Source organism: Nymphaea colorata, chromosome 2 (assembly GCF_008831285.2).
Source record: "Nymphaea colorata isolate Beijing-Zhang1983 chromosome 2, ASM883128v2, whole genome shotgun sequence".
Classification (NCBI taxonomy): domain Eukaryota; kingdom Viridiplantae; phylum Streptophyta; class Magnoliopsida; order Nymphaeales; family Nymphaeaceae; genus Nymphaea; species Nymphaea colorata.
The window spans coordinates 27,303,930-27,448,108 of NC_045139.1; the positions used below are offsets into that span (position 1 = coordinate 27,303,930).

At 38.8% G+C, this 144,179-nt stretch overlaps 3 protein-coding genes across 15 annotated transcripts; 2 read left to right on the forward strand and 1 right to left on the reverse strand.

Annotated features, from left to right (window-relative positions):
- Positions 1 to 11,992: 11,992 nt before the first annotated feature.
- On the forward strand, positions 11,993 to 59,914 carry LOC116246784 (uncharacterized). Its single transcript, XM_031618646.2, has 11 exons — positions 11,993 to 12,242; positions 12,925 to 13,113; positions 14,974 to 15,027; positions 23,152 to 23,262; positions 43,542 to 43,604; positions 43,693 to 43,947; positions 58,117 to 58,263; positions 58,353 to 58,380; positions 58,459 to 58,529; positions 59,065 to 59,124; positions 59,660 to 59,914. Exons 1-11 carry the CDS (start codon positions 12,042 to 12,044, stop codon positions 59,726 to 59,728), a joined length of 1,248 nt encoding a protein of 415 aa, XP_031474506.1. The 5' UTR covers positions 11,993 to 12,041; the 3' UTR covers positions 59,729 to 59,914.
- Positions 59,915 to 109,193: 49,279 nt separating this feature from the next.
- Positions 109,194 to 110,235, reverse strand: LOC116248581 (uncharacterized). The gene has a single exon (XM_031621456.2). It carries the CDS (start codon positions 110,221 to 110,223, stop codon positions 109,621 to 109,623), a length of 603 nt encoding a protein of 200 aa, XP_031477316.1. The 5' UTR covers positions 110,224 to 110,235; the 3' UTR covers positions 109,194 to 109,620.
- Positions 110,236 to 125,495: 15,260 nt separating this feature from the next.
- LOC116247901 (pentatricopeptide repeat-containing protein At5g57250, mitochondrial) lies at positions 125,496 to 132,461 on the forward strand. 13 transcript variants are annotated; one of them, XM_050076111.1, is made up of 6 exons: positions 125,496 to 128,929; positions 129,023 to 129,679; positions 130,133 to 130,202; positions 130,340 to 130,378; positions 131,894 to 132,019; positions 132,104 to 132,461. In XM_050076111.1, exon 1 carries the CDS (start codon positions 125,690 to 125,692, stop codon positions 128,744 to 128,746), a length of 3,057 nt encoding a protein of 1,018 aa, XP_049932068.1. In that variant the 5' UTR covers positions 125,496 to 125,689; the 3' UTR covers positions 128,747 to 128,929; positions 129,023 to 129,679; positions 130,133 to 130,202; positions 130,340 to 130,378; positions 131,894 to 132,019; positions 132,104 to 132,461. The 13 variants fall into 13 exon arrangements, with proteins under 13 accessions (XP_049932068.1, XP_049932066.1, XP_049932065.1 ...); XM_050076109.1 differs by having other exon boundaries at positions 132,114 to 132,461; XM_050076108.1 differs by having other exon boundaries at positions 129,023 to 129,114; positions 129,316 to 129,424; positions 131,894 to 132,461.
- Positions 132,462 to 144,179: the final 11,718 nt, after the last annotated feature.

Consider the following 144,179-nt stretch of genomic DNA (forward strand, 5'->3'; position numbering starts at 1 on the left):
GTCTTATCATCAACTTTTAGGAAAATAGCTAAGCTTTCAAAATTGATTTTGAGTTTTTCTTTTGATAGAACATATGTTCCAAATTGTTAGAAAATGTATTGTTTTCTAAACATATTTTGGCCAAGATTGTGAATGCATTGCTTGTGTTTTGTTTTGAAGTTAAGTAAAATTTACAAATTCTTCTTACAATATGACTTAGTCACTTTTTGCAATTCAAATTTGAATCAGTTAATTTCTTGAGAATGTGCATGTGGTGACATTGATTTTAAGTGAAAGTGAATGCATACAATAGAAAGGAAAACTATATGAGACATTCATCCTTCTCTCTCTCATAATCTCTCAAAATTCATTCATATGAAACATTCATTTTTCACTATCTCATCATCTCTCGAAGTCCATTTATTGTAATTACATACCATACATTCTACACATAAAGATTGATTTTAATTAAAATGTAGGACTTTTTCTAAATGTATTAAACACATGAATTAAAGATGCAGTCCACAAGCTTGAGTCATGGATGAGAAACTCAAAACAATTAAGAATTAGGCAAATGAGGATGAAATCAAACTTTCACATATACAAAAAATGTGGATACCATCCTTTTTCCTCAAAATTGTTATAAAAAATAAGATTTTATTCTGATTTAAATGGATTAAAATTAAAATATTGATTCTAAGAGTGTTCGACTCTTGAAAAATGATGAAATTCAGTTCTACTCCATATAAACTAAGCATCAAATTGGCAAAAATCATGTGTCACATGTTCTTATTCATGTCAAGGGGTTCTAAGGACATTTCTTTCTCCCCAAAATTAAACAAAATTTCATATTCTTGTCCTGAAAGATCCATTCATTTCTTAAACTATTGAAACACTTTTGACCTTGTTCTTTAAGGGATATAAAGATTAGAATTTTTAAAGCATTCTTGAGACTCAATCACTTTGTGAATGAAATTAGAAATTTCTAAAAGGCTTTTAGAGAGCCGATTAAGTAGAACTAGACCTTTTTATTGTTCTTCAAAACCTAATCACTTTGTGGCTGAAAATTGACATCAAAAATATATAAAATTTGACATTCTTAAGCTAATTCCAATAAAACATAGTCTGATTTCAATAACGTATATACACCTTACGTATGAATTGCTGAAAATAAAAGAAAATTTAAGATGAAATGAAATAATTTCATAGCCTTGTATTATGAAAATAAACAAAATGATCATCCTTTCTTAAAAAACCAGTTTGGAAACATGTTCCAACCTAATTTTAAAAGGAGAAAATGATTTTTAACAATATATATATATATATATATATATATATATATATATATATATATATATATATACGTATCCTACTCTTCAAAATGAAATTTTATCAAGGGACCGCATGACTCATGAATCATGATGATTCATGGCTGTATATATATATATATATATATATATATATATATATATATATATATATATATATATATATATATATATATATATATATACACGTGTCCTACTCTTCAAAATGAAATTTTATCAAAGGACCGCATGACCTATGAATCATGATGATTCATGGCTGGGTTCTTTTACGTAGGAAGATTGAAAGCTTGTTTTTAATCTCCTCTACCACCCTTGATCAATTAAATTGAAGACATGAATGCAAATGACTTCAAATGAGAAAAAAAACAAAACAATGCTCAAACTAATTCATATATAATTTTGCCATGCAATGGTGGATCACATTCATAAGAATGTATCCATCCCTAATAGGCATTTTCATCCTAAAGTATATGAGAAATGAGTTAAAATCACCTACCTTGTGGTTGATCTTGATACTTGATCTTCTTCTTCATTTGTTTTCTAAATCAGGTAATCCTAAGCAAGAATCCAAGCTTGGATTTGAGCTTAGCAAAGCTAGAAGAAGAATAGGTTGCTTGCTGAAATTTGGAGTAGGAAAGAGAGCTTCTCTCCACGAAAATCCTAAGTAAGGGTTCACTAAGCACCCTAACTTAGCAAACTCGATAGAGAGAATAGGAGAAATGAACAAAAAAATGAAGGAGAGGGGAAGAAGGCTTGGATGATTCTTTTTTCTCCTCATTGGCTTCTCCCTCCTAGCTCCTTGGCTGCAACAACTTGATGGAATCTTCAAAATTTCGTCCTCCTCCTTGGTGGCTAATGGGAGGTTTATATAGAAGAGGAGGTGGGTTCAACCACCTTCTTGACTCACCTTGGGAACTTACTTAAGACCTTGGAGACTTGTAAAATGGGTTAAATAGGGTTTAATGGCTCTAATTGACCATTCTTAGCCCATTTGCACAAAAATGCCCTTGTGCTGGATTTTGCTTTATTTTACTCTTTTTATTTTTTTTTGTTTGAAATTGAGCTTGTTAGGTTAAAACCTAGTTGTTAAGCCCTAAATGTTATTGAATTATGATAATTCAATTAAAATTTGAATAAAATTTAAAAATTCTATCAAATTTGGTTCAAAAGGGTATTTTCATCCATAACTTGATTAAAGATGGATTTCAACCACAGTCACCTGGGTGCGTTTCATTTGAGCTCGCACCCGCACCGATGCGTTGCGGGTGCGGGTTCGGGTGCGCACCAGGTGCGCACCCAATCAGCACCCGATGATGAGCTCGCACCCAAACCACACCCGGGGGTTGGATCTAGTTTCGAGTCAAAACCAAATCCAAATCAAGTTTCTCTGCATGTATGGTTTGGATCTAAATCTGATTTCGGAAAAAAACCAGATCCAAAATCCACAAAATCAAATCCACCATTCTCACCCGTCGGCCGTTGCATCTAAGTTAATACATCTATAGATATATTATATGTTCTCTTTTCCATTTCAAAAAAAATGATACATGACTAAAGAATGGTGACTTTCATAAAACGATCTGTTTGCCTTTTTTTCAAACATTTCTTTTTTGATTTTTTTCCACTATCATAAAATGTATAATTTTAATTGTGTTATTTAATTTCTACAAAAAATTAATAATAATAATAATAATATTATTAATATTAATAAAATATCTTCACCGCACCGCCGCACCTAATTTTTTTGAGATGTACCGCACCGGCACCCGCACCCCGCACACAGGTGACATAGATTTCAACTGAATCAAACTTTGGTTTGAAATATTGAATTTTAATTTGGTATTTGATTTATGTATTTGACAAATTCAAATGTATATTTGCCTTTCAAAAACCAATTTAGGCTCTGTAAGCTCAATTTGATAGTAAAAGTGCAAAGTTGTCTATATTGGTCAATTTTGACCAAACAAAATCAAAGTTCATTTGCGAGTAGTTTGGCTTTGTTTGAGGTAATTTGATATATTTGAGCTAAGAAAGCTCTTAATTAAGCTAAATTGTACTTTGATTGAGCTTAATCAAAGTGGGTTTGATTCGGTCAAAGTCTATTTTTGTCTATTGATTGGGTTACGGGACAGATCTACCCTTTTGACTAAGCTGAGCCCATTTTGATCGAATCTAGCTGAAATTGACAACACATTTGGGTGCACTCGGGTCAAACCTACTTGGATTAAGTAGGTTAGGTGAGTTTAATTCTAATACTTATTGCTGCTTTGGAATTTGATTTATCTTTAACTAAGGGAGAGAGAGATTAATGTCTCTCTTTTCCTATGAACCCTTATTCATTGTCTCTTGAAAATGATTTTTCTCATTTAATTGAGAGAAAATATATTTTTTTATAAAAAAAGGGGGTGCATGACCCCTGGGGTGGCTTTTGACCACACGGGTTGGGTGGAGCCTGCACGTGGGTCCCACATAACATTCTTGGATTTGAACCAAAATTTAGATTTTTCAATTGGATATGGATTTCAAACGACATTTGCAATTGGATTTGGATTTTAAATGATATTTGTAATTGGATTTGGATGTCAAATGACATTTGTAATTGGATTTGCATGTCAAATCCTAATTTGGACATAGTTTGAACTTGTAATCCTGCATTGGTATTTGTGTCATTAGTTAAATTCATGATTTGAATCCAAGTTGTTCATTAGATTCAAAATTAGCTTTGTAGTTGCATTTTGCACAATTCTTTTGTAAAATTTTGACATTGTTTCAATTTTGATGTGGAAAAATTTGGGGTGTTAACAACATGGCTCCTAAGCTAGATTTTTTATATAAAATATGTGCATAGTGGAAATGACCATCCCTGGCAAAGGAAATTGAAATTTGTAAGTTGTGTGGGTGAGTGACCACAATGGGACGTTTTCAAGGTAAAAATAAGGGATCTTGTGAAATTTGGAGGAAAAATAACCCAATTTGCACTTCCAAAACTCAAAAATTCAATTTTCATAAATACTACGATGGCCCCTTTTTTTGAGCCTACGAAGGATAAAATGGGAACTATTGTTTTAATCCATGTTCATCTGATCCAGAGTTGAAATACTTTCTTGAAGTGTTGCTGATTGCAACCATGTAAACAAATTGAAAAAATTGATTCCCGAATTGTTCATGTTTGAGCTTGGAAGATTGACCTGCACAGAAACTAAGTGTCCATACCTAAATTTTTAAAATGGGAATTGAACTTAAATTTGGATGAATGAACTGAAATCAAAGTCCAAAATACTCAGAGTAGACACTGAACAATATGATTCTAACTTGATGCAAGCTAACATGGTCTAGATTGTGAGAATTATAGCTCTGATCTGTTAGAGATGGTGAGAGAGTGTCACTCTAATTTTCGGACAAAGCTCTAGATCTCGTATTTAGATTTTGGAATTGAAAGTAATTGATGAAATACTTTGTATGCATTGAGAAGAGCTTATGTTTAGCTTGCCTTAGATTGACATGGTCTTAGTGCTCCAGACTTGGAAGGTGCATGGTTTCAGTGAATTGGTTGTGCTAGAGTGAGCTGACTTCAGGTTGAAGAAATCCTACTAACTTTGATGACTCCTAAGATTTTGTAAAGTTGAGAAATGACCTCATTGCTTAAATTTTAGGCAATCCTTAGAAAGTGAAAATCCCTATTTTCCAGGTGATGATGATAGGGGCAAATTGGTCATTTTAGCTTGGGTGACTTAGGTGATCTAGGTCTAGGTGCTGATTGGAAGTGCTGGTTTGGCTCAATAATGACTTCAATCTTGAAATGTGTTTTCTAAAAGCCAATTTAGAAATCCCATGGGAAGGTTAAAATGGTCATTTGAACTTATAAAAATTTTGGATATTCACAAAGACCCCTCTTTGCTACTGAGTTGGGAAGGTTAAGATGGTCATTTGAACTTGCAAAAATTTTGGATATTCAAAAAGGCCCCTCTTTGCCATAAGTTTGGAATGCATGCTTAGTGGCAAAGACAAATTGTCAAACCCTAGAAATGATGATGAAATCTTGAAAAAAAAAATGCGCTAGTATGAATATTGGTGTGATACTTGTGGAATACTTGTGAAATTCAAGCTTTGGAGTGCATGTGCTTGTATGTTTGTGTCTGTTGGAGCATGAAAATGTGATTGCTTATAAAAATGCTTGTAAAATTTTGTCAAAGATTCCTTTGCTTGTACGTCATGTATCTTGTAAGGACCTACATGATTTCGTTCACTTCAAGGACAAAATATTTCTTATCCAATGTTTTGAAATTCATTTGAGATGATTGTACATTCATTTCCAAATGATAAGCCTAGAAGAGTCTCTCTCTATGTTATTGGGGTGAACAACCAAAATTCTTACATGTGCAAATGACAATTTTACCCTTCACTGTGAAATTTCAAATTGATTTTCAAAAATCAAATTTCAATAAACAATGGCTATTTTTGGACCAAACAAGCTCACACCAGCATTGAGCACCTAAACCCAAATCACCTAGGTTGCTTGAGCTAAAATGACCATATTGCCCTTATGCCCTATCACCTAGACATGGAAAGTAGGGATTTTCATCAAAATTACCTATAAGTACTTAACATTTGAGCATTTAGGCAATTTCACCTTACATGATCTCATAAGTCCTTAGAGTCAGCTTAAAAGTCGGTTCACTCTAGCTCAATCAGCTCACTGAGACCAACTACCTACCAGTTGGAAACACTGGGACTTTGTCAATCTGAACTAAGCTAGGACCATGTTTATCATGTAGTTTGAGTTCCAAAGCGATGTAGTCTGTTTTCTCTCCCATTTTCAAAGGCTTGAGCTAAATTTGAGCTCAACCCAATAGAGTGAGTTGAAACCAAGTTATGATCATGTTTATCATGTAAAAATCCATCTTCATGTCCTCATGCAAGAACCCTTTTAAAATCATAGTTTTGTCAAAAAAATTTTCAAAATTGGCCTCTATAATGGTTTCAAAAGCCCTAAGTCATGTAACCATGGAGTCCAAACTTAGCTCAGTTTTCTAAGACCTAGTCCAAACTGGCCTTAGTGCCCACTACTTATGAACCTAAACCTATAGCCTTGGTCTAGTCAAATTTATTAAACACCCATTCATATGAACTGAATAAAGTTTATATCATACATCATATGGTTCGACTAAGACCAAACACATTTACTATAGTCAAACCTATCCCCAGATAGGTCTAAACCCAGTGTAGACAAGACCGAATCTAGTCTTTTGACCTACCTACCCATAGTCTATTCAAATCTTGGATTTTTATTCAAAGGCATTGAATTCAAATCATGAATTTTATGTTGGTTTAAACATTGATATTAGACCCAAGTTTAGCATATTTAGGTTTGGATCCCAAGTATTGAATTTTAGATCTTGTATTATGCAACTTGAAATATAGATCTTGGATTATCAGTTATGGATCTTGGATCTTGGATTTTGGATATTGGACCTTAGATTCTGGATATTGGATTTTAATCTAAGACCTTAGATTTCAGGTCTTAAATCTTAGGTCTTGGATTTTGAATTTCAGATTTTGGATATTAGATCTTGAATCTCAAACCTCAGATTATGGATTTTGGATATTCAATTTTGGATCTCAAACCTTGTATTTTAGATCTTGGATCTTGGATTTTGATTTTCAAATTTGACACAATGAACTTTGGATTATAAATCTTACGATTAGAGTTCCAGACAAGAAATTTGAACCATGTACTCATCAAATTTGTATCTATTCTCTAAGAATTTAGATTTTTAGAGGACTTAATCATGAATACAAGATCAAATTTATTGGGATCTCTGGCCTTTGACCTTGGATCATGAAATTATGAATCTCCATAACATAAATGACATTTTAGACATTTATGACACTTTCTATCTCAATTTAACACAAGAATTATATAATATCTCATAACATGATTACTAGTTTTGCAATTCGGTTCCAATTTTCTCCCTGACAGGTCGACATCTTATACCCAAGTCCTAGTAGAGACCTAACTCCATGTCTATATGAATTAGTTTTTCATACATCATATTAGATTTAGGATATCTATTTTGTATTGATCTATGATGACCTAGACATGAGCAATATATCAAACTGATTCTCATTTGTTCATCAATCTATTTTTAAGATTTATTTAGACTTAGGAATTGGAACACTTAGTATGGTCCTTGGTCTAATTATCTTTGGTAAAGGTGCTAGAAATGGTCAAACCTCATACTGACAGGTCAGTTCCCATCTCTTAGCATCCCGCACAAGGCATGGAGGTGAGCATAGTAAACATGTCCAATTTATTATGGTCTGCATGTAAGGTGCAAATTTTACATGTGAACAGAAGTGGAGACCGTGATAGGACCTGTCACTGTCTGACTAGACAAGATGTTCCAATTTTCTGAGCCTTAAATGTTGTCTCACACTTAGAGCCACTTAAGAACCATCATGGTTCAATGAATGCATGTATATTTCTTATGTTCGTTAAGGCTTCAAATTGAAAGAGAATTTTCATGCTCAAATAGATGTATGATTACATATTACCTCTCTCAATTTAAGAGTTATTTTATAAAATGTTTGCCTCTCTCTCTGATTTTAACCCCCCATCTTTGGACATATTGTATGAGAGCCAATGGTTTACACATATGCTTGTAAATTTAAAAGCTTCCCCTCACCTATATGTCATGTTTATCATGCCACAGAAAATTCCCTGTACACATTAGTTTGGGGTAGTTCAACAGCTGGATCAACCTATTGAATGTAGGTGTTCACCATCCCCTCACTTGTACTGAGGCATTAGCCCGATACATTGGTGAGCGATCAAAGAGAATGAAGATTCATAACCTTTAGAACCTATTTGGAGGAATGTATGCCACGTACTTTGGACTTATTGTCCATGTATATAGGCATATTTGATATATGGAATAACTAATGATCTCAATTCCCAAATATCTAGTTTAAGTGATCAAGCCATTTTCAAATAATTACATGATAGAGCCATGTCATTAGGGAGTGCTGCTTGAAGCATTTGTGCGTTTTGTTTAATTACATGTTTATCTCTATGAAACTCATTAAAGCTATGCACTAAGTTTTTGTCAAAAGCTACATGATTTTTTTGAAAGAACCCTGGTTTTCTTGGGTCAAAACCATCCAGGATTTTCGATCTTTCTGTTGTCTCTCATATCTCCTCGGTCTACTAAGGTAAAAAATGTCACACATAAAGTTTAAACCTCTTACTGGGTCAATCTTGAGAGGCACAATCTCTTCACAAAGTCTAGCCACCTTTGTGTTTCACTTCTCGTTTCTTATACATCAACTTTCCACATTTCATCCAATTATGCTATTATTTTTCGTCTATGTTCTATTGTTCATCATAATCTTTTTTTTTTTTTGGGACTCACTTACCATTCATCAAACATGAGGCATCACAAGCACTCATCATGACCCACATACAAGAACAAAGGGTGAAGAGGAAAGGGAACCAAAAGTTCACGAAAAAATGGAAAATCCCGAAGTCGATCCTACTCTCATGTTGGCGATTTAGAAGATGATCCAGTAGATGATGAATAATGAAGCAATGGTCAAGACTAGTCACATCTGCAATGTTGGGGAGACTGAGAATGCTTGAGTGCTCGTCTATGAGGGAGCCATCTCTCTAAACGGGAACCAAAAAGTAGAAGTGACTTCAACCCTACTTGCATGAGAGAGGTATTGACTTCAACCCACAGTCATCCAAGTAATGAAGATATGCCATTTGGAACTATTCTAACCACTGTAGTTACCATTTTGAATCCATGTGGTCTGTAGAGACGAACGAGGTGCCTCGGTCTCCTCGAAGGATGCAATATACAATGTGACTATGGGGGTGTGTCCTAAACATGGTGACTGAAATAAAATGCATGGTGGAGGTCACAACAGACACATGATAGATGAACATACAAATGCATATAGCCAGACTAAGTGGAGGGAATGTGCCTAACATAATGGACAATTTTGACCCTAATTAGGCTCGAAGAAACATGGTAAGAGCTGGACCGAATAAGGCTGGAATAGACTTGCTCTCTAGATGCTTTTGACAAAGAAAAAAGACAAGTTCATTTGACACTCACCTCTAGTTAAAAAAGTTAACTTTATGTAAAGTAAAAACAAGTTAACCTAAACATGCTTAGTATAAAAAGAAAACCTAAAGCATGCTATTTGGGAAAGAAACAGAAGAAAAGAATCAAAATGCAAAATGGAAAAAAAAAAGAAGAAGGAAAAAAATTATCTAACCTAGAATACTCCTAGCCTGAACAACAACTCCTACTGGCTCTCTTCAGCTTAGTTAGCTGACTTGGTTGCCCAATGTTGTGACTCAAATCAAGCCTAAACTCAAATCCAGAAAAGCTACAAATTTTACTTTATCTCTTGAGAGTTTTCCAAACACTTAAGTGAACACGACTCCTACTGGATCTCTCCGGCCTTAGTCGACTGACTTGATTGCCCATTGTTGTGATTCAAATCAAGCCTAGCCTCAGACCTAGAGAAGCTAAAAGTTTTACTCTCTCTTGAGAGTTTTCCAAGCACTTAAGTGATTTTTTCTCAAAATGAGATGACATCTTTAGAGGGAGGGGGACGTCCCCTTTTATAGTGCTAGCCTGAACAACAAAGTATGACTAGAAAAATTGGGTCCTCTTCTATTGGAAAACGCAAAAGCAGGTTAAAATGTAATTTTAATGCAAATTCTTCCTATCTCACTCAATTTTAATCACAATCTGATTTTGTGAAAAACATGTATTCTCAGAGATTTGCTGATCCGTTCATGAAAAATGAGTTTGGTTGACATGTGATGTAGAGGATGGACAATGCATGAACATGAAGGACAGAAAACACACATCAAATCATATATTATAACCGACATTCAAGAGAAAAAACGTCCTTTTGGCTTTGTATGGACACGATATGAATTTCGTGTGCCAGCCTACTCAGCTCCGAATTTTGCACACTTCATATCCTTTTGTATGGACTGAAATCTGGCACAAAATGAGTAATTGACAATGCATTAGATGGATATAGTGTGCATGAATGATTATATGGATCATGGATCTTGACTTGATACTATGATCCACAATAGGATATGGATCTGAAGAGAATTCTACAATTCAGATTTAGATATGATAGGAAGATTTAGATCATGATTAGAGATTGACATTTTAAATTTTAAAAGATACTTCTGGTGAGGGTAGAAAGGAGGCAACCTATAAAATTTGGCTGAAAAGTGACCTCAATGACCCTTCCAAAATTCAATTTTCAAAATTGATGGGTTTCAAAATGAACAATTGGTAAGTGCAAAATGGGAACTTTTCATCCACGGCATGCGAGTCTGATCTGAAATTGAAAATACTCTATTGAGGAACATATCATAGCAATCATCTGAAGAATATTTAGAAACTGATTTCCGGTTTGACCAAAATTAGTTCAAGATATTGAGCATTACCACAGTACAGTGTTCGAAGCTGGACAACACTTAGTGAACACTTAGTGAATTTGTATATCTGCCAAGGAACATAAATCTAAATGATTGAACTGAAATTGAAGTCAAGAATATTTAGGTCGAGCATTGAACAATATGATCCTAGCTTGAAGCAAGCTAACATGTTTACTATTGAGAGAATTCTAGCTTGGTCCTGCTGAAATGAGTGAGATAGTCCCTCTGGTTTCAGCGCAACTTTTGTAGATATCAAATCTGGATCCCGGAGTTGGCAGTAACTCAAGAAATACTTTGTGAACACTGAAGAGGCCATGTGTGGAGCTTGGTTAGGTTTGATAGGGTTTTGGTGCTTCAAAATGGTAGGTGGTTGACATCGGTGAGCTCATCAAATTAGAGTGAGCATGTTCTGAGGTAGGATAAATATGGCAGACCAACTCTAACGATCCTAAAGACTCGAAAAGGTAGGCAGAGAACTGGTTTCTGGTGGGGACTAGAAGCATAGTTGTCTAAGGGAAAGGGAAGGTGGCGTAGAAACACAAAATCCGTGGAACGCATGGGGATGGTCGATCATTGAGTGTTGAGACAGAGTTCAAACATTAAATCTGCCGCATACAGTGGACACTTTGATTGAAAAAGTTATAATAGTTTAATCTTATTCTTGTGCAAAGGGTGAAAATTTCTTGTTTTTTTTGGCATTTCAAGCTAAGGGCAAACGTACTGGGTACCAAGATGGTCCAGCTCTTCTAAGGACTTAGGTTCGAGTTTTGGATTAGTTACTGTCACATCCCAATATGCTCTACCTCTCACCCGTAAAAGAGCTCGAAGCATGGTTTGTGAAAACCCATGAGGGTGAGCACAAAAAGACAAGTGACTTTTCTTAGGGCGTGGTAGAATAAACCACTCACCCTCAAATAAAAAAAAAAAACACTAAGGGCATATGGGAGATCAGCACTTACCCAATGACCCACGTTGATACCACAACACACTCACCACTAATCCCATGGCCCGCGTGTTAATATCTCGCGTGTTAATATCTCGAAACATGTTTTATATCCGGAATAATAAACATTAGACGGGCTATATCCGGCTCTCACGCCCGACGATTCACCAAGCCTCGAATCTTGGATCTATCTGAATCGGTGCTCCGCCCAACACGGCCCAACAAAATTTTAGCCTTCGAGGCACCATATAAATAAGCGCTTTCGGACGCTTTTATCACTGGAGACTACGGAGCCACTGAAACATAATACAACATGGCGTGCTCCCACCTTGTTCCTTCTCTCGGCATCCCTCTCAGAACAACCTCCATTCTTGGTATTCCCCTCTTGAAGCTAGGTTTGGTCTTCCGAGTGCCAATGAGGCGGTTCTCGAGTAGTAGTAGAATCAGTATGAGCTTGAAGGCAGGCATTGTCGGCCTGCCGAACGTCGGAAAATCGACTCTCTTCAATGCCGTGGTGGGTATCTCTTTGTTTGTTGGATTTCTGCTAATGAATGAGGAAAGAATAGTGGTGTATTTGTTGTGGTGAAATAGTATTAAAGGGATTTTTATTAATTCTCCTCGTTGTTGGTGGATGATATTTTATCAGTCTTATGAATTCGTCTGGTGTATCCAATGATTGTTTACTAACAATACAGACAATTTGGTCGCTTAGTTGCTGAAGGAGATAATTTTTGGGCGTTCTTTTGGAAAGGTTGCTTTGTTAATGAGCAATAACCATTAGCTTGTTCTGTTTGAATCAGAGACTTGGCGGTTTTGTTTTTTGCAGAATTGGAGTAAGTGGCTAAGCTGCTCTTTCATTTCTTCCTGCTTCAATATTGGGACTAATTTAGTTTATTTTGTTTTTCATTGTTCTCGATACTGTTGAAGTGGTTCTGATATTGATTGGGTGTGCTGGTCTTGCACTTCTTATTGGCTCGTTAGTTTGAGAATTAATTAATTTAATGCATTATTACTTTCACAAATGTCAGCGTTTCCTTAATTAAAATTACCTTTTTTTTGGTGGTCTCCACATGCTTCACAAGAGCATACATATTTTTACAAGGACAAAACGTGTTACGCATAATCAAGAGTCATGAGAATCCACTTTTTTGTAAAAACCTGCATCTCAGTTCTACTGGCTTCTATTTCATTTGCAGGTTGAAAACGGAAAAGCTCAAGCTGCTAATTTTCCCTTTTGCACAATCGAACCTAATGTTGGAATTGTTGCGGTACCAGATCCACGTCTTAATATGCTTTCTAAATTGAGTAAATCTCAACGTGCTGTTCCAGCATCCATAGAATTTGTGGATATTGCAGGGCTTGTGAAAGGCGCCAGCCAAGGGGAGGTAACGACCTTATGAATTAGCTTAGAAGATTTTGTGAAAAATTTTTGCTATTACTTTCTGCGGTTAATGGTAACATGTCCATATCTGTAGTACACTGACATCACCTGAACTGATGAAATAGTGAATCTTGATTTAGAATTCTCTAATCAAGAATATTCAACAAAAGCTTTAGAAAGTAAATGTCAGAAAAAAATGCATGTTGTTTGAAGACGAACAAGAACCATTTTTTGGTTTTGGTATTTCTAGTGTCTACTAGTATGCATGGCTGATCTTCAACACTTGGCCAGATATTATAAAAAAGAGGTCTCTTTACCTATTCTCATGCAGCGTGAATTATGGTACAGTATTAAGGGCCCTTCTGAAGTATGCTTTTGGTTGACATCATGACTGAAAAAGAATATCGACTTGTTTATACCTGGTTTCTTTGTATTTGTGATTATAGACAGAGATTGAAATGAGTTTTTGGATCATGTTATGAGTGCAAAGGGTGGGGGCTTCTTGTTGTAAAGTTTCTTGGTATCTGTGAATAGGTGGAGAACTCTTTTTATCAAATTTGTATATATTTGTTGATGTAAAAGGAAATGGCAAAATAACACTGTCAGGGGATAAAGGAGTTCATGCCTCCTGTAACTAATAGCACAATAAGTTCTGTCATGTCACATAGTTGCAGTGCACACATTCCAGGTCAAAGTATATGACACAAAACCACAAAAAATCTGTTCTTCATTACATGGGGCCTTCAATAATCAAAGGCTATTGATTGATGGTGCCCTTGCAATTGTCAGTTTAGGAACAAATAGCAGTAACATGTATTTGTCTTCAATTTTCTCAAAGAGAAAGATGCTGATGTAACTCCATATTCTTACTTTTCCAAGTCACTGTTATGTATATAAGAACCACAGTTAGGCTGTCACAGTAATAGTGGCTTACCAGTTTTGGAGATCATCAGGATACATAGTGTTGAGTCCATAAATTTTATGCAGCCATTGGTGACATGACAGTATTTTGCTAATCTGCATGCCAGAATTCCTAGGATATCTCTGCAATACTTAGATGGTGATTTCCAGAATTGTGATGGTGGTATTCAGATGGTGGAAGACATAAATTCATCTATCTTTTCGATTTATTTCTTTTCATTTCCTTGTATGGTGAAATTTCACTATTGTGTTGCAGACATTCAATCTTCTATAAAGATGTCTGCTTACTGATGTAGCTGGATAGAGAAATGGAGTTTGACCTTATTATGTTTCAATTTTGGTTTCCTTCAAGAACGGGAAAAATAGAAGACACTTTATGCTTTTAACTTGTGAGAACAATTAAACCACAGCAAAGAGATTAATGGTAGCTATTTACCTTATTCTGGAACCTCATCTATTTTTATAAGTAGAAGAATATAATTCTATGCATAAGAGTAAAAAAAATCTGTAATGCATACCTTAAGCATTACACATGGCTGATTGAGAAGAATTCATTAATTTCTATTATTGGTTTCAACTAACTCAGTAAAATAGAAAATTTTCTCCTGATCAAGTTTAGTTGTTAGCTTAGAAGTTCAGATATACCTACACAATCTTAGAAATTGAAAGTTTTCTGATTTCTGATGGATGCCAAAAATAAAAACTTTCTGAAAATTATAATTCTGACAAGTTGGACACTGTCAGATAAAGATTAGATGTACAATTGTGCAAGTTACAGATCAACAAAAAATTCCTTGTTTAAGAAAGCTGAGTTCTCCTCTTATGATTGCTATGCTTTCCTCAGTTTTATTTATTGTATCATATTTTCAGTGGTCATAACTCATAATATTTGAGCATAAACACACATACTCTCTCTCTCTCTCTCTCTCTCTCTTTGCTTCAGGGATTAGGTAACAAGTTTCTTTCACACATTCGTGAAGTGGATGCTATCCTTCAGGTTTGCCAACTGTCCATATTCTGCCTCTTATATTTCAAGAATCCTTTTTCATTAATTTATGTGTTTTTGTGCTTTCGACATATGCTGCTATTTTTGGTGTAGGGACATCTACTTTTTCATTGTCTTGCATTTCTCACATCCCAATATGTATTTTGATCAATATGTGTGGTATCTTCTCTGAATTAATCTTTGTCAACATAAAGTGCCTTTGTGTTTGACCTTTACAAATTATGAGCAAAGATTCAAAACCATGGGATTCATGTGGTTCTCTTTCCATAATTAAGGGATGGATGTGAAGTATACTCACCGAGTCACTAAAAACACATTAAAGACGTGAAAAATAAGTCAGCTGAATAAAACGGCAAAAAAAATGCCGAAACGAAAAAAACTCGAAAACTCTTGTTTTTGCCTTTTTTCCTTTTTTTTTTCATTTTAGGTGTTCTTTTCACATATTTTTAATGTCAAACTACTTGTTTCCATTTTCTAGTTTTTAGCATTATGGTTGCATCCCAATGAATTTTCTTATGTTTATCCATAATTCGACTCAATTTTCTTATAGCTACAGAAATGTCTGGCCTTGTCACTGTCACATAGAGGGATTTCCCAAACAAGGACCTATATGATTTGTTGTCCACTGGCTCAAACTCATCATCATGTAAACATTGTTGAAATTAGAAAGTTTATAGTTAAGTGTGGTAGTTTTCTGATTCTTTAAAAGTTAGAGTCTTCTTCAGTCATTTATATCTTTATTTATCTCTCTTGTGTAAAGACTCTAGCCGACCCTTATTCTCTCTTTAAATAAGAGATTAGGGTTAGCAATGAATAAGCAAGTTTATTCTCTCTCTCTCTTTTCTTGTTCTCTTTTGTTCCCTCTCTTTCTCCATCTTTCTCAACATGGTATCAGAGCCAGCGGCGTGATCCCTTCAGGCTGCCGGCGATTGGCAGACTTTCGACAACCTCCTCTTTGGTGATTATCAGACTTCTTTCTCTCCTTTCTCGTCTTCTTCTTCTTCCTCTCTTTTCTCATCTTTTTCCTCTCCTCTACCGCTCGCTGGTTGGTGGAATCTGATCATGCCTATGTAGAACGCGTGATCAGATCCACTAGTGGAACGTGTATAGCCTGCTGCTGTGATTGTGGAGAAAGCCTGTAGTTTTTTATTAGAGATGGCCTGTAGTTTTTTGTTAGAGATGGCCTGTTGCTGCTGCTGATTGTGGAGATAGCCTGTTGATGCTGCTGACTGTGGAACAACAAGATGTGGACTTGTTGTTTGAGAAGTTGAGGTTGGGATCAGCAGAAGCAGCGACAGTCTTTGTTGTTTCGTCTGTAAGTCTTTCTCTTCAGGGTCGTGAAGAGGGTGTGGCTGTTGTCTGATCCAACTGCAAGTTAACAACGTCTGGAAGCTAGAAACTGTTTTCTGGCTTCCAAGAAAGGTCTAAATTTTTGGTATTATCTAGTCATGGAATGACACACAACACTGTTTTCTTATATCGCTGAAGTCTCAGGTCATGTTGAAAGTTCTGAAGTTGTCTGAAAATAAGTTTTAGTTGGCTGCCGTTAAGTCTGTGCACAACTTATGATATTATTGCTCACGTCTGACTTTGAAAAAAAATATACATATACTTAGTTAGAAGATGTTGGCATAATCATCACTGTGACATTAGTGGCATGTGACAGTGGTGCTGCGACTGCGAGTGATATTGTTGATCAGCCCCTTGCGTGACTGATTAATTATATGTTGGACGTTCTTTTGTGTTTTCAAACTGCTGCAACATTGTTTTGGTGCCCCTGCTGTGTTCATTATGGCTGAGATTAGCAAACCAGATGATGACAATGATTATAAAGGAATTGGGAATCCCTCCTCCTTTGGATCTACAGTCATAGTTAACATTGACAGATCTGAGTATGAACAGTTTTTGACACACAAAGCCTCACAGGCTTCAGCTTCCACTGCTTTGATTGATTGACCTCTCTCTACGGGTACATCCATGCTTGATTCAAGTATCTCTTGGATTATTGACTCAGGAGCATCAAGACATTTTTGCAGTAGACCTGGTTTGTTCATTACGTTGCATAGATTCTCTCAGCCATGTCATGTCAAAATTGCAGATGGTAGAATGTCACTTATATTGGGTTATGGAGATGTGAAGCTTTCTCAGTCTATGACCATTCCACATGTCTTATACGCTCCTGAATTTCCATCCCATTTACTTTCTGTTAAACAGTTGACTATTGATTTACACTGTCGCATTATTTTTGACCCTAGTGCATGCTCATTTCAGAACTTACAAACTAAGAAGACTATTGATGGTGACTATGAAAAATGGGGTGTCTACATCCTGTCGACCCCTATGGGTCTTGCTGCTACCTCTTCTACACTAGATTCTACACCCTTTCAGTGTCATCTCAGGCTCGGTCATCCTTCAGGGTCCTTACTCCGTTCCATCCTACCTCACCTTTCAGTTCCAGAGTCATTTTAGTGTGAGGCCTGTCAACTTGGCAAACATACTCGTAGTAGTTTTCCTTTGAGTCTTAGTCCATCAAGTCAAGGGTTGTTTGATCTTCTTCATGTTGATGTGTGGGGTCCTAGCAGGGTTGCTAGCCGATCTAAGTTTAGGTATTTTCTGGTTGTTGTTGATGATTACTCTCGAGTTAGTTGGGTATTTCTTTTGAATGAAAGGTCTGAAGTAATACCTATTCTCAAAAACTTGATTATTGAAATAAAAACTCAGTTTGGTCCTCTGGTCAAGTGTATTCGTACTGATAATGCTCTTGAGTTCAAATCATCTATCTTAATGACCTTTTATGCTGAAAATGGTATATCTCCCCAATTTACATGTTCTCATACCTCACAACAGAATGAAGTTGCTGAATGAAAACATAGGCAACTTCTAACTGTTGCTCGTACCCTAATGCTTCATAATAATGTACCTGCATACTTATGGGGTGATGCCATACTCATGGCTTGTTACCTGACAAACCGTTTGCCGTCATCCTCCATTGACAACAAAGTACCGATTAAACTTGTTTATCCCAATCGAAGCTTATTTCCTGTTGCACCAAAAGTATTTGGTTGTACTTGTTTTGTTCACATCCTTGGGCCTAAACGTGATAAAGTTACTGCTCAAGCCTTTAAGTGTGTGTTCATTGGCTATCCTCGAAACCAAAAAGGGTACAAGTGCTTTGATCCAATAACTCACAAAGAGTATATCAGTGCGGATGTCACTTTCTTCGAGTCTCAGTCCTACTTTAATCCTACTTCTATGTCATCTGAGATGCCATGTCCTATTCCTCTACCTATCCCTCCAGTTCCATTGCAGTCTTTTCCCTCTCCTACTCTAACTATGAATAGGTTCCAAGACCCTCCATTGGTATATACTCGTCGGCAGGATCCCTCTCATGGTCGACCATCAGAATCTTCTCAGGATGTGAGCTCCATTGAAGTAAGTATACCTGACATTGATCATTCTCATGACTTGCCTATAGCCCTGCGTAAAGGCAAGAGACAGTGTACTATGCATCCTATCTCACAATTTGTTTCCACTGACCATCTTGTTGACAACTTACAGCAGTTTCTTCATGCTATGACAGTTCATACTATACCAACTAGTCATCAACAGGCATTACTAGACTGTAAATGGCGAAAAGCCATGCAAGATGAGATGGATGATCTCTTACAGCGTGGTACCTGGGAATTGGTTGATTCTCCTTCAAATTGTGATATTGTTGGCTCTAAGTGGGTCTTTACAGTCAAGTACCATTCAGACCCACCATTCAGATGAGTCTGTAGAGAGATATAAGGCTCGATTAATGGCTAAAGGTTATACCCAGACATATGGAGTTGACTTCTTTGAGACTTTCTCTCCTGTGGCCAGGTTGGGTACTATTCGGCTCATTATCTCTGTTGCGGTACACTCTGATTGGCCTATGTATCAGTTGGATGTAAAGAATGCATTTCTTTATGGTGACTTTGAAGAGACTGTATATATGCAACCCCCAGGGTTCGAGCGACAGGGGGAATGTAGAAAAGTGTGTCGTCTGAAGAAGGCAATTTATGGACTTAAACAAAGTCCTAAGGTATGGTTTCACAAATTATCTGAGGTCGTTTCACAGTGTGGATTTGAAAGATCTCCTTTGGACCATTCTCTATTCATCAAGAAGATCTCCGAAGGTATAGTTGTTATGGTAGTTTATGTTGATGACATTATCCTGACAGGTGATTGTGATGAAGAAATTTCGGTCACAAAGACTTTCCTTCAGAAGCACTTTGTCACGACACTTGCGATATTTTCTTGGGATTGAGGTTGCTCATAACAAAGAAAGTGTAGTGTTGTCTCAGAGGAAATATGTACTTGACCTACTGCAGGATACAGGAATGTTAGGAGCCAAGCCGGCTAATCTTTCGATAAATCCACGTCTTCATCTTCATGATGATCAATCAGAACTAGTGGATTCACGATCTTACAGGTCTCTTATTGGCAAACTTCTGCATGTCACTGTGACTAGACCAGACATTAGCTTTGTTGTTGGGAAACTAAGTCAGTTTATGGAAAAACTTGGAAAAGTCTATTGGGATGTTGCATTGATGGTTTTGAAATATCTAAAGTCATCCCCGGGCAGGGGCCTTTTTTCAAGAAAGGTGAATCTCTAGAAATTGTTGCTTACAGTGATGCTGACTATGCAGGGTCTGTTGATAACAGAAAATCCACCACAGGCTTCTGTATCTTTGTTGGGGGGAACCTCATATCATGGAGAAGTAAGAAACAAAATGTAGTTTCGAGATCAAGTGCAGAATTTGAATATAGAGCAATGACTCAAACGGCTACTGAGATGACTTGGGTTAAGTCTATGCTGACAAATATGACTATGAGTATTCAGGTTCCTCTTCTATGAAAATGTATTGTGATAATAAGGCTGCCACTTACATTACAAATAATCCAGTATTTCATGAGAGAACAAAACACATAGAGGTCGATTGTCATTATGTTCGGGATCTTATACAAGGAGGTGTTGTGTCTACAGTTCATGTAACTTCTAAAGATCATGCGGCAGATATGTTTACTAAGGCTCTTCCTATTGGTGATTTCTCTAGATGTTGTAACAAGCTGAGCATGATTGATATCTATGCTCCAGCTTGAGGGGGAGTGTTGAAATTAGAAAGTTTATAGTTAAGTGTGGTAGTTTTCTGATTATTTAAAAGTTAGAGTCTTCTTCAGTCATTTATATCTTTATTTATCTCTCTTGTGTAAAGACTCTAGCCGACCCTTATTCTCTCTTTAAATAAGAGATTAGGGTTAGCAATGAATAAGCAAGTTTATTCTCTCTCTCTCTCTCTTTTCTCGTTCTCTTTTGTTCCCTCTCTTTCTCCATCTTTCTCAACAAACATCATCATGGATTCATGGAAATAGTAGCTAGTTTAGCACCAAGCATGCCTATTTCTTACAACAAATCAAACACATACTTCCTTTGGATGACAACACCTTTTTTATTTCTAGCTACTTCAATTCCCCAAGAATATCTGAGTTGGTAATAAAATATTTTTGAAAATACTTCTTTGTATTGTATCTGAAATTTCCTGATCATTATCAAGCACACAGGCTTCATTTTAACCCATAAATAGTCTTTTTAAAACTACATGCCTTTCCACACTCCCCCTGTCGTTTAAATCCAGACGGCTGCTGCATCTAAACAGTTTCAGCCAAATCACCATATAAAGAGACATTTTTAACATCAAGTTGGGACATATGCTAGCCGAAATGTACTACAACAGAAATAACAAGTCTAATGGTACCAAGTCGGGCTATAGGAGGAAAGTTTTCAAAGATGTCCACACAATATGTTTCGGTATAACCCTTGGCCACTAGTCGTGCCTTGTATCTCTCCATTGAGCCATTTGAACCATACTTAATGGAAAATACCTACTTTGAGCCAGCAATTTCAACATCTGAAGGAGGATCTGCAAGTTCCGCGTGTGGTGTAAATGGGTCGGGTCTGACTGGACCCGAACCATATCTTAACACCCATGTACCTCGGGACACAAGAGCATCCATTTCATCTTACATGGCCTGCGTTCACTTAGGGTTAAAAGGAGCATGCTGATAACTGATAGGAATTAAAGCTGCACACAAGTTTGTTGTGAAGTGCGGCATACTTTCTCCAAGTCTGTCAGTAGAAACATACCAAGTATCAGTATCGGTAGGAGGACAAGGAACATACTCTAATGGGACAGGAGGAAAAGGCAATGGAAAGGGGGACAACACCTCAGGCTGCTGGGTAGTTTTAGGAATTGAAAAATATGGAGATGACTCAAAAAAGGTGATGTCTGCACTGATATACTCCCTTTTGGTAATAGGATCAAAGCATCTGTATCCCTTTTGTTTTTTTGGATATCCCAAAAATGCACATATAATAGCTTGGGCAGGTAGTTTGTCTTGAGTCGGTGGGTTGCTTACCTTGTAAAGATTGAAATAACATGAAAATAGAGCAAAGGAAATATAAAAAAAGCAAGAGCGTGATGAAAGTGTGTAATCAACTTGAATTAAAGAATAAAAAAAATTACAAATGGGTGTGCAGAACTCTTGAGACCCGATTTAGGGCAGAACCAACTTGGTGCATCAATTTGGTCCTTTATATAGATATGTTTTTGCGAGGTGCCAGACTTGGACATGAAGAAAGCATAAGACCATAGAGAGGTTCAACAAGGTAAAACAATATAATGGCTCAATTATGCAAAGTAGCGCAAGGGAACAATGACAATATATCTTTAATTTTTTTGGCATATCCATCTTAATGCGGCTCACAAACTGTGCAATAGAAACATAACTTGACTAGTTTTGACAAATTGCAGAAGCTAACTGTGTGCAATAGAAACATAACTTGACTAGTTTTGACAAATTGCAGAAGCTTACTGAAGAATATCGTTCATGGATTTTCTTTTAAAACTAACATTAAAAAAGTTTGTTATTAGGTTAATTTTTTTGGTGCCAATTTACATATAACACTTGGAAAGTGCAGCTATTGATTTAGATAGAGGATGTGAGTCATGAGAATGATTGTGCATTAGAAGGCACAAGGATTTTACTTGCTCTGGAGACAAGGTTCTCCTATGTCCACGACCGCACAATACTTCTTTTCACTTAAGTCTGCCTATCAAGGCTGAATGCGGTCCGACCTCCAAGCAAACCTTGTTATACACCACATCTGGAGCAAACTATGGTGGCCAGATTCTTATCTAAGTTGTCTCATGAGTACACAGTCGCCAAGGTGCAAATGCTTATAAAGGGTACGTTAGAGATTCCTAATCTTGCAGAAATCTAGTGATACCCTGCTTTAGCGTTGGTAACTACTGGGGGTTGTTGACATACTACTGGGGGTTGTTGACATGGCTCTTACAGATCATCTCATGGAAGAGGTGGTGGCAGAGGGACTGGAGGCTGTGGGAAGCTCCAGTGCACGTTTTGTGGCAGGTAGGGTCCTTTGGAGGATAAGTGTTGGAACAAACATGGCTGCAACCCTTCTTCATCTACTCATTCTCTTGGAAATGCCACAGCCTAGTTTGCATCTCCCATAGTTGCAGTTCAGATTGCTTCCCCCACAGTTGTGCATGTTCCTGGCTGCTCTACAGACCCAATTACCCTCAGTGTCAGCCATGCAGAGTATGAAAACCTCTTTGCTGAATGGTTTGGATCTGCTTCTGCTTCCACAGCTTTGTCTGATATAGCTTTTTCAGCTGATATGGCGATGAAGTATACATGCAATAAGCTTATGGCCACCTATTGTTATTGTGAATTACCGCCCCTAATCCTTATTTAGTCATGGATTAATGTTAATGTAAAAGAACAAGTTTCCTCTCTATCTCCTCGTCTTCTTCTTCTTCTTCTTCTTCGTTAACTCTCTATACAGCACCAAGCATGGAGAAACAGTGAAGGTAATGATATAAAAGGAGGCAAATGAAATGCATGATGAGATTCTAGGGAAGAGGATAATACATTTCAGGAAATAGTAACATTCTATTTATGAAACAAACATCTCTTCATATGTTTAAGATTTGTAAATTGTAGTTTAAAATTTTAAATAAATTCAAATTGCATTTCGTGATAACGTCTTTCTTGACACTTCATTGTCAGGTAGTTCGTTGTTTTGAGGATAATGATATAGTTCACGTGAATGGCAAAATTGACCCAAAATCAGACATTGATATTATCAACTTGGAACTTGCATTTGCAGATCTTGATCAGGTATGTTCCATGTTTGTTGTGATCTTTTTACTTGATATGGAACACTCTTCATCATGATCTTCCTTTAGAGTACATGTTCTGCAGATTATTATGCTGAAATTCTGTAGCTCTAATTGGTTGAATAAGAATGACGACACTATGTTTACTTTTGACTGATGTATAACAGATTTCTTTGAACTTGCTGGCTGTATCAAATCTATTGCTGAATATGGATTGGGTGTCACACCCCAACCATTTTGACTCTCAAATAACTTTTTTTTTAAACATAAAACAGTGAGGTGCGATGACACAATAATTCAAAAGAATAGTCTTGCAATTCAAAACAATGGGGCAAACTTTCCATTATATAATCAATTTCATTCATACAAAATTACTCCACATTTCTCAATAACACATATGACAAAAATGCCCCAAAACCATGACATTGATGTCTAACAATAACAAGACATCAATAAGACCAAAACAAGACGCGCTGACACTACAATTGACCCAAAACCTCCCCAGTAGGATGTGAGTTTAACCATCTGATCAACCTGCTGCCCCGGGTCCACTAAAACCTGAAAAATAAAAACAACAGAAGGCTTAGCCTTTGCAGTATGACAACAAGCCAGATAAATCCCTAACCCTCTAAGGTAAGAGCTCAAATATGAGGTATAACAATTACCAAAAGCGAAATCACTATCATGACTTGATTAACTTAAGCCATTTGCTTAAACTTGAAACTTAGTTGAGGCACCATTACTTGTCTAAACACACTATAAACTACGTGATTAATCTAATTATGTATTAAGGCCAAGGTTATCTAACCAAAATTGGCTCCTAGTAGACCAATATCTACTAGTAATCATGGTCGATTAAGGCTAGCAGGGTCCCATGGCTTAGTGTAGCCCACTGTCAAGTTTCATGATACAATAAACTGGTATGCGGTTCAACACAGATCTTGACGCAGCTTAGACAATTAAGCCACACAAAGTCGCGAACACTGTTGGCAACTTTGCACAGTCCGTTTGTTGCTCATATGCACTACATGCAAGACAAGGGTCAAGGTTTCTAACAAAAATTCAACTATGCCTCGTCTACCGCTTCTGATTTCTTGGATTCTGATCATTCAGGATCATGAAGAATAGTTGCAGAGCACAACCTTAAAGCAGCCATTAGAATTTCTATGGTTAACTTAAAACACTAAAATTTTACATGTAATTGGAAAAATTGCAATAACTTTCATTATACTTGATATTTTGGTAAAATCTCTGCTCCAAGTGATTACAATTCTCTAGAGGAAGAATTCGGCAAAGTTTCGTGACTGACGAATACTTTCTCTCTACTCAACTTTCTCTCTCTACCCTCTCTTTCTCTCTCATCTCTCTCTCTCTCTAGTTTCTCTCTCTTTCTCCTCTTCTCTCTTTTTCTCCTTTCCTCCCTCTTTTTCCTCTCATCTCTTTCTGTTCTCTCTCTTCCTCTTTTCCCTCACGTTGCAGACCAAAAGGGGTGGCTGATAAGATGTTAGATCTAATTTGATCCAGATCCAACACGCCTAACTATGTTTGATCACATTTATTTAGGCAGGGTCATGATTGTAATTTTTGTAATTGTTTCATTTTAGACTCTAGATTATTGTGTTTGCTTCACTCTAGACTCTAGATTATTATGATTGCTTCATTCTAGATTCTTGTAAATTGTGTGGAAGGATCATTATATGAATGGGCTACGTGAGAATCTAAGTCCTTACCTCCCTTCCTCATTTCTTTTTTCCTAGTCTCTCTCTTAACCTTTCCTTTGTTGAAACTGATAGTGGGTTATAGTTCGATACCCAAAATGTAACATGGTATCATAGCAAGGTTTGGCTGGTTCTACCAAAGAGAATGATTGAACAAACTTGAAATCTCCTGGTTGGTTTTCTCTTACACCCATTCCTATCTTGACAACATTCTTATATTTTTGTTAGTACTTAGTATATATCTATGTTGATAGATATATAAATTATCATGGATACTCTCTCCCAATCCTTCTTACTACACCTTATTTATGAAAAACTGAACCACTCCAACTACCTTGCTTGGAAAAGGCAGATCACTCCTTTCATAAGGAGTCAAGATCTGTATGAGCATCTTGATGGTTCCATTCCAATCCCACCACAATTCATTCAACAAGAGATTAAGAATGAGAGAGGGGAGACAATTTCTACTCTGGAAATTCGTCAAAGTCTTGTTGCATATATCACATCAACGCTCTCTCAAAAAGTGTTGATTTCTCTTTTTGATGACTGTACAACAAGACAGTTATGGGTTAGACTTGCCGAAACCTAATCTCAGATTTCAGAGGCACATATTCTATATTTGAAGGAGTTTCAGAATCTCAGCAAAGGGTCAATGTTGATTATGAAATATTTGGGATGTGTTAAAAGGGATAGCTGATCAGTTGGGAGTTGTTGGATACCTTGTTTTTGACAAAGAAAAAGTTCAGCAGACTCTTATCTGTCTTGGACCAGATTTTTATGCCTTCACTACTGCTCTTGAAGTTTCGCCTATCTTGCCCACCTTCAATAAACTTCAGGGTAAGCTGCTTCAACATGAAATGAACATGAAACAACTAATAGGAAAAACAAATCCAGGTAATGCTCACAATGTTTTAGTTATTAAAGCTATTGCAGGTCATAGAAAAGGAAATGGGGTTCATCAAGGAGGGAATCGTGGGCACATTGGACAAAATGGCCGAAGTATTTTGCCAACACCGAGTGTTACAGGAAGATTTCAGACCAATACAACAAAGAAAGTACCAACGTGTTTCCAATGTAACAAGAAAGGTCACATCAAAGCAAATTACTGGTGCAACCCACAAAACAAAGGCAATAAACATCAAGTTGAACAGAATGTCAAACTCCCACCAGCCAATGTACAACAAATATTAATGACTGCTCTCTCCAAGATAACAATGAAACAAAATGATCAAGGTGAATGCTATTTGGATTCAGGTGCTGCTACTCATGTAACTGGAAATGCTGGTAAGTTACATGATCTTTTTCCTTATTCTAGTAAAAGTAATATAGTTGTTAGAATATGTTGTTGTGGGAACCGGGTCCATATCTGGACCCGGTTCTATGGGGCGCGGGTACCGAGGCGGGCTCGGTACCCTAGGTGGCTTCTCTTCTCTCCCTCTTTATATTGTCACTTATGTTTAAGTGTTGAATTAAGTGAAATATAATTCTCTCTCTCCTAGGGTTGCGGTGAGCCCCTAGGTCAGAGCTTCCCCGTGGTTTTTCACCTCTTTCTGAGGTTTTCCACGTATATTGTGTGTTCGTTCTCTACTCTCTCTTTGTGGTTCGTGTTTCTACATGGTATCAGAGACAGCGAAGTTGGAGAAGCGTTTTTTTTTTCCCGAGGATCGTCAAGTTTTTTCGTCGCCCGACGCCGTTGAAGTTCCGGCGTCGCTGCTGACCTTGTGACGTCGCCCTGCTCTGCCGCCGTCGTCCTCTGTTCCGCCGCCGCCGTCCTCTGTTCCGCCGCCGTCCTCTGTTCCGCCGTCCTTTGTTGCGCCGTCGCCTGCCCGCCGTCGCCGCTGCCTCATTCCCGTCGCCGCTTCCTCATTCCCGCCGCTGCCTCATTCCCGTCGCCGCTGCCTCATTCCCGCCGTTGTGCCTCTTGTTGCTGTGTGCTTGTCTGTGATGGCAGAAGCGATGGGGACTCAAAAAGATGCCGTTCTTGACGCGGGCAGCGCCTCCAAGACTGAGAACGTGCCGATCCAGGTCACCTCCATCCGTCTGACCAAGGACAATTACCTATCTTGGTCTGCCGCTCTCGAGATTGGGATTACTAGCCATGGGCGTCTCTCTTACATCACTGGCGACAAACCTGCGCCCATCAAATCTGATCCTCATTGGGCGACGTGGGCGTTGGAGGACAGCCAAGTGAAGGTGTGGATTATCAGCTCCGTGTCCTCCGATATCCAGCCCCTCATTCTGCGGAAGCCGACCTCTTTTGATATGTGGACTGTGCTTGCAAAGATGTATGGTCGCAAGAAGAGACATCTGCGCACCTATCAGATTAAACGCACTATTTACTCCCTGACACAGGGTGATTTGTCTGTTGCTGCCTTCTATGCTGCCCTGAAGACCAATGGGAGGAGCTAGATTATCATGTGACTGATGAGTGGAAGTGCGGTTCAGATCATTCCCTCTACCGGGAAAAGGAATGGATGGACCGTACGTTTTTGTTTCTGGGAGGCCTGCGGGATGAATTTGAGTCTATTCGTAGCCAGATTCTTAATGGTGATGAGATTCCGGGGATAGAGGAAGTATATGCTCGTGTTGAGTCTGAAGAACAACGTCGCCAGGTGATGCATCTTGACACCGGTCATGGCCCTTCTGCCTTTGTCAGCCGTGCCTCAGGGACTGGGCAGCGTCCTGCCCGGCATTGCACTCATTGCAACAAGTTGGGGCATTCGGTGGATTTCTGTTGGGATCTTCATCCCGAGAAGAGACTGGTCAGAGGTCGTCCTCCCTCTGGCAAGCGTAGCCCTTCTGTGTCTGATTCCAGTCAGAGCAATTCTTCTAGTGGTGCAAAGTCCAAGCTGTCCCCTGCTCAACTCAAGGAGCTACAGGCGTACATCAGCCGCCTATCTACTACCCCTGAGGAGTCCTCCACGTCTGAAGGGGCTCAGCTAGCCCAAGCCCTCGTTGCCTCGACTGATCAAGGTAACCCTTCTCTTGGTGATTGGATTGTTGATAGTGGAGCCACTCACCACATGACAGGGGACTCTAAACTCTTTCAAGAATATCAACTTTCCTCTGGCAAGCAACGCGTGTCTATGGCAGATGGGTCTTCTATCTCTGTGGCTGGGAAAGGGAGCTTGTCCCTGTTGAACAAATACCGTCTCCACAATGCCCTGCATGTTCCAAATATTCCTGTGAACTTACTCTCTGTCATCAGTATTACTAAAGAATTAAACTGTAATCTGATTTTCTCTGCTGATCACTGTTCCCTGTAGGATTTGGTGACGGGGAAGAAGATTGGGATTGGTTCGGTTACTGATGGGCTCTACAGGCTGCCGGTGCAAGTTGCTTCAGCATTGATTTCTGCCACGAGTGGTCACTTGTCTGGTGTGAACGATAGATCTACTATTCTGCGATGGCACGAGCGTCTTGGACATCTCCCCTTCCAGTTAATAAAGAAGTTGTTTCCTCATTTGTTTGCTTCTGTCTCCATTGACTCCTTCGTTTGTGAAGTGTGTCAATTGGCTAAACATGTCAGGGCTTCGTACCCTATTTCATTGAATAAAACCACTCATCCGTTTGCCTTAGTTCATTCCGATGTTTGGGGTCCTTCTGGAGTACCCACGTGTGGTGGTTGTCACTATTTTTTGACGCTTATTGATTATTACTCTAGATGTACGTTCGTGTACTTGTTGCGAGAACGTAGTGAGGTTCCAGCAGTTGTGAAAAACTTTGTTGCCTTTGTTGAGACTCAATTCCATACTACTGTTCAAGCTTTCCGTACGGATAATGCAAGGGAATATGTCTCCCAATCCCTTGATGAATTCTTGAAAGGCAAGGGTATTGTTCATGAAACCTCTTGTAGTTATACCCCTCCTCAAAATGGTATATGATGAGTTTAAGAGAACTAATCTTTGATTAACCTCGAAAGAATCCCTAACTCCTCTTTATATAGACTAGAGGAGAGGGATAAGTTACAAGAAAGCCATTAAAAAGAAACATTATTACACAAGTGCCCTCTCAAGCCTAATACTGAGTATAAACACGTCTTAACACTCCCCCTCAAGTTGGAGCGTATATGTCAAACAAGCTCAACTTGGAACAACAACTTTGGAATGGTCCTCTTGCAAGAGCTTTAGTAAAAATATCAGCAGTTTGCCCTGTAGTTGAAATATGGGAGGTACTTACAAACCCCTTTTGAATCATGTCTCTGGTATAGTGACAATCTACTTCAACATGCTTGGTTCTCTCATGGAAAGCAGGATTATTAGCAATAAACAGAGCAGCTTTGTTATCACCTAACAATTGCATAGGAAGAGGCACTTCCACAGTAAGATCCAACATCAGAGATCTAACCCACATAACTTCAGCAGTAGCCTGAGCCATAGCTCTATACTCAGATTCTGCACTTGATCTGGCAACCACTGTCTGCTTCTTACTCTTCCATGTGACCAAGTTGGATCCAATAAACACACAAAACCCAGTAGTGGATTTTCTGTCAAGGTGACATCCCGCATAATCAGCATCAACATACACAGATATAGTGAGAGATGTACCATTTTGAAAGAAGAGTCCCATTCCTGGTGAATTTTTCAGATACCTGAGAATCATCATGGCAGCATCCCAATGGACTTTCTTGGGCTTATCCATAAATTGACTCACTCTGCTGACAGCATAGGCAATATCAGGTCGAGTAACAGTGATATATAGGAGCTTCCCAACAATCCCTCTATATTGTCTAGCATCAACATCTTCAGTATCATCATCATACAAGCGAGTATTGATGTCCATGGGTGTAGAGGTAGGTCGACATCCTAGCATACCTGTCTCTCTTGCAAAACATCAGTAACGTATTTCCTTTGGCACATGATAAGACCCTTCTGATTTCTGGCAAACTCAATACCTAGGAAATAGCGTAGCTCACCAAGATCCTTGGTGACAAAGTGTCGTCCAAGGACGCCCTTGATGTTGGAAATCCCCTGAATATCATCCCCTGTAACAATGATATCATCAACATAGACAAGAACTATCACTGTACCTGTAGAAGTTTTCTTGACAAAAAGGGAATGATCAGCCGAAGAACGTCTGAAGCCCTCATTCTCAATATTCTCTGATAATTTTTGAAACCAAGCTCGAGGACTTTGTTTCAGACCATAAATTGCCTTTCTCAATCTACACACTTTCTGACACTCCCCCTCAGCAACAAACCCTGGTGGTTGCTGCATATACACTTCTTCATGTAGGTCACCATACAGAAAGGCATTTTTGACATCAAGTTGTGATAGAGACCAATTCTTGCTGACGGCAACAGCGAGAAGAACCCGTAAAGAAGCATGTCGTGCCACAGGAGAGAAGGTATCATAATAATCAACCCCATAAGTCTGAGTATAACCTTTTGCAACCAGGCGAGCCTTATATCTCTCAATGCTGCCATCTGCTCTGTATTTAACAGTAAATACCCATCGACAACCAACAATAGCTGCATCAGATGAAGGAGTAACTAGTGTCCAGGTGCCTCTAGACTGAAGGGCATCCATCTCTTCTTGCATAGCTGCGGCCCATTTGGGATCAGAAAGAGCGGCCATGGGAGTCTGTGGAAGAGCTACAGCCGACAGTCCCTTGACAAACTGTCGGTAAGTGGGAGTGAGTCGAGCCATGGACAAATGACCAGAGAGAGGATGCATAGTGCAACTGCGTTTGCCTTTCCTTTGAGCAATAGGCATATCAAGTTCATTAATATGAGGACCCGTAGCATGCTCTGGAGAGTCCCCTGTGGCATCATCACATAAAGAATGGTCAACAGGATTTGTGTGTTCAGGAAGTACCTTGGGCATGCTGGGTGAAGGCACAGGAGCACAGGGGGCAAGTTGAACAGGTTTAGTGCGACGTTGGTAGATAGCCCCAAAACGCGAAGCAACGGGTTGTGGATAACTCATGAGAGGTAAAGGAAGGTGGACTTCATCACTAAATGCAGGCACCCTTAATTGAGTTCCATTTGGAGAGAAATAAGAGGTGGACTCAAAAAAGGTAACATCAGCACTCACATAATATCGACGAGTAGAAGGATCATAACAACGATATCCCTTTTGAGTGCGGGAATAACCAACAAAGATCGTTTTGATAGCCCGAGGGGATAACTTATCTCTCTCAGGACCAAGCAACTGAACAAAGGCAACACATCCAAAAATACGAGGTGCAACAGAAAACAATTCTCTGTCAGGAAAAAGAACAGAGAAAGGAATAAGATCTCCCAACACAGATGACGGCATGCGATTAATAAGATAGCATGCTGTAAGAACAGCATCTCCCCAATAAGAATGGGGAACATGGCTGTGTATGATAATGGTTCTGGCGACATCAAGAATATGGCGGTGTTTTCTTTCAGCAACCCCGTTTTGTTGAGAGGTATAGGCACAAGAAGTTTGGTGAATGATACCCTTATCCCTGAAAAATTGTTCTAAAGAGGAAGCACAGAACTCAAGAGCATTGTCAGAGCGCACAATCTTGACACAAGTATCAAACTGAGTTAGAATTTCATTGATAAAATTTTTGATTACATGACCCGCTTCAGATTTGTGTTTCATAAGAAAAACCCAACTAACACGACTGTAATCATCAACAGCAACAAGATAATACCGATGACCCTGAAGGTCAGGAGTACGACTCGGGCCCCAAACATCAAAATGAAGTAACTCAAACACAGAGTGGCTACTTCTACTAGACCGCGGAGGAAAGGATGACCGATGGTGTTTGCCTAACTGACAAGACTCACATTGAAAAGACGACTTATGAGACAGCTGAGGGAGAACATGCAGCAGTTTCTGAAACGGGAGATGTCCAAAACGTAAATGCCAAGTATAAGCCGAGGATGAGGACGACCCCGACGAGGTAGATCCAGCAAAGGGAAAGGAATGCACTAGCCTGTAGAGACCTCCCTGTTCATGGCCACTGCCAATCACCCTGCCCGTCAGTATATCCTGAAACACAAGAGAGGAAGAGTCAAATATAGCACGACAATTTAATTCTCTGGTAATCTGACTGATAGAAAGTAGGCTATGGGGGAATTCTGGTGCATGAAGAACGTGCTGCAGCGGCAATGATGAAGTAAGTTGGACCTCTCCATGTCCAACAACTGGTGAATCTTTTCCATCTGCTAGAATAACCGAACGACCTGGTGGAGTAGGGACGTAAGAGGTGAATTGCGTCTTATCCCCACAGAGATGTGTCGATGCACCAGAATCAATAAGCCAATCTGTAGTGTCAGGAGGAGAGCAGACTGTACAGGCAGAATACATACCAGATGAAGAAGCACTCGCAGCGGTAGGAACAGTAGAAGTGGTCGGACCAGGGGCTTGATGGGCGCTGTCGCCAATCAAGAGCCTCAACTGAGAGAGAATGTCATCTACATGCAACTCACTGGAGGAGGCAGTGTGCTGAGGCTTAGGCTGCTCAGGAGAATCAGTAGATACAGTCTGATTTGCAAAAGCTGGACGACCATGTTTCTGCCAACACTTATCCACAGTATGACCAATGCGGTGACAAAACTGACATACAGGGCGCGAAGGGGTATTGCCACGGCCACGGCCCCCTCGTCCTCTGGCAAAAAAGGGTCCACCTCTGCCACGAGTAGCAAGCATAGCAGAAGTGGTATCAGGAACAGTCGATGCAGAGATCGGAATTCTGCTGAGCCTACTGTAAGCCTCATCAATAGGAGGAATCGAGGGACTAGTAAGCATTTGGTTCTTTGCGGATTCATAAACAGAGTCTAAACCAGAAAGAAAGACCCCTACCATAAGCATGTCTCTGTATGCCTTTTGTTGTTCACACTTGCATGCGGGAAAGTAGCTATTCAGTCTCTCAAACATGGACTTGAGACTAGAATAATAAGTGTGAAGAGGTCTGCCATCTTGTCGCATCTGATGGATATCATGATGAAGCTGCATAATGCGCGTTTCATTTCTTGCCTGTGAATACGTGGCAGCAAGGGAATCCCACATATCCTTTGCACTGTCCTTGTGCAAGACTTCATTTGCAATTTCTTGTGAGAGAGTACCAACAATCCATACCATAACCAATGAATTATCTTTAAACCAAGTAGTATATTTTCCTACCTTCTGTACGGGCTCGGGCTCCAATATGAGATGTTCCTTCTCATGAGCGATCAAAGTTCTTTTTACTTGCATGGCCCACATCTCGTAATTACCCCCATCCATTTTGGTGATAATGCTGGAAAATGGGGAACTCTTCATCTCTCCCGACGATACAAAGGAAGAGGTATTAGCGCCACTGCTAATTTCAGACATCTTTCAACACAAAGGAGGAAACCGAGCCACGGAATAGGAAGTGCAGGCAAAAGAATACAATCACATAGCGAAAGACAACATGCTGATCATGAAGCAATATGCAGTTAACGCAGGTAGCAATCCAGAAGTCTGATCGGCGAGAAGAGGCAACAGCAGAGCTGAACGAAGAGAGATACCAGAGACGACGCTGAGAAGAAAATCAGCGTGCAGAACCACGGGCAGAGCAGCGGCGGAGCAGCGTGCAGCGGAGGAGCAGCGTGCAGAGCAGCGGCGGAGCAGCATGCAGCGGAAAGACGCTGAGAGGAAAAATCAGCGTTGAGGCGGCGGCGAAGATGACAGGCGAAGATGTGGCGGCGAAGATGACAGGCGAAGCAGTCTGCTGGGCGGAGCAACGGCAGAGTGCACACGCGGCGGCGGCGCAGGCGGAGGCGGAGGCAGCGCAGGCAGACAATGGGTAGGGAGACGAGGGGCAGCAGGGATGGATCAGGCGGCAATGGACAGGGCGGCAAAGGGCGAGGCGGCAATGGACAGCGGGCGGCAATGGACAGGGCGGCGGCAACTGACGCCGATGAGGCGGCGGCCGGCGCCGCTCAGTCGGCGACAACTCGCTGAGGAGGAGACGGCTGGAGCTCTGATACCATGATGAGTTTAAGAGAACTAATCTTTGATTAACCTCGAAAGAATCCCTAACTCCTCTTTATATAGACTAGAGGAGAGGGATAAGTTACAAGAAAGTCATTAAAAAGAAACATTATTACACAAGTGCCCTCTCAAGCCTAATACTGAGTATAAACACGTCTTAACAGTATAGCTGAACGTAAAAATCGTCATCTATTGAATGTTACCCGGGCCATTATGTTCCAACGTCATGTCCCGAAGCGGTATTGGGGTGATGCACTTCTCACTAGTGCACATCTCATTAACCGTATACCTACTAGGGTGTTGGATGGTCAGTCTCCTTATTCTACCCTGTGGCCCACTTAGAATCCGTGGCCTCTTACTCCTCGTGTCTTTGGGTGCAGTTGTTTTGTGCATAATCATAGCCCTACTCTCAAAAAACTTGATCCCCGGTCTATTAAAGGAGTTTTCTTGGGGTACTCTTCCACTCAGAAGGGGTATAAATGTGTGGATCCCACTACTTCCAAAGTGTATGTTTCGAGGGATGTCACATTTCATGAACATGAGTCGTATTTTCCGGTGAATCCTCTTCAGGGAGAGTGTCTTGGGAACAAAGGGGAAGAGTATTCCTCTAATAAGCTGATTCAGTTTATGGAGTTTTTGGATTACAAGGTTAGTCCCAGTGTGATTGACACGGTCACGGTCAGTAATGAGAAGGGGAGTCATATGGAAGGGGTCACGGTGGATGCTCAGCCCACTGTTGCCCGGGATCACTTGTTTGGCCAGGTTTATGTCAGAAAGGAGAAAGCTACAGTGGAAGATGTTGGTGATGAGGATAGAACCAATCCCAATCCTGTGATCTCCCCGGATGACCCAAGTCCATCGAATGAAGAGCTCCCCATTGCTTTGCGCAAAGGCACCAGGTCATGTACTTCTCACCCTATTCAGAGATTTGTTTCTTATGCTAAGCTCAGTACAAATTACAAATGTTTTATCACAACCTTATCCAAAGTTGTTATTCCCAGGTCGGTGGATGATGCTAAGGATGATCCCAAGTGGTTACATGCTATGACGGAGGAGATGAGTGCGTTAGCTAAGAACAAAACATGGGAAGTTGTTGATATCCCTAAAGGGACACACTTAGTTGGCTCTAAGTGGGTTTACAACGTGAAGTACAAACCTGATGGCACTGTAGATCGATATAAAGCTCGTCTGGTTGCAAAGGGGTTCAGCCAGAAGTATGGGATCGACTATCTTGAGACCTTTGCCCCTGTTGCAAAGTTGAAGACCGTGAGGGTTATTCTTGCTCTTGCTGTGCACAGGAAGTGGCGCATGGACCAGCTTGATGTTAAAAATGCGTTCTTGAACGACCATCTGGAGGAAGAAGTCTATATGAGCATGCCTCCCGGGTATGTTCAAGAGGGAAAATGTTGTCACCTCAAGAAAGCTTTGTATCAGTCGCCTAGAGCGTGGTTTGAGAGACTAAGGATCGTTATGAAGTCTACTGGGTACAAGCAAGGAAATGGAGATCATACCCTATTCATAAAGCAGAGAGATGGTCTGGTGAGTCTTCTCCTTGTCTACGTTGATGATATGATTGTCACTGGTAGTGATGAAGAAGAAAACAGAAAGATGAAGGAGAGATTAGCTAAAGAATTCGACCTCAAGGATCTGGGTAAGCTGAGATACTTTCTGGGGATAGAGATTGCTCGATCAGAGACAGGGCTGGTTATGAATCAAAGGAAGTACACTCTTGACTTACTAAAGGAGACAGGTAAACTTGGTTGTAGGCCCTATCTTACTCCTATGGAGTCGGGGACTAAGATAAGTATCAAGACGGGCACTATTCTAGATGAGGAAGGAAAAGGGCGATATCAGAGGCTAGTCGGTAAGCTTATCTATCTTACTCTAACTCGCCTTGATATCACGTATGCGGTAAATGTGCTAAGTCAATTTATGCATGCTCCCACGGATTGTCACTGGAAGAGTGCAGAAAGAGTGTTGGGATATCTAAAGAATGACCCAGGAAAAGGTCTGCTGTACACTCGACAAGACAAACTTACTATTGAGGGCTACTCAGATGCAGATTGGGCAGGTTGCACTGACACAAGGAGGTCCACTACAGGGTATTGTATCTTTCTTGGAGGAAACCTAGTTGTTTGGAGAAGTAAGAGGCAAGAAGTATGTTCGAGGTCTAGTGCTGAGGCTGAGTACAGGGCTGTTGCAATGGGGGTTACAGAGATGCTGTGGCTGAAGATTCTTTTGACTAATATTGGTGTGGAACTGGGAGATAAAATGAAGATGTACTGTGACAACAAGTCTGTGATTAATCTTGCCAATAATCCAGTTCTACATGACAGGACCAAACATGTGGAGATTGACCGTCATTTTATCCGAGAACGCATTGACTCAAAGGAGCTGATTCTGCCATATATGAAGTCTGAAGATCAAATTGCAGACGTCCTAACTAAAGGGCTTTGTACTTCTTCATTCGAAAAGAATGTTAGCAAGCTTGGCATGTTTGACATGTATGCCAAGCTTGAGGGGGAGTGTTAGAATATGTTGTTGTGGGAACCGGGTCCATATCTGGACCCGGTTCTATGGGGCGCGGGTACCGAGGCGGGCTCGGTACCCTAGGCGGCTTCTCCTCTCTCCCTCTTTATATTGTCACTTATGTTTAAGTGTTGAATTAAGTGAAATATAATTCTCTCTCTCCTAGGGTTGCGGTGAGCCCCTAGGTCAGAGCTTCCTCGTGGTTTTTCACCTCTTTCTGAGGTTTTCCACGTATATTGTGTGTTCGTTCTCTACTCTCTCTTTGTGGTTCGTGTTTCTACAATAGTTAAAAATGATAGAAGTTTTCATCCTACCACACATGTTAGGAATGCACAAATTTCTCTTCCAACATCACTATTTCCACTATCTTTGTAAAAAATGTTGCCTTTTCTCCAAATATCAAAAAGAATATTATTTCCATTTCTAAACTTGTAGATGATACAAACTCATTGGTAAATTTACTTCTTCCTCTGTGTATGTCAAGGATCTTCTAATGAAGAAAACATTCGCTAAATGGGAAGAACAAGGAAATATGTATGTCTTCAAGGAAAGCTCTTATTTCTTATAGTCCTCTTCAAGCCCAGCTCAATTGACATGCTTTCCTTCCAATGTACCTTCACAAATTCCAAGCTCTAGCTGTCTCCATTCAAATGTCAGTAAGCCAGATTTATGGCATGGTCGTATGGGATATTGTAGTCGTGGGTTTTTGAAAAAACTTGCATCAGATAATCTCATTCCAAAATCCAGTCTATCTTTTGTATGACAAAAAATGTTCTAATTACGAACTATGTAAGAGCCATATACTTCTTTTTCATAATATCAATAAAAGAGCTTCTAAACCTTTTGAGATTGTCTATTCTGATCTATGATACACGGGTACGTCTGTAAAGGTGAAGTACCCGTTTGGTATCGGTACGACACCGGTACGGGTACGGGTACGGGCTTGGGTACGCCGATGCGCATTGACCGTACCTGGTACGATCAACGCACCGAAGGCCGTATCCATCCATTTTTGGACACAGTCAAATTTGACCGAGTTCAAATCCATCTGTTTTTATTTTTAACGATTATTTGATTTTAATTTTTAAAACCATTTTAACATTAAACAAAAAGAAACAAAACCCTTAAAACTTAAAGTTTTCGTTCGTTTGTTCTTACCTCTCACCGAGCTACGGCAGCGGCGACTGGCGACGACAGCGGTGACTGCGACTGACGACGGCAGCGGCGACAGCAGACGGTAGGAGGCGATTGTCACGGTATTTTTTTTTTCGTTTTTTCATTTTTCTTTTCATTTTCATCGGCTCCACCCCTGCCTTCGCCGTCGGCGATGACCGTCGATGGCAACGACGGCCACCCCTATTCTATTCTGTGTGTTCAAGGTGTTCTGCTTGTTTCTTTCCTTTTGTTTTTTTCAATAGCAGTTGTTTTTCTGTCTCCAGCCAGTCTTCCTCTCCTACTGCTCGAAACTCTCACACGGAAGTCGTCTCTCTCGTCGCCTCACTCTCCTGCACACTCGCGGTCTCCCTCTCCTACTGCTCGAAACCTCACTGAAGTCGCCTCTCTCACCTTTCGATCGACCTTCTTTGTCTCTGTGTCTCCCTGTTTCCTTATGCAATACGTGTCATGCCTCTTTTGTTTTTTCCTGCCAATTTTATAATTGTAAAGCTCAACCAGAGCCTACTCTTTTGTCTCTGTCATTGCGTGCTTCCTTCTTTTATTATCTTTGTTGTCTCATTTTTAAAAATACACATTTTTGTATCTGAATTTCTTCTCTGAGCTTGAAGATGACATTATGCAAAATACAACAGAATAATGCTAGTTCTTTAAATTTTGAATGTTTTGATACAATTTTTGTGTGTGGATTTCTTGTATGCTCTTGAAGGCATAATCTTCAAAGTATGGCAATTGGCAGCATATATGCTCATTCTTTATGTTTGATGTATTTTGGATGTTAATTATGAGACTGAGGAGAATGAGAATCAAGACTGATAAATTTTGGATTATGATTTATGAATATGTTGTTCTGTTTGTAATTTTTGATATATATATGTGCGAATAGGTTATTTTGTTTGAATTTTTTTGACATATATATGTATATGTGCATGTGTGTGTACGGCCATACCCCCGTACCCAAGTTTTTTAAAAATGGTCCGTACCCGTACCTATGTGACATAGATTCTGATGTATGGGAGCCAACTTTCATTGATTCCTTGTTTGGCTCCCGCTATTATGTTTTGTTCATATGTTCTTATTTTCGATATACTTGGATTCACTTTATGAAACAAAAATCAGAAGTGTTTAGTATCTTTGGAGAATTTCATGCCATGGTCCAAACACAACTTTCGTCTAAGGTTGTCATTTTCAGTGTCATGGTGGGGGAGAATATTCTTCACATGACTTTATTAACTTTTTACGAGAAAATGGGATAACTCGACAGATTTCATGCCCATACATCCCACAACAAAATAGCGTAGCTGAACAGAAACATCGTCACATCGTGGAAAGTGGTATGAGTATGATTCATGATAGTAACACTCCTATTACTCTATGGACTGAGGCTTTTCACCCTACTGTACACATAATAAATTGTCTGCCCATGACAGTTTTGAATTCAAAATCTCCTTCACTCTTTTTGGTCGAAATCCAAACTACAATGATTTAAAGGTTTTCGGGTACGTGTGCTATGTTCACATTGACTCGTCATTAAGAAATAAATTTGAAAGTAAAGCAGTTCAGTGCAAGTTTGTTGGTTATGTAGATGACTATAAAGGTTTTGGATGTTATGGCTGTGCAATCGGACAAATCAAAGTAACAAGAAATGTTGTGTTTGACGAACACTTTAACATTTCTACTGAGAATTCTCAACCCATGGAATCATATAATCCTTGGGTAAGTGTTGAATTATTTGCAGGAGGCAGTCTAGAATCTCATCCACGTGATGAGATAGGATGTCCACATATCACACAAATAGAAGAAAACAAATTCGTTCCATCTATGAAAGAAGGAGAAAACAATGCCTCATGTCGATTTTCATGACAGGTTTATACTCATCAGAAAAGAGGGATAGATGGCAATCCGACCTCTTCCCATGATGAAGTCTACGATGATCAGCTTGTTAGAGCGAGTGCGACACCCCATTCATAGATGGGTAAGTTATGATAACCTTTCCTTAGATTTTTAGCTCTTTATGTCTCAAGTTATAAAACAAGATGAATCTACTTCTTTTGAGGAAGCATCCAAGTCGTCGCAATTGGATCAGGGCAAGGAATGAAGAAATAGATGCACTACACGAATGTGGGACATGGAAAATCGTTCCTAGACCCAAAGAAAAGAATGTAGTAGGATCGAAATAGATTTACAAAGTCAAATATAAATCTGATGGCAGTGTGGAAAGATACAAGGCAAGATTGGTGGCACGAGGCTTCACGTAGCAATATGAACAAGATTATGATGAGACATTCAGCCTTGTGACCAAAATGGGAACGATCCGTGTGATTATATCATTGGTAGTTGAGTATGAATGGAGACTACATCAAATGGACGTGAAAAATGTTTTCTTCACAGTGATTTGAGGGAGGAAGTATATATGGAACAACCTCCAGGATATGCGAAAGAAGACTCATGCGTGAGCTTGTAAACTAAGAAAATCTATTTATGGACTCAAACAGGCCTCACGTTCATGGTTTGACAGTTTATCATACAAGATTCAAGAATGTGGTTTTTGGAGATGTCCTCTAGATCACTCTCTTTTCATTTATCGAAAGGAAAACATATTTTCTTTACTTCTTATATATGTTGATGATTTTGTTATCACAGGCAATTCTGGAAAACACATAGAAGACACTAAAGCTTTGATGATGCAAAACTTCAAAATGAAAGAGCTTGGTGATTTACGATTCTTTCTTGGAGTGGGAATTGGTAGGCACAATGATTGCCTCACGTTGACACAACAAAAGTGCACGCTGGATCCTATTGAAAAAGACACATGTATGTCTAATTGTAAGCCTGTTGGAACTCCTAGTGTTCTAAATCAAAGACTAAGTGCTCAAAATAGAGAGTTATATGAAGATCCTACACAATATCGAAGCATTGTCGGGGCACTCTAATATCTTACATTCACTAGACTACATATTAGATATGCTGCGACAGTGTTGTATGTTGTACGTATCATACGATACGTATTGTACGATACGTATTGTCGCGTTTCAAAAATGCTATACGATATACTACTTGTATCGTAAACAGGTGGTGTACCGTGCATGTATCGCACGTATCAAATGATACAGGCACCGTATCGTACTATATAGTTACGATACAATTACGATATGTTATGTACTTATGTTATGTTCCTTGTGCTTTCTAGATTGATATTGACATAATTGTTATGAATTTTGATGTTTGTGAATGATGAAGTAATGAATCGTAACTTTATAGCAATAATAAGTCTATCATTCTGTAAAATATGTTTTTTATGAAGAACACATCATTATTGATTTTTACTGATTTTTTGTGATTTTTTCGAATTTTTTTTCTTTTTTCTGATTATTTTTTTTAAATACGATACAGTTATGATACGTTACAATATTTTACGATATGGCGTATCTTAAAGGCAGACTGATATGGCTTACGATATGCTTTTTACAATATTGTGCTGCGAATCAAGTATCTCAATTTATGCTTGCACCTAGAGATACTCACATGGATGCTGTCAAAAGAATATTAAGATATCTAAAAAGGACAACAGGAGATGGCTTAGTTTATGGTAAGAGTGGAAATATAACTGGTGGACATCAACTTATAGCATTCACAGATGTAGATTGGGCTAGAGATCCCGATCAAGAAAGTCTATTTCTGGTTTTTGTATTTTCATTGGACGTAATCTTGTGTCTTGGAGTTGTTGAAAGCAAAGCCAATGACAAGATCCAACACTGAAGTTGAATACAGATGTATGGCTGCAGTAGTGGCTGCAGGTACTACTGAAGTTTGGGTTAAACATTTGCTAGAGGACATTGGAGAAAAGATTAAAATGTCAATGTTAATGTGCGCTAATCAAAGCGCTGTTAACATTGCTTTTAATCCCATACAACATGGTTGAACAAAGCGCATTGAGATTGATCAACATTTTATTAGACAAAAAGTGGAAGACAAGGAGATTCAACCTATTTATGTTCGTATATTTGAACAAATCGCAAACTTATTTACAAAAGGACTAACAAAGCAACGATTCTGGTTTTTAAAAGACAAGTTGCACATAGTGCAAAACCATATACAACTTAAGGGAGGATGATAAGATATTGAATCTAATCTGATCCAGATCCAACACGTCTAATGGTGTCTAATCACATTTATCTAGGCAGGGTCAATTGTAATTTTTGTAATTGTTTCATTCTAAACTCTAGATTATTGTGATTGCTTCATTCTAGATTCTTGTAAATTGTATAGAAGGATCATTATATAAATGGGCTGCATGAGAATGTAAATTCTTACCTCCCTTCCTCATTTTTCTTTTCTTGTTCTCTTAACCTTTCCTTTGCTGAAACTGATCATGGGTTATAGTTCGATACCCAAAATCTAATAGTGACAACCCCTATTTATAGCCAAAAGTTATTATTTTTTATCACTTATTATATTATTGTTTACATTATTCTATCTTGAGGTTTAGAAAAACAGTAATATATTTGAGGAGGTTTATTCAATTAATTAGATTTAAATGATTAGTTTCAGTTCCGGTTTAACTTTGTGTCTAATCTTAGCTTAAAAGCTCTAATCTATCATTAATTAGGTGCTTAATCTCTTAAACTATTATTAGCTAAATTTAATCCCGATTAGCACAATGTAATCTCAATTAGCTAATTACTACTCTGCCCCTGGTCATGACTGAAAATTACAAGTTTGCCACTGACCAAAGACCATAACACCCGGACTTACTGGATCTTGGACTATTTTAGCCTTCTAGTATGACTGCGAATTCCGTAACCATCCGACATCCATTTTTCGTCTGCTTAGGTCGTATACTTTTTATATGTATTATTAGTTTCAAATTCTGATGTAATGTCTAGACTCTTAGCAATACTCACACAGAAACAAAATAAGGTTTACGAACTTCTAAGGCTAAAACTGTAATTCATAAACTGTTTTTTATGCCAAGAAGCTGGATGTTACATCCTGCCCTACAGAAAGCTTTACTGGAGTCATATTCATCCTAATTTCCCTAAAGTTCGATAAGTAAGGTACTAAAAGTTTCCTGCTAAATGAATGTGTCTTGGTGCATGTTTGTGAGTAAAAGTGCATCCAATGGTTTAGAACAGACAAGAAGGAACTTTTGAAAACCAAAGGCCATAAGGAACCTATGAGTACCTGTTACGTATATCTATCTCTTCATGGATCTCTACCTTGGGTCTGCATGTTCCTTCCTGGTTACTAGTTTAATGGTCCCTATAAGACAATTGTTCCCACATTAACATAAAACAATAACGAGATGACTATTTTTTCCCTAATCTGGACTCACTAATCCATTCATAATTAGTAGCCTCATTCAGGATGTTTTAGCATTAATAAGTCGTTTTGTAGCAATACATGATGCGGGGAAAGCTCTTGGAGCACATACTTTTCACGCAGAAACAACTGGGTCATTTTCAAGGTGTCCTAAGTGTTTATTTAGATACTTTCCTATGAAGTAACTGCAATCATCCTGCAGCCATTATGTTGGACTGTGGTTTTCCATTCTAGATTCAGATGATAAAGTTAGTGTTTAGGCTCAGAACTTGTTGATGCCATTCAACCTCATGCACTGTGACCAAGATTCACATGTTCATATAATAATATGGCTATTTAATTGATGCATCGTTGATTATGCAAATGAATTTTGAAGTGGAGATTTTTCAGAAGGCTATTTGAATTAAGCAGTAACTATAGTTTTATTGGCTGACACTGTTTTTCTTGCCTATGAAATGAATAGCACCAAATCTTTTGGTCAATATGTTTGTTAAGTTCAAATTCTATAAGGTGGTCAACGAAGGTGATGCTTTGCATGTGTTTTTTGTATTATTTATTAATGCTTCTGGTTTTGAAAATATCTGAATTATGTTGTTGTACAGATTGAGAAAAGGATGGAGAAGTTAAAAAAGGGGAAAGCAAAAGATTCCCAATCAAAACTAAAGGTTACTTTTCTGTGACAGTCGACATGTTTTATATGAGCACTCTCACAAATTCCAGTAACTTAATCTTTCAGCTTATTTGGAAGTTTAGGAAGAAGCTGAAAGGTGTGCCTTGGAAAGGATTCAGGAGACACTGATGAAAGGAAAGCCTGCAAGATCAGTTTTCCTGTCAGATCTTGAAAAGGAATCAATACGCCATCTATGCCTGCTGACGATGAAACCAGTCATATTTGTTGCTAATGTGGCTGAATCTGAGATTGGTCATCCATATGAAAATTCACATGTTAAAGAAGTAGCAAATCTTGCATATGAGTTCGGATCTAGGGTGGTAACGATCTCAGCACAGGTACATCTTTATCCAATTTTATACAATCCAAGACTTTCTGGATGTGAAAGTATTCAGAGATATATGTCCTGTTGTTTTCTGATGTACATGTCTAATTCTAAGTAAATCCTTAAGGTTTTTGTTCTGATATTCATCCCTAATGTCTTCACATCACCATGCCATTGGCTTATGGGATTGTATATTCTTGGAGTCTGTGTGAGTGTGCATGCATGGTGCACTTAGATGCATGTTTTATGGTCCATTCTATTGGATCTCTTAAAGTTGTCATCTGTTTTGAAGTTTCATCCTTTGTGCTTATCTAAATGATAGTTGAATTGTTTCATGAATAATTGTTTATTTGCTTCATGTCATTTTTTTTTTGTCTTGGCTGAATGACTCATTTTATCTAGTTAAGGTTCATTTGGACTTTCACGAATACATCTTGATTTCAGTTGAATACCATGATTTTAGTTTTTTTCCATATCTAATATAATATCCTTTGACATGGTTTTGAGGTGGGTTCAGTTGCGTTTATTATCTCTCTTTTCTGTGATTGTGGCTATGGGTTCCTCATTTTCTCCTTGCATAAAACTTTGCTGGATCATGATTCCTTTACTCGGACATTTTCTTGGATGTGTCACAAGATCTTGGTATTGGACGTAGAGATGGCTATTTAAAAATCTTGCCTTTTTATTACATTTCTCATTTTCATCTACAGTATTAATTCTGTGAACACGAGAATAAAATTTAGAATACGAGGAAAAAAAATTGAAAAATCCAAATATTTTTGCGAAATTAGATTTTGATTAAAATGAAACTTTTCCAATTAATAAAAGAAAAGGAAAACGAGACTTTCAAATTTTTCAGAAGCTTGTCTTTATATCTTGGGTGTTTCATTCATGGACTGGAATGATGCATTATAAAGAAGAGTGTTGGTTCCCTTTCTCTTCAACTGTGGACTACCTTTAATCAATGCTGTAAAGGGTGTACCACAGCCTTTGTCAATTGGGTCAATAGATATCCTGTATCATAATGTGTCATAAATATATAGTAAATTTAATTATAAAGAGTCAGAAAAATCAGTGAAAATGTATAAAAATGAGTTCTCTATGAAAAGGATGTCATACACAAATATAGTGATGAATTAGGAGGAGATTATATTTTGATTAACCTCGAAATCTGCCCTAACTCCTCTTTATATAGACTAGAGGAGAGAGAGAGAGAAGATACAAGAGAACAATCTAAAAGAAATGTTATTACAAAAGTACCCTCTTAAACCTAAAACTGAATATAAACACATCTTAACACTCCCCCTCAAGTTGGAGCGTATATGTCAAATAGGCTCAACTTGGAACAGCAGCTTTGGAATGGTCCCCTTGCAAGAGCCTTAGTAAAGATATCAGCCGTTTGCCCTGTAGTTGAAATGTGTGAGGTACTTACAAACCCCTTTTGAATCATGTCTCTGGTGTAGTGACAATCTACTTCAACATGCTTGGTTCTTTCATGAAAAGCCGGATTATTAGCAATAAACAGTGCAGCTTTGTTATCACATAACAATTGCATAGGAAGAGGCACTTCGACAGTAAGATCCACCATCAGGGATCTAACCCACATAACTTCAGCAGTACCTTGAGCCATAGCTCTATACTCAGATTCTGCACTTGATCTGGCAACCACAGTTTGCTTCTTACTCTTTCATGTAACCAAGTTGGATCCAATAAACACACAAAATCCAGTGGTGGATTTTCTGTCTGAGGGGCATCCCGCATAGTCGGCATCAACATACACAGATATAGTGAGTGAGGTACCATTCTGAAAGAAGAGTCCCGTTCCTGGTGAATTCTTTAGATACCTAAGAATCATCATAGCAGCATCCCAATGAACTTTCTTGGGCTTATCCATAAATTGACTCACTCTGCTAACAACATAGGCAATGTCAGGTCGAGTAACAGTGATGTATAGGAGCTTCCCAACAATCCCTCTATACTGTCTCGCATCAACATCTTCAGTATCATCATCATATAAGCGGGTATTGATATTCATAGGCGTGGATGCAGGTCGACACCCCAGCATCCCTGTCTCTTGCAAAACATCAGTAACGTATTTCCTCTGGCACATGATAAGACCCTTTCGATTTCTGGCAAACTCAATACCGAGGAAATAACGTAGTTCACCAAGGTCCTTGGTGACAAAGTGTTGTCCAAGGACATCCTTGATGTTGGAAATCCCCTGATCATCATCCCCTGTAACAATGATATCATCAACATAGACAAGAACTATCACCGTACCTGTAGAAGTCTTCTTGACAAAGAGGGAATGATCGGCCGAAGAACGTCTGAAGCCCTCATTCTCAATATTCTCTGACAATTTCTGAAACCAAGCTCGAGGACTCTGTTTCAGACCATAAATCGCCTTTCGCAATCTGCACACTTTCTGACACTCCCCTTCAGCAACAAACCCTGGTGGTTGCTGCATATACACTTCTTCATGTAAGTCACCATAGAGAAAGGCATTTTTGACATCAAGCTGTGATAAGGACCAATTCTTGCTGACAGCCACAGCAAGGAGAATCCGTAAAGAAGCATGTCGTGCCACAGGAGAGAAGGTATCATAATAATCAACCCCATAAGTTTGGGTATAGCCTTTAGCAACCAGTCGAGCCTTATATCTGTCAAGGCTGCCATCCGCTCTGTATTTGATAGTAAAGACCCATCTGCAACCAACAATGGCGGCATCAGCTGAAGGAGTAACAAGGGTCCAGGTGCCTCTAGACTGAAGAGCATCCATCTCTTCTTGCATAGCTGCAGCCCATTTTGGATCAGAGAGAGCATCCATGGGATTCTGTGGAAGACCAATAGCCGACAGCCCCTTGACAAACTGTCGGTACATAGGAGTGAGTCTATCCATGGATAAGTGACCAGAGATAGGATGCAAAGTGCAACTGCGTTTGCCTTTCCTTTGAGCAATGGGCATATCAAGGTCATTAGGAGCATGAACCTGCTCGTGACATTCTCCTATGTCATCATTACATAAAAAATTGTCAGCAGAGTTTGTGTCAGGAATGACCTTGGGCGTGCTGGGTGAAGGCACAGGTGCACAGTGAGCAGGCGCAACAGGTTTAGTACGACGTTGGTAGACAGCCCCAAAGCGTGAATCAACTGGTTTTGAACAACTCATGAGAGGTAGAGGAAAATGGACACCATCATTCACTTCAGGCGCCCTTAATTGAGTTCCATTTGGGGAGAAGAAAGAGGTTGACTCAAAGAATGTAACATCAGCACTCACATAATATCGACGAGTAGAAGGATCATAACATCGATATCCCTTTTGAGTGCGGGAATAACCAACAAAGATCGTTTTGATGGCCCGAGGAGACAACTTATCTCTCCCAGGACCAAGCAACTGAACAAAGGCAACACATCCAAAAACACGAGGTGGAACAGAAAACAAGTCTCTGTCAGGAAAGAGGACAGAGATAGGAATAAGGTCTCCCAACACAGATGACGACATACGATTAATAAGATAGCATGCTGTGAGAACAGCATCTCCCCAGTAGGAATGAGGAACATGGCTATGTATGATGATGGTTCTGGCAACATCAAGAATATGACGGTGTTTCCTTTCAGCAACCCCATTTTGTTGGGAGGTATAGGCACAAGAGGTTTGATGGATGATACCCTTATCCCTGAAAAATTGTTCTAAAGAGGAAGCACATAACTCAAGAGCATTGTCAGAGCGCACAATTTTGACACAAGTATCAAACTGAGTCAGAATTTCATTGATAAAATTTTTGATTACATGACCCACTTCAGATTTATTCTTCATAAGAAAAACCCAACTAACACGACTATGGTCATCGACAACAACAAGATAATATCGATGACCTTGAAGATCAGGTGTACGACTCGGGCCCCAAACATCAAAATGAAGTAACTCAAACACAGAATGGCTACTTCTACTGGGCCGCAAAGGAAAGGATGACCGATTGTGTTTGCCCAACTGACAAGACTCACATTGAAAAGAAGACTTAGGAGACAGCTGAGGAAGAACATGCAGCAGTTTCTGAAACGGTAGATGGCCAAAACGTAAATGCCAAGTATAAGCCGAGGATGAGGATGACCCTGAAGAGGTAGACCCAGCAAAAGGAAAGGGATGCACCAGCCTGTAAAGACCTCCCTGTTCACGGCCACTGCCAATCACCCTGCCCGTCAGTATATCCTGAAACACAAGAGAAGAGGAGTCAAATATCGCACGACAGTTTAAATCTCTGGTAATCTGACTGATAGACAGTAGGCTATGTGGGAATTCTGGTGCATGAAGAACATGTTGCAACGGCAATGATGAAGTAAGTTGGACCTCTCCATGTCCAACAACTGGAGAATATTTGCCATCTGCTAGAATAACCGAGCGACCAGGTGGAGCAGGGACATAAGAAGTAAACTGGGCCTTGTCTCCACAGAGATGTGTCGATGCACCCGAATCAATGAGCCAATCTGTAGTGTCAGTAGCAGGAGTATAGTCAGAATACATACCAGATGAAGACGCACTGGCAGCAGTAGTGGTAGTAGAGGTGGTCGGATCAGGAGCTTGTTGAGTTCTGTTGATAGATTGTGGGTTTCGGGTCCGGATCCATACCCGACCCGCCTTGTAGCCCGTTTTGGGCTCTACTTAAGTCATGTAACCCTAATCCTTAAGTGTTAATGATAATCTTAAGAGAGAGAGAGTCTGGCTGCTAGTGGGCACCAACTCCTCCTCATTCGTGGTTTTTTCTCCCTCGTGTTGAGGGTTTTCCACGTTACATCGTGATCATTGCTTCTCTTCCTCTTCTTCTTGTTCGTATCTCTACATGGTATCAGAGCGGTGAAGTTCCGGCGTTTCTGGTTGTCTTTTGCCCGTGTTAGAGGAGAATCGCCCGGCACTGTTCATCGTCTCGCCCGTGCCCGACGCTCGTGCCCGAGCGTCGTCTGTCGTCCCGCCGCCGTCTCCGCCCAGCGCCGCCCTGATCAACGCCGCTCAGGATTCCGCCGTCTCCGCCTAGCGACAACCGGCCCAGCGACGCCCTGATTAGCGCAGCCGCTTCCGCCCAGCGTCGGCCTGCCCAAACGACGACCTGTCCAGCGGCGGTCTTTTTCCGCCCAACGCCGTGTCCTTTTCCGGCGCCGTGCCGCTCTGCCTGATCTGTTTCCGCCCAGCGCCGCGCCGCTTTGCCTGGTTCCGTTTCCTGCTCTCTGTCCGTTTTTTGGTGTTGTATCGTGTGATTGCTTCTTGCTGCCTACTGGTCTGTGATTATGGCAGCCTCTTCCTCGTCAACCGTCAACACCAATCCCACTGAAATAGGGGCTTTTAGAACGGAGAATGTTCCCATGCAGGTCATCACTCTTCGCCTCACCAAGGATAATTATTTTTCGTGGTCGCCTGCTATGACCATGGGGATTGCTGGCCGTGGTCGCATGGCCTATATTGATGGGAGCAACCCCGAACCAGCAAGAACAAGTGATGTGTGGCATACTTGGTTTCTTGAGGATAATCAAGTGAAAACTTGGATTGTCAATTCCGTTTCCGCCGATATTCAGCCCCTTATCCTTCGGAAGAAGACTGCTAGAGACATGTGGGTGGTCCTCGAGCAAATGTATGGCCAAAAGAAGACCGCAATTCGTACTTACCAAGTAATGAAGACAGTTTATGGCATTCGACAAGGGACCTCGTCTGTTGCAGAGTACTATGGGGCTTTGAAAGCCAAGTGGGAAGAGCTTGACTATCATTCTGATATTCCTTGGCATTGTCCCCATGATCAGGCACTCTATGTTGCTCATGAATGGGAAAACAGGGTGTTCCTATTTTTAGCAGGTTTAAATGATGAGTTTGAAGGTGTTCGAAGTCAGATTTTGAATTCAGGGGAGGTGTCCAGTATTGAAGATGTGTACTCCTGTGTTGAAGCGGAAGAACAGCGAAGGCTTGTTACAAAAGAAGGGAAGAGGGAACTTGTGCCCTATAACGAGAGATCTGCTCTCGTGAGTCGTGGTCCTGGCGGCCCATCTAGGTCTCTTCGCCGGTGCACTCACTGCAAGAAGACAGGTCACACTGTGGATTATTGCTGGGATCTTCATCCAGAAAAGAAGGGGAACAGAGGGAGATCTTTGACTGGGAGAACGCCCGTGTCTGAGGTGCAAGCCTCTAGTGGAGAAAAAGTCTCCATTTCTGCTGACCAGCTTCGTGAACTAAGGGCTTATTTGGGCAGGCTCGATGTCAACAAGACTGAGACCTCAGAGGGAACTACAGCTAATCAGGCTCTTGCAGCTATTGGCAATCAAGGTAACTCTTCTGTGGGGGAATGGATTGTCGATAGTGGTGCTACTCATCACATGACAGGTAATCCAAAATTGTTTCATGAGTATAAGTTGTCCTCGGGAAGGGAACGTGTTTCTCTTGCCGATGGTTCCTCTACCTGTGTGGCAGGCGAAGGCACTCTGTCCTTGTTGGACAAATTTCATGTGCAGGGCGCTTTACATGTTCCCCAGTTTCCTTTAAATCTCTTATCAGTCAGTAGACTTACTAAAGAATTGAATTGTGAACTTATATTCTCTGCCGATCGTTGTGTTTTGCAGGACTTGGTGACAGGGAAGAGGATTGGGATTGGTTTAGCTTCTGATGGATTATATCGTCTTCCCATACGTGTGGCTACTGCTCTGTTGACAGCGATCCGCAAGACAGATAAGAGAAGAGAAGATTGTCTTCAGTCTTTTATGTACTGGCATGAACGTTTTGGGCATTTACCTTTTGGGATTTTGAAACATTTGTTTCCAGACTTGTGTTCCTCCTTTGATGTGTCTTCCATTTCTTGTGATGTTTGTCAGTTTGCCAAACATGTGAGGGCTTCGTACCCTCTTTCTTCTAGTTGTGCTAATGAAGCTTTTTCTCTGATTCACTCTGATGTATGGGGACCTTCGGGCATTCATACCCGTCAAGGTTTCCAGTACTTTATCACTTTCATTGATGATTTCTCTCGTGCTACATTTATATACTTGTTAAAAGACCGCAGCGAGGTTCCTCGAATCATCGAGACATTTATTCTTCTTGTGCATACCCAGTATGGTGCGAATGTTAAAACTTTCAGGTCCGATAATGCCCGTGAGTACATGTGTCGGCCTGTTGAGGAGTTTCTTAGACAACGGGGGATTGTTCACGAGACATCCTGTAGTTACACCCCCCTCAAAATGGGGTAGCTGAAAGGAAAAATCGTCAACTTCTTAATGTCACCAGGGCTCTTTTGTTTCAGAGAAATCTTCCTAAACACTATTGGGGTGATGCAGTTCTTACTAGTGCCTATCTTATTAACCGCATGCCCAGTCGTGTTTTGAATGGTAGGACTCCCCACTCGTTGCTTCCTGGCAGTCGTCCACCCTTTCCTCTTCCTCCTCGTGTTTTTGGTTGTGTATGTTTTATCCATGATCACAGTCCAAATGTCAAGAAACTTGATCCTAGGTCTATCAAAGGTGTCTTTGTTGGATACTCCCCTACGCAAAAAGGATACAAATGTATTGATCCTATTACTGGTCGAGCTTATGTTACGAGGGATGTTACCTTCTTGGAACATGCCTCTTACTTTGGTGCGAATCCTCTTCAGGGGGAGCAGTCTGTGGGCAGGGAAGAGTATTCTCAGAGACAGGAACTTCAGTTTATAGATTTTTTGGACTACAAGAAAACAGAATCACTTAATACTGTTGATGTGCCTGAGAAGGAGGAAAGGGGTGACAATAGCATTGAGAAGGAAGGCCCTCAGTTGTTTGGACAGTTCTACTCTAGACGAGGTACTCGGACAGAGGTGATGACTTGTGATGCTAGATCTACTTCCAATCCCAATGCCACTCCTTCCCTGGATGAACCAAGTCCTACCGAGGAGACCGTGGAGACCCATGATGAGGTTGAAAAGAAGAATGACGATCTTCCCATTGCCCTGAGAAAGGGTGTCAGGTCATGTACTCAACACCCCATTGGTAATTTTGTTTCTTATTCCAGACTTGGGAAAGATTACAAGTGTTTTGTTTCTACTCTTTCTTTGGCTGTGATTCCCAGGACTGTCGCTGAAGCTCAAAGTGACTCCAAGTGGGCCGATGCAATGAAAGAAGAAATAGATGCCCTAAGAAGAAACTTGACATGGGAAGTGGTGAAGATTCCTGAAGCCGCTCACCTAGTTGGATCCAAATGGGTGTATACCATCAAGTACAAACCAGATGGGAGTGTTGAAAGATATAAAGCTCGACTTGTGGCCAAGGGGTTTAGCCAGAAATATGGAATTGATTACCTGGAAACCTTTGCTCCTGTTGCGAAAATGAAGACTGTGAGGGTGGTTATATCCTTAGCTGTGATGAAGGAGTGGAAGATGTATCAACTGGATGTTAAGAATGCATTCCTCAATGGTGACCTCGAAGAAGAAGTATATATGCATATGCCTCCAGGATATGAAGAACCAGAAATGTGTTGTAAGCTGAAAAAGGCATTGTATGGCCTTAAGCAATCGCCCAGAGCGTGGTTTGAACGACTGAGAAGAGTGATGATACGTCATGGATACAAACAAGGAAATGGAGATCACACTCTGTTTGTGAAGAAGAAGGAGAGCAAGGTTACTCTCCTGCTCGTCTACGTAGATGACATGATTGTTACTGGAGATGATGAGGAGGAGATTATCAAGCTAAAAGGGTTACTGGCTACAGAATTCGACCTCAAAGATCTTGGAAAACTAAGGTATTTTCTTGGTATGGAGGTTGCTAGGTCTAGTACTGGTCTTGTACTAAACCAAAGGAAATATACATTAGACCTGCTGGAAGAAACTGGTAAATTGGGATGTAGACCTGCTCCTACCCCTTTTGACACTGGGCACAAGTTGAGTCTCAGAGATGGAGAGCCTCTCTGTGAAGAAGACAAGGGAAGATATCAACGTTTGGTTGGGAAGCTAATTTATCTTACCCTCACGAGACCTGATATCACCTTTGCGGTGAATGTTTTGAGCCAATTCATGCATGCGCCAACCGATGCACATCTGAAGGCTGTGGACAGAGTGCTATGCTACCTGAAGAAAAATCCTGGTAAGGGACTCCTGTATGTGAAACAAGAGACTGTGGAAATCGAGGGCTATTCTGATGCGGATTGGGCAGGTTGTGGTGATACCAGACGATCCACTACAGGGTACTGTGTCTACTTGGGAGGAAACCTTGTTGTATGGAGGAGCAAGAGACAGGATGTTTGCTCTAGATCCAGTGCAGAGGCAGAATATAGGGCAGTTGCTATGGGAGTGTCAGAGTTATTATGGTTGAAGATATTGTTGACTGACATTGGAATAGAGATTGAAGGACCTATGAAGATGTATTGTGATAACAAGTCTGCAATCAACTTAGCCAACAATCCTGTACTTCACGACAGAACAAAACATGTTGAAATTGATCGTCACTTCATTCGGGAAAGGATTGATGCGAAAGAGTTGATCTTACCCTACATGAAGTCTGAAGACCAAACTGCTGATGTTCTGACGAAAGCTCTTCCTTCAGCTTCATTTGAGAGGAATGTATCCAAGTTGGGCATGTTTGATATGTACGCCCAACTTGAGGGGGAGTGTTGATAGATTGTGGGTTTCGGGTCCGGATCCATACCCGACCCGCCTTGTAGCCCGTTTTGGGCTCTACTTAAGTCATGTAACCCTAATCCTTAAGTGTTAATGATAATCTTAAGAGAGAGAGAGTCTGGCTGCTAGTGGGCACCAACTCCTCCTCATTCGTGGTTTTTTCTCCCTCGTGTTGAGGGTTTTCCACGTTACATCGTGATCATTGCTTCTCTTCCTCTTCTTCTTGTTCGTATCTCTACAAGTTCTATCACCAATCAAGTTTCTCAACTGAGAGATAATATCATCTGCACGTAACTCACTGGAGGAAACAGTATGCTGAGTCTTAGGCTGCTCTGGAGAATCAGTAAATACAGTCTGATTTGCAACAGCTGGACGACCATGTTTCTGCCAACACTTATCCACAGTGTGACCAATGCGATGACAAAACTGACATACTGGGCGCGAAGTGGTATTGCCACGACCACGGTATCCTCGTCCTCTGGCAAAGAGGGACCCACCTCTGCCACGAGTAGCAAGCATAGCAGAGGTGGTATCAAGAACAGTCGACGCAGGGATTGGAATTCTGCTTAGCCTACTATACGCCTCATCAATAGGAGGAATCGAGGGACTAGTGAGCATCTGATTCTTTGCTGATTCATAAACAGAGTCTAATCCAGAGAGAAATACCCCTACCATAAGCATATCTCTATATGCCTTTTGTTGTTCACACTTACATGCAGGAAAGTAGCTATTTAGTCTCTCAAACATGGACTTGAGACTAGAATAATAGGTATGAAGAGGTCGACCATCTTGTCGCATCTGATGAATATCATGATGGAGCTGCATAATTCTTGTTTCATTCCTTGCTTGTGAATAGGTGGCTGCAAGGGAATCCCACATATCCTTTGCACTTTCCTTATGCAAGATTTCATTTGCAATGTCTTGAGAAAGAGTACCAACAATCCATACCATAACCAACGAATTATCTTTAAACCAAGTAGTATATTTTCCTACCTTCTGTACGGGCTCGGGCTCCAATATGAGATGTTCCTTCTCATGAGCGATCAAGGTTCTTTTTACTTGCATGGCCCACATCTCGTAATTTCCCCCATCCATTTTGGTGATAATGCTGGAAAATGGGGAACTCTTCATCTCTCCCGACGATGCAAAGGAAGAGGTATTAGCTCCACTGCTAATTTCAGACATCTTTCAACACAAAGGAGAACACCGAGCCACGGAATAAGAAGTGCAGGCAACAAGGAATATAATCACATATGTAAAGACAGCATGCTGATCATCGAGCAATAGCAGTCAAACGCACGAAGTAATCCATAAGTCTGATCGGCTGGAAGAGGAGGTAATAACAAGCTGACAACGCTGATCAGACACAAGCCGACGAAGAAGAACGAAGAGAGATACCAGAGACGACAGCGAAGCAGCGGTGGCAGGCAGCGGCAGAGCAGCGGTGGCAGGCAGCGGCAGAGCAGCGGTGGAGAGCAGCAACGGTGCAGGGCAGCAGCGAAGCAGCGGCAGTGCAGAGATGCTGCGAGAGCAGGCAGAAACGAATGCTGCGAGAGCAGGCAGAAACGACGGGCAAACGCGAGCAGGCGGCGGCGGGCGAGGACGCGAGCCGGCGGCGGCGGGCGATGCTGCGGCGAGACGCGAGCAGGCGGCGGCGGGCGATGACGGTCGTGGTCAGGCAGCGACGGACGGAGAGGGCAGCGATGCAAGCGGCAGCGACGGTCGTGATCAGAGTAGCGACGGGCGACGATGGGCGGACACGAGCGACGGGCGGAAGAGCAGCGACGGTCGTGATCAGGCAGCGGCTGGCGCCGCTCAATCAGCGACGACGCGCTGAGGAGGAGGCGGCTGGAGCTCTGATACCATGATGAATTAGGAGGAGATTATATTTTGATTAACCTCGAAATCTGCCCTAACTCCTCTTTATATAGACTAGAGGAGAGAGAGAGAGAAGATACAAGAGAACAATCTAAAAGAAATGTTATTACAAAAGTACCCTCTTAAACCTAAAACTGAATATAAACACATCTTAACATATAGGTTATAGCAAATGACTGAATGAGCCTTCATTAATTTGACATGACATATCATATCATCATAAGCCATATTAAGAAAAAAGTTTAAGGTATCATACATCACAAAATGAAATTGCTTAATCATCAATGCAAATAACAAATGAAAATAACATCAGCAGTCATCATCTTCATCCTTTTTTGCTGTAACCATAGCTTTATGGATACACCCTATGGTGGACTTATGTTCACTGTCAAGTTGTCAACAAACTTAGGACTTTGACCAGAGGTATGCATATATTTTTGATAACTTCATGCATGATCCCCAAAATTCATATTGAATATAAGTTCTATGATTGTAGCAGACTTTCTTTTATGGGGATGTGGATATGCTGCCTATTCGTCACTAGCGAATATTTGCCTCAAAGGATTTCTTTGTTTGGAAACACTTTGTACAATTGAAACATTTATACCAAAGTTAGTCGATCATGCGAAAATTTTCTCATGAGACTCAATAGTCAAGACATAGGCATGATCATATATATATATATATATATATATATATATATATATATTTTGACCTTTGAGCATTGTTCAATATAAATTGAACTTCATATGAAAATTTTCTCACGAGGCTCAATACCTAAGGATGATCGTGGGTATGGGTACTGGTATGAGTATGGGTTTAGACTATTTTCAAAAGACTTGGGTACAAGGGTGAAACGAGAGTAAGAATTCAAATAGACCTGATAACATATTCATGATTCAAAATTTATAGATTCTAAAGAGGAAACTATTGAATAACAATATAAAAATAACATACTAAAATTCCAAAATATATTAGCGTTAAACTCTCATATAGACTTATATCATAGTCACAAATAACGTTTCGGAGTTTTAAACGGTGAAGTTTTTCTCGAGTATAATATGGCGAGCTTAAAGATAGAAAAAATATGGTAAATTTTTAAAAATTTTAAAAACTAAAAATGAGGAAAGAATAAAATAAGTGAAAAACTAATAACACAAACATCTTGCAACAAATAAAAAATAGATAATTGAAAAAAAAAAATGAAAAAAAAAATGATAAATGAAAAAAATGCTTTAAAAACACATTTTTTTAAGGGACTGTTGTCCCTTGTTGAGTATGGGCTTGGAGGCCTAGTTTTGGGTGTTCTTTGAGACTTAGTAATACAAGTTATCCACTTCTAGTTGAAGTTTCTCCTTGTGTGAGTTCTTGGTGTAGCTGGTGTCTTCAAGGGTGTGATTATCAAAGTATTTCTTTCATCAAGTTCAACTCTGATTTACAACGGACTCCCCAACTGCTACATTTCTCGCTGTTCGGCCTTCCAACTCCTTCCTATCCTCTTATACAAAGTCCTCTTGTAACATTTTTTTTTTGAGGTTGTTTTTACTGCCCTCATTCTTTCTTAATAGATGTTCTCTTTCTGTTCTCTCAGGTGTTTTTTCCCTTTGCCCTTAGTGCCTGGTATATGTTCTGCATGTTACTGAGAGGTTTCTCATTGCTGTGTTACCTGCTGGTTTTGTGCATTAGTCATGATTTCTTGATATCTGCTTTAACAGCAAGATGTTGCACGTTAATGCCTTATTTGTATGCTGCTTATTGCTATTAACAGCAAGTTAGTGCCATTGGTGCATTGGTTCTCTCATTACTAAGAGATTTCTTGTTGTAGAGTACAGATTTATATCTATACTTGAGTGTCATGAAGATTGGATGTTATATTCTTTGAAAGAGATTCAAAGATTAAGGTTTCCTAACAGGACTGCAGGGTTTCTTAGCCTGGTCTACGTTCAAATGTAAAAGAATCTTGTTTTATATGTGGTAGAACAAAGTCAACCCTCAATAGGAAGATTAGAAAGAATCCATCGGACCATTCAAGGTCATTAGGTATGATAATTGGATTTTCAGCTATTTGTCTTGGAGAAAATAACAAACCCATTAAGTTCGATCTTCAATTTCAGAAATAGATAGATGACATGAATGAAAAGATGGAGGTTCTACATGAATACCCAAATTGGAAGTTGCTTCCACACCTGAGGAGAAAAAGGTTGTAGTACCCAAATGGCTTTACAAGATCAAATCTAAACTTGGTGTAAGATTGAGAGATAAAGCAAGACTTGTCACATGAGGTTTTGCACAAGATTATGGACAATAGTATGATGACCTTTAGCCATGTGGTCAAGATATGGACTGTTCACAATGTTATCTTTTTGGCAGTTGATTATAGATAAAAGTTGAGTCTATGATGAGACCTTAAAGTATTTCTGCTGCTCCTTTTCTATGTTGCTTTAAAATTTTACAGGGCAGTACACTAAGCTCAACTAATAGTTGGCTGTTTATGTCTAATGTATCCTGTACATCTGTTTAATTTTCTGGTCAGATTTGTGGGAAATATTTTTTTTGTTTTGCTAAATGTCATGTTTTTGTTTCTTTTTATGCTTCAATTTTGTTTTAGAAAATAATGAATTATATACTCCTTTGTTGTATTCACATCCTTTCTGCATTTCATTGAAGTGATGAAGATTTCTACTATGTAATAACAGGTGGAATCTGAGCTAACTGAACTTCCATCCGAGGAAAGGCATGAGTACCTGAAGTCTCTTGGTGTTAATGAAAGTGGTCTTGGAAATCTGATCAGAGAAACATATAGTCTTTTGGGATTGCGCACATATTTCACATCAGGTGAGAAGGTAAAGGAACTCTCACTACTATCTTATTATCTTAATATCTTGATGGTTTTATCCATATAATTGGATCTACTTTGTTTTCGTTTGTTCAGGAAACTAAAGCCTGGACGATTCTTGCAGGTTTTTCCCTCTTTCCTCCATTTGTAAGCTTCATAGTGCATTCCTGTCACATTCTTGACTCTGATTTCTGGTTTTTAGGGATGACTGCACCTCAAGCAGCAGGAGTTATTCATTCTGATTTTGAAAAGGGCTTTATTCGAGCGGAAACAGTAAGAGCATGTGCTTGGTTCATTTTATTCTAAAAAACAAATCTGGCTACACATATCAAGGGAAGCAAATATGGCTTTTCCTGATATGATGGGGTATCCTATATAATGAAACCTCTCTCTCCCCCTCTCTCCCTCTCAGGCACATGCACACATTCTATTCAAAAATTTGGTTATATATAAAAGTGTGGATATATATGTATAAGTATTTTTGTATGATAACACATGCATGTAGTTATGTAAGTCATCTATACAAACATATTAACTTAATGCACTGTATAAGCCTCTATATTTTTTGAGGAAGTGTTTGAATTCCACTGGTTTTAATCCTGTTTAAGTAGTTGCAGATGAAAAGAAGTTCAGCTCAAAATGAGTGTCAAGGTTTAACTGGGAATGGAGCTAGGATGTGCATCTGTGAACTTGATATCTTTGTGTCCGCGATTCATCTTGGCATCTCATTGTCCATCTGATATTGGTCCTTTTTTGTGTGTGTGCATGGTCACTTGATATTTAGTGTTAATCTATGTGTTTTCTGCAGGTTGCCTACGATGACTTTGTTGCTGCCGGTTCACTAGCAGCTGCTAGAGAAAAGGGCCTTGTAAGTTTCTTTCAGTAAAATTATCACATATGCCCTTCTGAATGCATTTTCATTTTTGGTTATGGGTCAGCACCCTATTTTACAGGTACCTGTTTTGTTTTAAAAATTGCTGATTTCTCAGTTTGATTTCATGTCTCATTTCTGTCTTCAGGCTGGACGATGCTGGTCCTTATAGAATTAGTTGAGATATTGCATCCCTGTAAATTGGTGCTGTTTGGGTAACCATTTTTGGTCCTAAGATCTATGGTTGAATGTGCAAAATTTTCCACTTCATGTCCAGGCATAAAATTGAGTCTAGGCATTTTTTCTATTATTTGCCAAGTACGTAGAACATAATATCGCATGAGCATCACAGACAACAAATTAAATATAAGCACGTGTTCCTGGTGATGCATGTAATGAATGTCTTAGCAAAACAGGTCAAGGTTTGAATGAACGGGGGATAAAAGCCTCATTGTTGCTGTGCAAATAGTAAATATGCATTGCCAAATGTGCATAGGTATGGATGTTTAACCTCTTATGTTTGTTTACGCAGTTGAGGTCAGAAGGAAAAGACTATGTGGTTAAGGAAGGTGATGTGATGTTGTTCCGCTTCAACGTATAAATGGGGAATTCAATGTGGAGAACAAATAGTCGCGTTTTCATATTCCATTTATTTTTTTTCTCATTCGGTGACCAATATCGAATGGTTCTTGCAGCAGCCATTGCAGCAACCCTTGTAATTGTAATGAACTCTAGATAATGTATCATACATGGAATCAATGTTTTAGTCAAACTGTATTTGATTAAATAGTTCTTTCCTTAGTTAACTCATCAAATAAATGTGGTTTGGTTGCTTGAAAATTCAATTGTTTATCTCGGCCTTTCGGCTGAGATCAAGTGTCGTAAAAACAGAAAAGGTGCAGTTTGGTTGATGCAATATGGTGATCAGCGTTTGGGACCAACTTCTGAAAAATTTGGAAATGTTCATGGCACAGTTATTATTAGATGAAGGGAAATGCTAGAAATATTTAACGACGATTCCTTTTGAGAAATTAAATTATGTATAATTCAGAAGTTAAGTTTTACATCTCTCTCTCTCTCTCTCTCGTATTACTAAGCATAAATGTAATGCACTGCAATGAGAAAATTGTAGCATTATCATTTGGCAGTGGACTAGGGTACCTACTGTTTGCATCTTACGGTGTTCAAGGACTACAGCTGGCCATAAATTGCACAACTGAAAATTTGATTCGAGGAAAATTCGCCTGTTGGCATGCAGAGTGGTGGATTACTTCTCTTGGCGTTGCTTGCATAGGCTTGTCTACATATGCTACATATACAGTATGTTATGCACATATATTATATTATCTGTGGTTAATATATTTTCTGGACTTATTAGACAACAAAGCATGTTAGCAATTATCTTTATTTAATATTAATATGTACACAAATTCGTCTTTGCTTGCTTAATGCAGCCTACGCTTTAAAAGCTTGGTTTGTTCTCTTCAATCAAGTGCTTTCGAACAATATGAGAAGTTAAGTTAATTGCTGTAAACATAGCTGAGCATGAAAGATCTAACTTGGCACATGTGATAATAAGTACACTATGTAAGTCACATCTATATATATAGTCCATCACTATACTGGATGCAATATATCGTTGGATGGTTAAAATTAAAATCCATCACTAAAAGCATCATGAACAGCTGCTAATTTTCATTTAAGCCGTTTTGGAGTGAAAACACTTTCTTTTTTAAGATTATATCGTCAAAAGAACTCTGAGAGCACGCACCAATCAATCTTATTTCCTTACTCCCAAGTAGAGTGAACAAGGGTCGATCTCATACGGAATTTGGAAAGTGAATAAATACATATGTTTAAATAAATTCTACTTCATTAATAGTGAATAAATGTTCGCAAGAGTGTATGACATTAAATTCCTAAGTAAGCTCAGGTTTTAAATTCAATGACATGCCTTGATATATTTCTCAAGAGCACCAAACTCAACCTATTTATCTAAACAAGAATGGAAAACAAGTTTGAATACAAACTGTAATGAAGATATCAACCAAAACATTACATACAAAGACATGCACCAGCTGTGAAAACCCCAAATTTCACTTGCACAAAATCTCTATTTTACCCATAGCCAAAGCTTATATTATCATGACCACTAATCCAAATCATGGACTAAATACAAGCCTCCTGTAATGCCCCATTTGCCAAATCCCAACCTGTTCCCTAGCAATTTCAGTTGCAGCTTGAAAATGTCTATGCACTAGGACAACCAATCGCTTAACAACTCCATTATAAGTCCCCCAAGATTGTTCACAATCTTATATATAAGTCTAAACTTTTGGAGTATTACATTCCACCCTCCTCAAAGCACACAAGTCTACACGTGTGGGACCCCATGTCTGAGTGTTGAATTGAATCTCATACATTACAATGATCTACCTAGTGGATCCCAACCTACCCTATAGTAGTTTCCATTGGAACGCAAAAAGCTAAGAATTAGAACAACCAATTACTTAACTACCACCATTGTACCTCCACAAAGATTTTTCACAACCTTAGGTACAAGACTAAACTTTTGGTGTCACACTCTAATTCAAAAATATCATCTAAATTTAACGTCAATCCTAGTTCTAGACAAAAACTACATCATTTATGTGCTTTAAAGGTCCAAGATAGATCCATATCACATTCAAATCTTACCTTTCGATCCATTTCAAATCCAAATTGTTAATTTCAAAACAAATATCTCACTTTCAATTGATTTAAATGATTATAATCATTGAGCAAATGAATGAATTAAATCCCTATCATGTTCATGCAAACTTGCGATTTAAATAATTTAAATCAAATAATATATTCGAAATTACAAGTTAAACTCATTGGATAAGCTACAATTGAGCAAATGAATGACTTAGATCTTTATCATATTCAAATGTCCTTGTTATTATAATTATTTAAATAAATCAGTGTTGAGGCAATACTGATTTTTTCATCATTGCCAAAAGCGCCTCCATTGTTCCGATCAGGACAAGTGGGTTGGGCCAAATGGCCGGCGGACGTGAAACGACAATTCCTAGGCAACTCACCATATATATGGCATTGTCTTTCTATATCTATTCATAGAAGCAAGCTCAATGAAAAGAGAAGTGGAACTAGGGGAACGTGAAAGCCAACAGCCTGACGGTTGACAATTGCCTGCAAACTACTTGAGCTTCAATGAAAAGAGAAGTGGAACTAGGGGAAGGTGAAAGACAACAGCCTGACGATTGACAGTTGCTTGCAAACTGCTTGAGGCGTGGGAAGGGTGTCCATGTCTGTTAAGGAGAAGAACAGGCATGGTGTGTGACGTCCTCAACAAAGCTAGAAAGCCACTTGCAACTCAAATTGCTTAAAGTTACGTTACGTTGGAACAAAGACCTATTTGAGAAGGAATCAAAACAAGGATGGACGCTATGCATCTGGTCAGATAACACGCATCGTAGGCCATCCTCGGTTTTCTTCGTTTTTTATGAAGCTTTTATAGCTGGATCTCCACCCAATTCCAATTTCTCCTTTCCATTAATGTAAGTTTCATTCTTTTAGAAAGCAGTTGCAAAGCATGGGGCTTTGCTCGTGACGTGATGTGACTTAATATGACGTGACTGCTTTCCTTTTCTTTCCAAAATCCATTAAGGTGGAGTTGTGGAGTCTAGTTCTGAAGGCCGTGTTTAAGTCAAGTAAAGGCTCTCAAGTCAATGTGGAGCAAGCTGCAAGCGTCACTTGCTTGATAGACCTCCCAGCACCAATGTGATTAGAGCACACACGAGAGGACGGGCAGCTTCACATCTGATTTGACTAGCAGCCCATCAGCTGGTCGAGTCCTTACTATACGTAACATTCATTGAACCGACCGACCTTAGCGACCAGTTATAGGACCTTCACGTTGTTGGCCTCTTCAAACCGCTAGTAGTGGACCTTCCAATGCGATTGCATGCTTTCTGTGCTCCTTTAGATGCGTATTACAAGTCAATTTTATTGGATCAAGTCATTCATATGATTGTAGTCAATTTAGTGAGACTGACAGGTATTACATATATGGAAATTAGTCATTTAAATTATTGTAATCATAAGTTTATATCACACAAATGAAATTTAAGCCATTTATTTTCAATTATAATACATCAAATGTGTTTAACTTCTAATGACATCTATATTGATTAATTTAAATGATTGTCAACACATTTTCGCACGTAGGCTTGAAAAATAGGCTAAGTAACTCAAGCTCATCGCGTTAAAACTCGGATTGAACTTGAGTTTTCCTTTTTGTTAAATAAGCTAAGCTCGATTTAAATTAAAACTTGAATGTATAAATGATCTGAGGACGACTTTAAATTAAAACTTGAGCTTGACTCAAATAAGCCCGAGTTGGCTCGTTTACCTTATTTTTGAAATATGAAAAAATAGCTTCAGATTTGCGAAAAGAACAGCAAAAAACTCCTTTTTGCAAATATATTATTCAATAATGTTGCGGCTTTAACATTTTAGAATTATGACAGCTTTTTGAAAATAGACAAAAAGTTTGGGTCATTTTGAAATTAAATGGTATAAAAGCCTTCACTTCACCTGCAATCCTCCTTTGCTTCTTTCATTTCTCTCTCTCTCTCTCTCTCTCTCTCTCCTCCTCCTATCCCATACCTCTTCACTCCTCCTGTTCTCCCAAATCTCGAGTTCCACAACCGTGCCAGCATCTCTGACGGTTAGCATGCCAACAACGATTCTGAGGCTGCAACCCACCATAGTAGAACGATGGCGGTAAACCCATGCTTAGCTTTCACTATCTTTTCTGTTTATTTATTATTTTATGTATTTCCTTTTAATTTTTAACAGGTTCTCCCCCTTTTGGCTGAGGGTTTTCGTGGATGAAAACTGAATCTGCCTTGTCTGGCAAGGCTATCGGTGGCTCTGAGACCAGGCAACCCATCATACATGATGAGGGCTGACCTAGAATAAGTTTTCATGTTGCTGCGCCCTACAGTGATGACCCTAATTATTTTATCTAAATGTCATTCCTCTCAGTTTTAGAAACTCCATTTAAGTAATCAAGTTACATGAGCTTAAATGAGGTCATTCCTCTTTGTTTTTAGGGTTTCTAGAAACTCCATTTGAGAAATTGAGTTAAACGAGCTTGAACAAGGTCATTCTGCTTTGTTTTTAGGGTTCTCTGTAGGGTTTCAAAAACTCCATTTGAGAAATCAAGTTGCACAAGCTTAAAAGAGTCGAGTTCAAGCTTGACACAAATTGTCAAGTTGAGCTCGAGTCAAGCACTAATTAGTCAAGTTGAGCACGAGCTCGACTCTGCTATTGTTCACTTCTATTCATACGAATACGAAAGGGGTTCAAGTCTTTCATTCACTCAATTGTAGTTCATCTTGTGAGTTTAACCTATAATTACATCTATATTGATTGATTTAGATGATTATTATTATAAGTTTGTATTTAAACAAATGAGATTTAGGTAATTTATTTTTTCAGTTATAACTTATCTAGTGTTCTCATCTGGCTACGATTGAGCTAATGAATAACATAAAATTTCATTCATATTAGTATGAAATTATGATTATAATCATTTAATGAATCTCTATAAAATGAATTACATGTTCAATATAGTAGATGAATTAGAATTGAGCAAATGAATGACTTAAATCTCAATTGTATAAATACAAACTTGTAATTATAATAATTTAAACGAATCTTTCTCTCTCTCTCTCTCTCTCTATCTATATATATATATATATATATATATATATATATATATATATATATATATATATATATATATATATATATATATATATATATATATATATATATATATATATATATATATATATATATAATTGCAAGTTAAACTCATTGGATGTACTACAATTGAGCAAATAAATGAGTTAAATCCATATCATATTCATATGAACTTGGCATAACAATTATTTTTAATAAATCTTTATAAATGTATTCATTAGTTTATCTCACTTGAAGAAATATAATTAAACAAATGAATGACTTATATCCCATTTTTATGAACATGAACTTGTTTTTATAATCATTTAAATCAATCAACATAAATGTAATTACACATTAAACTCATTTGATGAACCATAATAGACCAAATGGATGACTTAAATCCCAACTGTTTAAATATGAACTTATGAGTACAATCATTTAAATCTATCAATATAAATCTAATTATCAATTAAACTTATTAAATGAACTATAATTGAGCAAATGAATGAATTAAATCCCTTCCATGTTTATGCAAACTTGTGATTACAATCGTATAAATCAATCAATTTATATGCAATTAATATTTAAACTCATTAGATGAACTATAGCTGAGCAAATGAATAACTTCAATCTCTCTCATATTCATCTAAACTTATGATAACAATCATTGAAATGAAGCTCTCAATCATTAAACCAATCAATATAGATGTAATTACAAGTTGAACTCATTTAATGAACTACAATTGAGTAAATGAATCTTAAATCTCTATCGTAATCATATGAACTTGTGATTATAGTCTTTCAAATCAATAAATGTAAATGTAAGTATAAGTTAAGCTTATTAGATGAACTACAATTGACCGAATGAATGACTTAAATCTCTATCATATTTATACGAACTTATGATCATAATAATTTAAATGAGCAAGTATAAATGCAATTATAAGTTAAACTCATCGGATAACTACAATTGAACGAATCAATGACTGAAATCCCTATCATATTCATATCAACTTATAGTAACAATAACTTTAATGAACCTTTGATTCATTTAAACAAATTAATATAGATGCAATTATAAGTTGAACTCATTGGATGAACTATAGTTGAACAAATGAATGACTCAGTTCCTTTTGTATTCATATGAATTTATAATTACAATCTTTTAAATATATCAACATAAATGTAATTACAAGTTAAACTCATTGGACGAACCACAAATGAGTGAATGAATGACATAAATTCATATTATATTCACAAGAACTTGTTTTTACAATTGAAATCAATCAATGTAGATACAATTACAAGTTAAGCTCATTAGATGAAGTGCAATTGAGCAAATGAATGACTATAAAACTTATCGTATTTATATAAACTTATGATTATAACCATATAACCATTTAAATCAATCAATATATATGTAATTTAATATCAATCTTATTTGATGAACTATAATTGAGCAAATGCATGATTAAATTGCATTCATGTTCAGACAAACATGTCAATGCAATCATCTAAATGAACCTATAATGATACAATTACAAGTTAATCATATTTAATGAAATATAATTGAACAAATGATTGACTCAAATCTCATTTGTTTGAATACGAACTTGTGACTACAACAATTTAAATCAATTAAAATAAATGCAATTACAAGTTAAATTCATCAGGCGAACAATATTGGGGCAAATGAACAACTTAAACTCCACTTGTTTAAATGAATATGTATAGGAGGAATTATACACTCAACTCATTAGATGAGCTAGAATTGAGCATATAAATAACTTAAACTCTTGTCGTATTCATACAAACTTGTGATTACAATCATTTAAATGAACCTATATATATGAAACTGCATGTTAATAAATGAATGACTTAAATTCCCTTTTATTTGAATACGAACTTGTGATAACAATCATTTAAATAAATCAATATAGAAGCAATTATAGTTAAACTCATTGAATAAACTACAATTTGGCAATGAACGACCTAAACCCCTGTTGTTTGAATACGAATTGGCGATAACAATCATTTAAATTAATCAATATAGATATAATTACAAGTTAACTCATTGGAGGAACTATATTTGAGCAAAAAAATGACTTAAATTCCAATCGTATTCACACGAACTTGTCATTACAATCATTTGAATAAATCAATATACCCTAAGCCAAATCCTAGACCCAAAACAAATTTGCAACTACTCAATCCAAAATGAATTTCTATACCCTTGTTCGAACCCAAACACAAAATTCAATTTCAGAACCCAACTTTAGACACGAGATTCAAACCCAACATCCAATTCTCAGATCCAAATTAGATCCAAAACCCAAGTCTAGATAGAAATCAAGAAATTAAAACTCAAATTCCAAAGCTGAGATCCAAATGACAAAATTCAATGCTATTGAGCACCCCGCACACGTGCATGGACCTTCCTTTGTTTTATGTTTCGTTCTTGTGCTGAAATGCGTTAATAAGCTTAAACCACTCAGTAGAGTGTGTTGGCAACCAATTGAACCCCAATCCGGATCTAAACAACCCGAAATCATTCAAAACGGAGTCGGCTTCATTTTTAACGAAAACCATTTTTACCCCTTTTAAATATATATCTAAAATATGATTTTTAGCTCTTTTTATTTTATTCTTTGAACGACCCTCGGGAGGTGAAATCAACATCTTAATGGTTCATAGAAGACAATAAGGGGTGCGTTTCACCCCCCTTTATGCAAACTTGGTGTGGCAGGGCTGCTTCGACATGCTGGCAGGGCAAGCGTAGGCACGCATCCATGCACTGCACGGTCACGCATGAGCACACCTTTGCGCATCGCGCCTGGCCTCACGCCGCGTGTCGAGACCTCCCATTTTGATGAAAAATTGGCTTGGCTGGGTCGACATTAGCCCACACACCAAAGAGGTGTTTGCAGGGCTAATGGCCAATCCCACTTAGTCAAAGCCTATTTAAAAAAATTAAAAATTATTCAAAAAATACTTGAAATTTGCATGAAAATCATGTTAAATTAAAAGAAGATCAAATTTTGAATTTTGACTCCAAAACTCTTTATAAATACCTCTACAATCCTCCCTCTTGGGCATGAGCTAACCCTTGGGGGAATTTTTAGTGCTTTATCACTTGAAATCTTAAAGTTTTTCCTTAACTTTTTCTCTCAATTTCTCTCTTCTTCTCTTCTTCTTTTTCTCCAACCTTGAGAGCAAGCAAGCTCAAACTCTTCAAGGGAGCACGAAGAGATCTCTTGGGGGAGATACCCTCATCATCTTGAGGTTTCATCTTAGGTGACCCTAGGATCATTCAAAAGAAGAAGACATTTCTAATATCATCTATATTCAAGGTATGTAATCATCCTCTCATTTATTTTCATTTCCTCTTGCCACCTCCCCATGGCCATGCAAAAAGCTCTAAAGATTTCTTATCCGAAGTCATGAGCTACTCTTGAGTGTACTAGGAGTATGAGTAGGGTGAATAAATTACATTTCCTCATTTATTTTCAAAAAGGTGCTTGTTACATTGCTTTACTCATCATTTATCTTTGAGATGATGCTTATGCATGATGTATTAATTTTTCTTAATTAATGAGCAAATGCATCACAAGAATGAGTGTTTTGGTTGAGATCTTTTCATTATTATGTTGATTTTTGAGGTTGGAATTCGTCCAACCTGGGAAAGCTCTTTACAAATATGTACACATTAAAATGTATTTTCATGTAAATATCATAATTAGTTTCTTTCTTAATCACCCGATTAGGAATATCAAATAGTGTTTTGTTACGTTGTTTTCTATGTCATGACTATTTGGTTTTCTTCCATACCTAATGGTGGGAGAAATACATTCTCTTGTAACAAACAAAATGATTATGGTTTTATGTTCACATATAAAAAATATTGGAATCATGTTTTCCAAAAGATTTTCAAAAGCAAAAACACTCTCTAATGGGGCCTTGGAGACTTAGCTTAAGCTCTTGCATAAGCCCAAGTTCCTCTTCGGCCTACATAAAAAATTGAAGTCGGATATTTTTAAGTTATTTATTGATTTCGATTCTCATAAAGACATATGCGTATATATATGCTATATACGTATATGTGCACATGACTATCTCTCTTTGTCTTTCTCTCTTTATGATTTAACATATTATTTTACAAACTCTCGTATATATAAATATATATACGTGTATTCCATTCTAAAATCTCTCTCTCTCTCTCTCTAGAGTTTTATTTTCTTTAAAAAAAATCTCTTTTTCTCTAAAATCTCTCTCTTTTTTTAAAATTTTCTTCTCCCTCTTCATTTGAATTAATACTTTCTTTTCACAAGCTTTCATATACGTATCCATACGTATATATATATATATATATATATATATATATATATATATAAGTATGTACATATATATGTATCTTTCTCTCTTTTAAATCCTTTGTTTTGTGATTTTCAAAATCTCTTTATCTTTCTCCATATTCCTCTTGTATTGAAGTCTTTCCTCTTTTCTATTCCTTTGAATATCTCTCTCCCAAGAACTTTTCATTTGCCTACTTCATCAAGACCAAAACTTAAGTAATGACTCAATATTGGAATCATGCTTGATGGTCTACAATCTCATTCCATTTATAAATACTTTTATCTTTACGTAAAAGTGTTTATGATAAATATTTAAATAAAAATAATAAGCTTAGATGTATGTGATGGTAGGAATACTTTTAGATAAATGTTGTGATAAGAATGAACGATTTGCTTATAATCATGTAGGGCCAATGCATTCATACGTTTACTTTCACTTAACATCACGAACGATCACAAACACCTCTCTAAAAGAACTTAAGCAGGATGAGATGAAGTTCTAGGTAGGTAGCAACCGAATTAAAGCAAAGTCTCAAACCTACACTTCTTAAGAGAACACTAAATCAACTTCAAAAGTAATTTTCAAGGGTTTCTAGAAAATATTTGTAAAGATCTTCTAATTCAAAATTTCAATCAAATCAAAGCAAAGGACATTTAAAAACTTTCTCAAAAATTTGAAATATCAAGTCTTCAATATTTTTTCAAACACCGCACCACATTTAGAATGAAAAATATGTTTAAGTAAAAATGAAATGCATCAAGAAAAACATAGTCATTGAATTGATTACCCTGATAAAGGGGCCAAGAACGATCGATCCTCCTACTGTTGGGTGAGTCCATTTCTATCTCATTTAAAATAAAACTCACTTTTTTAGCACTCCAAAAATCAAATAATATTTTTGGGGATGCGAATAGAAAAATGAGATTTTATTTTGAAATGAGAAAGAAAGGAACTCGCCCATCGGTACAAGAATTGACCGTTCCCAGCGCCTTTGCCAAAGGTAACCAATCCAAGGGCTGTGCTTATGTTTGATGCATTTCGTTGTTGTGTAAACATCTTTTTTATTCTAAATGTGGTGCGCTGTTTGAGTAAATATTGATGATTTGATGTTTCAAAATTTTTGAGAAAGTTTTGAAGAATCATTTGAGAGTTTAAAACATTTTACTTTAGAAAATGTTGAGTGAAATTTTTTTTATAAATATCATTTATAAACATTTGAGATCACTTTTGGAAATCACTTTGGTGTTCTCTTAATGCTCTAAGTAGGTTTGAGGTCTTGCTTTAAGTCGGTTACTACCCAGTTAGAGCTCAATCTCATCTTGCTTAAGTTCTTTTAGAGAGGTGCTTGTGATCATTCATAGTATTAAGTGAATGTGAGTATATGAATATATTGATCCTACATTATTAGAAAAAAATCATTCATTCCTACCATGACATTCTCTAGAAGCATTCCTACCATTACATACATCTTAGTTTCTCATTTTTGTTTATAAAATTGTCATAAGTATTTTTATGAAAAGAGAATGTTTTTAAAAATAGAATGGTGTTGTAGACCATCAAGCATGATTCCAATGTTATTACTTGAGTTTTGCACTTAGTGAAGTCAGAAAATGAAAAGATCTTGGGAGAAAAATATTCAAAAGAATGGAAAAGAGAAAATGCTCTAATTCGAGAGGAATAGAGAAAAAGAGAGAGAAAAAGAGATTTTAAAATCACAAAATAAAAGGTTTTTAAAAAAAGAAAGAGAGAGAGGTACGTATACATATACGTACCTATATATATATATATATATATATATATATATATATATATATATATATATATAATAGCTTGTGAAAAGAAAGTATTAACTCAAATAAAGAGAGAGAAGAAGATTTTAGAAAAAGAGAGAGAGAGATTTTAGAGAAAAAGAGATTTTTTAGAGAAAATGAGACTCGAGAGAGAGAAAGAGAGAATATATATATATATAAATATATATATATATATATATACATATGTGAGAATTTGTAAAAGAAAGTGTTAAATCATAAAAAAATAAGGACAAAGAGAGATAGTCATGTGCATGTATATGTATATAACATGTATATACATATATGTCTTCATGAGAGTTAAAATCAAGAAATGACTTGAAAATATTCAACTTCAATTTTTTTGTAGGCTAGAGAGAAACTTTGATTCATGCAAGAGCCTAGACTAAGTCTCCAAAATCTTATTAGAGACAGTATTTTCATTTGAAAATCTTTTAGAAAACATGATTCCAAATATTTTGTATATTAACATAAAATCATGATTGTCTGTTACAAGAGAATATATATCTTCCACCATTGGCTATAGAAGAAAATCAAACACACATGAAATAGAGAGCAACGTAGTAAAGTACTCATTGGGGTTCTTAATTTGATGATTAAGAAAGAAACTAAACGTCTGAATGACATGAGGATGCATGTTAATGTGTACATATTCGTGAATGACTTTCCCTAGTTAGACAAATCTCAACCTCAAAATCAACAAAAAAATGAATAAATCCCAACCCCAAACACTCATTCTCGCTGTACATTTGCTCATCAATTAAAAAAAATTAATACATCATGCATGAGATCATCTCAAACATAAATGAAGAATAAAGCGATATATCAAGTACATTTTTTAAAATGAACGAAGAAATGGAATTTATCTCCCTAAGCGATCCCCTCATGTTCCCTTGAAGAGTTTGGAATTGGAGAGGCTTGCTCTCAAGGTTGGAGAAGAAGAAGGGAAGAAGAGAAAAAATCTAGATTTTCAAGTGACAAAACACTAGAAGTTTTTTATGGGTCATGCTCAAGAGGGAGGATTGTGGGGGTATTTATAGAGAGTTTTGGAGCCAAAACTCAAAATTTGAATTTTTTTAAATTTAACAAGATTTTCGTGCGAATTCACAGTATTTTTAAATAATTTTAATTTTTTAAAAATATGATTTAACTAAGTGGAATTGACCGTTTGCCCTGCAAAGACCCATTTGGGGCATGGGCAGGGTAATGTCCACCCTAGATGGTTAAAACTGCCCCCAAGGGGCGGTTTAGCACAAAAATAGGGGCATGCATGCCTGTTCGGTGCATCAGTGCTATCACACAGCAGTGCATTAGGCACTAGTGAGTCACGTGACGCGCACAACGCCTGTTCGCACCTTTGCGACGCATGTGCAGGAGCGCTCACCATCACAAGTGCACTCGCCATCGCGCGCAGCAGGGTGCATGAGCAAGCGCCATTGCATGCAGCATGGTTTATTTTCTTTTTTTTTTTTGCATAAACTAAAATAAAATGGAATAAATAATAAAAAACGATGTTTTAATAAGAAGGCATAAAACCAATTTTTTGAATGTGTATAAAAATGGTTTTTGTTACAAATGGGGGTCGACTCCGTTTTGAGTGACTCCTGGCTCATTTTAAATCTGGATTGGGTTCAATTGGTTGCTAGCGCGTTCTAAATGAGTTGTTTAAGCTCAAAAACACAATTTTGGTGTAAGGATGAGAAATAAAATAAAGGGAAGGTTTTTGAGCTCATGTCCGGTGCTTGATAGCATCAAATTTTGTTGTTTTGATCTCGATTTTGGATTTTGAGTTTGAAATTATTGATTTGGATCTAAACTATGATTTTGGATCTAATTTAGATCCAGTTGTTGGATTTTGGATTTGAATCTCGCGTCTAAAGTCAGGTTTTGAATTTGAATTTTGTGTTTGGGTTCGATCAAGGGTTTAGAAATTTATTTTGAATTGAACAGTAGTGAATTTGTTTTGGGTCTAGGATTGGGCTCAGGATACAAAGATTAAATATGAATACAGTAATTTTGAAAAAATTTGAGATGATAATAGATGCCCCTTTTGTTACTAAGCCGGCACTAGCCGATCTTAGTGACAAAGATAAGCAGCCTAAATTTTTTTCAAACAAAACATGTTTGGAGTAATGTTTCAAGCTTAACCCCTTACATGAATGGGTTATTTGAGCTTATGTTGCAGGCTTAACCCCTTACCTACGTGGGTTTGCTGAAAATAGGTTCAGGTTTAACCCCCTAAATGGATTGCCTTGACTTGTATATCAGGTTAACCTCTTACCTACGTAGGTTATTCTTGGCTTGCATTATAGGATTAACCCCTTACCTACATGGGTTGCTCTTTTGTCCATAGTTTCATGTTTTACCTATTTCCTGAATGGGTTGCTCGATAACAAATGGAATTGCAGAAAAGAACTCTCATCACCTCGAATACTTTTGTTGAAGCCGGGAATGAGACCCTATTGCTCCTACATTGGTTGTGACAAGAAGACTTCCTATCACCTTGAATGCCTTATGGTGAACTTTTTGTTTTCACAGGATTTTGACTTGTTTAGTAAAATTCTCCAAACTAGCACTTGGGTTGGGCTTGCTTTGAAAAAGCCCTTGGCCAAACGGCCAAGTTGTACTTGCTTCATAAGATTCTCATGTCTAGTGACAAGGTTTTAGAATGCATCGAACCTACCAGCCGAGATGTGCTTGATCAAATCTTTAGCTTAGCAACAGAGTTCATTTGATTGGGACATGACCCCTTTTCTTGATGGACAAGAATGATATGTGAAAGAAAAATATATGTCAAAAAAATTTAGAAAATGCCTCAAAATATTCATAATTAAAAAAATGTCCTAGTGTTAGCAATTGCCATGACTGACATGAGATAAGATATGATTCAAAACAGAATGTGCTGACGTACTAGGTAAAATATATATGTTTAATGTCTTGGGTTGGGACTGAGGCAAAGAAAATAATGGAAAATGCTCCAGTGTGAGCAATTGCCATGACTGATAAGTGATAGAATATGATTAAAAACAGAATGTGCCATGTGTTGGGTAAAAGATAAATGTTTAACGTCTTGGGTTGGGACTGAGGCGAAAAAAATAATGGAAAATGCTCCAGTGTTAGCAATTGCCATGACTGATAAGTGATCGGATATGATTCAAAACAGAATGTGTCATGTACTAGGTAAAAGATAAATGGTTGATATATTGGATTGAGACTGAGGTGAAGAAATAATGAAAATTAACCCAATAAAAAAACGGTGTAGACAAAATTATATAAAGAAAATTGATATTTTTTTCAGTAATAGGAAAATGCGGGTGAAAGATAATAACATGTGTATGAGATTAGGTATAAAAGAATTTTTGTTTTGTCTTTAATGACAAGAAAGTGAGAGAAAGCTTATAGAAAAGAAATTTTTTATAAGAATATAATCAGTAGATGGTGATTTTCATATCGAGATATCAAGTTGATAGATATCAAGTTGATAATATAGGAGAACAGAGAAAAATATGAGCAACCTACTACTTGTGAAGAATCTTAATTTTGAAATGATTAAAAATCTCAAGGAGATTAGAATAAATACATGATGTTTGATTTATATAGACATAGACTCAATATGGGTAAATGAATAAGTTAAAATCACATGATGATGACTGAAATCAGAATACATTGTAAAGAAAAGGTTGACGATTAACATGGAATAATTGATAACCCAATAAAATCATGGTAGTAAAATAGGAGGAAAGACACACTATGGGTATTGAAGCTAGAAAATTATTTGGCTAAATATAAACGAAAGAAAAATAATGCATGACCTGAGTCAAACAAAGTTGGTAATTTATCATGTTTAATAATAGAATGTTGGACAAATGAATAAATGAGCGATTGACAAGGTATGATAAAACATAGCTTTTGAAGCAATTTTTTAAAAAAATAGACTTGCCAAATGATAGAATTTGAAAAATCAATGGGTTTAAGACGTGGTCATGTTAAAAAATACATAGAGATGATCGAAGAAGACAATGATTTAAATGAGGAAGATAAAATGTAAAATTATTGAATTAATCAAAGAGTATATGGAAGACACACATGCACTCATCATACAATGATAACTATCTAGCACTTTCTAAAGTCATATACATTTAACATACATATATTTGAAAAAGGAGCTCTAGAGTCATATACATTTATCATGCATATATTTGAAAAAGGAGCATAGGACCCTACTTGAGTTTGGTTTAATCAATTATACTTACTCCATATAAGATATGCCAATATACCTTAGCAAAGAAGAGGCTTAGTACCAACATAAACTCCTTCATTTGGGAACTAAGGGTAAGGTTTATTCACTTTTTCTTGGACACTCATCGATATACCACAAGTTACCACTCATGGTACTAACGAGAGGCTTTCCCGCCCAAGGTGCAGTCTAGTTGTAAGGCTTAGTCTTATGCTACCACCTAAGACTGAGCCCGACAACATGATAACCGGGACAAATAACTATGAGTAGTTTTCAAAATATGAGCAAACATGCAAAATCGGTTGTCTCTAATATAATGTTTCCTAAGATGATGATTAAAATAAGAAGAAGAACAAACATTGTTTTCAATCAAGTTTTAAATTGAGGAGGGTTGTATTTGATCCTAAATCTAAGTGAAAATGATTGTTCATCCTCAATTAATTTTATATGCAAAAAAGCAAATACAATCACGAAGCAATGTAGTGAAATGCCGATAGGGTCAAGGCCAAAGAAGGAGGCATGCTTTATCATTGGCAATATATGAGATGTTCAAGTTAGTGAAAATGCATCAATGATAATCATAGCCAAATGATGATGGGTCCTATCATGGTTGCCCTATCCAGAAAAGTTGGGCAATACGAACATCTAAGAGGTCACTTTCATCAGTAAAAAGGTTCACTTCCACTGTACAAAGCATCATACAATGTTTAATTCTTCTTATGACTTTTCGAGATAAGGTGGAAGGTTCAACATAGACTCCAAATTCTTCATACAAATTTTTTAGGTTGACGCTTTGACTCTCGTCCAGTAAAATGAGTTATAAGGTCATTTGTGTTAACCTTAATCGGGTTCATTTTCTTTAATAGATCATTTGGGTCACAAGTTGGGATAGGAAGGTTTAGTATTTCGGCAAATTCATCTAATAATACTGTCATTTCTTCTCATGAAAACAAAAAAGAGTAGGTCCTTGGGTTCCATTGCTCGGCAATTGCATGCATCAAATTTCCATCCACTGATTGCATGTCTCCAGCTGTCACTATCTTTAGCATACATTCTTCAAAGTAGGAAGGAAACAACCGAGAGAAGGTGGGATGCCAAGACCGAAACCATTTGAGAGCCAAAGGTTTAGACTCAAGAGAGATATAGACCATTCGGGTCCTTCCTCGAAGAGGATGTGATCATAAGGAAATGTGACAGCACATTGGAAAGAATTCGATTGATGACTCTAGAGGGTATATATTAAATTAGTGAAAAGAGTGACTAGGTTGACAAAAACAATATGAAGTAGAGGTATATAAAGAGGTTGTAAATCATCACATAAGGTTTTATGCACATCCAACATTCTCTATACTTTCATCATGTAAAGTAATTTGGAGAAAAATAGGTATATGGGTCTAATTGAGATAATTTCGCATCACGATAATCCAATGTCAAGTTATGCTTATATACTTTATCCAAATGGCTTAGTACTAACATAGATTCTTTCTTATACAACTAGGAAATGATAGGGGCCTAATTAATCTTTCCATTGCCACTTTGTAGCTTGTCCCATGCTCGTAAATTGGCCCATTTATTCCAAGTAAAACGTCTCCCTAATCACTCTCTCTATTCATCATGAAAATAGCTAATTTATCATATCAACGCAAATTGGTGAAAAGCAAAATGAAAGAAGAAAACAGTATGTGAGAGAATGAAAGAAATAAGGAAAAATAAAGAATCGATATGTCTAAAAAATAAACGGTGTATATATATATATATATATATATGCATGTTTGAGCTCATTATTTATGAGATGATGATTTTGAATTTTGACTTATCTGGCTTTGTAATATCTTACAAATCGACTGGTATTATTTGAATTACAAAATTAGAATGTGGTTAATTTTTTATTTATATATAAAAATTAAAATGTGCACTACGAGGAAGTTTGCTTGTGGCCACTATGGATGCCCATGGTAAAGACCATGGGCAGAGGTAGAGGGCTCTAGCACCGGTTAGGACACACCCTTATGGTATGTTTGGATGAAGGGAAAAAGAGGGAAAGAAACGGATGAAAGGAAAAGGAAAAGGAAGGGAATGAGGAGGGAAATGAAAAGAAGGAAATGAAATGATCATCCATTCATTTTCCTTCCAATCTCTCCATTTTTGGAGGGATTGGAATTACATTAAAAACTCATTTCCTTTCCCTCCCTTTCCTTTTCCTTGTATCCAAACACAGATATTTCTTCCTTTCTTTCCCTCCATATTAATTAGTCATCCAAACACAGGAAAGTCTTTCCATTCCTTTCCCTCCATCCAAATAGGCTGTTAATCCCATCATCACTCCTCGCAAACATTGACATTATGTCATTATGTCACTTGCACCTTCGGCATTGCTATTTTATTTCATCGACAAAGGTTTTCATGGAGAGAGAGGTAGAGATAGCTCAAGAAGCTGGTCCGATTGAGAGAGAGAGAGAGAGAAGCAAAGGGGACAAACTGTAGCAGAGTGATGAGAATCAACATCATCGAAAGAAGTCAAGAAAGGTGCAATGCTTGGTGGGGTGAGTGCATCACATTGTCTTAAAATAGTCGGCAATAAAGAATGATCGAGATTTTGCTGGAATCAAAGCATCTTAAGCACTCAATGATCGATCACTTGCGGTCTGCCGCTCTCCCTTTTTCTCTTGATTCCCTCTGCGTCTCTCTCTCTCTCTCTCTCTTTCTCTTTCTTGATCTCTCCATAATCTTTGCCCTCTTCCGCAATCAATTTAACCATCTTTGCTCCAAATCTCACCCGCTCTCATTTGCTCACTGCAAATTGATGGGCGCCATCTCTGCTGCCCTAATCTTTGCTGTACTTTTTTCCCTTTTCATACATGTTGTCACTTGTGGCGATCGAGGGAGCGAGAGGAGAGACATTTAATCTCTTCGATGTGCTAGCTGGAAGTATGGAGAAAGAGATAGTATCAGTATTGATTATTCTAAGAGAAGTGATGGCAGTGAAAGGCACTGAACACTCTGTGTCAAGTCGTCCTGTTACGCCTCATCATAACGTTGTTGCATGTGATGGGAAAACCACATAAAAACCAGTGGCAATTTTTCCTTTTTTTGGAATTTGGCCATATAAAGTTGATCAAGGTTTGATAAATTTGGTCTGGTTCCGGGACTTAGTGGTATATTTATAGCACGAAGTATTGAACTAAAGGAGTCACCTTATTCTGGTTCTGAACATGCTTGCTCACTAATTTTATATGTTCACATTGGGAAGATTCTTGTCTGTCAACCCTGTTCTACTAGAGAAATTAGTGGAATTCGAAACCAATGATGGTGTAGTATGTGTCTTTTTTCTTGTTTGTGATTTCTCTCTCAAATATGCACAATATTCTTGAACCACATGGTATTTGGCTTTTATATGTTAACATGATTGTCCTTTCTGTTTGATTGGCTTAAGAGCACGCGCAAGAGGAACAATAGAGTAGTGTATGTTGTGTTGCAATAATTCATTTTTTCATCTATTGAATGTTCACTCTGCATTGTCGCAGAGTGAACCATACACACATAGATAGAATTGGTGTCTTCCATTTATGGGGAAAAAGTACATGGAATATGCTTTATATACATCTGTTATATTGTTTTAGTGTTGTAATTCAGAGATGTTAGATGTCCTCAACACTTTTTTACTGTTAATTCTTAGATTAACACCCATCTCCTCTTATATTTATACAAGTCTTAGTTCTGTTGTGAAGGCATTGCTCCATTCTTCCATTCATCTGCATATCCTTGGAGCTCTACTCAACTTGTCTTTGAATCTTGCAAGCCAAACAATTTATGCAATAACTGTAAGCGTCCTAGAAATTATGCTTGGGACTGCTCCAAATGTGTCCGTCTACAACAACTATGGCCTTCCTGGGTAATGCTGCTAAAGAGAACCACTTTTCCCTTTTTTCCCAACCTTTGTACCATTTGATCGATGTGTTCCTTAATTTAGTTTTATTTGGCCTTGCGCAGGTACCTTGCTTCTGAATGTAGTACCAAGTCTGTTTGTTGGAATTGCAGTGAGCCAGGTCCTGTTGCTAGTAAGTTGGTCATTTTGGTCTATGCTGGTTGTATTCTCTGTTTAATTAGAGTGGTTTGGATCTTTTCTAGCTAGGTCAACTAGCTTTTTAGTACTTAAGATTGAATATCTCTAGTTTAATTTTTGCATACTGCCAATGGCTACATGTTTACAATTTATCAGGTTAAGTTTCTTCTTCCTTGATAAAAGATTAAGAGGTGGTAGTTGCATTCTTTCTTTTTGTTTTTTCTACTATTTCAAGTTGCATTTTAAGTACCATGCTTTCGTATTAGAATGAGTGTTGCACAACCAGGTAGATGCATTTTTGCATGGTTAAGTCTGCTACTATTGGTCATGTTTTTCTCTTGCATTTCCTTTTATAGCAGATTGGAAGAGTTTTCCATGCCCATTTCAAAGTTGTTTGTGATATTCAAGAAGCTATGACCAGCAGCAGATGGTGTGCGATGACCACTGGGGCAGACTGGTTCATAAGCAGATTGTGTGGCCTATCTTTTTCTAAGTATTTATTGAATCGTTTGTGTTTTTTACCATGATGAATCAATTGACTTGACATAGACATTACACTTCCCCTTTCTCCTTCACCCCTATCTTCACTCTATCATTAACTAGTGGTTACTCCTTATTCAAAGCACCCCCTTTTCCATTCAAAGAGAAATCCATTTCCTATATGCTTTGATGGAACACTGAATCTGTTGCTCTGGAGGTACTTTCCCTGCATCCGATATTGTGAAAATTAATTGGCACCGTTACTAAGTCAAATCTTGTTGAGCTGGTTTTGAGAGAGTTAAGTCCATTACCATTACAGGCTAGTAAATTTCGTTTTGCAGATTAGTATTGCCTGGTTAAAGGATTTTGTGCACTGGAGTTAAGACTCATCTTTCTGCAGACAAAGCTCTTGAGGTGCGGAAGTTTTGTAAAAATTTTGGTCTTAGGTAGCTATATATTCATCAACAATATGTTCCTGTGGGTATTATAAAGTATCATAGGACATGAATCGCGATCCTTCACCAAACTGGACAAGCAAAATGTATTTTAAGCTATGTCAGATGAGTGTGGGTGCATGACTTTTCCAACTAAAAGAAAAAACAAAAAAGAAGAGGGGGCCCCTTGGGTGCAGGTGTTCTATGGTCTTGTGGGAAACGGCAGAGGCAAAATATAGTAATGCAACCTACATTTCCTTCTTAGTTTCAAGTGAGGGGTATCTTTTCTGATCTGCTTTGGAATGATATCCAATCACATATACATGTTTGCTTATGTTAAAGGCGAAATAGACCTTTGGATTGCGAAGCACAATTTCAACTAATCATTCAGCTTGCTGAAATGCTCCTCGGTTGACATAAGGTAATGAAGAGGTGGGAGACTCAATGCATTTTATTGGTTATGACTTATTAACCTTTTTGGCATTTCTACTTCAAAATTTCAATGAGTGAACCATATAGATGTTTCAGAGTAGGGAATGAATAGTGAGTTCATTTGTCAACCATGCCTTCGTGGGCCGTTAAGGTTCAAGAGGAAATGAGCCGTTAATGTTCAAGAGGAAGGCCCACTTTGGCTCAAATTTCAGGATTTGGTCTCTCTCTCTCTCTCGACACCTCCTCGCTCTCTCTCACTCCTGCTCTTTGCCCTACCCAACCGCTCACCCCTGCACCGACCAAAGAAGAATAGCAGTGGTGATTCCTGCTGTTTCATCGATGGCGAGGACATCACTTGCCCCTGCACTCCACTACACTGTCGTTGGTGTCATTTTGTTTTCTGATCGAGCAAGCTGCACGCCATGGATCAGCTCATTGCCCCTTCCTCTACACCAATCCTTGACACCAGGACACAAGCGGTGAGATGGAGACGATGACGCACCATTTTTAATAGCGCCGGCCACCGGTGAAGCCCTTCTTTTTCAACATCTTCCTCTTGGCAGATTTTTGCTCAATAGCGGTAAACAATGACACAATTGGGCAGTATTTCTACTTCAGCAACCTGAAGTCTATTGTGGGTACCGTCGCCAACAAATGAGGAAAGTTAAGCCCTTTACTGCTGCAGCCCTTTCCTTTCATCAGTTTTCTGCTTTGGTTGAATGATGGAGTTCCTTGCCTAAAGTTGGTTTTTCCCTTAGGCTTGGAAAAGTTTGAAGCTGTGTGCATTAACTGTTTGTTGAAATGCCTAAAAATCCTTATGAAAAGGGGATGCTAGTATAGCAGCGGAGGACAACTATGAAATGAGAGAAATAGTGAAGTTGATGATCCAAAAGTTGATGCAGCCACAACAGTAATAGGAGTACTATTTGAGGCTTTCCTTAGCTGCCCGGTCCTCCTTCGGTGCCTTGCCCTCACGTTGCACTAGGTTGTGTCTCATCAGCCTGTGGGGCCATGCTAAACTTAGGCTTTGAGTGGGTCCGGATGTAGCTGCCCTTGTGTTTGCATCCCCAAAATTTTTGATTTGTTTTGGAGTGCTCCAGAAAAATGAGATTTTTATTTGAAAATAAAAGAGAAAGGAACTCGCCCGTCGGTACGAGGATCAACCGTTTTCAGCGCCTGTACCGGGGGTAATCAATCCAAGGGCTATGTTTATTATTGATGCATTTCATTTTGGCTTAAACATCTTTTCTATATGCGGTGTAGAAGAATATTTGAACTTTGATGTTTCAAACTTTTGAAAAGGTTCTTGAACAATTTCTTGAAAATGTGAAACATTTTGATGAAAACTAGAGTTGGGAAATCTTTTAAATATCATTTGAAAAGCTTGGGGAATCACTTTGAAGTTATTTTAGTATCCTCTTAAGACTTTAAGTAGGTTTGAGATTTTGCTCTAATTCGGTTACCACCTAGTTAGAGCTCAATCTCATCTTGCTTAAATTTTTTTAGAGATGTGTTTGTGCTCATTTGTGATATTGAGTGAAAGTGAATGCATGGATGCATCAATCCTAAGATGAATGAAAGAAAAATGACTCATTCCTACCACAACATTTATCTAAGGCATTCCTACCATAACATACATCTAAATTTTTTGTTTTCATAGTTATCATATATAAGAAAGAAAAGTTTTTGAAAATGGATTGAGATTGTAGACCATCAAGCATGAATCCAATATTTAGTCATTATTTGAATTGTGGTCTTAATGAAGTTGAAGTCGGTAAATGAAAAATTAAAATCTTAAATGGTAAGATATTGGAAGAATGAAAAAGATGAATGACTACATCCAAAGAGGGATATAGAGAAAGAAAAAGATCTTGAAAATCATAAAATCACATGTTTTGAAAAAGAAAGATATGTATTTGTATACATATATGAAAGCTTATGAAAATGATGTTTATATCAAGTAGAGAAGAGAAGATCATTTTAGAAAGAGAAAGAGAGATTTTAAAACGGAATACACGTACATATATATATTTATATGTACGTATATAAGAGTTTATAAAAGTATGTTAAATCATAGAAAGAAAAATAACAAAGAAATATATTCATGTGCATGCATACGTATATAACATGTATATACGCATACGTTTTTATGAATATGAAAATCAAGGAATGATTTGAAAATAACCGACTTCAAATTTTGATATAGCCCGAAAGGGAGCTTGGACTCATGCAAGAGCCTAAGCTAAGTCTCCAAGGCCACATTAGAGAGATTTCTTTTGAAAATGTTTTGGAAAATATGATTTATATAAAAACATAGAATGTTATGATTTGGTTTGCCACAAGGGATATATTTCTTCCACCGTTGGGTATGGAAGAAAAACAAATCATACAATCAGATGCTCATTCGGGTTCCTCATGGGATGATTAAAATTAAACTAACGCGAAATGTCATGCAAATGCATATTAATATGTACATATTCGTGATGGTTTCCTCGAGTTGGACAAGTCTCAACCTCAAAAATCAATATGAAGATAAAGAATCCCCAAACCACACTCTCATTCCCACCATACATTCACATATAGACGGAAAACCAAACAACTATGCATGGGTGATACATGGATAATATTCATGGAAGGAAAGAGAGAGAGAGAGAGAGAGAGAGGATGATAGGAAGAGAAAGATTCAACTAGGAAGGAGGACATAATATAACTATGAAATAAATGATCATCTCATCTTTCCATGCTCCCGGTGCACTTGAGCATAGCCTCTTGTCTCTAAGAAGAGATTGAATGCTATCTTCTTTGACCATGGGGAGATGAATAAGAGAGGAAAATGAAGAAAGAAAGAGATGAGATATTGATTACATACCTCTAGTAAGAATAACTTTTGAAAAAATGAACACCCTAGATTGAAGATCCCCTTGAGTGAAGCTCCAAGATGATGCCTCCAATAGGGTTGTGGCTTGCTCCAAGTTGGAAAGGAGTGAAAAGAGGAAGAGGGAGAGAGAGGGAGCCCAAGAGAAACTCTAAGTCTTCAAGTGAGAATACACTAGAGTTTCTCCCAAGGACCAATCTTACCCAAGAGGGGGGGAGGGGGGGTATTTATAGAAGAATTTGGAGCCAAAACCCAAAATTTAAATTTTTTTTTGTAAAAGACCAAAATCACCCTCTAAAAGGTGGTTCTTTGTCAAAAAGGAGGGGTAAATAAGTCTTGTTTACAAAAAAAAACCAAAATTACCCTCTAAAAGGAGGTTCTTTAGCAAATGGGTATTGTTTACCAAAAAGACCAAAATTACCCTCTAAAAAGAGATTCTTTATAAAAAAAAGAGAGGCAAATGGGTCTTGTTTACCAAAAAAAATCAAAATTACCCTCTAAAAGGAGGTTCTTTATAAAAATGAGGGGCAAATGGGTCTTGTTTACCAAAAAGACCAAAATTGCCTTCTAAAAGGAGGTTCTTTATAAAAAAAAGGAGGGGCAAATGGGTCTTATTTACCAAAAAGACCAAAATTACCCTTTAAAAGGAAGTTCTTTGTAAAAAAAAAGGGGCAAATGGGTCTTGTTTACCAAAAAGACTAAAATTGCCCTCTAAAAGAAGGTTCTTTATAAAAAAGGAGGGGCAAATGGGTCTTGTTTACCAAAAAGACTAAAATCACCCTCTAAAAGGAGGTCTTTTAGTTAAAAAAAAAAAAGGGCAAATGGGTCTCAAATGCTTGATTTGGATTTGAACTTGAGTTTTTGGACCTAATTTGAATTTGGATTGTGGCTTTGGACCAATTTAGATCCAAAAATTGGGTTTTGTGTTTTTAATAAAAGAGGGCATTCTTTTTGAAAAAATTTGGGGTGATTACACCTTGGCAATGGGTGGACACACGCGTGTACTTGGCATCGTTGCTTTTGACCGGCCTCTTTATTCTTACACACGTTTGTGCAGACCATCTGGTGGCTTCTACTTCTTCATGATGATGCACCTTTTCCCTGGTTGTTGTTGCCTCGAGAGGGGGCAAGCGGATGGCCACCCTCCCTCCTCCTCTGCCATTACGACCACTACACGGTGCTTGTGTTGGTAGTCCTAGTCTTTGTGGTATCCGGCCAGGTAATCCCCTCCCCCTTAAACTCTTGTTTTATCGTGCTGCTGTCAGTTTTCTTTCCTCGCTTGAAGGGGCTAATCAGGCTTTGACATTGTCATTCAGTTGGCAGTCTACCCTCTTCAATTGTGTTTTTGCTAGCTCGCTTTAGCTACAAGACGCTCGTGGCCTCCTCCAGGCATTCCTCCCACCTGCACACTGTGAGTTTTTTCTCTTGCAGATGGGTGACTGTTTCTTGCGGCCGAGGCACCCCAAGGTGGTTTCCATTGGTCGGTTGACCCCCTCAGCTTCATGTGTTCCCTCTTCCCGTCATGCTTCCAGACTTCTTCACCTCTTATTTGTGTCAGATGGGGTCAATGGTGATGTCAGAGGTGTACTACCTTTGAACTGCCGTTGGGCTACCAAGTGATTGCGTTGCTGCTTTCCTACTTGTCAGAATGATCAATGACTTTTTGATCGGTGGCACGGATTTGTGACGGTCACTTCCTCCTTTTGAGTCTAGGTTCCTCTGCCAGCAGCTCCTCAGTTACCTACTTTTGATTTTTTTTTTTTGCTCTATCCGGCTTGAACTGGGCCTACTTTTCCTAGCACACGGGGTTTGCCTTTCTTGGTAGAGGTTTTGCGGGACTTCAGCCGAGGTGGATAGTGTTTGCATCCCCAAAATTTTTTTGGTTTTTGGAGTGCTCTAGAAAAATGAGTTTTTGTTTTGAAAATGAGAGAGAAAGGGACTCGCCCATCAATACAAGGATCGACTATTCCCAACGCTTATCAAAGGGCTATGCTTATTGTTGATGCATTTCATTTTGGCTTAAACATCTTTCTCATTCTAAATGAGGTGTTGTGTTTGAGAGAATATTAAAAATTTGATATTTCAAATTCTTCAGAAAGTTTTTGAAGAGTCATTTGCTTTGATTTTTGAGTAAAATCTTGAATTGGAAGATTTTTACAAATATCATTTAAAAGAAACTTTAAAGATCACTTTTTTGAAGTCACTTTATTGTTCTCTTAAAAAATTAAATAGGTTTAAGACTTTGCTCTAATTCAGTTACTACCTAATATTGAGTGTGAATGCATGAATGCGTTGGTCCTATATCATTAGCAGATAATAATTCATTCCTGCCATGACATTCGTCTAAAAGCATTCCTACCAAAACATATATATAAAATTTTTGTTTTTATAATTATCATAAATATTTTTATAAACAAAGAAAAGTTTTTGAAAATAGATTGGGGTTGTAGACCATCAAATATAATTCTAATATTATATCATTATTTGAATTTTGATTTTGGTGAAGTCGGCAAATAAAAAGATCTTGGGAGAAAAATGTCCAAAAAAAATGGAAAAGATGAGATACTCCCAAAGAAAGAAAGAGATAGACAAAAATGTATACATACGAGTACATGCTATCACATATATACATATATGAAAGTTTGAAAAAAAAAGGGATATTGATTTGAATAGAAAGATAGATTTTAGAGGAAAATAAATAGGGATATATATATATATATCAAGAAATTAAAATATCTGACTTCAAGTTTTATGTAAGTCGGAGGGGAGCTTGAACTGCTGCAAGAGCTTTACCTAAGTCTCCAAAGCTGCGTTAAAGAAGGTTCTTGCTTTTCTTTTGAAAAGCATGATTTCAAATATTTTATATATTAACATAAAATATTATTATTTTGTTTGTTACAAGGAAATATATTTCGTCCACCATTGGGTACGGAAGAAAATAAACCACATGATAATGTGCTCATTAGGGATCCTATCTAGGTGATTAAAAGGAAAATTAAAAGCGAGAATGACATGAAAATGCATATTAACATGTACATATTTGTTAGAGTTTTTTCTGGTTGGATAAATCCCAACCTCAAAATTTAACATAAGAATAAAGAGAAAATCTCAAACCGCACTCTCATTCTTGCCATGCATTCACATATAAATAGGAAAAATTAAGCAACTATGCATGAACAATATCTCAAAACAAAGCAACATTCAAGAAAAAGAGAGAGCACGTTTCAATTATAAAATGAAATATCATCTCATCTTCTCATGCACCTGATGCCCTTAAGAATAGCTTCTTGACTCCAAAAGAGAAATTTAAGAGCTATCTCATATGGCCACGGGGAGATGAAGAAGAGAGAAAAATAAGGAAAAGAAATGGGTCACATACCTCTAATGGGAATGATCTAGAAGAGGAATTCTTACTTTGAAAGATCTTAGACCGGTCGCCAGTGACTAGGGATACTGCTATAAAAGCAGCGCTCCGCTGGTCTATCTGAGATGCCGAGAAGAGCCAGCAACAGGGTCGGCAAGTTCCGCTCGGGCGCTTGACTACTTCATGTCTATTGCAACCTATGAACAACAACAGCTACTAGGGGTTGCAACTCCCCCCCCCACAGAGCTCAGATTTGGGCTTGCTAGGGCTCGTTAGAAAGAATGGAGAAGTCATGAATGCATTGAAGCAGCAAGAGAGTGAACTAGTGACTGCAGCGCTTGGCAGAGGCCGTGAAACATAGACAATTCCCACGGCTGTCGCAGGTTCACAGGCTGGGTCTACCAAGAGACCTAGCCTCCTTTGCAGATCTACACGTGGTATGGCTCGTTGGAACCATGAGGGAGTCAGGAAGATGAAGAGTTTAACTCTTACAATTATCCAACGTCAGGATCTGAAGATATAGCTTTTTGAACAAAGCTATATTCTACAGTAGCAGGGACAACAGTCACAGAGACAGGCAGCTAAAAAACCTGCTACTGCGGTCGAGTCCATTCGAGCTCCAGTGCATTGGAACCGTAACACTCTAGTGATGCAGTCTGTGCAATTTCACAATGATTGGTAACTGGAGGTGACAACGCTATCCTGTTGAATAGCCATTGTTTCCTCCCTTGTGCGAGAGTTTTGTTGATTCCAACTAGTGGGAGTCACGGCACCGGTCAAGCTTGGGCTCGTCGGAACCACAGGAGGCAAAGGATCTGATCTGAGCTCTAGGATGGCGAAAGACCACCAAAGCAATCAAGGGCAGATGCTTGACCAGATTTGCTAGAAGTCACTTGCCTAAGAAACAGGGAGTTGCTTCTCACTAAAGAACTGCGTCGATTCGTGCTCAAATCGACCAAGGATTGCTTAGAGATTTGTAAATTTTACCAGAAGATCGAAAGTTGTCTCGTTTCTTCGTCGATTGATGGTTTAAATAGAGGAGGAGAGATGCTTGCGTGCTGCTGCTCGTTGGAGAAAAGAGGAGGCCGCCCGACCGAATGATGGTGCTGCAACTCGCTAGAATCCACGCCCTCCGTCGGGAATCCACACTGCTGCCCAAAGGTCGCCCCTTTTCTGCCAAGCCTGCTCCCTCGCTCTATTGTGTTGGAAACCCACAAAGCTGCCTGGTGATCACCCCCACTGCTGCTCATAAGATGCCATCTGCCACTACGCTTGGGTTGGAACTCCATCTGCTTCAGCAACGGTCGACTGAATCCTGTATCGGGAACCAGCTCCACTACCTGCTAGTCGCCTGGTGTTGCATGCCTGAAGCACGAGCTGTTGCTAGAAGTCGAAGCATTGGAGGATGGACACTGATGCACTCCATCTCCTCCCTCATTATGCAGCTGTGTTGGAACTCTACCCGTTGGGGAAAGGGGAAGATGTCGTTTGCAGTCGCCAGTCGACTAAGCCCTTCGTCGAGAACGCACAACGGTGCCTGGTGCCTGCCGGATCTCTTGTACAGTCTGTCAGAACCTACAATAGTGGTGGTCGAAATCTGCAATATGCCACCTTGTTCCTCGTGCATGAGAGTTCGAGCAATCGACCCGGTTTGGTTGGTCTCTGAAGCATTGACTCAGCCGTCTCACCCGAGTTACACAAAAAAATTGGGTGAAACAAGTTAGCAATTCGGGTCTTGGTTTAGACCATACCCGTTAACATATATGTAAAGAAATGTGGGTCGAGTTTGGGTTTAAATCTCACGTCTAAGTCTTGAATTTGTGTTTGGGTAAAAAGACCTGGGTTTAAAGATTTATTTAGATCAAACAATTGCTAACTTGTTTTGAATCTAGGCTTTAAATCCAAATAAAAAAATACAGTCTTTTTTGAAAAATTTGGGGTGATAACAGACAGACACACCAATTCTCCTTGCATGCCAAGCTCCCACCATCACAGCTCCTGCCCTTGCTTCCCTCACCGCTGAAGCCGACCTTGCCTCATCGGTGGTGCCATGTCTGCTCTCCTTCGCACTCCCTTGAGGTACCTTACTTGCCCCTTCTTTTTTCTTCTTTGTGAGCTAGGGGTTCACATCGTCTACCTTGGGATGCCTCAACCTGATGCTGCCAGCTGCTCCATCTACTCTTGGCGACATTCAGCCTTTTGCGGCTTCACAGTTGGTTGCCCGTCCATTGGAAGATTCACCACCTTGTGTGCTGGCGGACCCGCCTTCTTCGGTCTCCCTTGCTTATTTGTGTACTCCTGTGCTCCCGTCGTCTGAGGGTCTCCCTCTTAAGGTCATTATTGTTCACTCTTCTTTGACTGTGGCTTCGATTGCTTTGGCCTCTGTTGATACATTACCCCCAGTCAGCTCATCTCCCTTCGTTGCTCTTTTACCTTGCTCTTTACCCATGTTACAGGCCCCCCTTTGCCCCCTCTACCAACCAAGACCACCTCCTTTGCCCACCTACTCCGGTTTTCTTCTATTTCCTTTGATAGTAGTTTTGCCACCTACTTACCTTCCCTGCATGCACTACTCCCTACACTCAGTCGCAATTGTCCTTACAACCCCACCTGCTTGCCCCTCCACCCTGTTAGCCCTTGCCCTCTACCACATCCCTTGCATTGGCATTGTCTTCCCCACTCTATGTTTTCATTCTGCATCTACCCCTGCCTCCCCATCCTCCTATCCCTCTCATGCTCGGTTGCCTAGTTCCACCACCAGAATATATGTTTGTCCCCTCCCACCCGGTAGGTTGCCACTTGTTTTCCCTTGTTAGATGCAGAGCTTGGCATTTTCCTTCCGGATATGCTTGCCTCTCTTAAGGTCTCAGTTCCATAGGAACAACTTGATTTCTTGCTTTCATCATTTTTTGTCACTATCGCGCCAGCCTCCCACTCCAGCCTTGCCAGGTTGCAGCAAGAATTGTATTGGATTAGGGCTTCTGTGGCCTCCATCCTCCCTCTCGGTGCTGCTAGGATGGCCAGGTGTGCATTGCTTCACATGGTTCCCCATGAGGGTTGCATGTTAAAATGTGTGTGGCTTGAGTGCCCATTATTACCATAGATACTTCTCTTCTTGGGTTCGTCAACATGGGCCTTCCTTGCTTATCGTGGTGGAGACCAAGCTGTCTGTACTCTCTCATGTCTATGTTTGTACCTTATTATGTCAACCGTCCTTTGGGTACCTTCCGGGTAATGGTGTCGTTGGCAGCATTCCATTGGCATGGTCTTCACCTCTTACGGGGGTTGTTGTATATGTTGCTAAGTACTCAATCTCAGCCATCCTCAATGGTCTCTATCCCATTGGCCCGGTGTTAGTTACTACGGTTTATGGTCCTTGCATTGGGGCCTTGCGTGACCAATTGTGGGCTGATCTTCATCATGCTCGTGAGCTTGCTTCTTTGCCTTGGCTTTTGGTAGAGGACTTCAATTGTTTGTTTAGCTTTACTGACCCTCCTCCTTGTCACTTCTGGTCCGTCTATGTATGTTTGTCTTTCACTCGTTCGTTGATGAGTTAGGCCTTTTTGACGTGCCTCTGAATAATGGGAAGCTTACTTGGTCCGACAATAAAATCTTCCCATCCTTCGAAGGCTAGACCGCATGCCTTCCTCATGCCTAAGTTATTCTCTGTTTTTCCATCGTCATCATTGGTTCTAGGATCGAGGCACTTGTCTGATCATGATCTGCTTCTTCTTTCACTTCTTCGAGGTAGGGCTGGAACAGGGCACACCCAGTTCCACTTTGAACTTTGGTGATTCCGGGATGAGTCCTTTGTGGCTGCCATCCCTAGGTGGTGGGCTCGCACCATCAATGGTAGGTGGGCTGCTTTTAGGCTTTTATGTAAGCTGCATTGCATTAGGAGGGAGGTTATTACTTGGAAACGTATTTTCCAGAGTGGCAAGTTTTCTGAGGTGACCATTTGGGATGAGATGATCCTGTCCCTCCAATCATTTGACAATTTTTTTCTGTGGATTAGTCTTCTTGTCTCCTATGTCTTCAGTGTTTTGCTCAGGAGTAGCGGATTAAGGAGTCTATCCACTGGTAGCAGTGTTGGATGGGTTGGCTTTCGTATGGAGACCAGAATTCTATGTTCTTCCACTTGACCGCCTCTCAAAGGTGCCATCAGACGTTGCTTTAGTCCACGGTTATTAGGTATAAAGTATTTCTTAGTGACGACATTCTCCTGTTTTTGTCTGTTCATTTCCTTGATTTCTACTCTAAGCCTCTTCGCTTTTGTGCCCCGCTGCGAGGCATTCACTTCTCCTCCCTCTTTGCCTCATGTGCAATCATTCTTGAGTGGCCATTCCTGCACCAAAAAATCAAGAACACTATCTAGGCCCTCGGCTCTAGTAAGGCTCCCGGCATTGATGGTTTCTCTATTGAGTTTTTTTGCGCCTTTTGGGAGGCTTGTAGCATTGATGTATTCATGTTTTGCGACAGATTTGCCTCCAACTCTATCTTTCTTAAGGAATTTAATCAAACCACCTACGTCTTGGTACCTAAATGTCCTAACCCTATGGACGTCATTCACTTTCGCCCGATCTCCTTATTAGGCACACCCTACAAGATTATCGCTAAGTTGCTTTCCATGCGGCTTGTGCATGTTATTCCTTCTATCATTAACCCTTTGAGGTTGTGTTCATCAAGGGTCAACGTTTGCATGATGCTGTTGAACTAATCAAGGAGGTTGTTCACTCCCTCTACTATTTGTGTCTTTCCTCCTTCATCCTTAAGTTGGATATCTTTAATGCTTTTAATTCGATTAGTTGGGAGTTCTTATATGACCTTCTCACCTACCTTGCTTTTGGTCCATTGTTTTGGTCGTGGATCCTTTCGCTTGTCACTAGGGCCCAACTTGTGGTCTCCTTCAATGAGATGTGTGGCAAATTCTTCTGTCTCAGTCACGGCCTCCGTCAGGGTTGTCCATTATTATCTTTGCTTTTCAACTTAGTTGCTGAGTGCTTTTCTGCCTTATTTCATCACGTTGCGGTCCTTCGATTCCTCACACTACATTTACTCCCCCCACTTACAAACATTCTCTATCCTCCAGTATGCTGACAACTTTCTCCTATTTGGCACTGCTTCTTGCTAATAGATTGTGAGAACTTGGCTCATCCTTCGAGTTTTTGAACTCATCTTGGATCAGTCTATTAATTTTTATAAATGTCACATTCCTTTCCTTCACGCGGATCCAGGTACAATACTTCTTGCGGAAGCTTGCTTTGGGTGTAAAGCTGCTGGCCTACCCATAGATCACTTGGGTTTTCAGATTACACTGTCATCTCCTATGGCCTTTTTTTGGGATGGAGTGAAGCAAAAGCTTGTGGATCGCCTCTATTGTTGACAAGAAAAATTGTTTTTCCTCCTAGGTCATATTACCACTGGTCAACATTGTCTTGTGTTTGTCTCCCTCTATACTCTGGTGGTCTTTCGACCTTCTGTGGCTGTACTAAGAAGGTTTAATAGGATCATTTGTAACTTTATCTGGGATGGTGATCGGCGTTCGGATTGTCTTGCGCGTTGGGATATGGTTGTCCTTTCATGTTATCTTGGCGGTGCCGATGCTACCAACTTTAATTGGGCGTGTGAGTCCTTTTTGTGTTATTGGTGGTGACGTTTGACAACTGAGCATTCCCCTATCACCCTTTTCATCTGTTCCAAATATGATATGTCATCCCCTAGTGATTAAATATTTTCATCTCTCACACTCTCCTTCTCACTTTTGGTGCGGCCTGATTTCCGCCCTTTCCCTTTTCCTCTGCCTCGCTGTCATCTCATCGCTCACCCTCCCCCCCAATCCTGGCCTCTTTTGCCTTCTAGTGGATTCACTTTTTCTTCTTGCTAGTTGGCCTCCTTTGGTTCTTCTGTTGTGTCACTCTCACTCTGGTCCCTTTAGTCTTCTAGCCCCTCTCCTCATGCCATTACTTTTGTCTGGCTTTTTCTTTTTGACAACATCAATACTTTTGACCACTTATAGCACCTTGGCATTAGTTTAGGTAATTAATGTATCCTCTGTCTCATCGTGGTTGAGTCTCGGGTTCAGTTTTTTACCTCCTATCCTTTTTTCTATAGTGTTCTTGCCGCTTCATGACCTTCCTTTATTAGTAGGCTCCGAAACTACTCTTCATTTGCTTTCTTTTTCTCTTTTGTCCTTCCCCCCACCTGTCCTTTTCCTTGGGTCGTGTTTGGAGGTTGTGGCTCATATCCTCTTGGTGGCGAATTTGGAAGGAGCGCAACAACAGAGTCTTCAGGGGCACCTTCTCATCGCCGGATTCTGTGGCACACCTTGTGCATGGAGATGTCCACTTTGCTACTCGGCTATGACACCATCCTTCGTTTGTTGTTGGGTGATTCTGCCACTCCATCTATCCACTCTCCCCACCCTATTATTTTGTTTTATTGTGCTTGTCACGGGCCGAGTTTCTCCAGCCCGCGCGGCGCCGAAGGCGTTCCCCAAAGCCTTCGGCCAGCCGTCTCTCTCTTAAGCTAGCGGAAGCATTCATCTTTTCTTCGGGACTGTGGACTAGACAATGAGTGCTAAGCACTCGGCACACCATCACCCAGGTTTATCCCATTGTCGACCATCGGCAAGCCGTGGCCATGAGGCCCTGTCAGAACTTCGCCATTCCTCCAAGTGCCTATCTACATCCAAACGAAATCTGGGTAGGGGTAGACTTCCCTTGGGAGGAAGTCCCCAGCCGAAGCCAGTTGACGACTATATGTCATTAAGTAAGGCGGTCGACCATCGCCCTACTCGACGATGAGCATTCACTTGCTCACCCCCGTGTGACTCTACGCGGTTGTGGAACGCAGTGTATGCGCCCACTGGAGGAATTGCTCCTAACCCACGCGCAACCTCTTGTGTATCCAAACACTACGCGTGGGGAACCCACTGGATTCCCCAACGACGAACTTGCACTTCCAAAGGGACTGCTGATCTTGATGCATTTAAACGCCTTGTCACTGCACCACCGTGCTGCACATTCCACGTGCATTGCTTTCTGCTTGACTCGGCGACCGATTGATCCCACATGCCTTCCAACTATGCCTAAGCTGGCCAAGCAACATCACATTTTACTGGCTTGGCCGGGCTAGACACAGTCGACCAGCAATACTCTCCCACCGCCAAAATCGTCACTGACCTCAGTGACTTTGCCCCGAGCGATAGAAGTTCAGCTACCGTTCCCTTGATTTCTTTTGAACTGAGCCTTCATCCGTTCGTCTGGTTGACGCACCCGTCACGTCGTGGCTAGCTGCCTTATCGGGTGTTTTGCCTCTAGTCCATTCCTTAGCATCATCCCACTTTTCTATCACTATATGCATTTTTTCTTAGTAAAGTCCGAACCATATCCGACGACCACTAAGTTTCAAACTTCCAAGCTGTGTTGCCAACCCGTGCACATGCTCCTTCCTCGAGACATGTCAACACTAAGGGCACTTGCCCTTCTGGACAATCCTTTTCCACGTCGGGTCTCACCCTATCTGTCTTAGTGAGCGGCTCTCTTGGCCCTTCTGCTCCTGACACCCAGACACCATCTTCGGAACGTGTGATCTCTATCTGGCCAACACCAACGCGGTCACCTGAACCAGTGGCCGATGAACATTGCCTGAACCCTTAGGGCACCAAACAAGCCAACATTTTTCTTTGAACCACTTGTTTGTTATCATCGCAGCGTTCTCATCTTTCAAGTTCCCTTCGAGAAATCGTCTGCTTTGATATCACTTGTCACGGGCCGAGTTTCTGCAGCCCGCGCGGCACCGAAGGCGTTCCCCAAAGCCTTCGGCCAACCGTCTCTCTCTTAAGCTAGCGGAAGCATTCATCTTTTCTTCGGGACTGTGGACTAGACAAGGGGTGCTAAGCACTCGGCACACCATCACCTAGGTTTATACCATTGTCGACCATCGGCAAGCCGTGGCCATGAGGCCCTGTCAGAACTTCGCCATTCCTCCAAGTGCCTATCTACATCCAAATGAAATCTGGGTGGGGGTAGACTTCCCTTGGGAGGAAGTCCCCAGCCGAAGCCAGTTGACGACTATATGTCATTAAGTAAGGCGGTCGACCATTGCCCTACTCGACGATGAGCATTCACTTGCTCACCCCCGCGTGACTCTATGCGGTTGTGGAACGCAGCGCATGCGCCCATTGGAGAAATTGTCCCTAACCCACGCGCACCCCCTTGTGTATCCAAACACTACGCGTGGGGAACCCACTGGATTCCCCAACGACGGACTTGCACTTCCAAAGGGACTGTTGATCTTGATGCATTTAAACGCCTTGTCACTGCACCACCGTGCTGCACATTCCACGTGCATTGCTTTCTGCTTGACTTGGCGACCGATTGATCCCACATGCCTTCCAACTATGCCTAAGCTGGCCAAGCAGCATCACCTTTTACTGGCTTGGCCGGGCTAGACACATTCGACCGACAACAGTGCTGATATCTTGTATAATTCATTCTTTATATTTTCTTTTTGCAATTTGTTCTTGTATCTAAGAGATGCTCTCTCTCTCTCTCTCTCTCATGTGCTCGCTGGTTCATATTGGATAAATGTACTTATAATTTTCCTTCTTTTTCTCTAAGCATCACAACAATTGCATGGAATATCAACATGATTTGAGTGCAAGGGCAAGCCTCACATCTTTGAAATATAATTAGTTCTCGGCTGGCCTGATATCATTGTGCACAAGTTTTTCTAGGTTAATTTTCGGCATGTTTTTCTTGGAATTTTAGAATTTTTTTCTAAAAATTTTCAAAAACTAAAAAATTCCTAAAAATGATATAAAGATAAAATAAACGATAAACTAATAAAAAAGTGATAAGTTCATCAAAAATCATAAAAATGTCATCAAGAAAATATCTTGATTGTAAGATATTTAATTTTGCCGATATTTTTTTATATACACTAGATTTGCGAAAAATTTGGGAATCACAATTAGAAGCAAATGATCCATGTTGGCTGCATGGAATTTTAATTTTTACTTTTAATGAGAATGTTGTTAAGAATTCTTTTATTTTCTTGCTTGTGTTATTTGCTACACTGAGCTAGAAAAAAAAGATTTTCACATATTACTCGCAAATGCCTTGTTTTCGAGAGTGCCTTTCTTCTCATAAACACATCCACTGACTTTTGAAAGGATCTCGAACGGCGTAAACATTTTTGATAACACATGACTATCTAATTATATTAGTGTTGCCTCATAGGTTTTCCCATAGCCCAGCGAGCAGTTACGGCGAGTGAGAGATTTATGCAGAGAATTAAAGCTCGTAACTTCAAGTGAGCCCCCCTACAATTACGAGATGAATGGGTAGGGCTCTTGGCCACTATCCAACATGCCGCCACTACCATGAGGAAGGCAACCTCCTCTGCTTCTTGTCATGATGAAGATAGCCGGAGCGACTTACAACGAGCAGCTAGCATCCTTGGGCATTTTCACGCCACAACAAGGTTTGAGTCTGTGCGAGGAGAATATCTGGAGCTTCAGCAGGCAAACACCAATGCCTAGTCAAGCACCTTCGTTGGACACGGCAAGCAAAAAACACTGGCTGAGGACCAGACCCGGTCAGGGCCCTCTATTTTGGTTCTTGGATCGTTACCGAAGGGACTTGTTTGCCATTGTCGAAAAAGAAAACAGTAAAGCTTTTGGATGGTCCGAAAAGGAACAACAGTGCAAACTTTGAGCTTTTGCGCATCTCCGGAACAAGATAATCAGTGCGCTCTTCGACAGCAGACATCATTTGAGGTAATGCTCTTTCTCTCAGATCTTTTGTGCGCTCTAAGGTTTAATGGTTTATGGTTTCTTATTTATAATTCGCCTTTTATTTCCTTTCGAAATCTTCTTCCATAATACTTGACAGATATGCATGCTCTAGGGCTTGACTATGCTCTTTGTCTCTTTGAGATTCTCTGATACAGAAGTACAACTTAGAGGACAAAGCACAAACTTGTATTTTGAATCCGAAAAAAAAAAATATCATATATGTTGCGACTAGCATGCTTCATATAATCTGTCTGATATTATATAGCATGGACATATATGTATGTGCGCAGACTGTATTCATAGGCGTCACAGGCACCATAGGGGTCGGATTTCACTTACAGGAAATTTGACAAACAAAGGTCTGATACCAATGTTTGTATGTTGGGTTCTGAGCAGAGGAATGACACCTGTTCTCCAATCTTGACTTTGCAGCACTTTCACTAGTAGTGTTTGCCAATGAATAACAAAGCAACAACAACAACCATCGTTGATGAAGAAGATGAAATGTGAACTTTCGGGTTTCCTTCTATGAGGTGCCTGACTAGGGAGATCAAGTAATTAAGCCCTAAGTCATAGTATTGTTGGGCATAAATAGTGCTGCCTCATAGGTTTTCCCATATCCCAATGGGAGGTTACCGTAAGGGAGGGAAGATTGACAAAGAGCGTTACAGGCTTACACCTTCAGCCCGTGCGGCACAGCAAGAACTTGATTGCCGTAAGCCTTCAAACCACCGAAAGGGGCGCAAACGTTGTTTTGGAAAACAAGTGCATAAAGAACGCTTTGTGAATAAAGAAATCTCGCAATGTATTCAACTTGAAAAATTTGTACATCACGAGAAAGATAAACAAGGAGAGTGTTTTCAACTTTACTTATATAGGGTGGCCGAAGCCACTTACAGGATTCCCAAGTCGACCACCCAAAACTAAGAATCCCAATACATGACACTTAGACCGGTGAGAGGGTACTCCCTTACAAGAAAACATGCGTAAGCAAATGACTCAACATAAGCAAAGAAAGTGCAATGCAAAACAAAGCAAAGGACTGTACAGACTCTCAGACACAGGGGAACAGGCTCCCCCCTTCAAATCAAGCGCCATCATTGGCGCCAGTAGCTTCATGATAGGCTTTGACTTCTAGGAGGTAGCGCTGCTTCATACGGAATGCATACTCCCAGGTAGGATTTTGTTCGCCTATCCACTTCACTTGGTACTTCTTCGGCTCCCCTAGATAGTTTGTTTTGTGCCGAAGGATCTCCTCCATCTGACGGTCCGCCTCTTGCTTGGTCGACGGGGCTCGCTGTAAGATTGGGTCTCGTTCTGGGATGCTTCTTTCAGGGTCTTCCTCATCAAAGTAGAAGAGCTTCCGGTTACAGACATGAAACACTGAATGCACCTTAAAGTCTGGAGGCAAGTCTACCTTGTATAAGAACTTCCCGATTCTCTTTAACACTGTGAAGGGTCCCTCATACTTGTGGATTAATGACCTATGTCGACCACAGAAAAGGACCGTGCGGTCAGGATAGAGCTTCACGAGGACTTGGTCACCAACTCGAAATTCCATTGGCCTTCGATTCCGATCTGTAAATTTCTTCATTTTCTTGGCGGCCTTATGTAAGAACGCCTTAGCCATCTTCGTCTGTTCCTGCCAATCACGAACGAACTGGTAGGCAAAAGTATGTTGTCCCTCTTCTTGGGCTGCAAGGGTATGAGGTATCAACGGTTGTTGCCCAGTGGCTATCTCGAACGGACTATGTCCAGAAGACTCGCTCTTCTATAAATTGTAGCAAAATTGAGCTACATCCAACAATTTCACCCAATTCTTGTGTTTCGCGCTGACATAGTGCCGAAGGTATTGTTCCAATAATCCGTTGATCCGTTCAGTTTGGCCATCGGTTTGTGGATGGAAACTCGTTGAGAATAATAAATCTGAACCCAGCAAACGAAATACTTTGCGCCAAAACTTCCCTGTGAAACGAGCGTCCCGATCACTGACAATGCTTTTCGGCACACTCCAGTGCTTGACTATATGCTTCACAAATAACTCTGCCGTCTTCTCTGCGGGACTGTTTGCATCTCAAAATTTTCATTGGTTGTTGAATGCTCCAGAAAAATGAGGTTTGTTTTGAAATAGGAAAGAAAAGGGACTTGCCCGTCGGTACGAGGATTGACCGTTTCCAGTGCCTTTACCGGGGGTAATCAATCCAATGGCTATGTTCATCATTGATGCATTTCATTTTAACTTAAACATCATTTTGATTCTATATGCGGTGTAGAAAATATTGAAAGTTTGATGTTTCAAACTTTTGAAAAGACTCTTGAAAAGTTGTTTGAAAATGTGAAATATTTTGAGGAAAAAGTGGAATTAGCAAATATCATTTGAAAAGCTTGTGAAATCATTTAGAAATTACTTTAGTATTATCTTAAGACTTTAAGTAGGTTTGAAATTTTGCTCTAATTCGGTTACCACCTACTTAGAGGTTCATCCCCTCTTGCTTAAGTTCTTTTGGAGATGTGCTTGTGATCATAAGTGAAATAAAGTGGGTGAGAATGCATGGATGCATTTATCCTATATGATTGGAAGAATGTAAAACATTCCTACCACAACATTCATCTAAAGTCATTCCTACCACAACATACATCTAAGATTTTTGTTTCTGTAAATATCATATATATGAAAGAAAAGTTTTTGAAAATGGATTGGGATTGTAGACCTATCAAGCATGAATTCAATATTGGGTCATTACTTGGTTTGTGGTCTTGATGAAGTCGGCAAATGAAAAATTAAAATCTTAAATGGTAAGATATTGAAAGAACGAAAAGTATGAAAGACTACATCTCAAGAGAGATATAGAGAAAGAGATCTTGAAAATCATAAAATCAAATATTTAAAAGAAAGAGAGATATGTATTCATATACGTATATATACGTACATATATATGTATATATATATGTATAGATACGTATATGAAAGCTTGTAAAAAATGATGTTTAAATCAAATAGAGAAGAAAAAATCATTTTTGAAAGAGAGAGATTTAAAAATGGAATACACGTATTTATATTTATATATACGTATATGAGAGTTTGTAAAAGAATATGTTTAATCATAAAAAGAAAATGACAAAAAGAAATGGTCATGTACACATATACATATACAACATGTATATACGTACTTGTCTTCATGATAACTAAAATCAAGAAATGAATTAAAAATAGCCAACTTCAATTTTTGATATAGGCCTGAGGGGAACTTAGGCTCATGCAAGAACCTAAGTTAAGTCTCCAAGGCCGCATTAGAGAAGTTTCTTTTGAAAGTGTTTTGGAAAATATGATTCATATTTAAACATGGAATGTTATGATTTGGTTTGCCACAAGGGATATATTTCTTCCACCGTTGGGTATGGAAGAAAATCAAGCAATATAACGAGTAACTTCTCTTAATGGGGTGATTAGGAAAGAAACTAGCGCAAAATGACATGTAAATGCATATTAACGTATAAATATTTCGTGAAGGTTTTCCCCGGGTTGGACAAATCCCAACCTCAAAAATCACAAGAAGAAATCCCAACCCCAAACACTCACTCTTATCGTGCATTGGGTCATATAAATGGAAGATTAGAATATCATGCATGAGCATCATTTCAAGCATGAATGATGAATGAAGACACTATATCAAGTATATTTTTGGAGATAAATGAAGATATGGATTTTGTTCCATCTTGCTCATACTCCCGGTGCATTCAAGAGTAGCTCTTGATTCGGGATCATTTGAGCTATCTTGCACTGCCATGGGAAGATGGCAAGAGGAAAATGATGATATGAAAAGGAAAGATTGCATGATATAAACATAAAATATCATCTCATCTTCTCATGCTCCCGGTGCACTTGAACATAGCCTCTTGACTCTAAAAATATAGATTGAGGGCTGTCTCATATGGCCATGGGGAGAGAAAGAAGAGAGAAAATGATGAAATGAAAATTGAGGTTTACATACCTCGGATATGAATGATATTGAAAATGGCATTGAGAGAGGAAAAAATGAAAATAGAAATAGAGGAAGATTAAATACCTCGAATGTGATTGATATTGGAAATGATCCATCTTTTTTTCAATAATCTTGGACATACCTTGAATGAAGCTCCCAAGATGTTGAAGAAATAGAAAGAGGAAGAGGGAGAGAGAAAGAACTCAAGAGAAGCCCTAAGTCTTTAAGTAAGAATACTCTAGGGTTTCTCCCAAGGCTAACTCTTACCTAAGAGGGGAGAAGTGGGGGTATTTATAGAGAATTTTGGAGCCAAAATTCAAAATTTAAATTCAATATTTGAATTCAAGAGGGAAAACTTTTTTAGAGCCAAAATTCGAAATTCAAATTCAAGATTTAATTTAAGAGGGAAGAGTTTTGGAGCCAAAATTCGAAATTCGAATTCAATATTTGAATTCAAGAGGGAAGAATTTTAGAGCCAAAATTCAAAATTTGAATTTAGGATTTGAATTCAAGAGGGAAGAGTTTTAGAGCTAAAATTTGAAATTTGAATTCAAGATTTGAATCCAAGAGGAATGAGTTTTGGAGCCAAAATTCGAAATTTGAATTCAGATTTGGAATTTGAGTTTAGAATTCTCGATTTGGATCTAAACTTGGATTTAAAATTTATTTTAAAAATAATAGACCTAAAATTTTAATAGCCCTCTTTTTTGAAAAATTTGGGGTGATTACAGGGACATTCCTTAGAGGCTGGGAAGAAGGTGACATATTTCGAGAATCTGTCCACAACCACAGGGATAGAGCTGAAGCCGTCAACTTTGGGTAAACTGGCGATGAAGTCCATAGAGAGGCATTTCCACGGACGTTCTGAAATAGAAAGAGGCTCCAGGAGACCGGCAGACTTCTGATTCGTTCCCTTGTCCTGCTGGCAAATTAAGCATGTTTTCATATATGCTTCAACATCATCGCGCATCTGTGGCCAATAGTAACCACGTTCAAGGAGCGCGAGCGTCCACTCCTGGCCAGGATGGCCAGCCCACAACGAGTCATGACATTCCTTCAACAATTCTCGCCGAAGGTTGCCCCATCTAGGCACGAAAACCCGTCCTCATTTTGCCATCAGAAGTCCATCACACAACCAGAATCGTCGCGTTTTTCCCGCTTCAGCTGTCACGACCAAGTGCTTGGCCACAGGGTCCTGCTTCATGCCTTCTCGAATCTGCCCGAGAAGAGCACTCCCAAGTTGTGCTTCGGATGATGCTGTCCGAGTAGCTGCCAACTTTGCTTTCCGACTCAGTGCATCGGCTACGACGTTTGTCCTCCCTGCCTTGTATTCCAAGGCAAAATCGAATTCCGCAAGGAATTCCTGCCATCGGGCCTGCTTTGGGCTCAACTTCTTTCGAGTTTGGAAGTATCTTGTAGCTACGTTATCAGTCTTTACCACAAATTGACTTCCCAACAAGTAGTGCCTCTATGTAGAAGGCAGTGGATAATGGCTGTCATCTCCCTTTCATGAACAAAATACCGACGCTCCGCGTCCTTAAGTTTCTGCTTTCATAGGCAACCGGGTGACCTTCCTGCATCAACACTCCGCCAATAGCAAAATCTGACGCATCTGTGTAGACTTCAAACTTCTTCGAGTGGTCGGATAACCTGAGCACAGGCTCCTGCGTCAGGGCCCTCTTCAATTTCTCGAAGGCATCTTCCTCAAGTTCTTCCCAAGCCCAAGTTCGGTTCTTTTTCAGCAAATCAGTGAGAGGCGCAGCTGTCAAAGAATACCCCTCAATGAATCGCCGATAGTAGTTCGCCAAACTGAGAAAAGAACGTAATTCCGGTATATTGGTTGGCGGTTTCCAATCCTGAATAGCCATCACCTTTTCTGTGTCCATTCACAGCTTACCTTTTCTGACAATGTGACCAAGAAAACTGATTTCTTGTTGGCCAAATAAGCACTTCTTGTGCTTCACATAGAGTTCGTTTTCTTCCAACACCTTGAACACTATCTGCAAGCCACATGATCTCCCATTGAGCCGTTGTACACTACAATATCATCAAGATAGACTACCACGAACTTATCTAAGTACGGATAAAATATCTTGTTCATTAGAGTCGAAAAAGTGGGTGGGGCATTCGTCAACCCAAATGGCATTATCAAGAATTCAAACGCACCGTAGCGAGTGACACAAGTTGTCTTTGGCTCATCACCGTCAACAATCCGAACTTGCCAATATCCCGATCTGAGGTCCAGCTTGGAAAATACTCGAGCTCCGCCTAGTTGATCAAACAAATCTGCAATCAAAGGTAAATGATACTTGTTCTTCACCGTTACCTTGTTCAGCGCTCAATAATCCACACATAGCCTTTTGGAGCCATCATGTTTTGCTTAGAACAACACTGGTGCACCAAAAGGAGCTTTGGAGGGTCTGATTATACCTCCAGCTAGCATCTCGTCCAACTGTCGCCTAAGCTCTTTTAATTTTGCAGGGGCCATTCGATAAGGTGCCATTGCCAGGGGTTTGGCACCAAGAATGAGTTCTATGGCATGATCCACCTCACGTTGAGGTGGCAGCTGTTTAGGGAGCTCCGCAGGCATTGTTCCTGCGAATTCTGCTAAGACGGGCTCAAGCGCCTCTGGGACCAAACCAGGGGAGTCATTACACCGTGCTTCAGGCCTTTCTTCAACTGAAGAGCGGATATCATTGCGGCCTTACCCTTATCTCTCTTAACTGATATTGTTGGGACCATACAAGGAGACTTCTCATCCATGATACTGATACTTCGCAGGTGCGGCATCGGAACCATCTTCGCTGTATTGAGGAGCTTCATTCCTAGGATCATCCGAAAATCATCCATCGGGACCACCGAGAAGTTGGTTCTTCCTGACCAACTCTCAATCTTCACAACCGCATCTCGGGCTACACCGTGGATGAGTTTTGCCTCTGAGTTTACCGCCTTCATGCATAACTCTCCCTTCTCAAGGGTGTGGCCCAATCTCCTCGCCTCCTCATCTGAGATGAAGTTATGCGTGGTACCCGTGTCTACCATGGCCATGGTAAGCCTTCCATTTACCAAGATCTCTAGGTACATGAGCTCGTTGGAAGGTGTCGCTATCACCTTCGCTTTCTCCTCCTTTCTTAGGGTGTTCAGAAGTTGAAGTGCACCCATCTTTGGTCCTTCCCCTTCTTCACCTTGTACCGCACTAGCAGATTGTCTTGAAGTGCTTGCCTGATTGTTCCTGTTTAGACGCTTCGAACATTGTCTTCCCAAGTGGCTACCTTCGCAAAACCAGCATTTCAACACTCTATTCTGAGAGTTGTCATTTTTGTGAAAGAATGTCCTCCTCTCGACTTGATGCTGAGTCGATGATTCATCTTTACGTTCCCGTCGATCCTCTTTCCTTTCTCCATGGTCAGGCTTCTTCGAGGGCTTGAAGGTGTTAGTGTACCTCTTGCGCTGGGTATCGGCCAAGCGTTTCGCTACCACATAAGCATCCTCCAAGGTCTCTGGATTACTCCTTTCCACTTCGGATTGTGCCCACGATTGGAGTTCCAAAATAAACCAGTTCAGTTTATCTTGTTCCTATATATCTGGCACATCTAACATGAGCCTCTGATATGCCCTCACATAATCTTGCAATGATCCTGTATGGTTTAGTTCACCGACCATCTGATAGGCATGGCGTGTCGCATTCGGGGGCATGAAGTAAATCCTCAACTCTCGCTGAAAATCCTCGAAAGTGTCTATTGTGCAGATCCCCTTTTGAATGTCTAGCCGTTTTCGTCTCTACCACGCCACAGCATCGCCCTCCAGCAACATCGCTGCAGTCTTGACCTGAAGGTCATCCCCCATAACACCTTGCAGATGTAGATAGTATTCCACTTGGAACGAAAAGTTGTCGATCACTCGACTATCCCGAGTTCTATTGTATTTCTCTGGCCTCTGAACGTCGACCTTCGCTGGCCTATCGGCACCTCCACCTACAGAGATTTGTCGCTGTAGTGTGTGGTTCTTTATCTGAAGTTTCTTGACTTCAGCTTGCAGTGCGTTCACTGTGTCAGTAAGTGACCGATTCATGACCATAAGATCGGCCATTTGATCCCGTAGGATCTTCATCTCATCCTTCATCTCCCCGAAGGACTCGGCTGCATTGCCCAACGCTTCTTCATGAGTAGTCACGACAGTAACCAGTTTGTTTACCACCTCGGCCAGGTCTCCCTGACCCTGGGATGTACCCATCTCGTCAGACTGGGCTACTCCCTTGCCCTTGGCACGTCGCAGATTGTATTGAGTCGTCAGGACGTCCTCTTCAATCAATGATCGCCGGCGTGTGGTTTTACACTGACTATCCAATCACTTCCCCAGATTGAGCAAAACCTGGGCTATGATACCAGTTGTCACGGGCTTACACTTTCAGCTCGTGCGGCACGACAAGAACCTGATTGTCGTAAGCCTCCAACCACCGAAAGGGGCGCAAAGGTTGTTTTGGAAAACAAGTGTATAAAGAACGCTTTGTGACTAAAGAAATCTCGCAATGTATTCAACTTGGAAAATTTGTACATCACGAGAAAGATAAGTAAGGAGAGTGATCTCAACTTTACTTATATAGGATGGCCGAAGCCACTTACAGGATTCCCAAGTCGACCACCCAAAACTAAGAATCACAATACATGACACTTAGACCGGTGGGAGGGTACTCCCTTACAAGCAAACATGCGTAAGCAAATGACTCAACATAAGCAAAGGAAGTGCAATACAAAACAAAGCAAAGGACTGTACAGACTCTCAGACACAGGAGAACTGAGAGAATCAAGCTCATAATTACGAGACGAATGGGTAGGGCTTTTGGCCACTATCTAACATGAGGGTGCAGCCACTCCCAAAAGTGGCCGCTCGACGACTGTTAGGCATCATATAGCACCCAGCTGTCCCACTAGATGCGGAACCCCTTTCTCTACCGCTCTTATGTAGCACAATAGGAAAGAAGGGGCCCGGACAGCTGCCCTCCATTGTGTTGGCCTGTAGAATGTAACCCTCTGCCTCGCTCGCTCTGAACAAAGAAGGGGAGGGCTTATCGTCTTCCCTTTTCTGTTCCTCTTACAAACAAACGAGAGGAGAGAGCGAGCCGCTCTCCCTCTTGTCAAGTTTAGGCTGAAAGGAGGGTCAACAGTCCTCTTAACGGAAGGGGTAGGCCAGTGCCCTCCCTTCTAGTCACTTGGCGATGGTGCCTATGTCATCGACAGGTGGGGCGGAACTAGCCTCTCCTTGTCTCCATTACACCACCCAGTTGCCATTCGGCATTCTGGTGGTCATATCTTCAACCCATCATTCGATGGTTATTCTACATCTGCATCCACCTGGTGATGCTTCTCTGCAATAGAATAGGGAAGTAATTCTAGTATAAGAGAACCATAGATTGAGAGGGATAGAAAGAACCCAAACAAAAATGAATGAAAAAACACAACAATACCAATACATGCAACGATATAACAATAAACATTGGCTCTTATGCCAATTGATAAAACTGAATATTTCTCAAAAGAAAAACATATGTTCACCATGAATCATTAAATCGCAATATGAGTTGAAGAGGAGGCTTACCTGAATCCATATGGAAGAAAGCCGTAGCAGAAGCTGGCAGCAGCAGCCTAGTTAGATCCAACCTTAGCATGTTTGCTTGAGGTCCACTTCAGTTACAATAGACCAATTGTTGGCAGCTACTAGATCCACTTCTCTAATAGTCACGTCAACATTCGAAGTGCCCAAAATAGTGGACCGGTCAATATTTCTATAGAAAAATTTTGTTGGTATCCATGGTTGGCAAACTTGCTTATTCGAGTCACAAGTTGCCCGAGTCATCTAGGATCATCCATTCACTGGGCCATGAGTCAGGATTCACCAAGTAAGATTGTTAACTAATTACATTTTCTTTTTTGTCGTGTTGCTCAATACTAAAGTTTGTTATATTTTGAATTGTGAAATATCACAAACTATACTAAGTGTATACAAATACTTAGTCGATGAAAAAAAAAAATCAAACATTAAGTCCTGATAAGCCTACCTTCTTCATCAATTTATAGAAAACACGTACTATAAAAAATTATGACCATACCCAGCCAAGTCACCGAGTCGACTCTCTGACCTAGTGACCTAGTCTTTGATCAGTCTAAGTCCGAGCCATGAGTTTACGAACTATGTTGATATCTATGTCAGTTTTCAAAAAACTTAATGGTATAAAGTGTTCTTATTTGCTCGCAATCTCTCTCTCTTTAACATATTTTTTTTGTCATTCTTGGGTGAGCAGGATGAATATTTTATCCTGCCCAAGAAGAAAGACCAAGCCCCCACCCAACCCCTCAACTCCCAAACATTCATGCCATGATCCATATTTAATTGAAAATGGAAGTCCGACTTTTTTTGTGGTTTTCATTATTTGATCTATTCATTAGAAAACTATGAACACCCTATCCATTAATCCCCGGATCTTTATATTTTCAAAATACCCTTTTTGCTGGCAACGGCTGCCCTACTGAAATGATTTCAACCGACCTTATTTTAGGGTCAGGTGATCCAAGATCTGAACCGGATGCATATAGTCATGGATCTCGGATCCAGTTCAGATAAGATGCGCAATTAGTCCATTCGTCACTTTAGTTTAGTTTGAACGAGATTTTGACGTGCTTCTGCATATATTTATTTGCAAATTTTCTCTAATAAGTGAGCTGAACATACTTAAATATTAAGTTGTCAAAAGGTCAGAACTGAATCTGAGAACTAGAATATCTTGAGATTGCATCAAAATCATCTTAGTACATTATTTTTATTTTAGACATTATATTTACGGAGATTATATGCTAAACAATATTTTGTCCTCAAGCTTACGCGTCGCTTCAGAGGCTTAGCACATGGCACTTGACAACATTGATAAAAACCAATCTAAATCGGGATCCCACTCAAAATTTGAATTGTCATTCCCCAGCTACAATCGCATTCCAGCCTTCCATTTGACTCTAAGATGGTTTTTATTGGGCATCAATTGTTTCTTTTGGGGCCACTTTACAACTTAACATTTAAATGAGATGATCTGATTGCCGGTGTATTTGTAGAATGCTCAAATACACTAGTTTTTTTTCTGTTGTGTTATTTTGAAGTCGTTGACTTGCACTCTAATTTGTTAAAAAGTTGGGCCAAGTTTCGATCATTTAAAAACCTTCAATAGTGCGTCGTGTCAGCCTCTACGCAACGTTAGGGATGGCCCGGCCCCTTTGTTAAAGTGCTTTTCATATTAAGAACTAAAATATTAAATTTTCCCAAGTCATTATATAATAATAAATGCATATATATAAGCCGATTTGGCCGTTATAACAACCAAATATTTGTAAGAGATCATTTGGAATTGGAACCCCCTTTTTTTTTTGTCTATCTTTTCTGTCCTTACCTGTATGGGCCGATAATGCCGGCGTACATCGAGACAAATTTTACAATACTGGCGCTAACTCCTTTGGTTTGAGTAATAGGCAACTTTGTTGGTGAAACAATTAAGTAATGAATAAGTGCACAGATTCTTCCGCTCCACCAACTGAGCGCTATGTGGAGATGTACATTAATTTAATTCTTTATGAGCACTTATATATATATATATATATATATATATATATGTAAGCAAACTTTGTGAGGCTTGTGTGGGCAATCGCTCACACGCACCACCGTGTATATGTGGCTCCGCCACTGCAACTGGGTGGCACCAAACCATGTTGCCTCTACTTGGGCCTCTTGCCTTCATTGCCATCAAACCCGTAAGACCCTGCCCAAGTAAATCCTAGCATGCGAACCATTTGATGTTGAATATTTCCTCTTATCTAAGACTTTGTAATCACTTATTGTTGTGGGGGTGCCATGAACTCAAAGCAACGAGTAATTTTTCAATGTTATTTGATCTGATGATAACTAACCACCCGATTGATGGTTTCCCGTCCGGTAGAGACGTGGGCAATCATATATTGGAGTTTACCAGGACAATCAATCTTGAGGTGGAGCAGTTAGGTGTTGGCTGGCAAGGGGCTTCTTGGCCCCTATCCCCATTTGAGTTAGGTGGGGCCCAATATTAGGTCTTCCCTGCCTTATGCCTGAAATGCAAGATGACTTTTTCTCAGGGAGTTACAAAGGGGCTTTAGGGATTATTTGGCAGCTAGAGCATTTTGTGGAATCTACCCTAATGTTGGTGCATATTTATGGGAAACAACTTCTTTTTGGCATTAGCAACAACATCACAATGACGGCCTCTTACATCACATATTTGTTGAGTTTGACAGTGGTTGAATATATATCGCATTTTTTGGGCACCCTTTTCGAGTCACATTGACCAAACATGATGCTTAGGGCTCATATCTTTATTTATAAAAAAGAAAAAAAGAAACATATATACAATAAATAAATGAAAATCCCTAGGAAGAAAACCTAAGAAAAAGTACCCATTAACATAAAAGCAAAAAAAAAAAAAAAAGTGCAGAATATTTCTTAAAAACATGTTTTATTATGTAAATAGGGCGTCACGTTGTGAGTCATACAATTCACCATTTTTGGGGACTTTTCCAGAAAACCAACTCGTTGGGTGCCCTTGCAAGTTGCCATCATTTTAGGTCAATGAAGCACCATTGGGTTCCCCGAGTCCCATTTGTGGGTTGCACGTTAATATCAGCCCGCGGGCTAAAAGCCGATCCCCTGGTGGCGGTACGGCTGATTCATGGTTCGGTTCTTTTGTCGTAGCGGTCACTCTCAACCAAATTGTCAAAAGGCAACCCGAGTCCACTTGTCTCGTCTCGGCATAAACTCATCCGTGGGGCCTCCAAACGTAACGGTAATTGAATGCACACGCCAAATGCAGCGAAGAGTTTTGGGCATCGACTCACACCGCTTACGGCTCGAGCAGCCTGAACGACCCCTCGTCTATCGTCTCAAGGACCGGCTTCCACGTGTGCGCCTTCGAGCCGATACTAGTGAGAACCGGATCTGAACTCGCCGAATCGCTTGGCAATTGATTGATTCTTGAATAATCACCGGTCTGGCCCCACAGACTCGAGAACCGCGCCTGAACCGAGTCGGTTTCTTGCTGGTTGATGCTCGTGCATGACCGGTTCCGGTTCCATATGCTTGAGAAGCACGTGACGTGTGCCGACCCGGAGCTGCTGGTGGCCTGGTTGGCCGCGGCGGTGAGACGGGCCACGATGGCGGCGAGGTTCACGGGGGAGGTATCGGACTGGAAGGCGGAGAGAGGCAACAAGAAATAAAGCTGACCTGGCTGGAGAACGGCGTCCTGCCCAAGTGGGTGCGGATCGAACAACCTCAACTGTGCCGGCGAACAGACGAACTGCTTCGACTCGAGGCTGGCGACCTCCCGGACGGCGACGGGACCGGTGAAGTCCTCAACGAAGCCGTTGAGGTGGACGACGCGAACGCAGCGGAAGGTGCCGGAGTTGGTGGCCGGGGAGAGGGAGAAGCAGGAGGAGAAGCAGCCCATGACGACACTCCGGGTTCTTCTCATCAGACCACAAGGCACCGAGCTTTTATAAGATGAGTCTGAGCCGACAGGTGACGTTGGATGCCTACGACTTTGACATTTTCCTTGCTTGGTATTTTAGATATTTAAAGTTTTAAATAAATCAGCAACTATTTCTTTATTTATTAATCTTTGTTGATGTAGGACAATGACGAAACTGCCGTCTTGACCTGACCTGTATTTCTCAAATATTTTAAATATGCTTTAAATTAAAAAACGATAGAAAGAAAAAAAATAGGTCAGACATGTATCATGAGGAATAATGAGGAACTACAGTGGTTTTAATCGGCCTGATGAGAACATTGTTTCCAACTTATTTCAGCCGTTCATCATAGTAGATCAAGGGACAAGATTCACTGGATTCCAATGTAGTTATTGAGTGATGGTTTTTTTTTTCTCAAAATTCCCTTGAGACAAACCAATTAAGATGAGATATTTTGTCGCTGGCTGGTAGTGTAAAACCTCTAAGGCCAGTTATTTAAAGAGTTTGCTGGAAACTGAACTATTGATTTGGAAAACAGTCGGCAGCTTTGGGTCCTACTACAGAAAAAGGTAGACCAAGTTTCTCATTCAAAAAGAGGGAGTTGGCAGCTTTTATCTCTTTCTCTTTCATTCTCATCCACTTGGTAACCAGGCAAGAGGCCGTCCTGTGGAATGGGAATGCTGGAAGACCAACGCGCTCGTCAGACACAGGATGCGTGGAAGTATGAAGGGGACTCCAGAATGGACGCCCTGCTTCCCTTCCTCGAAAATCAAACACGGTCCGACTCAAGGTCGCGTTTGTTCATCTTGTTTTTTCAGATGGCAGGAATAAAATATCTTGGTTTTAGCGTTTTGACAAACATGGTTGGTAAATTAGTTATTAACGCTGGAACAGTTTATTTAAATTATTTATGAAACATGTTTCTAAGAAGAAGCTAAAACTTTGTCTTTTCATTTTAAAATTGGAAACCATCTATCTTTTCAAATGACATTGTCCTGACTTAAGTCATGGCCTCTCCTTCCCTCTGTTTTGCTATTCTCGTTCATGGGGGCGTTTGATAGCGGCAACCGTGAATGTGTCTCATACGTTCGTGGAAAAAAGTTTTCATCTTACCAAACGCCTCCAGGACATTTTGGAGACGGATGGGAAAACGAAAAAGACTATCTGTCTTATTCCCAAACCTGATTGGTCCTTGAGTCCTTAACTATTGAATTTAGTGTTCCGTAACGAGAGATCCGAGAACCAGGGGAGCTTAGGCGATTGCTTTTATGTTGGAGTCTTCCTAGTTCACGTGGATGTTAAAATAGAGATCCAAATCCATGACCTGATGTTCTGGACGAGGTCTGGGTTCCATCCAGGCCCGCGTTTTAAGTCCAAATTCACCAATTCAAACTGGACGTCATCAATATTGAGCCCTTCTGGAAGCCTTTTTTTTCTTTTAAATTCACCAATTCAAACTAGATTTCACCAATATTGAAGCCTCTGCAAGCCTTTTTTTTTTTTTTTTTTTTTAAATTCACCAATTCAAACTAGGTCTCACCAATATTGAGGCCGTCTGCAAGTCTTTTTTCTTTTCTCTTTTTTATTTGTTTCTTTCATCCGAATAAGACATCGGAATATATCGAGTCCAAAATAAAGCTGGGTATCGGGCCAGTCCCAACCTGATTCAAAGTCAGGCTTGGGTCGGGCTGGTCCTGCCCTATTCAAAGTGGAGTTTCAGCTGGCCTGGGCCCGGCTATCAACGCCTAAGCTCGGGCCCAGATTGGCCCGAATCGATTTTAATAAAAATATTTAATATATATATATATATATATAAACATATATGTCTAATAAAATATACATATTTATACAATAAAAATAATTTTTTATGGCTAATGTTGGGCTCGAGTCAGGCTTGACCCAAGAAGTTGTCGAGCCAGCTTGAGGCCCCTTTTTTACAGCCTAGGCCCAGCCCGACCGGAACCAGGTACCTGGAAGCGACCGGGCGTCCCGTACCAAGCTAAGATAAATCGAAGATTGGGTACCTGGCAGCCCAATCTTAGTCTGAAAACGAACAGAATTGAACAAGATATATATCCTGTTTTTTCAAATAATGGAGGTTTGCAGCCGGGTTGGACCTGGGAATCCATTATCCGTCTGACCGAGTTCACAGCTTTCTTAATCCCTCATGTGATAATGCAGTTCTTGAGACTCACGGGTGAACTTTAATGTTGGAATCTGCTTTAACAACTCTTTTATATTGATGTGGTGTGGTTAGTTTGGAAGAGAAGGTCCTGTAATTTGGATTATCCAGAAACATCTGTTATCATGATAGCTTCACCTTACCTTCTCTTCGTTGACTTTGATGTTCCAATGAAATAAATGCCACTTTCTCTTGGAATGATGAAGTAGTGATGATTTCCAACTGAGTTAAGGAGCAGATCGTAGTCTGATTTTGTTGGGTTTGTTCTGGTGTACAATTGTTGATAAGTTTGGAATCATTCAATGCTTTTTCGATCGAACGGATATCATAGGCTGCGTTGGTTGAATTGTATTCAACTTCACAAACTTCTGTCCTTTCCTCATATTTTCAACTCTCTGACTCGTGTGAATGTCTTTGGCTTTTTAGAATTTAACTGAGAAAAAAATGAAGAAGAAAATTGGAAAAGAGATATTTATATCCACGCATGGCGCCCGTCGACGAAGCATCCTTGGGCTGCCGGCCAAGTCATATTGATCATATCTTATATGTTAATATGAACAAAATGTTGCAGCGATTTATTGGACAAAGAATAAGTACGTGTTGAATAATTCAATGTCTACTTTTCAATCAACTCATTCATCACGATAATAGCAATTATTATTATTATCTTATATTATTACTATTATTATATTATGATTTCGACAATAAACTAAAAAAAAAAAGCCTACGCCGATTGATATAAACATCTTCCATGTTGTTCTTAATTACTAGCACATGAGCAGAACTTCCAAGTTGGGTATCCTTAATAACTCCATCAACTCAGTACTGGCATTGGTTCAAGTTCGGTAAGAAAATGAATCTCCAACAACAATCACCTTGTTGTTGCTTCCGTCGCCAAATCCAATTACATCGGGTTGAAGTCACTTACAACTATTACATGCAGAAGCAAAACAAAGGCCTAATATTTTTATCAGACTCCAGACATGGTCGGATAAGATTTGCAACAATCATCCAACATTTTTCCTTATCTACCTCCAAACGAAAGATGAGGTTGAACTTCCAATATCTTTTACATAAATGCCTAGTCAAGTGATTAATCTGACGTTTATAGCTGGCTTAGAACATACTACTACTGCAAGCATGTCATCAAATATCAACATATCAATTGACCTGTCCCCGCTGGCTCAGCCAGTGCACAATGCATCTATCGGCATCTTAGCACTTCCTTCAAAGATATGGAACCTCCATGAACTTCATGTTCGATTCAAAGACGGTATTTCAGTAGTTGGGCTGCCATCTTCAACTACTTTCATGCCTTCAATCGATGATGAGGAGGATACCACGGCAGAGGTAGCCATGGTTAGAATGAGTATGACAATTTTTCTCATGAAAATGAAATTCAGATGAACAATTCAAATTCCAAGGGACCTGTCACTTTCCAGTATTGCGGCGACAAAGGGCATACAACTAAGTCTTATTTTGACATCCCTACATCTTTCTCCTCCATGACATTGCAGGACCCAAGAGATGAATATTGATATCCCAACACCAGGGCAACCAATAATGTTGTCAAGGACTCAAGAGCGACGAAAATACGAAAAATAAGCAGACTTATTTTGGTTCACATTTGGCAATGGTCGTAAGCGGAAAGTTCCTCCCCATATCCCACATAGAAGATCTGAAGGTCAACATTCAAGGGACAAATTTTATTATGAAAATAATATATGTGTATATATATATATATATAAGTTTGCTCCTTTTGAATTTGTTATAAAAGATCTTAAGACCGACAAGGTTCTGCTTTGATGGGTTATACCTAGTTAGTTCGAGTGAATTTGGGATCTAATGGAGATATCAAGAGGGACTTCTCGGTGCAGCAGTCAAAAACAGTTTGAGGGACAAATGAAGGACGGCATTAACAATTACGTCATGCCAACAAAACAATAAGTGCTTTACTTAATTCTCTAAATCTTATTTCAATAAGCTCGCCAATTTCAATAAGGGTATGTAAGCAATGCTTGATTAGAAAGGCACATAAACTTTCATGTCCATTGTCTAATTTTTTGTGCTTCAAGAGTTTTAGAACTTATTCACATGAATGTTTGGGGACCAGCCTCTATTCTATGTAGAAAAGGAAATGTTTTTTCTACTAGTCATGGATAATTTTTTTTTAGTTCTTGTGTTTTTTCCACTAAAAAGAAAATTGGATGTGCATCAATGTTTTGTTATTTTCAAATGTATGGTGGAAAAATAGTTGGGTACTTCAATTAAAACCATGCAATTGGACAATGGAGGTGAGATTTGTGAAAAGGATTTCCTACAATTTCTTGAATCGCAAGTCATAGTACATCAATTAATACTTGCAAGGGAAGGTAAAGGGTGCGCACATGCGCACCCAGCCTAGGCCTAGCCTGCCTTGGCCAGCCCAAGCCTGAGTTTGGTAGGTCAGCGTGGCTTTGGTCTAGCTGGCATGGCCTAGCATGGCCAGGCCGAATCCTGCCTGGTCAAGCAAGATCCTGCATGGCTAGTTAAGATCTTGCTTGGCTTGGCAGTCTAGCTAGCCAAGCTCTTTTGGGACCTCGATAGACAAGTCACTAAAGACAGTGATTTGACTACTTTTTCTTGCATCCAATTAATGCAAGAAGGATCAAGATTAACTCATCTTAACCCAACTGCATTCAAGATTAAGCTAAAACTGTGCTTAACACTAATTATGACTTACGAAAGGGAAGAACAAGAGAGAAAAAAAACAACAAACTACTTCTTTAAGCAAATGATTAAACTGTGTGGAAGAACAGAGAAAACTAAAAAGAGCTTGCATTTCATTTCTTTCAACTTCTTGACTCTCACAAAATGAACTAACATCCCTTTATATAGAGGAAAGGGATGGATTGCAGATCTGGGTCCACTTACAAGTATTAAAAAAACTAACTAGATCCAGTTACAAGATTTAGTTCTGCTTTCATTTTGCATCAGTTAATCTCATCCAAAGTGAAAAGTTGTGAAGATTTTCAAGAGAAGAAAAAGAACTACCCATTCTCATCATGTCACAACATGATCAAGCTCCCAATCATGGCCAGAAGGCACACAAAAACTTCAACAAATGTAACAAAAAGTCCTTAAGATGTTCAAAAACATTTGTTCATATACCAAAATTGCTTTACTTAAAATCTGAATAAGACAATAAAAAACACTCATTCTCTTAGCTTCAAATGATTTCCAGTAGAGAAGACATTTATGTATAATGTATCTGCCACAAGTTTTCCATGACTAAACCCAATATTTTGTTGCACACATTTGATTAAGGCATCTACATTTTCCTATGGAAAATGTGCTCAGCTCATTAGAAACCATGCAGCATGAAGATTAATGGGTGTCAACTTTATTGAGATAGAAAAACAACAGCCAAAGCATTTATGAAAAATAGGACCTGCATTCTTAGCTTAATACTTTCAGTCCCATAATGTCCATTCTCCAAAATCTGCAAGAAACTGTATACATACATGAGTTCAAAAAGTATGATTCTGACCATTTCTTTACGTGTTCATCCAAAGAAAGAGTCACAGAATCCAAGATTAATGAAAGCTGCTAAATAAGTTTATCATTTCATCTACTTGTGTTTCAAAAAGTTGTCATACATTATTTGCACCATATGATCAACAAAAAAGAAAAGAAAAAACAGAATGAGACTTCATCATCCACATTTTGATGCTTCAAAATCCATTGTATTGATCATGCAACTACCTAGAAAAAAAAAACAGATTTAGTGAATATGTTACAAAAAAGAACCTTGAACAGATGTAGATTGCTAGATACCATGTTACATGTCAATGTGAAGAGTGGTTGCTAGACATCTCCATGCATGAGCTAAAGTGAGTATGAAACTTGTTCATTCTTGCTACTTGAGCAACCAAATCATTAGTTTTCCTCGAGTTGGGACTCTACTAATGTCAACCTTTAGCTTTAATGCACTTACTTATTCAGCTATATGGGGCTGGTGTGGGCCACTGCCGCATCAAACCTTTTAAAAGCTTATTGGGATTGAGGCGGGACTTGAGTCTAGCCACATGTGATGCACATATCAAACCCTGGTTGGAGGCTCTAGTACCCCTTGGCTAAAAAATCCTATCTCCATCACTGGAGGTTAGTAGCTTGGCTCCATAGGAAGTGCAATATAGACAGTGGCTACCCTCAATAAGGATCTCTCTCTCTCTCTCTCTCTCTCTCTCTCTCTTTGTAAGTGTGTGTGTGTGTGTGTATTGCAATCTCCCTCTCTCTTTATCAAGTAAAGATGTAGTGACAATTGCTTCGCTAGCCACTGCTGCTTCTTGCCATGATTTTCCGCATGAAGATGAGATGCATGCATGAAATTTGACCCCTCTTGTCAGGTCTTAAGCTTTGGATTTTGCCCCATCAGCTGATTTAAAAACCATAGTGGGTAACATCCAACATTTGATAGATACTGAACTTTTAGCATATTCCACCATCAGATATAAAATCCAAGCCTATTAAACCTATGTTTAGTGCATGAGAGGGCATATCAGAAGTCCCAAGAGACATAAGATAGCTGGTTGGGCTGGGGGCACATCAAGCGATGCATCCTTAATTCTATTTTCCATGGGTGCTATTTTTTGTGCCAAAAATGGGGTAGCATATGGTCATGTGGCCAAGAGTGCCGTGTAGTCAGTATTTAGAAACGTAGTTAAATTTTTTATTCTTTAATTACTTTTATACATTTTTTATTTATCATTAAAAATGACTTATAAATACTTTGGCTGATAGGTGAATCACATGATTCACTAAATTCGCAGCCTTTACTAGTCTAGTTCAAAAACCAATTTGGTTCAAAACGTAATTTTATTGATACTGGTCTACAACTCAGAAGGAGATCAAGAGTTCCAATGAAAGGCTGCTAGGAAGAGAATTCCCTCATCTTTATTCCAATAAAAAGGAAACAACTCCTTCTTGATACCATTCACAATCATGTTGCTCTGCATTGCAGTCCAGTGAACCAGCCACACGCTTCTACTCGCCAACATGCTATTAAGATGCCTAAGCCAACTGGATTAGTTGAAAGGATTTCCTCCTTTTTTCATCCTCAACGCATGATAGACCTCATTCTGTTAACAAGGGTTTTTTTATTGCTTGAAGGAACAAGACAACTATTAAGAGTTTTGTGGTCCATGCCTGCACTTTGTAACACATAACACATCAGTTCGCTCCCTAGGAGGGCATTCTTCCTTGCAAACAAGTCTTGTCCTCAATCAAATGATGAGCAACTCTGCATCTTCATCCTCCCAATGCAGGGTTAAAAGAGCATCTTGACATGCCTACAAGTCATATGAGAAAGATTGGATGCTTTAATAATTGTTTGTAACTAACTAGATCTTCCACAAGGCAATGGGGAACACTAGTTTCTAGCACATTGCCAGCCATTTGAATGAGAATTTCACCTATGCCATAACTACAATTCAAAAAATACACTCAGCCATGGAGTTTTCTTTTTCCCAAATGTTATCACCGAATTTTTTTAAAAAATGGTGTATTTTATTTGCATTCAAATTATTTTTTCTAGATTCAATTCCTGGGCCCTAAGCCAAATCTTAGATCCAAAATAAATTTGCAACTATTCGATCCAAAATGAGTCTTTAAACTCATGTATGAACCCAAACACAAAATTTAAATTCAGAACTCAACTTCAGACGTGAGATTCAAATCCAAAATCCAACTCTTCGATCCAAATTAGATCCAAAAACCAAGTTTAGATCCGAATCAAGCATTTCAAACTCAAAATCCAAAAACAAGTTCAAAACGACAAAAGTCTAGTGCTATGAGCGCCCGCACGTGCAGAGACCTCCCCTTTGCTTTATGTTTTATGTTTCATCCTCACACCAAAATATGTTTTTGATGCTTATATCACTTACTAGAACGCGTCGACGACCAATTAAACCCAATTCAGATTCAAAACAAGCCTGTCAAAACGGAGTCGGCCACCCATTTGTTGAATAAAAAAATGGTTTAATGTTTTTTTATGTATGAGCAGCTCTCTTTTGTTTCATTTTATTTGATTTTAAAAAAAAATACAGTGCTGCTATCGCGTGCGCAAAACAACGCATTGCACGCTGCCGCGCGCCATCGACCGAGGTGCCTAGCACACCGAGACCTCCAGTTTAGTGAAATACTGTCCCCAAGGGGAGGGGGGGTTAGTCTCTTTGGGTGGGCAATAGCCTGCCCACACCCTAAAGGGATGTTTACAGGCATAATGGTCAATTCCACTTAGTCAAAGCCTATTTTTTTAAAAAAATAAATTATTCAAAAATATTTAAAATTTACATGAAAATATTGTTAAATTAAAAAAAAATTGTTGTCTCCAAAACTTTCTATAAATACCCCCACAATCCTCCCTCTTGGACATGGGCTGACCTTTGGGGAATTTGTAATGCTTTCTCACTTGAAATCTAGGGGTTTTTATTAGCTCTCTCTTTCCACTTCTCTCTTCTTTCGTTCTTTTCTTCTTCAACTTTGGAAGCAAGCCTCTTCAACTTCAAATTCTTCAAGGGAGCATGAGGGGATTTCTTGAGGAGATATCTTTATCATTTTGAAGCTTCATCCAAAGCGACCTTAGGATCATCATCTTAGAGCTTCATTCCTAATATCATCTATATTCAAGGTATGTAGTCCTCATTTTTATTTATCATTTCATCTTGCTACCTTCCCATGGCCGTGCAAGAAAGCTCTAAAAACTTCCTTTCTCGAGTCAAGAGCTACTCTTGAGTGCACCGAGAGTATGAGTAAAGTGAAATAAATTCAATTTCTTCATTTATTTAAAAAAAATATGCTTGTTGTATGCTTGAGATGATGTTTATACGTAATATACTAATTTTCTTGATTAATGAGCAAATGCATGGCAATAATGAGTGTTTGGGTGGATAGTTATTTATCTTATGTTGATTTTTGAAGTTGAGACTTGTTCAGCCCAAGAAAATCATTTACGAATTTGTACATGTTAATATGCATTTTTTATGTCATTCTCATGCTTAGTTTTTTTCTTAATCACTCGATTAGGGACCCCAATGAGTGCTTTCCTACGTTGCTCTTCATTCATGTATGTTTGATTTTCTTTCATATCCAACGGTAAAAGAAATATATTCTCATGTAGCCAACAAACTAATAATGTTTTTCATGTTCACATACAAAAATATTTAGAATCATATTTTTCAAAAGATTTTTGAAAGCAATAACCCCCTCTAATGAGGCTTTCGATATTTAGCTTAGGCTCTTGCATGAGTCCAAGTTTCTCTTTGGCCTACATAAAAATTGAAGTTTATTTTCAAGTCATTTTTTTTATTTTAACTCTCATGATGATATATATGTATATACATATTATGTACGTATACGTGCACATGACTGTCTCTCTTTCTCTTTCTCTCTTTATGATTTAATATGCACTTTTACAAATTTTTATACACGTACATATGAATATATATACGTGTGTGTGTGTGTGTGTGTGTGTGTATATATATATATCTTTTAAATCTCTTGCTTTTATGATTTTCAAAATCTCTTTCTCTCTCTCTTTTTCCCTATTACTCTCATATTAAAGTCTTTATCTTTTTCATTCTTTCAAATATTTTTCTTCCATGATTTAAGGTTTTAATTTTTTATTTCTTCTTAAAAATATTTATGATAATTATAAAATGAGAAACATAGTTGTATGTGATGATATGAATGCTCTTAGTTGAATGTCATGGTATGAATGATTCATTTTTTTATAACCATGTCGGACCAATGCATCCATACATTCACATTCACTTAACATCACAAATGATCACAAACACATCTCTAAAGAAACTTAAGCATGATGAGATGAAGTTCTAATTAGGTAGTAACCAAATTAGAGTAAAATCTCAAACCTGCTTAAATTTTTAAGAGAACACCAAATTGATTTCAAAATGTGATCCCCAAATGTTTCCAAACAATGTTTTCCCAAATCAAAGTTTCTCAAATCAAAATTTTTATACTCTCAAATTATTTTTCAAAATTTTCTTATCAAATCTTCAACGTTTTCTCAAACACAACACCACATTTAGAATAAAAAAGATGTTTAAGCTAAAACGAATTGCATCAAGAATAAACCTAGCACTTGAATTGATTACCCCAGTAAAAGCACCGGGAACAGTCAATCCTCATACCGATGAGCGACTCCATTTCTCTTTCATTTCAAAACAAAACACCATTTTTTGGAGCACTCGTAAAACCAAAAAAAATTTGGTGCTGTGAACACCAAACTTCCTAACTAACCCACCCCAGAGATCAGTAACTAGTTTACACCTTCGAAAAATGTGGTGAATTGACTCTTTAGCTTGTCCACATAGTCGGTTTGCAAAGTTGAGACCTATTCTTTTAAGGCAGTCAAAAGTCAGTAGTTTCCTTCACATGCTATATAATGTTCTTGCATAAGCTTTAGTTTTCTAGATCCAATTATACCACTTTTCCTTCCTTCCTTCAATTTTATTAGCATAAGAATCTTGCCTACCTTTAGGCTATCAAACTCCCTAGGGTACCCAATAACCTTGTCTGGAATTGCCATACTCATGCCAGAAAGGGGGGCTAGCACTAAAACATCTCTTTGCATCCATTAAGTTAAGACTAAGGGGATTGTTTATTAAACCATAATTACTTCTATTAGGCATCAAAACGACCCCTTGGCAACTTCTACCTACAAGAATTATCATCATGCTTCCCTCTAAAAACTTGACCGTACCTTGGCAAATTGAATCTTGCATCCAATATCCAAATAAGGTCAATAGGTTACATTTATTAGACAAATTCTACCACTGTAAGATAGAAGAGAAGCCTTCCAGATGCTAAGCTTCCTTTCCAAGTTTTCCACCAAGGGCCTGCACAATTGTTCGTTCAAGGTTCATTGGGATAGTGATAACCCAAGGTCGTTATGAGAAAGATTACTAGCATCCAATTTCAAAATGCTAGTAAGGGAGTTTCCTTTTGCTACAAAAATATTGATGGGAATTGAAATACATTTGTTGTTATTAACTACCAAACCCATCCTTTTCTTTATCTCCTCCATAAAACATTTAATGTCTTCTTATTGAGGTTCTAGTGCCTTTACAAAAGAACACTATATCATCAGCAAAAATGATATGTCCAACCCCAAAATGATAACTTAGAACTTTAGGGTTGCAAATCTTCCTTGTTTGAACATGCCCAAGGAAGCCTTTTGAAATAAGCTCCTTGTTTTATGCTTCTAGAGCATTTGAATTCTCAGCCTTCCTCTTCATTGATTAGGACTTAAAAGAAAGTGGTCTTTACACACACCAAAAATGTGGTCCACCCACACTTCATGGAAGCCTAAGTGATAAAAGTTTTTTTGAGGGAACTACCAAGAACTTTGCCATAGGCTTTTAAGTTATCCATCTTCAAACAAGCCATTTTATGGTGCCATTTTTTGAACCAATCAATTAGGTCATTGGCCAACAGGGCCTAATCATGAATTAGCCTCCTTTTCAGGAAGACCGCTAGTTCTTGTTGATGATTCTAGTAAGAATATACTGAGTATGAATACCATAATTTTAGAATAATTTTATAGAGACTATTGCACAGGACAATAAATCTATAAACATCAATTTTTTTCTGCCCCTTGAACTTTGAAAGGAGCACGAAATTAGTTTTACTTGTGTTGTTTGCCAACCTGCTTGATGCAAATAAATTGATAACCATGTTACCTACATCATTATGAGCTACATCTCAATATTTTTGGTAAAATAAGTTGGGATAATTCGGCCTTGCCGAGTTCTCACCATTTAAGCTGAACACTGCACTCTTTACTTCTTCCATTGTCACTAGCTGCAACAATTCCTTATTTTCCTCCTTGTGACATTTTTTGATAGATTGAGATCAATGAACAACCTTTCGATTGCCTCATCCTGATTTAGAAGTCTTTTTAAAGTAATTAGTGGCTGCCCCAACGATGTCCTCCATGATCTCAAATTTCTTCCCATCAACTACCAAGGCTGTTATATGGTTCATGCTATAGTTCGTCTTCTTGTGATAGCCTAAAAATAAATAGCATTTTGATTACCTTTGGATATCCACCTTGCTTTAGCCTTGTTACACCCTAGTATGCCTTTATTTTTAACATTATCTGGAGCTCTTCCTTAACTCTCCCTTCTTCATCACTGGCCCACAAGTCAGCTTCCTCTACTTTCTTTTGGAGTACACAGTCTCTGCATTAGTTGACTAGCTTTAGAGCTGATGTTCCCCAAAACCTGGTAGTTCCAAACAAATAGCTTTAGAGTAACTTCTTTGAGTTTGTCAACAACTCTCAACATAGGGCATCTCTCTCCAGGTTTAGGCCAACATATACTAATTATGTTTCTAACCTCCTGCAGCTCCACCCAAGGTTTAATAAACCTGGACCTTTTCTCGTGCCTAATATACTAAACTACATTCTTAAAATTGTCAACACGAGACATGTATGGTCTCATGATGGCCGAACAAGTAACTTTATGGCAGAATTACAACCCAACAACTATTCCACTCTGATTGTTGAATGCCTAGTCGAGTTTTCATTGCACTAGACTCTCACTTGCCCACTGGTTAGACCAAGTATAATTGTTGTTCGGATCAATCACCTTAGCAGAAGCACAAGTTCCTATGAACTCATTGATGTATCTGCAAGCTTGGCTATTAGGCAGACGGCCCAATTTGTCAGGAACACTTTTTATAGCATTAAAATTACTAAAGTAGATGACTATATTGTATTCATCATAATGGCATCCTCAAGATTAAGTAGGCACCTTTTTCTATTCACTTTTTTGGTGACATGTATACCCATATAATGGTGATCGCTTGGTTGAACTCTATTGAAACAAACCTTCCCTTCATTTAAAACCTACTCATTGACCAATCTACTAGCTCAATCTTCTTGGGTCCCATAAACACAAACACATAGTTCTAACAATCCCATTGCCCTGGGATGCATTGTTGGCTGCCTATACATCCTTGATTATGAAAGCTGGACAACTAATTACAAACTCATTAACCATTGCATAAAAAAAGAAAAAAAGAAAAAACAAATACAGACTTTTCTTTCACAAACAATGAGATGAGGTCAAGTGGGGTAGCTACCCTCACCACCCGATCACATTCCATGAGCAAATCTTCATTCTGGTAAGATGAGCAGGTATTTAGATGAGGCAGTTTCTACATCCATTTCCTAGCCCCTCACCATTTCCATTAATTCATCTACCGAGATAGGCAGAACACCCTGTCAATTGTCATTATTTTATTGGCTTTTCCTTTTTCTTTTTTTTTTTAATGACCAACATCCATCCTATTCCTGCATCATTCTCGGTATTTGGATTGAGTCTATGCAATGGTCATCTCATCTTCCCAATATTATACTTCAGCTTGGCAAGCTGTCCACCGACTTGCCTTTTCTTTTCTCTGCATCCCCCTCTGCTTCATCCTCACTCTCCTCTAAGAAGCAGATCTATCGACCTCCTTTTGGGGTTGAGGATTAACGATAACCTGAAACCTAAACCAGGGACTGGCTTGATTTCACTTTATTAGAAAGTAAGGCAGAAAAGGAATGGTGAAACAATGAACGAGAGGGAGTACCAGGACTAGGCCTGCTTGCCCCACTAGGATGTTTCAAAGAGTTCTCTCTCCCTTAGCATTGAGCAACTCTGTGCCCTTTTTCTTATGAGCACCAATTTGTATCTCCGGTTCAGACAACTCATGTTGTTGCCTTCATTGCTCCCATCCATCGATTTCTCATTATCTCTTGTTAGACTGGAGACATATAGACGGTGCCATCTCAGACTCTCCTCGCGATGATGCCCCAAGTTTCAAGCCTCCTTTTTTCAAAAGGATTTTAACTCTGTCCCAAGGATTAGGGGGGTCCATGCTTCCTATTACTCATCACACCCCTCATCTTGCACACTGCTTTCATATGGGTTATTGCCCCACGTCTCCTATAGAATACCATTGTGGACTCATACACTATCTCTTGAGACAATGGTCGATTTTCCCTAAATTTGAAGGAGACAATAGGTTTCAACTAGATCCCCCCCAATCAAAATCTCCAAAGCAATCTCGACTTAACTTTTTCTCCCCCAAGCTATGGAGCATGGATCTTTAACGATGAAACTTCTATCCAATGCTTTTTGCAAATCCCATCGTAGGTATATTTGTTCCTGAACTTCACTAAAAGATTTGGGAGCTGCACCCAAATCAAAATCGTTTGAGACGGATTGATCTTCAGTTCCTCGTCTGGATGCCAGTAACTAGCGATTAGGGTTCGACCACCAACTATCCAAGCCTTCTTCCTAAGGACCACATGAAGGTTTTCCCCAACTTAAACCTAATAAGGAATCTGCCGTTTCCAACGATAAAAAACTTGGGGCTCTTCACCATCGACCAATAATGCCTTAGATATTAACAAACAAAGGAGAATACCACCCCCCATCTGCTACTTCCCTCATAGAAACTCACAATAGTAATGAATCTAAACGGCTCCTTCAGCCGTTGGTATACTTCTGGGTGAAGGGAAACCTCCGGTATTACATCAACCTCCCTCCCACATCAACCGACGAATTTCCCGGCATTTCTTGCATCAAACACTCTTCTGGCAGTCTCAGTCCATCCTTCATTGACCATCTTGGAGATCCCTCACGAGGTTTGTCGCACCCCATGTTTGCAGGAGATCAAGAGTTCAGTAGCTAGGATATGAGAATTCAAGCCAATTAGTAAACTCATGCCATACTCAGTTGCACATATACGTGTAGACAAAATTCAGATTAGCTAAACTAAGAATAACTTTAATGTAAAACTCGACACAAGATGTGAATGTAGCTGTCCATTGAATCTCACTTGCAGCCGGATCCGACTCAAATGAATTCAGCTTTGCCTTGAAGGATGCCCAACTTGGATCCGAGCCTTTTAGGTTCCCAGAGAGAGCTGCTTTGATCTGCATTCTTAACCCTCACCGTACTCAGGGAAGGAATCCAAGCCCAACCTTTGTAGCTCAATCTTGGTCGTCCGTTTGAGATGGACAGCGGAGAGAGCGAATATGTTTGGCCTCGGTTTTTCAGTTCAATTTGGTCCTTCGATTACAGAATGGATGGTCCAGGTAAATGAGGTCGCTGGCCCTGACGCAGCGGCGGCCCCAAACCACCCAGCCGGTTCCCTCAGTCCTCGCAAACACGTACACACTCCCTCATCTGTCTGTCTGAAGTCTGATGTCAAGAAGCTCTAGCCGGTTGTTGTTCTACCGCTGTTCAATAAGCAGATCTCCCGCTAATGTTCCCTCTTGCTCCTTCAGGCTCTCTTCTTCTTCTTCTTCTTCTACACATGCCTCTCGGTCCATCTTCGGCCATGGTTCGATACCCGCCATCCAAAAGTTCGAGGAACACGTACTCTCTCTCTCTAACAAACACGATCCCAATGAGGTTATTGGCATTTATCGCGAATGGGTAACTCAGAAGGTGCCATTACGAGTCCGCACGGCTTCAATTTTGACGTGGGCTCTCTTAAAGCAGAGCAATTTCGAAGAAGCGGAAGATTTCTTAGTGGCCCAGATGGAGAATTTGGAGTTCTCTCCTTCCATCGGTATGTGTAGTTCTCTGATTCGTGGTCTTTGTAGAATTGGAAAACCAGAAAGAGCAATGGAGTTTTTGAAGAATCAAATCACTAGAGGAATTATGCCCAATAGTTTCTGTTTCAGTTTGTTGATTAATTCTTTAATCAGTCGTCGAGAGATGAGTTCCGTAGTTGATGCTTTTGTTGAAATCGCTGAGAAAAGAATACGCATTGACAACGTTGTATTTAGTTCAGTTTTATCTTGTTACTGTAAGATTGGGAAACCAGAACTAGCGACGGAGTTTTATGAAAAAATGATTGACGTTGGAGTTAGGCCAAACTTAATTACGTATACGGTTGTAATGAATGCACTTAGTAAACTGGGAAGGATGGAAGAGGTTGAGAAGTTGGTGAGGATGCTCGAGCAGGAGAAATTGGTGTACGATCTTATTTTTTACTCTAGTTGGGCTTGCGGATACGTTAGAGTGGGTGCCTTGGATTTGGTGCAGGTGTTTCAGAAACATAAAGAAATGAAGGCATTAGGAATCAAGCCTGATGTAATCAGCTACACTATTCTAATTGACGCTCTTTGTAGATTAGGGGAAGTGGAGAAAGCTGTAGGTTTCTTGCATAAAATGTTTATGGGTGGCGTAAAGCCGAGTTTAGTAACTTACACTGCGGTCATGCGGGGTTTCTGCCAGAAGGGTAAGTTAAATGAGGCATTTGATTTATTTTATAAAATGGAAGAGTTTGGTTTACAAGCAGATGAAGCTTGTTATACAACTTTAATGGATGGATTGTGTAGAATTGGTGATTTGGATCAGGTTTTCTGCTTGCTTGAGGAAATGGAGTCCAAGAAAGTTCCAGTAACACTTGTTACTTACAATGTTGTCATGAATGGGTTGTCTAAAATTGGTAAAACAGAAAAGGCTGATGAGATTTTAAGGGGCATAGAAGCCGGTGATGTATACACATATACCACAATTTTAGATGGATATTGCAAAGAAAAAAATGTGGAAGGCGTATTGGGGACAATGCAGAAATTGGATCAAGCTGTTGTGGCTTTAGATTTAGTAGCATGTAATGTCCTCATCAAAGCTTTGTGCATGGTGCACAAACTTGAAGAGGCTGAGAAGATTTTCAAGAAATTACCTTCAATGGGGCTCATTGCTAATTCGGTTACTTATTGTGTTCTTATTGATGGGCTTTGCAAGGGTGGATGGATTTATGAAGCATTTAAAACATTCAACGATTATAGACATTCTATTATAATCCCTGCTACAACCAACTATAATTGTATGATTGGAGGTTTATGCAGGGAAGGAATGTTATCTTTAGTGGTTGAGATATTTGCTGAGTTGGTTAAAAGAGGATTAGTTCCTGATACTATTACCTATATGTTGCTGTTAAAAACACACTGGAAAAAAGGCAGGACAGATGATGTCTTCAGGATTCTTCAATGTATGAGAGACTTAGATATTGAGGAGCAGACCTTTGTCTGTAATAGCATGATTATTTGGTTTCACAAGCAGGGTTTATTTCGAGAAGCATTTGAAGTGTGCCAGATAATGATAAGGAAATGCTTCACCATAACTAGAAGTAACTATTCATCAATCATTAAAGGACTTATGCGCAGCAATGACCGCAGAAATGTCCAGCAGCTGTTGAGTCGGTTTCTCAAAGATTATGGGATTATTGATCCTAAATTATGTGGAGCTCTGTTTATATATTTATGCAAGAAAGATGTCAAAGATGCTCTATCGTTTCTTGTCAGGATAAGGGAGGATGGTGTGCAGGCAAAAGTTTCAACATTAATTCTTAGGAGTCTAATGAAAGAAGGTAGAACTCGAGACGCATATGCACTTGTTCTTGAGGCTGATGGTAGAGAAATAACGATGGATGTTTTCACTTATTCTAAGTTAATTGATAGTCTGTGGAAGGAAGGTTTCTTCAAGCAGGCATTAGAACTTTGTTTATGCATGGGAAAGAGAGGGATTTATCCAAATATTGTCACATACAATGCAATAATCCATGGTCTTTGCCAAGAAGGTTGTTTGCTTGAAGCTTTCCGTTTGTTTGATGCTTTAGAGAAAAATAATGTACGCCCCACAGTCGTTACATATTCTTCTCTTATAGCTTCTTTAACTAGAGAGGGGCTTATGCAAGATGCACGTCTATTTTTTAGAGGGATGGTCCATAAGGGTTTGACCCCAAACATTTTCATCTACAACTTACTAATTAATGGTTACTGTAGGTTAGGCATGCTGGATGAAGCCTTGGAACTACTTCTTGATTTGGAGAAGAGCAGCATTGAGCCTGATTATCACACTATCAATGCCTTGATTAAGGGATTTGGCCAAAGAGGAAATATGGAAGGCGCATTAAGGATTTTTGGTGAGTTTATATCGAAGGGGATTGCACCTGATTTCTTTGGTTACATGGTTCTTGCAAAGGGTTTATGTGCTACTGGCAGGATGGAAGAGACAAGGACTATTTTGGTTGATATGCTTGATAGGGGATCAATGATGAGTTTGATACAAGATTCTTGTTGTGATCTTGATGCTGCTGCCTTGGTCAGTCATTTGGCAATCTTATGTGAAGAGGGAAGCATTAAGAAAGCCATAAATTTACTAAACCAAGTGGAATCCTTAATTTTGAAATCTGGTGTGTCAAGAGGTGGAGCTTTGTTAGAAAGCTTTGGATGGGTCTGTGCATAACAGGGACACTTCATACAAATTAGAGATGTGAGATCCAGGTGGACCTACAATAGTCATCTGGTGCTTTGCAAGTCACTAAATATTGTGCAATAACATATGTGATTGGTTGATGTATCTGAAGCAATTGGTGTAAGAAAGTTGGCCAAGTACACTTCTCAAAGGGTGAAACATGAAGGCAATGAGGTATCAAGCATATTTTTTCAAATTCTGATTATAACCCGACTATTTTCTTTTGTTGGTTCAAAGCAATGAGCTGTTTAACATCTTTTGATGTAGGTTTGTTCTCTATTGGAAATTGCTGCTTTTAAAGGTGATTTGATGATATATTAGATTGCATCCTTTGTTAAGTTAGTCTTAAGACTTAAGAGGTACCAGTTTTATTCTGTGTCTGCTTATTTGATTAAATTCTCTCTCTCTCTCTCTGTCTCTGTCTCTCTTTCTCCCTCTCTCTGTGCTTATGGTATGTATCCACTACCCATCTACGTTTGTGGCTGTGCATGTACATGTGCGTAGAAAGATTTTCAGGCTTCACATGATGACTGTGGTTCCTTTATTTTTTCACATTCTAGTTTTCAGGATGCAATGTTATACAAGGACAGAGATCCAGGAAACAATAGAATCTGGAAACTGACCTGGTTGAGCTATAGAAATGAAGCCTCTGCTAAGCAAAAGCAGAATGTAGCAATTCTCTCCATATTATTCTTGTGGCATATCATCCTGTGCACATTTTGAATGTTCTATTCTATTCGCCAACTAAATCTAAAGATTGACAATTATTTTGTTTTCAGTAAGGTTTTGATTGCCTCTGTAACTTTATTTTCTGAACTAATACATTAAATCTGATTTGTTCTCATCTAATGTTGCAGCCAGGTGCTGATGGCTGCAACTGTATTGCAGATGAAGATTACTTGTCACTTTATTCCATTTTCACAAGTATTGTTTTTTTGGGAAAATTTCAGCAAGGTTTTTCTATGGTATTTTTCGGCAAAGTTGTTCTTCTCATGTAAATATCAAGGAAACCTCAGCAATTTTTAAAAAATAAAGAAAAACAATAAGAATAATAAAAACATTTAAAAATTCAAAAAAACAAAAAATATGAAAATCTTGCAATAAATCAATAAAAATCACGATAAATTTGAAAGATTTTCACTTTTGCGAGAGCTTCAAATGTCACAATTTTTTTCCTTTTTTTCATTTTATTTGATTTTCTTGTAAATATCACAGGTTTTCGAAAATCTCATGATATCTGTGACACTGCTTTATTCCTTGTCAGCCTATTGAACAGTTTGCCTTTACTATAGTTCTCTGTTTTGCTTTGAAAGGTTGGATTTACATAAATTATGCAATAATATAAACATACTGATGTTTTTTGACACGGTCTTGCAGATGCATGATCCATTAGGCATATCAAATTGGTCTGTGATGCATGTAGATTGGTCTGAAGTGACATATGAAGGTAAGGATGTTAGCTATAAACTCTTCAAAAATATGACAGTATGAGCTTGTCACCATATTCTTTTTTGATGGTTCATTGTTTTGAAAACTATAATAACGGCTCTCGTCATAATACATTTTGATGTCATGCTCTTGCAGCTGATTGATGAGAAGGAACACATTTCAAGTGATGAGAAGGTATGGCTGTATGGGGCAAACTTAAGTGGAAATGGTTGCTGGCCAGGTTTAGTGTCTATGCTACACAGTCATACTTTGAGTTTGTTTTAGTTTAACATCAGTATTATTACCACAACTTTTGCAAATAGCATTTGTTATATGTTGCGGAAACCACGAGGCTCAGTTTTTGAGGTAAAAATATTTTGATGATGTCTTTTTGGTTGTAGATGTGAAAGTACATTGGTTCTCTGCGTGACCCTTTCTCCATTGTCTTGGCTTCTGCTGATCCATGTGGAAGTTTTCCTCTTTTCTGTAGCCATCTCATGCTGTTCTGTTCTTCGTCTATAAATTTGGGGAAAACGTTGACAATAAATCCTTCTATAAATAGTGTGAGCGTTGGTTTTTTATGTCTGAAATCACTCAACTGAAAGAATAGAGATGAGTGCTTGTAGAGGGAAGTTTCAGCAGGTAAACAGCAGCCTCAACAATGGCGGGAGGCGCGCCCTAATCCTTCATTAAGATATAATAATTTACATGGCAAGTACATATAACTGTAGTTACATAAATTACAATATGCCACCACCTACTAAGAGTGCATGCCAAGAAAAGACGCAAGAATATGATGACGACTGGATCGGGTATATAATGGACCCAAATCCAGTGTACAAAACATAACATGACTTTTCAGGAAGCACTTAAAGCAAAGTGGGACTTCTGATTCCTTGGATTTGTGTTTGCAAGTGAGAAGCTGGGGGCATTCCAGAATTTACATAATAAATATTGTGAATATTTTGAATTCTTAACCAAAAGAATAGAGATGAGTGGTTGTAGATAGAAGTTTCTGCAGTAAACAGCAGCCTTAGCAATGGTGGGAGGCTTGTCCTAATCCTTCATTAAGAGATAATAATTTACATGACAAATACATATAGAAGTAGTTACAAAAGTTAGAAGTATGCTGCTGCCTACTAAGAGTACACGCCAAGAAAAGACGCCAGAATATCATGGTAACAAGATTGGGTAAATAATGGACCCAAATCCACTCTACAAAACATAACACGACTTTTCAGGAAGTACTTAAAGCAAAGTGGGACTTCTGATTCCATGGAATTCTGTTTGTAAGTAAGAAGCTGGAGTTATTCCAGACTTTAACACAATAAATATTCTGAATATTTTGAATGTTTAGCAAATGGATAAAAATGTAAACTTAGTGTCTCCATGTAATTCTTGTCTCATTTGTTACTGTTATTTTTGTGTATGTTATTCATATTTTAAGTTCTTTTGCACAATGCAAGTCACTGTCCTGAAATATCTCACAGATGACAAAATTCATATATTTGACAGTCTACTCGTATTTTCTTCACTCAACAGTTTGATCACCAGTCATAGACTCACAGGAATTATATTATGTTTCTCAAGCTTGCTCTTATTATTTCCTTTCTGCTATTTGCTTTTAAGTCCTGTTCGGCTTTCAAATGTGTCCTGCCATTTAATATTCTCGAACTGTATGCATTCATTGATATCTGTTTTTGTTGGCAGAAACAAAACTCTAGTGCCGTGTCTGTGCAATGGAATGAAGCGGCCACAGTATTTCTTTGCAAGAAAGTTCAAGCCAGAGGCAGTAGACAATTTAATCAAAATCTTCTCTAACCAGACATCAACTATGTAATTATATCTTGGCTGATATTCTTTAGATCATTTTGCTGACTGCTCTCCCTTCTAAACCCATAAGCTCTTAATGGTTTCAAGCTGGTCACAGAGATTGAAGTCGCCTGCATATGCAACTGAGGCCTAAAGGAATCGAACTTCCAAATTGCAACTCAGAGGCCTAAAGGAATCGAACTGCCAAATTGCAAGTTCAGATTCCTCAGCAGGGTTTTCACCACCTCTCCTTATCATGCTAAAATGCTTATTTTTAGCCAATCATTTGGAGCAATTGTTTGATATAATTGATCTATTGGTGGTTAAGATTAATTAAAATTGTAATTTCGTTCCTTGTTTGAGTCCCAGTATAGTGGCATAACAATGTGATTAGTTCTTTGACGATGTAAATATATTCATGCATTTTCCTTTCCTAGATCACAATCCATTTACTTCTCTTTTTTCCTGTTCTGAGCATCTGATGGAACGGTCTTGGTTAATCGTGCACTTCGAATTCCTTTCCTCTTCTTGCATGTAATAAAGGTTTACTTTTTACGCTTCAGTGTATGACGTGGGAACTGATTATCTGTGTATTGAGTTAGAGAATGATCTGCTGAGATATGGAGTTCCGATGTAATTGGCTTGAACCTTCTGACACGAGCGTCATTCACGTTGTCTAGGGGCTGCAATAACGACCTTCAAGTTGATGCCCGGTAGTTCAATGCCGGGATCTGTCTAGGTGCTGCCTTATAGCTCAAATCAAGCAATCATGTCCATGATATTTAAGTTTAATCAGTAAACTTAGTCCCTTACCTATCGTATAACTATGTCTAGATTTTTGATAAATCTGTTCAATGTAAGCCATTTAGGAGCTTTGTCGACCTGTGTTGTCTGGGAATGGTCATGTTTAATGTGGCATTTGGATGACAACATAAAATCAGGTTTTGAAGGCAAACCTAGTTTTGTCTCCAAAACCAAGTATTTGGACTGCGTAGATGCCATTTATAAGCTAGTTTGGGGAAATCCTAGTTTTGCAAAAACCTGGGTTTTGTAAAAGGAAATGAAAAAGTTGAATGCTCAGTAGTAAACTCATATCACCTCCTATTCCGCAAATGAGGTAGAACATGGTACAAGAGTCTTGGTTCCTTGAACTCATTATGCTTCTTATAATTCCTTCAATCTAACACATTTGGTCTTAATTCATTTTTGTGTTGAACATAATCTTATGAAAAGTTACATTTAAAGAAAAGTACTGGAAATATGCAATGACTAATGAGCTAAATTCCTTAGAAGAAAGGTATGAGATATGGTGAAACTTTTTGGCTTAAGAGCATGCCATTGGTTGTAAATAAGTATATAAAGTTAAGGCAAAGGCAAATGGGACAATTGAATGCTACAATGCAAAGATTGGTTAACGATTAGGTTAGTTTGGAGTTGAAACGGATTGTTGCTCTTGCTGCACAAAATAGCTAATATACGAACGTTGCTCATAGTGACCTAACCAAGGTATTGAGACTTACAGCATTTAACTGTGAAGGGTGTATCCTTAAGTAATCATGGTGAATTATTCATAAAACATCTATATAGATACTTTGACTTAGAAGGAATGATTTGCAAACTAAATAAAACATTATGTGGTTCAGCAAACCCCAAGAGCATAGTATGAAAAAATATATTCTCCAAAAAAAAGTTAGAGCTTGAACTTATCGTGATCCAACTTTCTTCATGTCCTCAATATAGAAAAAGAAGTGCATACTTCTCATCATGTAAGTAATATGATTCTTACTTATTATGAGTTCATAGAAACTGAAGTTACAAAAAAATTGGCTCAAATTGTTGAGGTGAAAGGTCTTGGTTACTTGAAGTACACCCATCAACTAGAGTATTATACATCCATCGTTTGCAGTCCAAAAGAGTAGCGACCATGATAATCGAACTGATGGATCAACTTTCACTAGCCCACCAGCTTGACCAGCTACACTATGCCCCTTCGGTTATAGCTAAGAGTTGAGGTGGGCATCAGGACGGGTACCCGTTGAGTACCCGGCCTGATTAGGCCCAGGCCCGGGCTAGAGAAAACCGGCTCGGGACAGCCCTACAGGTACCCAATTCAGCCCAATAGATTTTAAATATTATTTTTTAATTAATAACATATATTTTATTATTAAAAACATATTTTATATCCAAAAGAATATATTTAAAAAAAATTATTGTAACGGGGCCAAGCTGGGCCCGGGCTTGAGTTTTGGAACATCAGATCAGCCCGAACCAGGCTCTTATCAGGCCGAGCCAGGCTGGGCTAGGCCTTCCGATGCCCCGATTCCCAGGCCTAGCTAGGAGTACTTGGATGCACTTGGCCTTATGAACTTTGTGTTTCTTCAACAACAAGGCTAACTTGTGCCCTCATTTATAATACATCGGATCTAGATATGAGTCCAGATCCATGACATATTCTCACCATCCCTAAAGTTGTGTATGGTTTGGAATCATGAACTATTTTGCCTTTTAGCATTCAAAATTGTCTTTTTAAGTCATTTAGTGAAAAGTTCCGCTATTTGATCATTGATGTGAACAAACTTGTACTTAATGACTTCCTCTTTAACTTGTGTTGAATTGCTGGTCAATCTCTATATGTTTCACTCCATTGTGATGAACTAGATGGAAAGGCATGTCGATTGCACTTTGATTATCACATAAGGAAACTGAAAGAGTCAAGTGATGTCTCACCCAAGTAGTAGCATTAGTTTTTGCCATTAACCTATATTCTACCTCTATATTTGATTAGGCTACAACACTTTGTTTTTTGTAGTCCATGAATATCAAATTTCCTCCAATAAAAACATTATATTATCCTCATTGAGATATCCTAGCCAATCTACATCATTATAAACAGTTAAATATGTCATTTTATGCTTAACTAAATGAATTTGTAAATTATTCTGTTTCCCACAGTCCCCTTTAAATATCACAAGATGTGCTTAACGACCTCCGTATAGTCAGTATCTAGTTCATGTATGAATAGGGATATCTGATTCATCGCGTAAACAATATCTAGTTGTGTAAAAGTTAGGTACTGTGTGGCAATTGTTTTACAATCCTTCATCCTTGCATTCATGTATCCACTAAATGTTTGTGTTAAGGACATTATGTTTTCCTTTGGGTCAACTTCCATACCAAGAAAGTAACAGAAATCCCCAAGATATTTCATTTTCAATTTTTTATTGAGCAATCTTTTTACAGCCTAATATGCTCACTTGAAATCCTTGTTATAATAACATTATCAGTATTAATAAAAAGTAAATTAGTTACTGTACATGAATAAGGAATGGTACAGTTTTGATATCTAAAACTCATGCTTCTAGATCTCACATGAGAAACTATTGGGCAGGGATCTAGATGGCTATTTCAAGTTAGATATCAATTTCTTCCATTTACAAATATAACCTCTTGAATCTCCTTGCATATATCTTAGTGGTTGCTTTATATAGACTTCTTCCTTTAAATTACAACAAAGGAATACACTCTTGACATCAAGTTGGCTAATCTTCCAACCATGCTCTATTGATGGGGTCAAAAGGATTCAGATTGTTTCATTTGTACAAAAGGATTGAACGTTTCTTTGTAATCCTACCTTATTGTGCAGACCCTTGGCAACAAGACAAGATCTATATCTCTCCATGCTCTATTAACTTAATATTATATACTCATTTGCATTCATTTTTTTAACAGGCATGAGCAGTATTTCTCAAGTATCACACTCGTGAACCACCTCTTTCTCATCATTCATAGCCTCAATTCACGTCCTTGAATTTATGATCATGTGAAATACTATGGGATCCTCCTCTTTATCTATGGCAGATATAAGTAACTGAAATTTTATGGAAAAGTTATCATAATTCACTCATATTTCAATTGGGTGCCGAGATTTAGATGATTGTGTGAAAGTGAAGATAAGGAAACTAGACATACTAGGATCTGCATCTATAAGGCCATACGAAGGAGCTTTAGTTTCTCTTTCATATGAGCTATAAACAGTTCCTTTATATATGCCTTCTTCTAAGTTATCCTGTGGAGGCGATGATATGTCAATAACTTGATGAAACACTTGTGTAGCATTGTAGAAACTCCACATAACAGGTATCCTGTGGGTTAGCAAATAGCTACGAGCCATTGATAGTATATTTGTACCCTTTCCAACAAATTAGAGACTTCAAAGGGTTGCTGACCAAAGTTAAGTTCATCAACGTTGGAAGATATTTGTTTGCTTTTCTTGGCAAGATTGTAGCATTTGTATCCTTTATATCCACTAACATATCCAACAAACTTGTACTTAACTGTCTTCTCTTGTAATTTGTTCTTTTGTTACTTAATAATATAAACATAACATATACTCTCAAAAACTCAGAGATTATTGTAATTAGGGCAAGTGCAAAAGAGTAGCAAAAAATAGGGATTCATCATCAAGAATGCTCATAGGTAACTGATTTACCACATATACAAGACTATAGAAAGCCTCAAACCATAAGCTAGTGGCAAGATTGTTGCTATGCACCATAATCATGACATTTTTTATAATATGCTTGTATTTGGGTTCTACAGTCCTATTATGTAGCACATGTAGAAGAAACACAATTCTCATTATCCCATTAATCTAGAGGTAATGAATAAACTAACTACATGTGAATCACTGCCACCACTAAATTAAAATAGGAGAATTCATTTAGAATAAGGTTATGAAAAAATTGAAAAGGAAAAACACTTTAGATTTGCTTTTCCTAAAGTAAATCCACTTGTAACATGAGTACTTGTTAACAAAGACGAAGATAGTCTGACTTATAGAAGTAGAGGACTGGGCATTAGACATCAAAACAAACAATTTTGAGAGGACTTGAAGCCTTTTTACTAGTAAAGTACAAAAAAGTATATAACTTTTGCATAACCGATAACTAGAATACTTTTCATTCCTAAAATTGTCTTTGATATTATATTGTGGAATAAAATTACTCGACACCTACAATTTAACAAAATGACTTCCACAGCATCCTAATCTAATATGTGAAAGATTTAACTTATTAAATTTAGAGACACTAAGAACTAACTTAGACCATTTCAGAAGAAACACTATGCTTTAACCTAAAGGAGTTGTTGACAGTATAATTCTTTTGAAATACACATGTATTCCCTTGTTTGCCTTCATCAAATGTTCTTGTGTGACGATATGTGACCTACACAAAAGAAGTAAATTCAATTGAGGTATTATCATCCACAAACTTAGAAACAAAAACAACATTTTCCCTAATATTGAGAGCATGATAAACATTCAAAAGTGATAGTTGGGGATTGGATATTAGAATATCAGAGTTTCCAAAGTAGGTAATGGCATGATGAGATCTATCTCCAATGACTATTCTACCTGTTTGCATCCCAAAAAATGTTTGGTTTTGGAGTGCTCCAGAAAAAAGAGGTTTTGTATTGAAATGAGAGAGAAAGGGACTCGTCCGTCGGTACAAGGATTGACTGTTCCCGTTGTCTTTACCGGAGGTAATCAATTCAAGGGCTATGTTTATTCTTGATGCATTTCATTTAAACTTAAACATCTTTTGCATTCTAAATGCGGTGTTGTGTTTGATAAAATGTTGAAGATTTGATGTTTCAAACTTTTGAAAAAGTTCTTGAAGAATCACTTGAGAATCTAAGTAGGTTTGAGAAATTTATGCATTGTCTGGAAAGCTTGAGAAATCATTTTGAAGTGAGTAGTGAGTGAGTGAAAATGCATAAATGCATTGATCCTATATGATCAAAAGAGAATAATTCATTCCTACCATAACATTCATCTAAAAGCATTCCTACCATAACATACATCTAAGATTTTTATTTCTACAATTGTCATAAATATTTTTATAGAGAAAGAAAAGTTTTTGAAAATAGAATGGGGTTGTAGACCATCAAGCATGAACCCAATATTAGGTCATTACTTGAATTTTGGTTTTGATGAAGCCAGCAAATGAGAAATTAAAACCTTAAATCATGAGAGAAAAATATTTGAAAGAATGAAAAAGAGGAAAGACTTGAATGTAAGAAGAATGTGGAGAAAAAGAGTGAGAATGAGATTTTGAAATCCCAAAATAAAAGATTTGCAAAAAAAGGGAGATACATATGTATACATATATGAAAGTTTTATGGAAATGAAGTATCACATCGAATGGAGAGAGAGAAGATGATTGTAGAAAGAGAGACAGAGATTTTAAAATGAAATACACGTATATATATTCATATATACGTATATAAGAGTTTGTAAAAGAATATGTTAAATCATAAAGAGAGAATAACAAAGAAAGGTACTCATGTATACATATATATATAACATGTATATACGTATATGTCTTCATAACAATGAAAATCAAGAAATGACTTAAAATTATCTGACTTTGATTTTTATGTAGGTCGGAGAGGAACTTGGGCTCATGCAAGAGCCTAAGTTAAGTCTTCAAAGCCGCATTAGAGAAGGTTCTTGCTTTCAAAAATCTTTTGAAAAGCATGATTTCAAATATTTTATATATGAATATAAAACATAATTATTTCATTTGTTACAAGGGAATATGTTTCATCCGCTGCTGGGTATAGTAGAAAATCAATCACACATAAAATGAGAAGCAATACATTCATTGGGGTTCCTAATCAGGTGATTAAAAAAGAAACTAAGCGTAATAACATGAAAATGCATATTAACATGTACATATTCGTGAGCCTTTTCCGGGTTGCACAAATCTCAACCTCAAAAATTAACATAAGAATAAAGAGATCCCCTAACCATACCTTCATTCTCACAGTGCATTCATATAAATGAGGAAAATCAGCAACATTTAAGAGAAGAGAGAAACATGTTTCTCTCCTAAAATGAAATCATATTTCACATTCTCATGCTCCTGGTGCACTCAAGAATAGCTCTTGACTCCGAATGAGAGATTTGAGAGCTATCTTACATGGCCATGGAGAGATGAAGAGAGAAAGAAAAACAAAATAAGAACTACATACATATACTATCTTCTCATGCTCTCTTGAAGAGTTGGAACTTGAAGAAGAAGAGAAAGAGAAGAAGAAGCATTATAAATCCCCTAAGGGTTAGCCCATGCCCAAAATGGAGGATTGTGTGGGTATTTATAGAGTGTTTTGAAGCGAAAATTCAAAATTCAATTTCTTTTGAATTTAAAAAGAATTTCATGTGAATTTCAAGTATTTTTGAATAATTTAGTTTTTTTAAATAGGCTTTGACTAAATGGGATTGGTCATTAGCTCTACAAACACACATTTGGGGTGTGAGCAGCGCTATTGCCCACCAAAAAATGCCAAAACCACCCTCCAAGGGGCGGTTTTTTTCATCAAAATAGGAGGACTCAGCATGCTAGGCACTGTTTGCGCATGGTGCACTGTGTGAGCGCACTGCGCGCGACAACACGCGATGCGCTACCATGCGCGATGTGCGAAGGTGCGCTTTCTCGCACGAGCACTCACGCGTGATGGCGAGCTCGTGCGTGGCACGCATCATGCGAAGGTGCGCTCGCGCGTGGTGTGCTAGCTCACGCCGTAGCGTGTTGTTTTTTTTTAATTATTTTTTATTTTTTTAAATTTAAATAAAATCAAAATGAAATAAAAAATATTGTTTATATGGAAGCATAAAACATTTTTTATTTAAAATGTAAAAAAAAGTTTTTGTCAAAAATGGGCAGCCGACTCCATGTTGAGCTAACTTCATGCTCGTTTTGAATCCGAATTCGGTTCAATTAGCCATCGGCATGTTCTAGTGAGTGGGTTAAGCTTCAAAAACATATTTTTGGTGTGAGAATGAAGCATAAAACAAAAGGAAGGTCTGTGCACGTGCGCAGTGCTCATAGCACCAGACTTTGTTGTTTCGAACTCGATTTTGGATTTTGAGTTTGAAATGCTTGATTTGGATCTAAATTTCGGTTTAAAAATTCATTTTAGATCGAATAGTTGCAAATTTGTTTTGGGTCTAGGATTAAATTTGAATATAGTATTTTTGGACAAATTTGGGGTGATAACACTACATTACCCAAATCAACGTACTACTTTCTTGCTTTAGATTTAGCTCAGCATGGGTAGACATCAATAGTTCCTTGATTTTCAATGTGTTATTTTTAGCATTGTTCTCCTTCTTGTCAGTAACATGAATTTTTTTTTTGTTTGTAGATTTTACCAACAATTTGTTTTTATATGACATTATTTATTGTAGATAAAGTAGGTAGGAGCTAGCTCTATTATATTATGTTAGGGGGCATGCTAAATGTAGACAATAATCATTATCATTATTCACCATATCATCTATGGTCTCGTCCTCTTCTTCCACGATTTTTGTAGCCTTATTCTCCTCTCCTATAAAAAACTATGGTAGCTAGTACATCTCGTGAATCACCTTGAAGTGAAGACTTTCCCACTAAAAAGCTTTTGAAGATCGCCTTACATTTGATCAATATAACATGAAGTGTTCTATATATTGGTAATTTTGAGAGGTTCATCGAAGAAGTGACCAACAAGTTATAATCTGATCCGTGCCCACTCAAAACTTACTGTATTTGTTCTCATCACTAATCGGAGATCCTACTAGGGCCAACTGATGTGTAATTGACTTTATTTTGTTTAAAAAATTTTACTCAAACATTGACCCCCTATGAATCATCTGAAATTCTTTCTTTGGGAATACAATATTAGATTGGACACGTGAATAGTTTAAGCCAACATCTCCCAAAGCTCTATGGCTGCACAAGAGCCTGCAACTTTCACTAGTACCACTTGAGACAGTATGGAACTTATACAACACGCATGTGATCCTTCTTCTCCTAACTATCTTGCTTTGGATTACTGACAAGTACTATGTAAGCTTTTTTTTTTTTTATTTCTCCTCATGTGAAATGAATTATGGTGGGTCTGGCTTACTTCCATCCATATGACTAAGAAGACCACGACTTTGAATAAATGGTACAATTTGCTTTTTCCATGTCAAATAGTTGGTAATTCAATTTCACATACGCTAGACATGGCAAAAAGCTTGAGAAAATATTTGATTGAGGATTGGAAGAATCCTGAGGAAAGGAAAAGAAGCAAAGCATACTAAAGAAAAAGGAAGTTTTAGGACCATGCTAAATTTGAAAAAAGAATGTATTGACAAGGCGGGTGCACAATACTGTATGCTACTACCAACACTATCAGTAGAAATGAACTTAATGATAGGATGAAGAGTACACTGTCGTTTGCCTTTGCATAAGGCAATAAGTAAATCCAAAGATATTTCAAAAGTATCCTGAGGAGGAGGATCAGTGATGTCAGGTATACTTACATCCTGAGAAGCAACTAGTGGGCAGTCATGAGCAGAAATATGTCGATGAGTGTAAACCAGTGGGGAGATCATGGAATCTGCTGACACTTAGAGGAGAATCACAAGGAGTAGACTGAAGAGAAAATGGTGGTATATGTAAAGGAATAAACGATGACATGTCTAATAACAGTGAAGTAGAGTGAAAATAAGGGCATGACTCAAAGAATGTAACATCTACATTGATGTACTGCTTATTAGCATGGGAGTCAAAACAAATATAACCCTTTTGGTGTTTTAGGTAGCCAATGAAAACACATTGAATTGAAGCACCAAATTTGTCTCTATTGGGGCCAAGGATGTAAACAAAGCAAGTACACCTAAACACTTTAGGTGGAAGAGAAAATAGAGGTCTATCTAGATAGAAAAATTGAATAAGAATTTAATTGCCAATAGACGATGATAGAAAAAAGTTAATCAGGTAGCATGCAGTGAGAATTACATCACCACAAAATTGAGTCAAAACACAACTATACGAGACATATCAAGTAACTGACAACGTTTACGTTCAACAATACCATTTTGTTAAGAAGTATGGAGAAATGTAAATTGAGGGCAATTTCATATTTAATGTAAAAGTACAAAAATGTATTGGATTTGAATTCAAGAGCATTATCAGTGCAGATGTTTTTTGACAATAGAACCAAATTGAGTCTTCATTTAATAATAAAATTTTGAAGAATACAAACAACTTCATACCTATCTTTTAACAAGAATAGCCAACTAAGACGAGAAAAATCATCAACAATGACAAGATAATATCTAAACTTGGTCTGGCTAGGCCCCCAAACATCAACATGAAACAGATAAAAACAACATGACTAGATGGGCTAATACTAGAAGGAAAACTACTTTTAGTGTGTTTGCCCAATTGACAGCCTCACACTAAAATGACTCAGATACTGAAGCGATGCAGTGAGGTAAATAAGTAAGGATGACTGCAAAAGTGTTTCGAAGCCCTGGAATCAACAATCCACACGGTACCTGGTTCACGGAAAAAATACTACCAACAAATAAAGAAAGATCCATCACAACATTAGAGGCAACTGCAGACGTCATGGCAGGGAGAGACTGCTGACCCATAAGCTGATCATACTCTGGCTCATGGTCACAGTAGAGCTATTAGGAGTCATCAAGGAAGGAGTCCCTCCAAGTGGTATAGCGGCTCAGAAAGAACCTACATGAATTTGAGAAGTGAAGGTCCCTTTGCCACCTGAAGTACTAAATCCTCTACCCTAAGAAATTGAAGTAGGATGACCATGTTTGTCCCAATACCTATCTTTTAAATATTCTTATTTTTCACAATATGTATACTGAAATCACCCTCTGGCACCTACACCACGACCTAAGCCTCTTGCCCTTGTGGCTATCCACACCTTGTAGACATAGCTAAGTCAGTAGCAGGAGCCTTACTTTAGGGCTGAGAGAGAGAGACAATCAATCTATTGAGTCTATTATATGCCTCAACAAGATCTAGAATCTCTGCTCTAGCAAGCATATGTACTTTAGTTGCCTCAAACTTAGGTGACAGACCAGCCAAGAACTTTGCCATCATTGTCTGCTCAAAATGCGTCTTATAGCATGCCTGACAAGGAGGTCGAAGGGCTTTCAATTGTTCATATGCTGCTTTAATTGAAGCAAAGTATTGAGACAATTCCAAGTCACCCTGCTATAGTTTGAGCAACTTTTCCTCAATTTGCAAAATTTTTGAAATATTCTTGTCATGAGAATAAGTCTACCTCAGGAATGTCCATGTGTTTGGTAGTCGTGTAGTAAGCAACTCATTTTGGGTTTTGAGGATTTGTTTGTTATAGCTCTTCTCTAGTCTTATTAATTGCTGTTCTAGTTATTTTGAGGATTCATTTTTTATTTTCTATTTTGAATTGTTTGATTTTTTTTATTTTGTTGTATGTCGATTTTGAGTTGAAATTTTGTTGAGCCAATCAAGCTCTGTTAAACATGATTTGATTCTCCATCACTAAAAATGCATTATTTAAAATGGTGGTAGATGATAATTGAAATTTCTATATGGGATGAATATCTTATCTTCTTGCATTTATAGAGCCTATTTGCAATTTTGAAGCCTTTTGATTGTGATAAGTAGACTTACGAGATATGAAACCCTATGTTCGAAAAAAATTAGTGAATTCTTTTTAAACATTAAGAGAATGACATTGCACGTAAAGATTCACCTTATTTTTTCAGTTACATGTATAAGATCTTGATAATAAGATGGGACAAATGAGTCTCCATGTACACTTGTTAAACCATTAATACTAAGTATTATGAAAAAAAAAATGACTCTTAGAAGGTTTTGGGAAATCTTCATGGCTCACGATGAAAGCATAGATAGACATGTCTTAATAAAATTATCAGATATCTAAATCAAAAATTTTGAGTTGACGAACTTTGCCAGGTTTTCTACAAGAGATAGAAAAGGCACATTTTCACTCACAGATAAAAACAATTATCTGCCTATTTCTTGTTGGGTCAAGCAGGACATATCATATCCTTCAGTACCTTGCTTTTAGGTTTTAAGCTCAACTTACATTTTGAAAAGTATTCACCATATTCAGACAAATAAACTCCGAAAAGAAAAACATGTGCAAGATTTCATTTATATGTGCATTATTTTTTGGTTTATTTTAGAAAACAAGAAAAAAGGTCAAGAAATGTCAGCAAAAATGATAAAGCGAGTTCGAATATCTTAATTTATGATTACATAATTCTTCTATTTTATCATTCTCCTAATGTAAAAGAGGAAAAAGCGGGGGACAAACATGAGGTAGAGGAGGT

Coding starts and splice junctions, on each gene's coding strand:
- LOC116246784 (XM_031618646.2), top strand. CDS start 12,042: ATGGCGTGCTCCCACCTTGTTCCTTCTCTCGGCATCCCTCTCAGAACA. Junction 43,948..58,116: donor TGGTAACGATCTCAGCACAG/GTACATCTTTAT, acceptor ATGTAATAACAG/GTGGAATCTGAGCTAACTGA. Junction 58,264..58,352: donor ATTTCACATCAGGTGAGAAG/GTAAAGGAACTC, acceptor TCGTTTGTTCAG/GAAACTAAAGCCTGGACGAT.
- LOC116248581 (XM_031621456.2), bottom strand. CDS start 110,223: ATGGGCTGCTTCTCCTCCTGCTTCTCCCTCTCCCCGGCCACCAACTCC.
- LOC116247901 (XM_050076110.1), top strand. CDS start 125,690: ATGTCAAGAAGCTCTAGCCGGTTGTTGTTCTACCGCTGTTCAATAAGC.